The sequence below is a fragment of the Silene latifolia genome, chromosome 8 (assembly GCF_048544455.1).
Source record: "Silene latifolia isolate original U9 population chromosome 8, ASM4854445v1, whole genome shotgun sequence".
NCBI lineage: Eukaryota > Viridiplantae > Streptophyta > Magnoliopsida > Caryophyllales > Caryophyllaceae > Silene > Silene latifolia.
Genome location: NC_133533.1, coordinates 7,052,545 through 7,161,633, shown reverse-complemented (window position 1 = coordinate 7,161,633; position 109,089 = coordinate 7,052,545). Strand labels below are relative to the sequence as shown.

Genomic DNA, 109,089 nt, shown 5'->3' with positions numbered 1-109,089 from the left:
GCTTGTCACGACACCCATAAATCACAGGCGATACTATTTGACATTTTTGAAAGAGCGCCCAACTCTGTTAATTTGGAAAATGCAATATGATGCGACTGATGGGGTAGAACAATGGACATTATTTAACCATAAAAATCCGAATGCTTCTTGGAAGAAGAGGATTTTTACTAAAAAAATTCTCATAGTGGTACCTTACGGCGCTCAAGGGGCGACTATTGCAGGAGGTAGCACCCTGCTACAATATTCGAAATGGATTAATTCCGATTATTCTTGGTATTTATTGTATGATCTTGAGAAGTTCGCCATAGAGGAACATACTGAATTATAGTTTTCATATACTCGTATATCATTTTATGTTATTCCCATCTGCCTATGTGAATGTTAAGATTCGAGATTTTGATAGGTTCGCCTTCTTTTTCATGTGAGACGGTAATCTATCAATGCAATTTCTCAATCAAATTTTTATTATGGATTATTCAGACACCGTTGATTGTGTCGTTAACACAAGCGGAAGGTGTGTACATCCGATTTCCTACCTCACACTTGTAGAAGTCCATGAGATGCTGTGGTAATTTTGTTATTGTTTTTCAAGGCATTTATTTTTCCTAAAAGTTTTAAGAGCTTGTGAAATATAATGTCATATAGGAGTACATAAATACGAACTTTATGGACGGAGGTATTGTGGACAATAGGTCCCAGGTTCGATTCCTCCTCCTCTCTATTGTAATGCGACTAAGTGCGCGCTTCGTTGGAACAAAAAAAAAATACGAACTTTATTTTTAATGTTTTTTTTTATTAAAACCGTGTATTAAATTAGCTTTCACGTGATCTCTTGTCAATGAATCAAGTCAGCTTATTTCAGTTCAGTTCGGTTCAGCTCTATTCAGTTAGTTTAGTTCAATTTCATTCAGTTCAGTTCAACTCTTTTCTTCACAAATCAACTCTTATTTCAGTTCAGTTCATTTCATTTCAATTCAGCTCCATTAAATTCAATTCAGTTTAGACAGTTTCAGTCCAAAAGAACCGAGTTAGTTCTCAATTGATTTTAGGAAAGTGTTATTTTGCGGTCTATATAGGATATATTACAGAATTTTATCGGTTTCCAAATTGTGTTAGATAATTAAGGTAAGGGATATAATAATTCTAAGATATTATATGTTGTACAGAAGCATGGGCCACCCCGTGTTGGATGTTGGGCCTCTGCTGCGCCGGTGTCCACAAAATATAATAGTACTAGGGTTTCTTCATTGTAAAATAAGTCAAAAACCCTTTGTGGCTGCCTTAATTATAACGTTTTCACATACACACAATTACTTTGATCAAAATAAGTTTTGAATATTGTGTTCCTTTTCGTGTTCTGTTGCGATTTTGATCGAATATAAACCGTCTTAATAAAGTGGTCTTGTGGGTTGAATTCTAGTTACTACTTACTAGCATAGTTGATAGTTCCATGGAGTTGAATGTAGAGCACTGCAATATGGGTGCTGCATCTGATGCAGACGATATTCCTGAAGAAATTAAAATTGAAATCTTGACGAGGCTGCCATCCAAGTCATTGTCGAGATGCAAGTGTGTTTCGAAACACTGGGATGATACATTAACCATACAAGCATTCTTGGTTAGACATTCTCGTTCATATGATAAACACCCAAAACTTGCTTTTGTGGCACGCTCGAGTATTTGGGGACAAGACTATGTTATCTCATTCGAGCTTAACGATGACAACACCCCCAAAACGACGACTTTGCCTGTGGCAAAGCCAAAAACAACTGACTCTTTGATCAGAGGGAAGAAATTATCTTCGTCTGATTTTCCTATGAGTAATTATTTATACATGTCCAATATATGCAACGACCTAATTTGTCTCTTTAATCCAAATTCAACTTTTATCGGTCTTAAACATAAGAACCCGGGATTTTATCAAGCTTCCTGCAATAACTAAGAAGTATGTGAGATCTTTCAAATATTGGTATGCATTAGGGTTTGATCCTGGACACAAGGTATTCAAAGTTCTGGGTATGACTTATGGACGCATCACAAGCAAAGAGTGTACCAATGCCGTGATTTTGACTATTGGATCGAATTATTGGAACCCAATAGACTACAAATGTTTTCCTAGTTCACTGACCAAGAGCTTGGCTTGGCGGAGTACCACCAATAGCCATTGTCTTGACGGAGTGATTTATTGGGTCCATAAAAATACAATCGATGATGTTATTGTGCTGACCGTTTTTGCTTATGATCTGAATTGCGAGGCGTTCAGAGATTACGAGCTTGTCAAAACACCCATGCAGGACAGGACATTCAGATATTATTTGACATCTTTGAAAAAGCGTCCAACTCTTTTTATTTGGAAGATTAAAAATAGGGACACCGAAGAGGTAGAACAATGGACATTATTTAACCATAAAAATCCGAATGCAGCTTGGAAAATGAGGAATTTTACTAATCATAATTTTCCCATACCGGTACCTTATGGCTCTTCCTTTGATGATACACCTGTTGCAGGTGGTGGCATCCTCCTGTTACAATATTGGAAATCGATTAATTCCGAGTGTTCTGAGTATTTATCGTATGATCTCGAGAATTTTGCCGTAGAGTAATATGCTATACATGTTTTATATTTTTTCACTACAGTGTTGTAAATGCAATTTAAGATTTTATGTTGCATTTGTGCTTAAAATAGTGTTCACATATATTCGAGTAAAGTGGAGAATTTTCGCTGTGGAGTAATATATACTCCGATCATTCTTGTATTGTCGGATTGTCCCCATTTGACATTGATGGTCATTTTCGCAAGGTAAAATTTTTGATCATTTTAATTCCCTGAATGAAACATATGTCCCGGGTTTTATTAAGGTAAGGGATATAATTCTAAAAGGAAACATAGGAAATTAGGATACTGTACAAATAGCTAAATACCCTTTGTATGATTTCACATACTAAGTTTTAAAGTAGTGTTCCTTTTCGTGTTTAGTCGTAAATATTGCAACTTTTATCACAAGTAGTGTAACTTTTTGTCGTATAGTCTAAATTTATGTAACTTTTATATTTTAAGGGTCAAACTTTAGTCATAAATTTAGAAAAGAAAAAATTGATATGGTAGTAAGTTTAAAAAATTGGATTAAGTACTGTAAGTGTAATTGATAATTTACTCTTTATATTATTCATATTTGACTTTGATGGACTACAAGGTCAAACTGCATTGTTACAACAATGATTCGCCTTCTTAGATTGAATAAAAATGATTGCGTCTCTTATATTTGATGCAATTCTCGGTGCAATATTTATTTTGGTTTAGGGAAATTTGCTTTCTTATTAGTTTCATTACCTGTAGCTTTTTGATGATGAAGCTAATGCATTCAGTACACACTGTCCAAGAATTTGAGATATTATTTATAGGAATATATCAATCGAGTATGTAGGCAAGCGCGGCCGTGTATAATAATTGGGATATTTATGGATTGGAAAACATCGGTATGGAAAGCTGAAAATGCTTTAGGTAACGGCCGACTCACCTTAATACTTGTGTAGGTTCGCTTTATACAAGAATTTGTGATTGTCCATAATATTTACTTCTCTATTAATTTTCGGAGAGTATTGTTTTGCGGTATATATAGGATCATAACAGAATTATCGGTTTCTGAATTGTGTTAGAATAATTAACGAAAGAAGCAGAATTCTAAAAGAACTAGGACAGGGAAATAGGATACAAATAGCCAAATACCCTTTGTGGCTTTCTTAATTATAAATTTCGAGTTCTGTTTCTTTTAATGTTCTGTTGCGGTTTTGATTGAACAAAAACCTTGAAGCTTGCAGAAATGCAGGAGTTGAGAGGTCCCAGGTTCGACTACCAGCTGGGGCGATGATCACTTTGCCACTGCAGCCCCCGAAGGGGGTGGCTTACATGGTCCATGTGGTGGTGCGGGAATGCATGGGCCCGGGGGGACTCAACCCCCTCGTCATCAAAAAAAAAAAAAAAAAAAAAACCGTGTTAATTAGTTAAGTGATCTTGTGAGTTGAATTCTGGTTACTAGCAAAGTTGATAGTTCCATGGAGTTGATTGTAGAGCAAAAGATTGAAAGTGGAGATAAAAGACGGGAGTACGATACGAGTGATGTTTTAAATGCAGACATTCCTGAAGAAATTCATATTGAAATCCTGTCGAGGCTGCCTACCGAGTCATTGTCAAGATGCAAGTGTGTTTCGAAACACTGGAATGATACATTAACCATACAAGCATTCTTGGTTAAACACTCTCGTTCGTATGATAAACATTCAAAACTTGCTTTTGTGGCACGCTCGATCACTTGCGGGAACGAGTCGGTTTTGTCATTCGAGCTCAATGATGACAACACCCCGAAAACAACGATTATGACTGTGAACGGGAGTTGGATCAGACTGCAGGATGTACATTTGTCTTATTTTCTTACGTATGATCATTTTTGCATGTCCAATATATGCAACGACCTCATTTGTCTCTATATTCCATACTCAACGTGTGTCTGTCTTTTAAATATTACTTCATCCATTTCATTCAATTCCATACATTTACTTTATACACGTATATCAATACTCGTTTTCTTTTGTTCATATCTTTAGTTACATATTAGTAAAAATTATAAAAATTTGTTATTCACAATGTACTCGGTAAGACATTAAAACAAGATTACTCATGATTTGAAGTTGTATGAGAGCAAATGTATGGAATTGATTGAAATGGAGGAAGTAATACTCAGGATTTTATCTGTCTTCCTGCAATAACTATGAAGTCTGATATAAGTGCTTTCAGATCTTGGTACGCATTAGGGTTTGATCCAGTACTTAAGGTTTTCAAAGTTCTGAGTATTATTAACGAAAGCACAAGCAAAAATTGTACTAGAACCAAGGCCGCGATATTGACTGTTGGATCGAAATATTGGAAGCCAATAGAGGATGAAAGTTTACCTGGTTCGGTGATCAAGAAATTGCCGTGGTGGACTAGCACCAATACCCTTTGTCACGACAGAGTGGTTTATTGGGTCCATGAAAATACATTAAATAATGTTATCGTGCTAACCGTTATTGCTTTTGATTTGAATCGTGAGGTGTCCAGACAATACGAGCTTGTCAGGACACCCGTGAGAGATAGGATATTCGAATATTATTTGACATCTTTGAAAGAGTGCCCGACTCTGTTTATTTGGAAGACAAAAAGTGATGTAGAACAATGGACATTATTTAACCATAAAAATCCGAATGCTGCTTGGAAAATGAGGAATTTAACTAATCATAATTTTCCTATAATGGTACCTTACCCTTATCATGGGATAACTAGTGCAGGAGGTAGCATCCTGCTACTACAATGTCATGGATCGACTAATTCCGGATGTTCTTTGTATTTAATAGCCGCTCCATTGGACCGTTGCAATATAATCAATTGATCTTCAATTGATCTTGTTTCCTTCCTTGTGTAAATATAGCTGTTAGACAATTGTTTCCGTAAATAAGCTATATTAGTTGCTGTATAAATAGCTAAACCCATTCTTTTGTAAACACAGAATAACATTAATACAATTCTTATTACGATACTTTGGTTTTCTAATATGGTATCAGGTTCACAGGTTAATTAACCTAATTTTCGATCCACAAAAAAACGCCTCCAAGTTCAGCCGTGTTCATCATCCTCAATGACGAACACAGACAACACAATTGTCGAAACCAAATCCCATTCCTCATACTCGATAGTTCCGGTCGAAAATCCGGGCATCAAAATTACCCATGTCGAATTCAATGGTAAAAACTACGATGATTGGTCCCGTTGTTTCCGTCTTGCTCTTCTTGCAAAAGGGAAACTCGACTACATAGATGGCACGATTTCCAAACCCGATGATACCGACCCCGACTTCAAGGCGTGGCGTTCAGCGAATGCTCTCGTCTCGGCGTGGATATTCAATACGATCGATTCAGATCTCCGCACTTCCATTACTCTGCAAGACGACGCGACACTCCTTTGGACCGACATCAAACAACGCTTTACAGTGGTAAACGATGCTTATATCTTTCAATTAGAAAATGATATTAATGCTTGTAAACAGGGCCCGACGGAATCAGTGATGCATTACTACAGCCGTATCAAGAAACTTTGGGACGATCTTATTGCAAATGACGGGTTCCCTCTCTGTTCATGCTCTCCCTGCTCTTGTAATCTGATTACTCTTATGGGTCGTCATCGAGACAAGAAACGGGTACGTTCTTTTCTTATGGGCCTTGATTCTCGATTTGCTACTCTTCGTTCTCACATTCTTGCGACCGAACCCCTGCCCAATTTAAATCAAATATATAGTCGCCTCCTTCAAGAGGAAGGGATGCGTCAGACTTTGACCCCGATTGCCACTGAAACAAAATCCGATCCCATGATTTTTGCCGCTCGCGCACAATATAACTCGAACTCATCCAGTAGCCATCAGAAACCTCAACCGTATACTCCCTCTCCCTCAAAATGTCTCGCGTGTAAACGACCCGGCCACCATTGGACGAAATGCTTTCGGGTTACAGGGGAGTTTCCGGATTGGTGGGGGACTAGGCCACGGGATAGGATATTTATGGGGCCGGATCCTAATGACCCGACCCAGATGATTGTCGTTCGTGAAGAGAAAGACGAGCGTGGGAGGCAGAAACGACAACACCAGTCCTCTGCCCCGTCGTCTGCTGCTGCGAATATGAGTAAGGTCCATGCTCAACCATCGACCTCCAATAGTCTTGACGGTGTTGATTTGAATAGCCTCTCCGCTACTGACCGCGCTGAACTCGCCCTTCTATGGCAAACTCACAAAAACAGTAGCTCGGACCGTCTCAATGGTACGTTTTCTGATTCTATTTGGATTATCGACACGGGTGCTTCGCACCACATGTCGGGTTGTTTGTCTAATTTTTCTAATATTCGTACTATCGCTCCGTTATCTGTTGGTCTCCCGAATGGAGCTCGTACCACTGTGACAAAGTGTGGTGATATATTATTGTCTCCTCGCCTCATATTACGTGATGCATTATATGGACCGGACTTACAATGCCATCTTATTTCCGTTTCATGCTTACTTCTCGACAATTCATTAACTATACAATTTTCCCATAATTTGTGCTTAATTCAGGACCATTCCTCGAAGATAGTGATTGGTGCGGGTGAGCAACGCGAGGGACTATATTTTTTAAAAGATGTTCGGCAATTCGAGGCTAAAGCTTTCACGGTGGGTTCGATCGATAATAATGAGCTTTGGCACCGAAGGTTGGGGCATCCTTCTACCGACATTAATCGTTTTATTTCTTTTCTGCATAATAAAAATACTCATAACAATTCTGTTTTTCATAGTAAGTCCTGTGACATTTGTCTCCGGGCTAAGCAAACTCGTTCTCCGTTTCCCGTAAGCACAAGTAATGCTACTGCTATTTTTGACCTTATTCACTGCGATCTTTGGGGTCACTACTCCGAAAATGGCTCTTGTGGATCCCGTTATTTTTTAACCATTGTTGACGATTATTCTCGATCCACTTGGGTTTATCTTCTTCGCCATAAAAGTGAAGCCCGACAAAAGCTTTTAAATTTTTTCGCCATGGTAGAACGACAATTTAGCAAGAAAATTAAAAGTTTACGTTCCGACAATGGCACGAAATTTACTTGTTTAAATCCTTTTTTCAATGAAAATGGTATTATCTTTCAAACCTCAAATGTTGACACTCCTCAACAAAATGGACGGGTTGAAAGAAAACACCGTCACATTTTAAATGTAGCACGAGCTCTTCTTTTTCAAGCTTTTTTACCCATTTTATTTTGGGGCGAATGCGTTTTATCAGCTGTCTATCTGATAAATCGCACTCCCTCTAAATTATTAAATGGCAAAAGTCCTTATGAGTTTTTATTTAATAAGCCTCCCCCGATGGAGCACATCCGAATCTTTGGCTGCCTCGCATACGCGAAAACGATAAATCGATCCAATGACAAATTTGCTCCTAAAAGTCGAAAATGTATTTTTATTGGGTACCCATACGGTAAAAAGGGATGGCGTCTCTATGACCTTGACACGGGTTCGTATTTCGAGTCTCGCGATGTTGTTTTTATTGAGGAAACTTTCCCATACCAAACTCTCAATATACACGACACTGATGTTCATTCTCTCCTTTCCGACTCAAACAACGAACCACAACCAGACCTACATCAAATTCTTGTTCCAAACAAAACACTAATATCCCCGACCAACGAAACACGGAACACTCAATCCCAACCCGTGACAACCACCGACCCGAGCCCTACATCCTCTTCTCACACAACCTCGCCTGACACGAACATCGAACCCGAAGTCACCGAGCATACTGTACCCGAACCCGACACCCCTGCTCCACCCGAACCCACTGCGCTTGGCCGAGGACATCGACAAAAGATCCCGAACTCAAATCTCAAAGATTTTGTTCTACAAACAACTCGTCCCTCGCCACAAGCTCACCACGCAAAATCAAAATCTTCAGGTACTCGTTTTCCGATTACAAATTACGTTAGCAATAACGTTTTTTCTACTAACCACAATGTTTATTTGACGGCCGTGACCACCAATCACGAGCCCAAAACTTTCAATGAAGCAATGCAGGACCCGAAGTGGCAAGCAGCCATGAAATCCGAAGTTGACGCGCTCGAAAAGAACAAAACATGGACTCTCGAAGCCTTGCCTCCGAATAAGAAAGCAATCGGCTCAAAATGGGTATACAAAATAAAATACAATGCCGATGGTACAATTGAGAGATACAAAGCCCGTCTTGTAGTCATGGGCAATAGACAAGTTGAAGGAATTGATTACACGGAAACTTTCGCTCCTACAATAAAAGTGGTAACGGTCCGCACCATATTAGCCATTGTTGCGGCCAAGCAATGGGAGACCCATCAAATGGACGTCCACAATGCGTTTCTCCACGGTGATCTCCAAGAGGAAGTATTCATGAAACCGCCACCCGGGTTTCTTTCTAGCTCGGATGGCCGTGTATGTCGTCTCCGTAAGTCCTTGTATGGACTTAAACAGGCCCCTCGATGTTGGTACGACAAACTTGCTTCCGCTCTCACAAAGTTCGGTTTTACTCAATGTCCTTATGATCATTCCTTATTCTCAATTCCAACACCCGGAAAAGAAATTCACGTGCTAGTATACGTGGACGACCTTGTTATATGCGGCAAGGACTCCGCTACGATCAAACGGTTCAAAGATTACCTAAGCAATTGCTTTCACATGAAAGACCTTGGCTCGCTCAAATACTTCCTCGGTCTTGAAATAGCACGGAGCAAAACCGGGATATTCGTCTCACAACGCAAATATGCTCTCGATATCCTCAAAGAAACTGGGCTTCTCGGATCAAAGCCCCAGTCCGTCCCTATGGACCCGAATCATCAATTAGCATTGTCCACCGCACCGCCACTTAAGGATCCCCAGGCCTATCGACGCCTTGTTGGCCGCTTGGTCTACCTCACGATAACACGGCCAGACCTTGTATACTCCGTCCATATCTTGGCTCAATTTATGCACAATCCTACTACGGAACATTGGGAAGCCGCCTTACGGGTTGCTCGCTACATTAAAAACGCGCCAGGACAGGGACTTCTCCTTCGATCTGACAGCAACTTGTCACTTACAGCATACTGTGACGCGAATTATAACGCTTGCCCGACAACGCGCCGCTCCGTCTCATCTTACTTAGTCTTTCTTGGTGCATCTCCCATATCATGGAAGACAAAGAAACAACATACTGTCTCGCTTTCCTCAACCGAATCGGAATACCGTGCCATGGCACACACCACATGTGAACTCAAATGGCTTAAAGGACTTCTTGTCTTTCTCGGGCTCCCTCACGCTTATCCGATCAAACTGTGGTGTGACAACGAATCTGCTCTTCATATAACTCGCAACCCGGTGTTCCATGAACGTACCAAGCACATTGAAATCGATTGCCATTTTGTACGTGACGAATACCTCAAAGGGACGATCTTGCCACTCCATATCGACACCAAGAACCAGCTAGCCGATATATTCACAAAAGCCTTGGCTTCCCCACAATTCTCTCATCTGCTATCCAAGTTGGGCGTTTCGAACCTCCACGCACCAACTTGAGGGGGGGTAATAGCCGCTCCATTGGACCGTTGCAATATAATCAATTGATCTTCAATTGATCTTGTTTCCTTCCTTGTGTAAATATAGCTGTTAGACAATTGTTTCCGTAAATAAGCTATATTAGTTGCTGTATAAATAGCTAAACCCATTCTTTTGTAAACACAGAATAACATTAATACAATTCTTATTACGATACTTTGGTTTTCTAATAGTATTCGTCCTGCGATCTTGAGAATTTCGCTTTAAAGTAACATGCTATAGTTTTCATGTAGTGTATCATTTTGCGGTTTCTTGATTTTTTCGAGTTTTTCATACATGATACATGAGACAGTTAAATTATCAGTAACGCTGGCGACTTTCGAGATTTTAGTTTTATAAACTTTGTTAATTACAGTAGTGATTTATTTTCTTAGATTGTAAATTGTAATGGTCAGAATTCTTGGATCAGCCTTCTATAGATAACAGAAAACAGTCAGATTATATTGTCGGAATGTCCCCATTTGATGTTGATGGTCAACACTCAACAAGGTAAACATTCATACTCAATTGCTACCACACCCTTTGCTTCGATCACTAATACTCAGAATCTTGATTACCTTATTTACAGGATCAAACCCCAATGCATACCAAATACCAATTATCTAACTCAATCCTAGTCATCTTTCCGGTGTCATGTTAATTTTTCCCGGTGAGAAAATGGCCTGAAAATCTATAGTTGGGCTTAATTGCACATTATGTATAACTTATGGGGTTAATTTGCACCTGTCGAAAGTTGTGGGCTAATTTGCACGTAATGTCAAACGTATGGGGCTTATTTGCCACTTCCCTGATTTGATTTGTCACGTCGGGTTTTCTACAAATTTGAATGTATGATGTTTATTTGATAATAATTGTCCAATTTTAGGAAAGTGTTGTTTAGCGTTATATAGGATATAATAACAAAACTATATTTCCGATAATTCCGAATTGTGTTAGAATAATTAAGGTAAGTAGTTAGAATCCTCAAAGGACTAGGAAAGGGAATTAGGATACTGTTGTAATACGGTCTCCTTGCCAATACCTAGTACAAATACCCTTTTTGGCTGCCTTAATTTGAGTATTGTCGCTTTTCGTATCCTTTCGCGGTCATGATGGAAATAGCAACCGTCTTAGTTAAATTATCTTGCGAGTTTTACAACCGTCTTAGTCGAGTGATCTTGCGAGGTTTAACGTTTAATGTGAGCGATGTATCATCTTCAGACTTAACCATACAAGCATTCTTGCTTAAACACTCTCGTTCATATGATAAACATTCAGAACTTGCCTTTATGGCACTAGCACTGGAAAACAATACGGTTTTGAGATGGAACAAAATTATCTCATTCGACCTGACTGATAATAGTTTCATAGGCGGCGAGAGAGAGGAGGTAATAATAGGGTATCAGGATCAATATTTCAGTCATCGTCTCACGGCCGGGGATTATTGTTACAACTCTAATATATGCAATGACCTCGTTTGTCTTTTTAATAACTCTTCAAAGAGTATCGGTCTTTTAAACGTAAGAACTCAGGATTATATCCGGCTTCCAGCAATGACTATGGAGTATGCGGATCCATTAATGAGATTTTGGTATGCATTAGGGTTTGATCCTGTAAATAAGGTATTCAAGGTTCTGAGTATTAATGATCGAAGCAAAGGGTGTGGTACCAAGGCCGCGATATTTACTCTTGGATTGAAAAATTGGAAACCAATTGAGTATGAATGTTTACCTTGTTCAGTGACCGAGTACTCGATTTATTGGAGTAGCAACAATAGCTTTTGTGTTGATGGAGTGATTTATTGGGTCAATGAAACTAAAATTGATCAAAATGCTATTATGTTAACCGTTGTTGCTTTTGATCTGAATCACGAGACGTTTAGAGATTATGAGCTGTTTGCCGAGGATGTTGGGACATTCAAGTACTATTTGACATCCTTGAAAGGGTGCCCGACTCTGTTCGTTTGGAAGGAAGGAAGTAATGAGATACAACAGTTTACATTGTTTAACCATAAAAATCCGAATGTTAATTGGAATTGGAGGCGTTTTATTGCACATGGTTTTCCAAAAAACTTGAATTACGGCAGTCGTTGGAATTGTGTTGCAGGAGGTAGCATCCTGCTACGTCAGGTACGGCGTAATGAAGTTTCGCTTCGAGGTTTTGTAAATGTCCCAAAGGATGTGTCTTGGTCTCCGTATAAATGGTATGATCTTGAGAAATTTGCCTAAGAGTAACACTCTGTATCTCTTATATTGTCCTCCTTTGACTTTAATGGTCAACAACGTAAAATTTCGATAATTTATTTCTTAGTATCAAGTAAGTCCTATATCAACGTGGCAAGTCGAAAGTTATGGTTTATCGGTTTTTATATTTATGCATGTCAATCATATTAATCATATACTCCGTAACTAGAGTTTGCTTTATTAGCGCCTTTATATCAACCAAGTATAGGCAAACTATCAGACGCACGGCGATGTTAATCAAATATTGGTCGTATAGGTTGGACGTGGGCTATTTTGGGCACGGCGTCACCATAGAGTAACATACTAACATGTTATAGTTTTCATGTATATCATTTTACTATAGTGTTTCCATTTGCCTAATTAAGTGAATGTCAGGCTTCAAGATTTGGATGCGTAGCTAATGTTGTATTCTTGATTACGGTTCCCTGATTGTTATAGTTGAAAAGAAACTGTTACCATTACAGAGAATCGATCAGATCATTAAGTGACAGGTTAACTAGCTAATGTAATACCATTAGCTGCAGATGGAACAATTAAATTATCAGTAGTGCTGACGGCTTCATTCCGAGATTTTAACTTAAAAACCTTGTTAAAGTAATGATTTATAGATTATCTTCTTAGATTCAAATGCTGTAAATCTGTAATACAGAGCAAAAACCTCTAATAACTTATAAGTCGTAGAACCACAAACTCTTTGTCCCGGTCATTTGTTGTCCTTTTTCATTTTAGGATGTCTTAGTCAGTTGTTGTCCTTTCTATTTTAAGGATAAACTTGATGAACAATTTGATCATTCACACTCAATTTGTTCCACTTGTCATTTAGTAATTGGTCATTTCCTCTTTTCTTGATCTTTGTGCCAAATTGTCAAAATCAGAGGACAACAATTGACCGGGACGGAGAGAGTATAAACTAAACCATAGAAATTCGCAAGCATGAAGTCTAGTGATTATAACTTGTGTGAAATTCCCATGAGACCTAGGTTCAAGCCTTCCAAAGAGCAATCTTGTGGAGTATTTATGGCCTGAGCCCATACCTTCTAGACTTCGAGTCTGTCACCCTCGGGTGGCTTACCTACTATACGTGGTTTGCAGGCTATCACGTATATCCGAGGGTTTACCCATTGCACATCAAAGGTAGCGGCTGTGTTTCCATTGCGCAATAACTAGGGGTGATAATGAGACGAGACAGCTCGCGAGTAACTTGAGATTGGCTCGGTCAAAGCTCGGGTCATGCGAGATCGGCTCGAGAGCTTAGCAAGTGAAGCCAATCAAGCAGTGGCTCGGCTCGAAAAGCTATATAAGATATTGCTCATATTTTATAAAAATATTTTATCTTGATTATATCATTGTATCACATATATCAAATGTCTCACCGATTTGCCAAATATTTTATATTTAATCTTCGAGCCTTGTTATTGAAAATATCGGCGAAAACAAATTAAAAAAATTAACCATTATATATAGGCTCGATTTGAGCTCGAGTTTCCGTTAGAGCTCGCAAGCTTGATAGCGAGCACATTTTTAACAAGCTCGGGTAAACTCGAAATCGGCTCGAGCTCGAGTTTTGGTTCTTGAGCACAAGCCGAGTAAGGCCAAGCTCGGACTCGGCTCGACTCGTTAGCACCCCTAGCAGTAACAATCAAATCTCAAGAGATTGTACAGTAACGAAACTAGGAAAGAATTAATTGAAGAGATAAACGCAATAATATAAAAAGATATAATCCCTCAAAAAATAATATAGAAAAATGCGGAGTATATATGATAGAATTTTCACGTGACAATTTCATTAAATACTTTGTGGCTGCCTTAATCGTATACTCCGTATAATAAAAGTTCTGATTAATTGTTCCTTTCTGGTTCTTTCGCGGTTTTGATCGAATAACAACGTCTTAATTAAGTAATCTTGTGAGTCGAATTATGGATGCTTGCAAAGTTGATGCATCAAATGCAGACATTCCTGAAGAAATTCAGATTGATATCCTGTCGCGGCTGCCACCAGAGTCATTGTCGAGATTCAAGCGTGTTTCCAAACACTGGTATACTACTTTAACAATACAAGCATTCTTGATTAGACACTCTCTTTCGTATGATAAACATCCAAAACTTGGGTTTGCGCTACGCTCGAGATTTTGGGAAAAAAATCGATTATCTCGTTTGAGCTCAACGATGACAATACCCCCAAAACAACTGGCTCTCTTGTAAGAGTGAAGGATGTATATTTCATTGATTTTCTTATGAATTATTATTCTTTCATGTCCAATATATGCAACGACCTAATTTGTCTTGTTAGAAATAATAGGCAATTTTCAACGAGTTTCTTCAGTCTATTAAACATAAAAACCCGGAATTTACCCAGACTTCCGCAATAACTAACAAGTCTGTGATCACATCTCGGAATGCATTAGGGTTTGATCCTGTACATAAGGTATTCAAAGTTCTGAGTATTATTTACAAAAGAACAGGCGAAGAGTATGCTATAAGCATGGTCGCGGTATTGACAGTCGGATCAAAATATTGGAACCCGATAGAGTATAAAAGTTTACCTAGTTCATTGACCAAGAACTTTTTTTGGTTTTGGACCGAGAGCGTTTGTCTTAATGGGGTGATCTATTGGGTCCTTAAAAGTAAAATCAATAATTTTAATGTGCTAACCGTTGTTGCGTTTGATTTGAGTCGGGAGGCGTTTAGAGATATCGAGCTTGTCACGAGGCACGCGATAGGTACGATATTCAGATACTATTTGACATCTTTGAAAGAGTGCCCAACTCTATTGATTTGGAAGATTAATAAAGATGACGACACTGAAGAGGTAGAACAATGGACATTATTCGACCATAAAAATCCAAATGCAGCTTGGAAAAGGAGGAATTTTACCGATCATAATTTTCCCATTACGGTGCGTCACGGCTCTCATGATATACCTGCTGCAGGTGGTAGCACCCTGCTACAATATTCAGAAAGGATTAATTCCGAGTGTTGTTGGTATTTATCGTATGATCTTGAGAATTTCGCCATAGAGTAACATGTTATAGTTTTCATTTGCCTATGTGAATTATAGGCTTCGAGATTTTGATCCATGCATGATATTGGTATTTATCGTATGATCTTGGTATTTATCTTTAGAAGTTCGCCTTAGAATAATACTCCGTATATATTGTCCTCATTTTACTTTGATAGTCAACAAGGTAAGACTTCAATAATTTATTTCTTTGTATCGGGTAAGACCTAGGTCTTTCAATTGGTTCAAGGTCTTTTGGAGAATTGATCAGATCATTAAAAGTGCATAATTACACATCTCATAATAGGTAAACAAAATAGAAAATAAAATTAATAATAATGTTTCAATTTAAAAGATTATTTGTTATATGAGTTCGGTCATGGTCCGGTCCGCGGTCTATTCGGTTTGGTCTCGGACCGGACCGAAGACCGAAATAAATTTAGCCGTGCACCAGACCAAATAAATTAAAACCGGTTTTGACTGGACCATTGTCCGGTCAACTTTGGTATTTGGCGCGGACCACTAAGTAAACACCCTTATTTCCGTTAAGATCGATACTGTCAAGTGTCAACTATTAGCTTCCGAATTGTGTTATGGAGTTCTCTAATTAGTTCAGTCAGACGGGCTGGACGGGCAAATTAAGTGTTAGGTAATTTCGGGTTCGGGTAGAATACGTATAGTGTCGATAAAATACAAGTCAAGTTTATAAGGGTATCGAGTCAAGATAGGGTCAAAAAGAGATAGATCAACTACTTTTTTCTCCATTTTATTACAACTTTCCTTCTAAAAAATTTAAATATTTTAAATGATACTCCGTAAAAATTACCATGACTTTTTCGAGTTTGGGTTGAACAATACGGATTATTTTGGATTATTGTCAGGTCGTGTGAGTTTTTGACAGGGCTACTGTTTTGGTAAAAATTTACCGGTTAGTTGTTTCGATTAGTGAGTCAAAGTGACCGTCTATAACTACGAGCGAATTAAAGAATTACGGTGCAAAACAAAGTAAAAGACAATGAAAGAGAGATCGACACAAGGAGTTTTTGGTGACGCGGAAAATCCGGTGTGGGAACAACCGCGGGGGGAGTCGGAATCCCGCCAATATTAGCACTATAATCGGAATATTTTAGCAAGTAAGGAAATAACAATGGTATTTTCTCTAGTAATTGACGGAAATAATTCTTAGGATGAAGATGATGTAGTCTTGTTGTTGTGTGTTGCCTTGGAATGGAATGTCTCTTGACTGAATTCGCTCTTCCTTTTATAGTTGCTGTTTTTAGGGTTCAGCTCCAGCAGGCTCCTCCGAATTTGTTTCCTAGATTCCAGGGGCAGTTACCTCATTTTTAGGAGTCAAATATGCTGACCATTAACTCCTTTGACTATTGCTTTTACTCACATTAAGTGTGTTGTAAATCTCTTCTTAAATGCTCCACTAAATGCTCAACTAAATGCCTCTCTAAATGCTAGCCGTTATTTGACCAAATCCTCCATTAAACCCATATTATTCTCTCCAATCCCTATTTTTATGCTAGCCGTTATTGACTAACTCCCCAACTTTCTCCTCCTTTTAATGCTAATCTTTATTCCTCTCATATAGCTGCTTCCTCTAGGGTTTCGCTTCCTCAGGCTCCTCCGTAATGAGGCTCCTCCGGAATTAGGCTCCTCCAGAATCAGGCTCCTCCAAAGTCAGGATCCTCCGGAATCAGGCTCCTCTAGAATCAGGCTCCTCCAAAGTCAGGATCATTCGGAATGAGGCTCTTCCGAATCGGGCTCCTCTAGAATCGGGCTCCTCCGGAATGAGGCTCCTCCCGGAATGAGGCTTTTCCGAATCGGCTCCTCCAGTCGGGCTCCTCCGGAATGAGGCTATTCCGAATCAAGCTCTTCCGAATCGGGGTCCTCGATTTCTATGTCCAGTCGCCCAAAAATAGGAAGTATGTGAGTTGACCCTTAAACCATCATATGACTCAGATTCGTCCACGACATTAATCCTCCCAAGCCTCGATTGTCCACTCGTTGCTTGCCACGTGTACCGATATGAAAATGTGAATTTTGCCCATAACAATTGCCCCCAATTTTCCTCCTCAGCCTCAAGATGAGGAGGGAAATTAGTCTTTCAGGTTCTGGATGTTGTTGTCATTTTGTCAGAACAAATATCTGCCTGCTGGATACACCGGGCATAGTTCTGAACCCCTTCTCTGTACCCAGACTTGTACTCGAGATTTTTACTCAAGGCCCCTGGTGGTCTAATCTGCTCGCTCTTGTTGGACCGTTGTATACGGCTCTGGCAGACTGATTTCTGGGTCTCTTTGTTTGTGCTGGTTTGGAAGTAAGGCTATGTAGGTACCTAGGCGGAGCGCTGCTGGTAGATTCTCATTGGAGTGAGGTTGACAGGTAGGCAAAGCTGCCTCCCCCAGGATCTTCTTCCAGGCTCTCTACGGTTCTCCTACTCCAGAAGTAGCAGCAAGTAAATGCTTTATATATAGATATCGACCTATGGATTTCAGCCGATGGATGCTGATGGACGCCGGGTCCTGCTCATGAAAGCTTATGGATGTTGGCCGAGCTAGTAGATGCTGAAGGGTGCTGATGGACGTTGGGTCCAGCGGATGGAACTGGTGGATGCAGGATCCAGCTGGGACCAGCCTCCTCCTGACTTTACCATTCTGCCTCTAAATGTCAAGGGTGATTCTGGCAGTGAGAACCCCGAGCAGAATTTGCTCCTGCAGTTAGTATGCAGCTGGTACCTGAAAAATATCAGTGATGCAACATAGGTGTATGCGACGATATACTAATGCATGATCCACTCTATATGGTGGCTAGACACGTTGTGACCTTTATATGCTGTGAATGCAATGATTATAAATGTGTCGTGAGAATGATCACGTTTGAGCGTGTGTTATAATGTCGCGAGTGTTCTATCGTTTGTTTTGTATTCTGCCGTTTCGGGCGTACATTTGTTTTGTATTATGCCGTTTTCTGGCGTACTTTTGTTTTATCGTGCGTGCACCTTTTTTCGTTGTTTTGTTGCCGGCCTTCGTTGATTGGAGGCTCTAGGATTCAATTGCCTACTCTGTTCAGAGGGGCCCCGCTTGCGTGGGTGCTGAGTACTACAGGAGCCTCGTTCGTCCGATCTATGGGTACTCAGCCATAGGCCCACGATTCACTGTATAGACATACAAACTCCATCAAATTAGTTTTCGCAAGCTCCTTTCTCCAAAACACATGATTTTAGAAATGCTTTAAAAGTAGGTCTTGAGAATGTACTATAGATAAGCTTAGGGTTTAAGATTCACAATGCTTAAAACATGCTAAAAATTATTTGTAGTTCAAAAGTTTGAGCATGTTAATGGAAGTTAAAAGTCAAAAGATTTGAGTAGGAACCTAAAAAGATTTTTTTTTTAAAGTTTAATCAGAAATCAGGGCTCTTAGAAAGATAGGAACACTTAGCAAAACCTGAGACCTGACAGAGTTGTATCTGGTAGACTGTGTACCAACATATGTCGTCTTAAAAATTGAGAGGTGCTAGCGATAAAGCCTGAAACCTGGAATCTGGTGGAGTTGCATCTGGTAGACTATGTACCAAAATATGCAGTCTGCTGACGAAATTGTTGGAGAGGCTCTTGCCCCCTGCATGTCTTGCACAGATTCGCTGTGGAGGGCATGCAAAACAGCCTGACACCTGATCACCTTTCTTTGCTGAGCAATAAGTGGTTATATTCCGGGCGGGTTGTAGAATGCCCCTGGTTCCTGCAACTACTGTTTGCAAGTTTTTCTTCCAGTTATTTCATTTTATCTGTGAGAATTTGGTGTTTCAGCATTCTGGTTGCTGCATATCTCCTGGATCCTCAGGCTGTTCGGACTCATTGATGGTTCAACAACATGCACTGCCCCCAGACCATGGATCTCTACCCTGCCAAGGATCACAATGCAAGATAACGAACAACCAACCACTGAATACCTCACCTCCTTGTTGATCCTCCAGAAATTGTTCTCTCTGAATGTTATTCTGGAAGCAGAGTCGTCTGATGGATCTTCCAGGTAGCATGGTTATCTATTGGATCTGTAGAAATACTGGTCCTGGCTTGGATGTTGCCCCCAGAGTAATGAGAGCGTCTGCCCCAGGCTCTGGTCCGCAATCGGGGATCTGTCTGGTTTTGGACGGTTTCAGGTGCTTGACTTTCAGGGACTACTCAAGTTTGGACGATCAAGTCCCCTCCTGGTACCCTGGTCTATGCAGGTAGTAGAGACTTAACGACATAGTATAATGTATGCTGAGCTTCTTCCTGCTGTCGTACCACTACTGCACTGACTTCCACCTCAGTTACTAGTAGATATTGGAACAGTGGTTCTCCCGAATATGGTTTGCCACAAGAGCCTCTCTAGATGTATGGTCAGCACTATAGGTAGCCCTCCTGGGCCCTGAGTCTTCCTCCAGTCGCATAATAGCGATTGTCTTTGTTTGTACTTCCTCGAAGGTAATGCATGGGTACTTGGTTAGGTCCTTGTATAAATCTGAATCCTGGTGGAGTCCTTGGCGGAAGGCTTCGATAGCTGTGGCTATGTCACACCGGGGAATTGCTACTTTCTCCCTGTTGAACCTGTTCAGGAAATCTCGGGTAGTCTCCTCTGGTCCTTGCACTATTCGATACAGGTCGCTGGTTTGCTTTTCTGGTTTCCGGCTACTAGCGAACTGCTGGTGGAAGGTGTTGACTAAGTCGGCGAAGCAGGCTATGCTCTTGTTGGGCAGGCTGACGAACCACTGCAAGGCTGCTCCGGACAACGTGGACCCGAACCCTTTGCACATACAAGCTTCCTTCAGGGACCCTGTTGCGTTTATCACCATCATCTTCTGCTTGTAATGGTTGATGTGATCGAGAGGATCCGTGGTCCCGTCGTAGAGTGTCATGGTTGGTGGTACGCATCCTTTGGGGACACCAACGAGGGCTATATCATCCACAAAAGGGGAGTCTGCGTAGCTATTGCGTGCTGCCTTCTCTAAGGGTCGTGCTACGCCTGGAATCCTGTACATCAGGTCCCTTAACTCCTGGTACTGCTGCTCCAGTAAGCTACCTGTTCCTGCAAGAGGGTTAGAGGGAGGCGGAAAAGAGCCAACGGCTGTACCTCCGAACCAGGTTCCTCCTGGGAACTGATTGCATGTTTGACTCGCCAAAGATGTGGTGTGAATAATAGTTCCTGGTTGGCATTTTGGTGCCTGCTGAGAGGAGGTTCCTCCAAGCCAGGTTCCTCCAGAGAAATGATAGATTGCTGGATTCATCACGTTAGTGCTGGATCCTGAATTCCATCTTGTCGCCTGCTGGACGGGTGTTCCTGCAAGAGATTGCAAGTTAGTCCCTGGCAAGCTATTAGACAAAGTACTACCTGGAGTCTGCTGCAGGCTGGGTGGTCGATCCAAATACAAGAACCCTAATCCGTTGGGCTCGATGGCTTCTCTGGGTGGTACTCCTTCGAGATCCAATCTGGTGACCAGTTCTGACGAAATCTGCCGGAAAAATCCTCCACTAGTGGTTGAAACTGGGGCCTTAGAAGGTGGAGGTAGTGGAGCAGATGCTGGCCTAGCCTGTGCCACCATTGCGATCTGGTTCCTGAGATCCAGATTGTCCTTCCTCAAGCTTTCAATGGCCCGGTGCAGGGTATCCATTCCTTCTAGCACCACTTGCATTGGATCTGGTGGCGAGGCTCCTGATTTCTTGGGAATTCCTCTTAATGCTGCCTCCTGGATCTGGGTCCTAGTAAGGACTTCACTCCTGCTGGGGCCGCTCTCCCTGCTAGATTCCGTCACACTGGGTGCTGCTGATGCTTTAGGTACCTGCGGTGGCATGAAAGGTGGTGGCATGGCTTTGGGAGACACGCTGATGGGGACCATCTGGCTGGCTGCTGGTGACGCAGTGACTGGTCCCGTGGATGCTGGAAGAGGCCTTCCACCAGAAGGTTGAGGGGGTGCTCCCTGGGTGCTGGACGGATTCGAACTGGCTCCAGACATAGAGATGAATAAAATTGCGCTCGCGAAATTAGGTTATAGAGAATGATCACTATGCCCCACGGTGGGCGCCAAATTGTTTTGGTAAAAATTTACCGGTTAGTTGTTTCGATTAGTGAGTCAAAGTGACCGTCTATAACTACGAGCGAATTAAAGAATTACGGTGCAAAACAAAGTAAAAGACAATGAAAGAGAGATCGACACAAGGAGTTTTTGGTGACGCGGAAAATCCGGTGTGGGAACAACCGCGGGGGGAGTCGGAATCCCGCCAATATTAGCACTATAATCGGAATATTTTAGCAAGTAAGGAAATAACAATGGTATTTTCTCTAGTAATTGACGGAAATAATTCTTAGGATGAAGATGATGTAGTCTTGTTGTTGTGTGTTGCCTTGGAATGGAATGTCTCTTGACTGAATTCGCTCTTCCTTTTATAGTTGCTGTTTTTAGGGTTCAGCTCCAGCAGGCTCCTCCGAATTTGTTTCCTAGATTCCAGGGGCAGTTACCTCATTTTTAGGAGTCAAATATGCTGACCATTAACTCCTTTGACTATTGCTTTTACTCACATTAAGTGTGTTGTAAATCTCTTCTTAAATGCTCCACTAAATGCTCAACTAAATGCCTCTCTAAATGCTAGCCGTTATTTGACCAAATCCTCCATTAAACCCATATTATTCTCTCCAATCCCTATTTTTATGCTAGCCGTTATTGACTAACTCCCCAACTTTCTCCTCCTTTTAATGCTAATCTTTATTCCTCTCATATAGCTGCTTCCTCTAGGGTTTCGCTTCCTCAGGCTCCTCCGTAATGAGGCTCCTCCGGAATTAGGCTCCTCCAGAATCAGGCTCCTCCAAAGTCAGGATCCTCCGGAATCAGGCTCCTCTAGAATCAGGCTCCTCCAAAGTCAGGATCATTCGGAATGAGGCTCTTCCAGAATCAGGCTCCTCTAGAATCAGGCTCCTCCGGAATGAGGCTCCTCCGGAATGAGGCTTTCCCAGAATCAGGCTCCTCCAGAGTCAGGCTCCTCCGGAATGAGGCTATTCCAGAATCAAGCTCTTCCAGAATCAGGGTCCTCGATTTCTATGTCCAGTCGCCCAAAAATAGGAAGTATGTGAGTTGACCCTTAAACCATCATATGACTCAGATTCGTCCACGACATTAATCCTCCCAAGCCTCGATTGTCCACTCGTTGCTTGCCACGTGTACCGATATGAAAATGTGAATTTTGCCCATAACAGCTACCTCGGATATTTAGTTCTCTATCTTATTTAAGGAAAGAAGGGTTAAAATTATTTTGGATTATTATGTTTTGATCATAACAAATTGAGAATTGTTTCTTTCAAAATTATTATTTTTTTGGTGCGATTTCTTTCAAAATTATGAATACTTGCATAGTCTCTATCATAACAATTATTAGTTACCAAATTGTGTTTAGGAAAATTGTTAGAATTCTATTATGAATAGGAAAGGGAATTAGGAATAGTTGCTAGTTTGCATAGCTAATACAAATACCCTTTGCAGCGGCCTTAATTGTTATGTTTTCAACACAATTACTTTGATCATAACAATTATTATACTTGCATAGTCGGTAGTTCCATGGAGATGAATGTTGAGCAAAAGATTAAAGGCGAAGTTAGAAGACGGAAGTGCAATACGAGCAATGCATCATTTGAAGACATTCCAGAAGATATTCAGATTGAAATCTTGTCAAGGCTGTCATTCAAATCATTGTCAAGATGCAAGTGTGTTTCGAAACACTGGAATGATACATTAGCCATACAAACATTCTTGCTTAAACACTCTCGTTCGTATGATAAACATTCAAAACTTGGCTTCGTGGCACCCTTGAATAGTTGGAGAAGAGGCTCGGTTATCTCATTCGAGCTCAACGATGACAACACCCCCAAAACAACTGAATCTCGGATCAGAGGGCATAATGTATATTTCACTAATGATTTTCCTATGAACAATTATTATATGTCCAATATATGCAACGACCTAATTTGTCTCTTCAATCCATATTCAATGCGTGCCGGTCTTATGAACTTAAAAACCCGGGAGTTTACACATCTTCCTACAAGAACTATCAAGTCTGAGGAACTTTTCAAATCTTGGTATGCATTAGGGTTTGATCCTGTACATAAGGTATTCAAAGTTCTGAGTATTATTTACGGAAGTACAACCAAGGCCGCGATATTGACTGTTGGATCGAAATATTGGAACCCAACAGACTACAAATGTTTACCTAGTTCACTGATTAAGAAGTCGCCGCCTTTGTGGATTACCATCAATAGCATTTGTCTTGATGGGGTGATTTATTGGGTTCCTAACTATGCAATCGACAATGTTATTGTGCTAACGGTTGTTGCTTTTGATTTGAATCGCGAGGTGTTCAGAGAATATGACCATGTGACGACACCCATGAGCGATAAGCTATTCAGATTCTATCTGACATCTTTGAAAGAGCGCCCAACTCTGTTCATTTGGAAGATTAAAAGTGATGACACTCAAGAGGTAGAACAATGGACATTATTTAACCATAAAAATCCGAATGCGGCTTGGAAAATGAGGAATATTACTAGTCATAATTTTCCAATAATGGTACCTCAAAGTTTAGATGAGATATCTCAAAAAGCTGTTGCAGGTGGTAGCACCCTGCTACAATTTTCTATATGGATTAATTCCGAGTGTTCTTGGTATTTATGGTATGATCTTGAGAAGTTCGCCTTAGAATAATACTCCGTGTATTTCTGAGATATATACTCTTATATTGTTCTCATTTGACTTTGATAGTCAACAAGTAAAACTTCGATAATTTATTGGAAAATTATGACTAGCTACTTCTGTAATACCATTACCTGCAGATGCAACAATTCAATTTATCAGTATTGCTGACGGCTTCCGAGATTTTAGTTTAAAAACTTTGTTAATGTAATGATTTATGGAGTATCTTCTTAGATTGTAATGCTGTTAATCTGTAATACAATGCAATCATGATTTATGGAGTATCTTCTTAGTTTAAAAACTATGTTGCATATTCGACATTAACCCGAATCATAAATTCTTGCTGCTGCAAGAGGAAATTACTAGATTGAAAGGAGCTTTGTCTAAGTGTACACAAACTTTACCTTCAACAGAAACAAATGTTAAATTAGTTTCAAAGTAACACTATTTTGATGTTAAATTGTTTTGTAAATAATCTCAAATGAAAAAAAGTTCTGTAATTTGACCTGTTAAATGGGTTGGACGGGCGGGTTATAGGTTGGGTAATTTTGAGTTCTGGTAGAATTCGAGTTGGGTGTCAATAAAATAGGGGTCAAGTTTATACGGGTTTCGAGTTGAGATAGGGTCAAAAACGGATAGATCAACGACTTTTAGTTTTCTCCGATTTGTTTACAACTTTCTTTTACATAATTTACCATGACTTTTTTGAGTTTGAGTTGAAAAATACGGGTTATTTTGGATTATTGTCAGGTCGAGTCAGTTTTTGACAGGTCTACTTCTGATATTTAGTTTTCTATCTAATTTAAGGAAAGATTGCTCTGCGTCAAGATACTATCAATTCTAATTTAAAGAAAATTGTTAAAATTCTAATAGGATTAAGAAAGGGAATTGCTAGTACAAATACTCTTTGAAGCCGGCTTGTTTTGGACACAATTACTTTTATCATAGCAAATTTAATCTTGTTTCTTTCATAATTATGAATACTTGCATAGTCGATAGTTCCATGGAGATGAATGTTGAGCAAAAGATTCAAGGCGAAGTTACAAGACGGGAGTGCAATACGAGTGATGTATCATTTGTAGACATTCCTGAAGAAATTCAACTCGATATCTTGTCAAGGCTGCCACCCAAGTCATTGTCAAGGTGCCAGTATGTTTCGAAACACTGGAATGATACATTAACCATACATGCATTCTTGGTTAAACACTCTCGTTCGTATGATAAACATTCAAAACTTGCCTATGTGGTACGCTTTAGTAATTGGAGAAAAGGCTCGGTTATCTCATTCGACCTCAACGATGACAACACCCCTAAAACAGCTGGCTCTCTGGTCAGAGGCCGGGACGTATATTTCGCTGATTTTCCTATGACTAATTATTTTCACATGTCCAATATATGCAACGACCTAATTTGTCTCTTTGATAGAGATTCAACGTTTGCCGGTCTTATAAACATAAAAACCCGGGATTTTATCCGTCTTCCAGCAATAACTATCAAGTCCGAGGGTCCTTTCAGACTTTGGTATGCATTAGGGTTTGATCATGTACATAAGGTATTCAAAGTTTTGAGTATTATTTACGAAAGCACAATCAAAGAGGGTACTACAACCAGGGCCGCGATATTGACCGTTGGATCGAAACATTGGAACCCAATAAACTACAAGTGTTTACCTAGTTCATAAAAATACAATCGATAATGTTAGTGATTTATTGGGTTCATAAAAATACAATCATCAATAGCCTTTGTTTAGATGAAGTGATTTATTGGGTTCATAAAAATACAATCGATAATGTTAGTGTGCTAACCGTTGGTTCTTTTGATTTGAATCGTGAGGCGTTCAGAGATACCGAGCTTGTCACGACACCCATGAAAGACGGGACATTCAGATACTATTTGACATTTTTGAAAGAGTGCCCAACTCTGTTTATTTGCAAGATGAAAAATTATTACACTGGAGAGGTAGAAGTTGAACAATGGACATTATTTAACCATAAAAATCCGAATGCGGCTTGGAAGAAGAGGATTTTTACTACTACTGATTTTCCCAAAGGGGTAAATTACGGTTATTATGGGATCCCTGTTGCAGGTGGTAGCACCGTGATACAATATTCTAAATCGATTGATTCCAATCACGAGTGTTCTTGGTATTTATCGCATGATCTTGAGAATTTCGCCGTAGAGTAGCATGTAATAGTTTTCAGGAGTATTCCAAATTTAAAGAATCAGACCGATGTTTTTAATTTGACAGCATCATGATTCGTGCTGATAATGATTTATCTTATTAGATTGAACTTTTTAATATGAGACAACAATCATTCAATGCAATTTCAATTCAATTTTCATTATGTTTTATTCAGATGTTTGTGTGGCTAACACAAGGTAAAAAATGTGTACATTCGATTCCTTATCTCACACTTGCTCAAAAATTGATATTGATGTACTCATTTCATAATAAAATAAAATATAATAAGAAAACAAGAGTTAGCTTAAGTGATAAGATCTCTCTTACCCCAACTTCATGGTTGAGGGTTCGATTCTCACGCGCCACACATCATCGTGGCGCTCATCTGAACCCAAAAATAATAAAATAAAATAAATTCTCCAAAAAAGTAGGGAATTAAGTTTCAGAATCACGCATCTTATTCTACTATAAGAATGCATGGAGAATATTAAGAGGGATACCTCCGTGTTAAGGAAGACTAACTGATTTTCCGAAAAGAACAATTAATATGAAGACATGAATGACTGACCAACATTTGCTGAAAACACAGGTTCAGACAAAAATGACCTTACAGAAAAGAGTTGACATACACCGAAATGAGAGAAACCGCATTGTTGAATCCGCCATCCTACATGAAAATTTCTCGAGCCATGCGCAGTTGGATCGTGCAAGCGTTGTCGCTTCACTTTCTCTTCAAGGTTTCAGTCACGTACAATCGTTCTATATGCTGAAAACATTGATGGACAAAACATACAGTAGAGCATCTTGTCCTCCACATAATGCACTTAATTTTTGCTAGAATTGTTTCGAGATGTATGTGCTAATACTTGATTGGACCTTCCAAACTCCCAGTTGCAAACTGAATATAAAGCAATAAAGTGAAATAGTCAAGCAACGAAAACCCTACAAACAACCAAACTCGGAATTAACATTTCCACTTCAAAGAACCCAAATCCTCGACAATTCTCAAGGAATTCGAGGGTCTAACTCAACCCTTTGATGACGGGTAAGATCATTTTAAAGCCGGAAACATTTTGATAGCAATAGTCTATAGATGATAAAGACGATCTAGTTTAAAAGATTCAAAGATACCTGTTGAACAATGGGATTTGTTGATGAGCTAAACTCATGCGTCAATCCTTCCCATACAATCTCTCCCTCGTAAAGAAAGATCAATCTGAACCAATCGAAATACTCTATTATGTGAATGAAATTACATCGTTTCAACTCTGTGCAAAGTGATTGGTCAAAAAAATAATTACCTATCAACAGCTCTGCGGATGGTACTGTGCTGGTGAGTAACAACTACATAAGATGCCACGTTCCCAGGCTTCCCATCAGCGTCTTCTCCTTTTAAATGAACTGAACGAATAAGATCTTCAACTACGGTTGATGCAATTGGGTCAAGTCCAGCTGTTGGTTCATCATACAAGAGAACCTGCCATGGGTAGTCCAAAAGAAGCCAATCAGAACCTTAGTCCCAAATGCTTTGGGGTCGGCCGACATGAATCATCATCTGAAACCATCTAAGGTATCCAATAGGGCTCCACAATATAGTATATACGGGAATTTAAGTAAAAAAAGTGGAAAGAACATATTAGTTGAAAGGGTAGAATAAAAAATGGAGAAAATAAGATGATAAGTAAACCAAGTTTTATTTTTAAAATAAAAATGTAAAATAAAATAAAAGGGAAAAGTTGAAAAAGTAGAATTAATGAAAAGAAATATAATGGGAAAGGAAATGGAGGGAAAGGAAAGGAAAGGGATTACCCCAAATATGCTAAGTGTTTGGTATGAATACAATGGGAAAAGGAATCATCTTCAACCACCACCCTAAAAAGTCAAACCCGATATCCACCACCGCCACCTCCTCCCACCACCATCGAAAACCCATCAAGCACCAACACCAAACACCACATCCTCCCTAGGAAAACCCACTCCCATCCCGGAAACAGCCTCCCCCACCCCGAAAAACACCAGATGTGGTGTTTTTCGGGGCAGGGGAGGGTTTTTCTGAGGTTATTGGAGGAAATAGCCGGATCTGGTAGCCTGCCGGTAACGGTGGTGGGATCACCGTCTCGCCGGCGTGATTAAAGGCAGGTCGCTGGCGGCCGATGGTACTGAACTCGCCGGTGTGATAGTGGAGGTCGCCAGCGTGAAGTGAATAGGTGGTTCATTAGGGTGTGGTTGTTGATGGTTGGTAGGTTGGGGTCTTGGGGATGGTGGGATGAAGGGGGGAAGGGAATGGGAAAACCTTGGGATGGGGGGAATGAGTGTAGATGAATTATGAGTAATGGAGAGGGGAAAGGGAACGATTAAATCACTCAAACACTCACAAAGCGATGGAAGTGTTTGATTCCCTTTTCCTTTCTTAACACCCCCTAAATAATGTGAGAAATCACCAAATGCCCCCTAAATATAACATGTGAGAAATCAAACTCCACGCATCAAAAAGATAACACCACACATCCACAGCCATACATATGATGATTATACACACGACAATTTATCATGAACTAGTTACTGACAAATCTAAAATAATAAATCGCACCTCAGGCTCCACAGCGTTCTTTGTGGTGTCAAATATGATTGAACGAGCCAAAGCAACTTCATTCTCCTTAATACTTGTGTAGGCTCGCTTCATACAAGAATTTGTGATTGTTTATAATATTTAGTTCTCTATTAATTTTAGGAGAGTATTGTTTTGCGGTATATATATAGATAATAACAGAATTATCGGTTTATGAATTGTGTTAGAATAATTAACGAAAGAGGTAGAATTCTAAAAGAACTAGGACAGGGAAATAGGATACAAATAGCCAAATACCCTTTGTGGCTTTCTTAATTATAAGTTTCGAGTTCTGTTTCTTTTAATGTTCTGTTGCGGTTTTGATTGAACAAAAACCGTGTTAATTAGTTAAGTGATCTTGTGAGTTGAATTCTTGTTACTAGCATATACGAGTAGTTGATATAGTTCCATGGAGTTGATTGTAGAGCAAAAGATTGAAAGTGGAGATGAAAGACGGAGTACGATACGAGTGATGATTTAAATGCGAGACATTCCCGAAGAAATTCATATTGAAATCCTGTCGAGGCTGCCTCCCGAGTCATTGTCAAGATGCAAGTGTGTTTCAAACACTGAATGATACATTAACCATACAAGCATTCTTGGTTAAACACTCTCGTTCGTATGATAAACATTCAAAACTTGCTTTTGTGGCACGCTCGATCACTTGGGGGAACGAGTCGGTTTTGTCATTCGAGCTCAATGATGACAACACCCCGAAAACAACGATTATGACTGTGAACGGGAGTTGGATCAGACTGCAGGATGTACATTTGTCTTCTTTTCTTACGCGTGATCATTTTTACATGTCCAATATATGCAACGACCTCATTTGTCTCTATATTCCATCCTCAGCGTGTGTGTCTTTTAAATATTAATACTCAGGATTTTATCCGTCTTCCTACAATAACTAGGAAGTCTGATATGAGTGCTTTCAGATCTTGGAATGCATTAGGGTTTGATCCAGTACTTAAGATATTCAAAGTTCTGAGTATTATTCACGGAAGCACAAGCAAAAATTGTACTAGAACCATGGCCGCGATATTGACTGTTGGATCGAAATATTGGAAGCCAATAGAGGATGAAGGTTTACCTGGTTCGGTGATCAAGAAATTGCCGTGGTGGACTAGCACCAATACCCTTTGTCACGACGGAGTGATTTATTGGGTCCATGAAAATACATTAAATAATGTTATCGTGCTAACCGTTGTTGCTTTTGATTTGAATCGTGAGGTGTCCAGACAATACGAGCTTGTCAGGACACCCATGAGAGATAGGATATTCGAATACTATTTGACATCTTTGAAAGAGTGCCCGACTCTGTTTATTTGGAAGACGAAAAGTGATGTAGAACAATGGACATTATTTAACCATAAAAATCCGAATGCGGCTTGGAAAATGAGAAATTTAACTAATCATAATATTCCTATAATGGTACCTTACCCTTATCATGGGATAACTAGTGCAGGAGGTAGCATCCTGCTACTACAATGTCATGGATCGACTAATTCCGGATGTTCTTTGTATTCGTCCTGCGATCTTGAGAATTTCGCTTTAAAGTAACATGCTATAGTTTTCATGTAGTGTATCATTTTGCGGTGTTTCTTTTTGCCTCAATGAATGTTGGGCTTCGAGATTTTACGGTTTCTTGATTTTTTCGAGTTTTTCATACATGATACATGAGACAGTTAAATTATCAGTAACGCTGGCGACTTTCGAGATTTTAGTTTTATAAACTTTGTTAATTACAGTAGTGATTTATTTTCTTAGATTGTAAATTGTAATGGTCAGAATTCTTGGATCAGCCTTCTATAGATAACAGAAAACAGTCAGATTATATTGTCGGAATGTCCCCATTATCAAGAATATGCCATCACACAATAGAATTATTGTCAAATAATTCTCCATATCTTTTGTGATAATCTAGGTGCAACAAGTTACTCCGCAAACCCGACATTTCACTCACGGATGAAGCATGTGGCATTAGCATTTTACTTCGTTCGAGAGCAGGTACATCTCGGTAATATTCGAGTACAACACATAAATGGTGATGACCAGCTCGCCGACACTTTAACTAAGCCGCTGCCGCGCCCTCGCCACTCTCTTCTCTCTTCCAAGATTGGACTTACTCTCCGACCGTCCATCTTGCGGGAAAGTATCAAGAATATGCCATCACACAATAGAATTATTGTCAAATAATTCTCCATATCTTTTGTATATATTTAGCATATCATATCTTATATATTAGGTAGCTTAATATTGTAATCATATCTTTTATATATGTTCATATCTTAGGTTGTAACTATAAGTAGCCTTGCCCCGTAACTCCTTTCTTATGCAATCAATAATATACATTATTTACACCCATTTGATGTTGATGGTCAACAAGGTAAACATTCATACTCAATTGCTACCACACCCTTTGCTTCGATCACTAATACTCAGAATCTTGATTACCTTATTTACAGGATCAAACCCCAATGCATACCAATTATCTAACTCAATCCTAGTCATCTTTCCGGTATATTAATTTTTCCGGTGAGAAAATGGCCTGAAAATCTATAGTTGGGCTTAATTGCACATTATGTATAACTTATGGGGTTAATTTGCACCTGTCGAAAGTTGTGGGCTAATTTGCACGTAATGTCAAACGTATGGGGCTTATTTGCCACTTTCCTGATTTGATTTGTCACGTCGGGTTTTCTACAAATTTGAATGTATGATGTTTATTTGATAATAATTGTCCAATTTTAGGAAAGTGTTGTTTAGCGTTATATAGGATATAATAACAAAACTATATTTCCGATAATTCCGAATTGTGTTAGAATAATTAAGGTAAGTAGTTAGAATCCTCAAAGGACTAGGAAAGGGAATTAGGATACTGTTGTAATACGGTCTCCTTGCCAATACCTAGTACAAATACCCTTTTTGGCTGCCTTAATTTGAGTATTGTCGCTTTTCGTATCCTTTCGCGGTCATGATGGAAATAGCAACCGTCTTAGTTAAATTATCTTGCGAGTTTTACAACCGTCTTAGTCGAGTGATCTTGCGAGGTTTAACGTTTAATGTGAGTGATGTATCATCTGCAGACTTAACCATACAAGCATTCTTGCTTAAACACTCTCGTTCATATGATAAACATTCAGAACTTGCCTTTGTGGCACTGGCACTGGAAAACAATACGGTTTCGAGATGGAACAAAATTATCTCATTCGACCTGACTGATAATAGTTTCATAGGCGTCGGGAGAGAGGAGGTATTAATAGGGTATCAGGAATATTTCAGTCATCGTCTCACGGCCGGGGATTATTGTTACAACTCGAATATATGCAATGACCTCGTTTGTCTTTTTAATAACTCTTCAAAGAGTGTCGGTCTTTTAAACGTAAGAACTCGGGATTATATCCGTCTTCCAAAGAATGACTATGGATGAGTATATGGATCCATTAATGAGATTTTGGTATGCATTAGGGTTTGATCCTGTAAATAAGGTATTCAAGATTCTGAGTATTAATGATCGAAGCAAAGGGTGTGGGACCAAGGCCGGGATATTGACTCTTGGATCGAGAAATTGGAAACCAATTGAGTATGAATGTTTACCTTGTTCAGTGACGGAGGACGCGATTTATTGGAGTAGCAACAATAGCTTTTGTCTTGATGGAGTGATTTATTGGATCAATGAAACTAAAATTGATCAAAATGCTATTATGTTAACCGTTGTTGCTTTTGATCTGAATCACGAGACGTTCAGAGATTACGAGCTGTTTGCCGAGGATGTTGGGACATTCAAGTACTATTTGACATCCTTGAAAGGGTGCCCGACTCTGTTCGTTTGGAAGGAAGGAAGTGATGAGATACAACAGTTTACATTGTTTAACCATAAAAATCCGAATGTTACTTGGAATTGGAGGCGTTTTATTGCACATGGTTTTCTCAAAAACTTGAATTACGGCAGTCGTTGGAATTGTGTTGCAGGAGGTAGCATCCTGCTACGTCAGGTACGGCGTAATGAAGTTTCGCTTGGAGGTTTCGTAAATGTCCCAAAGGATGTGTCTTGGTCTCCGTATAAATTGTATGATCTTGAGAAATTCGCCTTAGAGTAACACTTTGTATCTCTTATATTGTCCTCATTTGACTTTAATGGTCAACAACGTAAAACTTCGATAATTTATTTCTTAGTATCAAGTAAGTCCTATATCAACGTGGCAGGTCGAAAGTTATGGTTTATCGGTTTTTATATTTATGCATGTCAATCATATTAATCATATACTCCGGAACTAGAGTTTGCTTTATTAGCGCCTTTATATCAACCAAGTATAGGCAAACTATCAGACGCACGGCAATGTTAATCAAATATTGGTCGTATAGGCTGGACGTGGGCTATTTTGGGCACGGCGTCACCATAGACCAACATGTTATAGTTTTCATGTATATCAATATAGTGTTTCCATTTGTCTAATTAAGTGAATGTTAGGCTTTGAAGATAATTTTTGAGAAGAGATCGGCGAATAAAGTAGTGGACGCCATTGCTAAATTTGCCATCAAAGACTAGCTCTTGTAATGGGAGCTTCATTTGGGCGCATGCCCCTTTATTTGAAATGGACTTTTGTAATTTAGACTTTATTTTGGCTAGTACGCCACTTTCTCCCGACCCGCCCCCATTATGTATTTGAACTTCTTTCTTTCCCTTTAATTTAAGTACTTCTGACAAAAAAAAATGTTGTATTCTTGATTACAGTTCCCTGATTGTTTTTTTTCCGTAAGTACGGTTCCCTGATTGTTATTGTTGAATTATCTATCCTTAACAAAAGAAATTGTTACCATCACCGAGAATTCGATCAGATCATTAAGTGACAGGTTAACTTGCTACTATATACCTACAGATGGAACAATTAAATTATCACTGCTAGCTAGGTAGCACTAAAACGGACATGGACACGAATACGGACACGACATGGACACGTGACACGTCATCCCATAAAATGTAGGACACGACACATGTTTAAATTTAATATATTTTATAGCTATAAATGTCCGCTTTTTATTTTGTGAAGGCAAAACTTGGCCTTGACTATACTTCATTTTCATTTTGCCATCCTAACACATCTTTTAATTAATCTCTTTCGATAGCTCATTTCTCGTTTAAAGAATATCATTCACCCCAAATGATGTTCGAATTATCGAATACCACAGACACGCGTCAGACACGTGCCCAAATACCATGGACACGCGTCGAACACGTGCCATAATAAATGACGAAAGTTAGACACGGTTTTATAGGTGTCCAACACGTTTAGACGTGTGTCGGGGTTCCACACAGTACGGTGTTGGATACGAGACGACTGATTAGGCGGAGTGTTCGTGCTACCTAAATTATCAGTAGAGTGCTGATGGCTTCCGAGATTTTTGTAATAGCATTACATGCATGTATGAGACATTGAAACATTTACCTTATCAGAAGATTCTGTTCTTTAGTTCTGGATTAGGATGAATGTGAAGTAGTAGTTATTTGATGCAATTTTCGATACAATATTTATTATGGATCGATCTAAAATAGACTCGAAGGGCAAGGCTATGAACATCCGCCCCCTAAAATAGACTCTAAGAGCTTAATAATTATCGGGTCATTAATTTAATCGGGTCAATACTGATCAGGTTGTCATCGGGTCGGATTCAGGTCACTGCTTATCGGGTTGTGTCGTGTCGATTTCAGGTCGCATTATCCTCAGATTCTACCGGGTCGGGTTTGCTCAGGTTCAGGTCGGGCCAGACTTGCCAGCTCTAGCTAGCAGTAACAAGCAAATCTCGAGAGATTGTACACTAATGAAACTAGGAAAGAAATAAGTGATGAGATAAACACAATAATATAATATAATTATTATATAAAAAGATACGGAGTATATAACTATATATGATAGAATTTTCAAGTGACAATTTCATTAAATACTTCGTGGCTGCCTTAATCGTATATAACAAAAGTTCTGAGTAATTGTTCCTTTCTGGTTCTTTCGCGGTTTTGATCGAATAACAGCGATCTTGTGAGTTGAAATATGGATGCTTGCAAAGTTGATAGTTCCATGGAGGTCGATGTAGAGCAAAAGATTGAAGGCGGATTAAAAAGACGGAATTCCAATACGGGTGATGCATCAAATGCAGACATTCCTGAAGAAATTCAGATTGATATCTTGTCGCGGCTGCCACCAGAGTCATTGTCGAGATTCAAGCGTGTTTCCAAACACTGGTATACTACTTTAACAATACAAGCATTCTTGATTAGACACTCTCTTTCGTATGATAAACATCCTAAACTTGGGTTTGCGTTACGCTCGAGATTTTGTAGAAAAAAATCGATTATCTCGTTTGAGCTCAACGATGACAATACCCCCAAAACAACTGGCTCTCTTGTGAGAGTGAAGGATGTATATTTCATTGATTTTCTTATCAATTATTATTCTTTCATGTCCAATATATGCAACGACCTAATTTGTCTCGTTAGAAATAGGCCATTTTCATCGAGTTTCAGTCTATTAAACATAAAAACCCGGGAATTTACCCAGCTTCCTGCAATAACTAACAAGTCTATGCTCATATCTCGGACTGCATTAGGGTTTGATCCTGTACATAAGGTATTCAAAGTTCTTTGTGTTATTCACAAAAGAGAAAACGAAGATTATGCTATAAGCATGGTCGCGGTATTGACAGTCGGATCAAAATATTGGAACCCGATAGAGTATCAAAGTTTACCTAGTTCATTGACCAACAACATTTTTTGGTTTTGGAAAGAGAGCGTTTGTGTTAATGGGGTGATCTATTGGGTCCTTGAAACTACAATCAATAATTTTAATGTGCTAACCGTTGTTGCGTTTGATTTGAGTCGGGAGGCGTTTAGAGATATCGAGCTTGTCACGAGGCACGCGAGAGGTACTATATTAAGATACTATTTGACATCTTTGAAAGAGCGTCCAACTCTATTGATTTGGAAGATTAATAAAGATGACGACACTGAAGAGGTAGAACAATGGACATTATTCGACCATAAAAATCCAAATGCAGCTTGGAAAAGGAGGAATTTTACCTATCATAATTTTCCCATTACGGTGTGTTACGGCTCTTATGATATACCTGCTGCAGGTGGTAGCACCCTGCTACAATATTCAGCATCAATTGATTCCAAGTGTTCTTATTATGTATCGTATGATCTTGAGAATTTCGCCATAGAGTAACATGTTATAGTTTTAATTTGCCTATGTGAATGATATAGGCTTCGAGATTTTGTTATGGTAAATTTATCGGTGTTTGTTAGATCGATGCACTTCACAAACATTGTGTTATGGAGTTCTCTAATTAGACCAGTCAGACGGGCGAATTACAAGTTAGGTAATTTCGGGTTCTGGTAGAATACATATAGTGTCGATAAAATACAGGTCAAGTTTATACAGGTTTCGAGTCAAGATAGGGTCAAAAACGGGTAGATCAATGACGTTTTTCTCCATTCAATTACAACTTCCTTCTAAAAAATTTTAATATTTTAAATGATAAAAACTTACCATGACTTTTTCGAATCTGGGTTGAACAATACGGGTTATTTTGGATTATTGTTAGGTCGTGTCAGATTTTGACAAGTCTACCTCTGATATTTAGTTCTCTATCTTATTATTATTATTATGTTTTGATCATAACAAACTGAGTATTGTTTCTTTCAAAATTATGAATACTTGCATAGTCTCTATCATAACAAATATTAGTTTCCGAATTGTGTTTAGGAAAATTGTTAGAATTCTATCATGATTAGGAAAGGGAATTAGGAATAGTTGCATAGTTGCATAGCTAATACAAATACCCTTTGCATAGCTAACAATTATTAGTTTCCGGATGCTTGCATAGTCGGTAGTTCCATGGAGATGAATGTTGAGCAAAAGATTAAAGGCAACGTTAGAAGACGGAATTGCAATACGAGTGATGCATCATTTGTAGACATTCCTGAAGAAATTCAGATTGATATTTTGTCACGGTTGACACCGAAATCATTGTTAAGATGCAGGTTTGTTTCGAAACACTGGAATGATACATTAACCATAAAAACATTCTTGCTTAAACACTCTCGTTCGTCTGATAAACATTCAAAACTTGGCTTCGTGGCACCCTTGAATAGTTGGAGAAAAGGCTCGGTTATCTCATTCGACCTCAACGATGACAACACCCCCAAAACAACTGAATTTCGGATCAGAGCGAATGATGTATATTTCACTGATGATTTTCCTATGAACAATTATTATATGTCCAATATATGCAACGACCTAATTTGTCTCTTCAATCCATATTCAATGCGTTCCGGTCTTATAAACTTAAAAACCCGAGATTTTACCCATCTTCCTACAATAACTATGAAGTCTGAGGAACTTTTCAAATCTTGGTATGTATTAGGATTTGATCCTGTACATAAGGTATTCAAAGTTCTGAGTATTATTTACGGAAGTACAACCAAGGCCGCGATATTGACCGTTGGATCGAAATATTGGAACCCAATAGACTACAAATATTTACCTAGTTCACTGATCAAGAAGTCGCCGCCTTTGTGGATTACCATCAATAGCATTTGTCTTGATGGGGTGATTTATTGGGTTCCTAACTATGCAATCGATAATCTTATTGTGCTAACTGTTGTTGCTTTTGATTTGAATCGTGAGGTGTTCAAAGAATATGAGCATGTGACGACACCCATGAGCGATAAGCTATTTAGATTCTATTTGACATCTTTGAAAGAGCGCCCAACTCTGTTCATTTGGAAGATTAAAAGTGATGACACTCAAGAGGTAGAACAATGGACATTATTTAACCATAAAAATCCGAATGCGGCTTGGAAAATGAGGAATATTACTAGTCATAATTTTCCAATAATGGTACCTCAAAGTTTAGATGAGATATCTCAAAAAGCTGTTGCAGGTGGTAGCACCCTGCTACAATTTTCGATATGGATTAATTCCGAGTGTTCTTGGTATTTATGGTATGATCTTGAGAAGTTCGCCTTAGAATAATACTCCGTGTATATATCCTCTTTTATTTTTCTCATTTGACTTTTATAGTCAACAAGTAAAACATCGATAATTAATTTCTATGTATCGAGTAAGTCCTAGGTCTTTCAAATTGGTTCAAGGTACAATTATTGGAAAATTATGACTAGCTACTGTAATACCATTACCTGCAGATGCAACAATTCAATTCAATTATCAGTAGTGCTGACGGCTTCCGAGATTTTAGTTTAAAAACTTTGTTAGAGTACACAAACTTTAGCTTCGTCTCCAACAGAAACAAATGTTGCTGTTGTCAGTTCAATCTAAAAGCCGATGTCCTGGACAGCGGCTACAGGGTGGGCAGGGACCGTAATTTGTGCGAAAGCCGCTATCGCCTTTGAATAAACACGCCAAAAAAAAAATTAAAAAACTGACTCTATTTTGATGTTAAATTGTTTTGTAAATAATCCCTAATGAAAAAAAGGTTCTCTAATTTGACATGTTAAATGGGTTGGAGGGGCGGGTTATAGGTTGGGTAATTTTGAGTTCTGGTAGAATTCGAGTTGGGTGTCGATAAAATAGGGGTCAAGTTTATACGGGTTTCGAGTTGAGATAGGGTCAAAAACGGATAGATCAACGACTTTTAATTTTCTCCGATTTGTTTATAACTTTCTTTTACATAATTTACCATGACTTTTTCGAGTTTGAGTTGAAAAATACGGGTTATTTTGGATTATTGTCAGGTCGAGTCAGTTTTTGACAGGTCTACTTCTGATATTTAGTTTTCTATCTAATTTAAGGAAAGATTGCTCTGCGTCAAGATACTATCAATTCTAATTTAAAGAAAATTGTTAAAATTCTAATAGGATTAAGAAAGGGAATTGCTAGTACAAATACTCTTTGAAGCCGGCTTGTTTTGGACACAATTACTTTTATCATAGCAAATTTAATCTTGTTTCTTTCATAATTATGAATACTTGCATAGTCGATAGTTCCATGGAGATGAATGTTGAGCATAAAGTTCAAGGCGAAGTTACAAGACAGGAGTGCAATACGAGTGATGTATCAAATGCAGACATTCCTGAAGAAATTCAACTCGATATCTTGTCAAGGCTGCCACCCAAGTCATTGTCAAAGTGCCAGTATGTTTCGAAACACTGGAATGATACGTTAACCATACAAGCATTCTTGGTTAAACACTCTCGTTCGTATGATAAACATTCAAAACTTGCCTACGTGGCACGCTTTAGTAATTGGAGAAAAGGCTCGGTTATCTCATTCGACCTCAACGATGACAACACCCCTAAAACAGCTGGCTCTCTGGTCAGAGGGCGGGACGTATATTTCGATGATTTTCCTATGACTAATTATTTTTACATGTCCAATATATGCAAGGACCTAATTTGTCTCTTCGATAGAGATTCAACGTTTGCCGGTCTTATAAACATAAAAACTCGGGATTTTATCCGTCTTCCAACAATAACTATCAAGTCCAAGGGTCCTTTCAGACTTTGGTATGCATTAGGGTTTGATCCTGTACATAAGGTATTCAAAGTTTTGAGTATTATTTACGAAAGCACAAGGAAAGAGGGTACTACAACCAGGGCCGCGATATTGACCGTTGGATTGAAACATTGGAACCCAATAAACTACAAGTGTTTACCTAATTCACTGATTAAAAAATCGCCTCGGCGGACTATCATCAATAGCCTTTGTTTAGATGAAGTGATTTATTGGGTCCATAAAAATACAATCGATAATGTTAGTGTGCTAACCGTTGGTTCTTTTGATTTGAATCGTGAGGCGTTCGAGAGATCCGAGCTTGTCACGACACCCATGAGAGATGGGACATTCAGATACTATTTCACATTTTTGAAAGAGTGCCCAACTCTGTTTATTTGCAAGATGGAAATTTATGACACTGGAGAGGTAGAAGTTGAACAATGGACATTATTTAACCATAAAAATCCGAATGCGGCTTGGAAGAGGAGGATTTTTACTACTTCTGATTTTCCCACAGGGGTAATTTACGGCTTTTATGGGATCCCTGTTGCAGGTGGTAGCACCCTGATACAATATTCTACATCGATTGATTCCGATCACGAGTGTTCTTGGTATTTATTGGATGATCTTGAGGATTTCGCCATAGAGTAGCATGTTATATAGTTTTCATGTATACGGAGTATTCCAAATTTAAAGAATCAGACCGATGTTTTTAATTTGACAGCATCAAGAATCATGCTGATCATGATTTATCTTATTAGATTTAACTTTTTAATATGAGACAACAATCATTCAAATGCAATTTCGATTCAATTTTCATTATATTTTATTCAGATGTTTGTGTCGTTAACACAAGGGAAAAAAATGTGTACATCCGATTCCTTATCTCACACTTGCTCTAAAATAAAATAAAATCTCATTTCATAATAAAAATAAAATAAGAGTACAAGAGTTAGCTCAAGTGCTCTCTTATCCCAACCACGAAGTTGGGGGTTCAATTCTCACCAACCACACAAGTTGCGTTCATTTGAACCAAAAAATAATAAAATAAAATTCTCCAAAAAAAAAGTAGGGAATTAAGTATTGAATAACATAAATTTAATATAACATTGACTAAGTTTCAGCACAAATTCTCATTTGTAACGGCCGATATCCGTCACGAGCTTGTGGCGGATCAAGTATCATCCACATCACCACATAGGTAGATAAGATATGTCCGTCACAAGGGAGACTATAAGAATGCATGGAGAATATTAAGAAGGATACCTCCGTGTGTAAAGGAAGACTAGCTGATTTTCCGAAAAGAACAATTAATATGAAAGACATGAATGACTGACCAGCATTTGCTGAAAACAGAGGTTCAGACAAAAATGACCTTACAGAAAAGAGTTGACATACACCCAAATGGGAGAAACCACATTGTTGAATCCGCCATCCTATACGAAAATTTCACGAGCCATGCGCAGTTGGATCGTGCAAGCATTGTCGCTTCACTTTCTGTTCAAGGTTTCAGTCACGTACAATCGTTCTATATGCCGAAAACATTGATGGACAAAACATACAGTAGAGCATCTTGTTCTCCACATAATGCACTTAATTTTTGCCTTCTGTATCCGATTAGCTAGAGTTGTTTCGAGATGTATGTGTTAATACTTGATTGGACCTTCCAAACTCCCGGTTGCAAACTGAATATAAAGCAATAAAGTGAAATAGTCAAGCAACGAAAACCCTACAAACAACCAAACTCGGAATTAACATTTCCACTTCAAAGAACCCAAATCCTCGACAATTCTCAAGGAATTCGAAGGTCTAACTCAACCCTTTGATGACGGGTAAGATCATTTTAAAGCCGGAAACATTTTGATAGCAATAGTCTATAGATGATAAAGACGATCTAGTTTAAAAGATTCAAAGATACCTGTTGAACAATGGGATTTGTTGATGCGCTAAACTCATGCGTCAATCCTTCCCATACAATCTTTCCCTCGTAAAGAAAGATCAATCTGAACCAATCGAAATACTCTATTATGTGAATGAAAATACATGTTTTCAACTCTGTGCAAAGTGATTGGTCAAAAAAATAATTACCTATCAACAGCTCTGCGGATGGTACTGTGTTGGTGAGTAACAACTACATAAGATGCCACATTCCCAGTCTTCCCAGCAGCGTCTTCACCTTTTAAATGAACTGAACGAATAAGATCTTCAACTACGGTTGATGCAATTGGGTCAAGTCCAGCTGTTGGTTCATCATACAAGAGAACCTGCCATGGGTAGTCCAAAAGAAGTCAAATCAGAACCTTAGTCCCAAATGCTTTGGGGTCGGCCAGCATGAATCATCATCTGAAACCATCTAGGGTATCCAATAGGGCTCCACATTCCACAATATAGTATATACGGGAATTTAAGTAAAAAAAAGTTGAAAAACCATACTCCCTCCTATTCAGCCTGTAGTTCGCCTTTCATTGTAATACTCCTCACATATATTAGAGAAAGGGGAACTATAGGCTCAATAGGATTGAGTAGTGGAATAAAGAATAGAGAAAATAGCATGATAAGTAAACCAAGTTTTATTTTTAAAATAAAAATGTAAAATAAAATAAAAAGGAAAAGTTGAAAAAGTAGAATTAATGAAAAGAAATATAATGGGAAAGGGAATGGAGGGAAAGGAAAGGAGAAGAAAGGAAAGGGATTACCCCAAATATGCTAGTGTTTGGTATGAATACAATGGGAAAAGGAATCATCTTCAACCACCACCCTCAAAAGTCAAACCGGATATCCACCACCACCATCAAAAACCCATCAAGCCCCAACACCAAACACGACACCCTCCCTAGGAAAACCCAGTCCCGTATGGGAAACAGCCTCCCCCACCCCGAAAAAGGGTTTTTCTGAGGTTATTGGAGGAAATAGCCGGATCTGGTAGCCTGCCGGTAAAAGTGGTGGGATCACCGTCTCGCCGGCGTGAATAAAGGCAGGTCGCTGGCAGCCGATGGTACTGAACTCGCCGGTGTGATAGTGGAGGTCGCCAGCGTGAATTAGTGGACTGGTGGTTCATTAGGGTGTGGTTGTTGATGGTTGGTAGGTTGGGGTCTTGGGGAGTTGGGGATGGTGGGATGAAGAGGGGAAGGGAATGGGAAAACCTTGGGGTGGAGGGAATGAGTGTAGAGGAATTACGAGTAATGGAGAGGGGAAAGGGAACGATTAAATCACTCAAACGCTCACAGAGGGATGGAAGTATTTGATTCCCTTTTCCTTTCCTAACACCCCCATACCAAACACCCCCTAAATAAGTCATGTGAGAAATCACCAAACGCCCCCTAAATATGTCGTGTGAGAAATCAAACTCCACACATCAAAAAGATAACACCACACATCCATAGCCATAGATAAAAAATCACACCTCAGGCTCCACAGCGTTCTTTGTGGTGTCAAATATGATTGAACGAGCCAAAGCAACTCGTTTTTTCATCCCACCAGACAGCTCAGAAGGTAACCGTTCTTCAACTCCCTGCACATAGCCATAGCATTTTCTACTGTTGTTCAGAATCTTTACAGTTGAAGAGAAAAGGCCGAGAAGCAATAACCAATAGGCTAAAAATTGACCAAAAAAAACTAAAGTTCATTGATTAAGACATGCCTTCAGGCCGACTGCAGCCAACGTTTCAGTTACCAGGTCTGATATTTGATCATCTGGCATTCTAGAGTTTTCATACCTAACCATAGAGATGAGTAAAAATGTGGGTAAGCATTAATAACAATCGGTAAGAATTTAAAATATACCAAATAAACTACAATATAAGGGCAGTCTCTCACAGAAGGAAACCAACATTTTCACGCACAGATAGGGAATCGAACAATGCAGCACTTTGAAAGACCTGACACCCAAAACATACAAACCTCAGCAAACGCATAAAATCACACCAACAACAAAATGCAAATATGTCAGTACAATTACCAAGCCAATGCGAAGCCCTGATATTGAGGCCTCGTCGTCACTAATCAATCCGTCTCTCCTTTTCCCTCGAATGTAAACCTCCCCCTGTCAAGCACAACAACAATCACTCTGGTAGTTCACGTGAATAAACTGCAAGTGCTGAAAATTGACTCTAACCCGCATAATGTCACATACAACTATACGAGTGTCATACGTTGAAATAAAACAGAGAAAGTTGACAACTTTTTAATATAGTAGCTACTCCTATCGTCAATTGGTGTTAACTGTTAAGGTTGCGACCTCCTTCGGACTTATGAACCACTAGGAGCAAGTCTTTTACCTGATCTGGAGCAAGAAGTCCAGCAATAATCTTCAAAATAGTCGACTTTCCAGTACCAGATGGCCCGATTATGCCAACGGCTTCGCCATGTCTAATCTACAAGCAATTCTAATCAACATGAACACTTGAGCAGTATGATCCGAGAATCTTCAAATTAATAAGCATATATCTTAATACCTAATTTCATATATCAATAATAAGAGTAGGATCGGAGAACATAATTATGCACCTTGAAGCTAACACCTCTTAGTATGTGTTTCTCCCCAAAAGACTTGTAGACATTTCTACACTCAATAAGCACATCAGAATCATCCTCAAATTCTTCACTATAATTCATCATCTTCATATCAAAAGAATCCTGTTACCACAATAAATGTATTACCAACACAATTAAATCGCCCGATTAAAAACCAACCAAGGGCAGAACAAGAGAGATGGGATCTTGGCCATGTAAACTATGAGTTCATTAGTTAAAAAAACAATCTTTTTTTCTAAACTACTTCATTGTATCACTTATTCGCCTCCATATAACATTTTATCAACATTCGTCTCAAATCCTATCTCCGTCACTAAAAACAATCACATCAAATAAGTGAATAAAAATCCAAATACACTATCATCAAACAATGATTGAAACCCATATTATAAAAACACCTAAATTGACATCAAATAATTTATATACATCAAATCACTAATTTATATACATCAAATCATGCTACTTACACTTAATTACATCAAATAATCCAAATACAACATCATCCAACTATGATCCAAACCCACATTACAAAAACATATACATCGACAAAATCACTAATTTCTACACATCAAATCAAGCTATTTACACTCAATTATGTCGACGAACAACCCAAACACATTATCATCAAACTATGATCCAAAACCTAACATGGTATTTACACTTAATTTCATCAAATAACAATCCAAACACAATATCATCAAACTATGATCCAAACCCACATTACAAAAACACATCAACTAAATCACTAATTTCAACAAATCAAATCATGCTATTTACACTCGATTACGTCGACGAACAATCCAAACACATTATCATCAAACTATGATCCAAAACCTAACATGGTATTTACACTTAATTACATCAAATAACAATCCAAATACAACATCAAACTATGATCCAAACCCACATTACAAAAACACATACTTCAACTAAATCACTGATTTCTACACACCAAATCATGCTATTTACACTCAATTACATGGACGAACAATCCAAACACATTATCATCAAACTATGATCCAAAACCTAACATGGTATTTACCCTCAATTACATCAAATAACAATACAAACACAATATCATCAAACTATGATCCAAACCCATATTATAAAAACAAATAAATTACCTAAATCACTAATTCTAAACATCAAATTATGCTACTCACACTTAATTTCAAGGAAGAAACCCCATCACTCAAATTCTTTGAAGGTGTGATACAAGAACACACAATTTTCTTCTGCCTATAAACCCAATAATTTGAAATGTTGGAAATAATATTAATACCAGTAGATAAACTAGATAAAGGAAAAATCCGTGTGTCCTCCGGGAGGACCGTACTCCTTACACCTAATACTTTATAATAAGGTGGTGATTGCAAAGGTGAGCTTAATGAAAAAACCATTTCTTGCTTAAAAAAATAAATTATGTTATTGTGATTGAAAAGGGGTGATTCTTGGTAATTTAATGTGGAATTAGGGTATTTGATTTTGATGGAATTGAGATAGAATTGAGGAAGGAATTATAAAATTAAAAGGAATCCATGAATGTAATTGAAGTCTCGAAGATTCAACGAGGAAACCCAGAAATTTGGGGGTGAATTCTGGTGATTAATTGGTGGGGTTAGAGTGATTAATGTGATTTGGGGAAGAACATAATCTTGGTTTGTTTTGGTGATTGTCATACTTGGCCCTTTGAGGTTGGGGCAAACCCGACCGGACTCCATGAGAATTGATTGGAGTATTCGGATATTGGACCAGGTTAGATCCCGATAATATAAGATCATCTTAGAGCATCTCCAATGATTTAAGTTAGGGACTTGCTTGCACAATTAAAATTGCAAGCTAGTAGCTCAACCATTGGAGTTGCCCATGTATATTAGCTTTGCTCAAATAATTTTGAGCTAGTAGCTTCAGAGCATCTCTAATGGTTAAGTAAAAGGACTTGCTTGCAAATAAAAAAGTTTTCAAGCTACTTGCTTAACCATTTGAACATTTTACATGTAATAGCTTAAATTGAGCTAGTAGCTCTTCATGGAGCTAGTAGCTCAAATGGGCCCACAAGAAAAAATCTACCAATTAAAACAACACTTAAATATTTTTAATTTTTATTTTATAGGTAAAATAAGTAAATGTATTAATTAAAAGAGTGTTGTGGAAAGTAGTTGACATATGGTGTATTTAAGCCACAACACTAAGCTAGTAGCTTACCATTATAGTAGTTTGTAGCTTAAAAATATTCTATCTTGAAAATCTTATGTGGTAAAAGTAAGCTAGTAGCAACTAGTTTACCATTGTGGATGCTCTCATGGAACTACTTGCTTAAATGGACCCACAAGTGAAATATGACAAATAAGAAAATAGTTATTCCATTAATAAATATTTAAGGGAAATTCTCATTTGTACCCTTCTGTTATTGACTTTTCTCACCTGTACCCTTGCGTATTTCAAAAGCCCATATATACCCTCAACTTTGTAAGTGACCCTCATTTACGACCAAAAGTTAAATTCCGTCAACTTTAATCCGTTAAAGGCTGATATTGCATATTATTAATTGCTAATCAACCTCAAGTATCTCTAAATCCTACTTATACATTATAAATTAGCATATTCATTTTGAAAAACAATAAAGCAGCTCCTAACCCACCACAACCACAACCACAACCCACAACCCACAACCCACAACCCACAACCCACTACAACCACCAGAGTCCTCCACAACCCACCCCCGCCCGACAAACCCACGGACGACCACCCCCACCATTCCACCAACATTCCCATCGGTGACGACCCTACAAAAGTAGTCTGGTTTACCTTACTCTGCCGGCATAGTCCTTCGCCCTCGACCACAATTTTGCCCTTCTCTCCAAATACCACCAATCTCCCCAACTACTACTATCTCCTAATCTATGAAAAAATGATGTATTCTACCGCCTCGGTGCGACGTTGAATGGGAGGGATACTGTGAGACGACACCAAGGAAGGGTGCGCGCGGTCGGATCGGTAACTTTATTGCGAGGTGTGACGAAGGGGTTCAATGGCAAAAGTAGGCTGAGTTGTGATGACGGTGGTTGAAGGTGATAAGATGCCGGTGGTAGTGAGTGAAGTTGGTGATTGGGGATTTGAGGGTCTTCTTTAACAAAATTAGTACTTTATTTTTATTTCATTATAATTATGTAGTATTAAGGATTAATTGAGATTGATTTGAGATTAATTAACTGTGAAATCATAACTTAACAGTTTTTAACTAACGGAATACCACCTTTGGTCACGGATGGAAGTCATTTGCAAGGTTGAGGGTATATGTGGGCTTTTGAAATACGTGAGGGTACAAGTGAGAAATGTCAATAATAGAAGGGTATAAATGAGAAAATCCCAATATTTAATTTTAATTGGAAATTTGGAAATTGAATAAATAATTAGAAAAATGTGTTAAGTGGGTCCAATCAAGCTACTATTAAATTGCCTAAACCATTGTAATATTTTGTAGCTTAAAATTGTTGTAGCTTAAAAATATAAGGTGGCAAAGGTAAGCTAGTAGCAACTAGCTTACCATTGAAGATGCTCTTAGGAGTTAGGATGCGGAGGCCGGAGGCCCTATTTTTTTGGCAGTGAATTGAATTGAAGTGAACTAAATAAAGCTGAATTAAATTTGGAGCTAAATTGAATGAACTTAATAGAGTTGAAATGAACTGAACAAAAATGAGTTTAAATTACGTCCAAAGAAAATGATCAAAATCAACACGATTTGATGTGAAATCATTTGACACCTAATTGCATACGTTGATTGATATTAACTTGATTACTTGAACATGACTATAGTATTAGACATAAGCTGGTTCAAACTCGATAGGAATAAGACTTTACCCTAGTAAGAGTTGAAGAGTTGATAGGATGGGGATAAAATAGGAATTTGAAACAACGTGGTTCATATCTACACGGTAATGACGGTATATTTTTCATATTCTAATTAGCTTGATTAAAATTTGAAATAAACTTGATTAAAGAGTCGGACCAACTTAACTTATAACACTCAAACCCAACCAAATATAACACCCACAACCTTAAATGACCCTACTAGATAGGATTTGACTGCGCATGACTCAAATTAACCTGATGTCAGTACAACCCGAATTAAAACAACTCGGCGCGAATGGAACAAAAACAATCTAAATACCAATCATACTTCAAATCGGATGAAACATAGTATATATTTGACGTAATAATAAACCTCAAAGAATTAAAAAATCATTTTATTAATGCCTATGATTATAGATATTAGTATTTGTATAAAAACGATTATATATACATAATTATATACGACTAAAACCTCGGAAAACTAGTCCAACCCAAAGAACTGAGCCACATCCAAATCTAGAGAACTTGAATTTAACCCACAACTCAAATCGATCCGACTTTATCCGATCAATTCTAAAATCGCGGCGATTCTAAAATAATACTACTCCGTATACATATACAGATACGGATATGGATATGGATACGGATACAAGCAATATCTCATCATACTCATTAGTCATTACTCCATAAGCAATTAAACTGTCACAGCTGAACAAAAATAGTACAAAAATCAAATACTAAATGGCCCTTCAAGTCAAACCCATTACTCCATTCAATCTAAAACACTCATTAAACCAATCAAAATCAAAACTTGGATCTTCAGTAATCATGCAAGTTAATAAAAATCAAAACTTTTCTACTACAAATGTGAATAGAAAGCTTCCTGTTTTGCTTTTTGATGTTATGGATACCATTGTTCGTGACCCATTCTATCAGGATATTCCTCAATTTTTTGGGTATTTTTCTTCACATTTTCATGTTTATGTTTGTATGTGATGGATAATGTTTACTTTTATGGGAAAAGTTGGGAAATTTAGCATTTTTGTCAATTGTTTGATGTTGGGTTATTCGGAAACAGCCTCTTTGTCTTGTTAACATAAAGGTAAGGCTGCGTATATCCGAACGCGCTTAAAGTACGGGAGTAATGTCGTTGTTTTTGTTTGATGATTGGTCAGTGTGATTTTTAAAGGGTATGTTTGATTTTGACTAAAGTTGAGAAATTGCCATTAATTTTAGCTTGAATGTTACTCCCGTCTTGGTCATTTATTTGTCTATTCCATTCTGGGCTCAGTCAATTGTTTGACTTTCTGTTTTAGGAATGTCTTTGATAGACAATTGTATCCTCCACACTCAATTTTGAGAAATTGCCATTAATTTTAGCTTGAATGTTACTCCCTCCGTCTTGGTTATTTATTTGTATATTCTATTTTGGGTTCTCTCCGTCAATTGTTTGCCTTTCTGTTTTAAGAATGCCATTGATGGGCAATTAGATCCTCTACACTCGATTTGGTACACTTGTCATCTAATAATTGGCGTCCTCCTCTTTCCTCGGTCTTTGTGCCAAAATCAAAGGCAAACAAATGATCGGGATGGAGGGAGTACATTTTGTTTGAAATTGCCATTAATTTTAGCTTGAATGTTACATTTCAGTAGCTCAGCTCATGGAACGAACAATCTGAAGGGATGGTCTGTTTTTGTACTCCGTCCGTCCTGATTAATAGTTATCTTTGTTTGAAATTCCCCTCACGTAATAATAAGGAATAAATAACTATTGTCCGAGATGGAGGAAGTATGTTATTGTACATTTCAGTAGCTTTTTGATGATTTTTAGGGGGTAATGAGGTGTAAACTTGTGGAAGTTATGAAATTATGAATTGGAAAGAGTGAATCCTTGCAGTATGCCAAGCAATTGCCGGGCCTGTGTATCCCTAGTGTATTGACTTTGATTTGGCACCCGATACTAATATGCTTTGTAAACAAGGTTCTTTGGTACATTATGTTGGTTCAGACCGATTACTAAGACCCTCGGCTCAATTGTTTCTGGTTTATGCTATTACCACGGATTTATCTGTTGTAGCGAGCTAGAATCTAGTGTTAGCTTGTAGGTCGTTTTTTCAAGTTGCAAGTGAGTTCAGCTGTTGTCTTATACATATTGGATTTCTTACTCAGCATGCCCATGAAAGAATTGCTGGAGTGCAAGCATCCAACTGCCTGGAATGAGTTTGAAAAAGGATTGATTGATGAGGTATACTTGTATGCATATTGAACGGTGATTAGTGCTACTGTATCTAACTTTCTTTGCTTCCTGTATCTGAACTGTTCTGTCAAATCTGGAATGTTGCTTGACCTATAGAAACTCTCTTTTAACTGGGAGTGCGGAGCCAGGATTTTATGTGAGGCGAAAATTTTCAGCAGGGGCGAAAGGGTAATATTATAAGGGGACCTCGAAAAAATTCGAAAATCTTAAACTAAAAATTTCGAAATTTTCCAACATTGCCTCCTTACATGCATTGGATTAGCGTTGTTTATGGTGGCGGACCGGTAGTGACAATGTGACATCACAAAACATATGGAACATGTTGCTGTATGGACTATGGTGCATGGTGTACATTGTGCACAAGGTCTTCTCCATCTCGGCGGGTGACTTAGAGTAGGGTATATTTGGTGCAACAAGTAACAGCCTTAGATTGGAATAAGATACTGATTGTTGACTTAAGTCAAATTCGTCTCTGAAAATGGCTGAAGTATTTCTTGTTTGGAATTTGGACGCGATGCAAGCTCTTAATTATTTGGTTAATGCGTTAAGCTAACATCTAGTATGGACTACGGAGTATGTGGTAGAATCTCCTATATACTATTTGAGTTGAGTTGAGTTGCTATTTGCTCTGTGCAGGATGAATTGGCTAGAAAGTTCTTTAAAGACGGAAGACACTTCGATTCGGAAGGTTGGCCATTTTTCTTTACTCCACCTTACAGATAGTTTTTGACTGTTAATTTATAACTTACCACTTGGAATCATGAAAGTACCCTGCTTCTGATAGTCATTAACTCGTTAGGATCATATAAATTTGTCATCTATGCGGCTATGCCCTAGTTTTGTTCTTGCTCCTTTGGCTGCTTTGTCATTTGTGCTAGATTTATGCCATGTTAACTGATAATAACTGGACTCGATTTTTCTCTGCAGGCTTAAAAATGTGCATGAAAAATGGTTATTCCTACATAGATGGTGTTGAAGGATTGCTCAGTTCTTTGAAACACAATAACTATGAAATGCATGCTTTTACGAATTACCCGATCTGGTAGTCGATGTTTACTAATTTTTTTTTATGGTGTATAGTGTATACTGTGTACTCTTGCTTCTAATGTGGTTTCAAGTAACCAAACATAATCATGTATTCTTGAATTGGTTGCTTACAGGTACCAAATGATTGAGGAGAAGTTAAAACTGTCAAATTACTTGTCGTGGACGTTCTGCTCCTGTACAATAGGTATACTACCCTTCATGTTAGACTGTCAGATACACGATACACTGCCTAATTGAAATGTTTCAGCTGTTATTCTCTCTGCTGTTGTGAAGATGATTATTTTCCCTTTCTTCAGAGCACCGATAGATAAGAAAGACGAATATTGTGCTCATCTAAAACTGCCGCCTTTTTGTTCTTGTGTGTTAATTACAGGAAAACAGAAACCAGATCCTGAATTTTATAGTGAAGTTCTAAGAATCCTCGAGGTTGAACCAGGAAGCTGTATCTTTGTAGATGATAGGTAAAGTATTTTCTGATTGGTAAAAATTTGCTTGAGATCTCGCACTTCAAACCCTTTTGTCAATCTGACAATTGAACCTCACATCTGCAAATTGCATATACGGAAAATGTCGTCACATGACATTAAGAACTCAAAAAATACAAGTTAAAGCATTATTCGTAGTTGGCACTCGTAGGTTAGTCAGACAGTCTTGGACGAGACAACCCTAAATTGTCGTATATACTTTGTAAATTTTTCTGCACTTAAATAGTGGAATATCTACGAGTACATGTGGTCATTCTATGGTATGCAAAGATCGAGCAACTAGGATTTTCCTGCATCTTATTGCTGTAATGGGTGGTTGATAACAGGATGAAAAATATCGAGGGAGCAGTGAATGCTGGAATGGTCGGACTACAATTTAAAGACGCAGATGTGTTACGTCTGGAACTCTCGTCCCTTGGTGTCAATATTTCTTCGGAGGAGCTCACTTCAACTGGATGAGCCAACTCATAAGAAAAGACATTATCTGTAATTTTTTCGGCGTAATTTCTTATATTCTTCTTTCACTGAACTTCAGTGGCTGTTAATTATTTTTGTTGCCATTTACACATTTTCTGGCACCATTCATGTAAATGTTCTCGTACATATATATACACGGTGATTCTTACTCGGCTGTTGGCATCTGCGTCATGGAACAATCCGAGTGAAATAAAAGAAAACTTCATTCTTCGAAAGAATGAACCTGCAAATAAATCTCAAAACACATGAAACATCCACTTCTTTTTGCTCTCCAAGTCTCGAACTACCCTTAAGTTCAAGATTGCTGTTATTCTTTCGAAATTCCAATCCTAACAACATCTTTTGTGAGAGCTTCTTGTATCTGTTTATTTTGAAATTGAATGGAACAAGTTCAATGGACAGACAACTCGTAAACAACTCTACTTTAAAACTATGATAGACTAAATTCAAAACCCATATTCTTTTTGATAGATGAATCAACTCAACCAAAACCTTAAGGTTATGGTTGAGGCCCAACTATTATAAATATTCTTATTACGCTCCCTCACTCAAATGCCCGTTGGGCTTGAAGAGTGGTTAGTTGTGCTGACCTTCGGTCACACTGGCTCTAATACCATATAAGACTTAGAGAATGATGTATATTGAATGTATAATGAATCAACTGCATACATGAGTATTTATACAAGTTAGCAATCCTAATTAAGGTAAAGAAAGGGAGCCTCTAAATTATTTGTTCCTATAATTACAATATGAACATATCACTTGATTATGTGATTGATTGACTTGATTTATTTTCTATATTTGCAGCCTCAGAAGATTGTGCAAGGATATTGTTAATACGCCCCCTCAAGATGGACGTCGGAGGAAGGAGTCCAATCTTGGCTCCGTAGATCATGAAAGCGATGTTTGTGGAGTGGTTTAGTAAGGGCGTCAGCGAGTTGGTCCTTGCTTGCAATGTGTTGAATGCGAATGTTACCAAGATGAAGGTGTTCACGGACGAAATGGAAGGATAATGCCATGTGCTTCATTCGTGAGTGAAAGACTGGATTCTTTGCATAGAGCGTTGCAGACATATTGTCACAATAAAGAGCCGGAGGTTTTGTGGTGGTGATCTTGAGTTCAGTGAGTAGATTGCGGAGCCATAGTGTTTCGGTGGTGACAGAAGCTACAGCTCGAAATTCAGCCTCGGTGGTGGAGAGAGCAAGACCTCGTTGTTTCTTGGAGGACCATGAGATGGGATTACGGCCGAGATAGATGACGTAGCCGGTGGTGGATATGTAGTTATCTTTGTCTCTAGCGAAGTCAGTATCACAGAAAGCATGAAGACATATGGGCGAGTTGTGATAGAGCTGGATACCGTAGGTTTGAGTGCCTTGAAGGTAGCGAAGAAGACGTTTCAAGGCCATCCAGTGTGTGGACGTAGGATGGTGAAGAAATTGAGCAAGACGATTGACAGTGAAGGCAATGTCAGGCCGAGTGGGTGAGAGATATTGAAGGCTTCCTACAATTGCTTAATTTTTTTTACCCTTATTAGAACCAATTTTTTTTTTTTTTCTCAATTTATGCTTAATAATTTTTTTTTATCTAAAATTAGATCGATTTTGTAAAAAACTTGTATAAATCATATCGTTTCCGGCTTTTTCGTGACAGCTTTGACTTAGAGTTGCTGTGGCTTGATTGTGGTTTTCAAGTTCTCAACTTTTTTTTATCTTACTCCAGCTTGATTTAAAAAAAAAAAAATTAACAATTTAGTCTTCCTTAACGCGAAGAGGTCAAATAACATCCCATTTGTATATATATACCAATTTTTTTGTTTTTTTTTTCCATACATTTCGATTTTTAAATGAGAATTTGCCTAATTTTAAAACCGGCTCAAAATAATAATTTTTTACAACCATATTTTCTTAAAAAAAAAACAATAAAATAAAATAAAATAGTTCTAATTCTCCAACATCAAAAAAAATAAAAATACAAAACAAACCTAGGGAAACGCAGCAGCTTTAAAACTCATTAGGGAGAGTTTTACCGTTCTAGTGATCCTATCCACTCGTATCCGGATTAAACCTGATGATGGTTTATAAAAAAAAAAAAAAAAAAAAATACAAAACGAGCTCACATTTCTGTCGTTTCAATCACCGCCATAAAATCGAGGAATCAACAATTGCACCACAAAATCGGTAAATCACTTTAATTGTTCTTCAATTAGTACTGATTATGTTCTAAATCTCGTGTTGTATTCTTGATTACGGTTCCCTGATTGTTATAGTTGAAAAGAAACTGTTACCATTACAGAGAATCGATCAGATCATTAAGTGACAGGTTAACTAGCTAATGTAATACCATTAGCTGCAGATGGAACAATTAAATTATCAGTAGTGCTGACGGCTTCATTCCGAGATTTTAACTTAAAAACCTTGTTAAAGTAATGATTTATAGATTATCTTCTTAGATTCAAATGCTGTAAATCTGTAATACAGAGCAAAAACCTCTAATAACTTATAAGTCGTAGAACCACAAACTCTTTGTCCCGGTCATTTGTTGTCCTTTTTCATTTTAGGATGTCTTAGTCAGTTGTTGTCCTTTCTATTTTAAGGATAAACTTGATGAACAATTTGATCATTCACACTCAATTTGTTCCACTTGTCATTTAGTAATTGGTCATTTCCTCTTTTCTTGATCTTTGTGCCAAATTGTCAAAATCAGAGGACAACAATTGACCGGGACGGAGAGAGTATAAACTAAACCATAGAAATTCGCAAGCATGAAGTCTAGTGATTATAACTTGTGTGAAATTCCCATGAGACCTAGGTTCAAGCCTTCCAAAGAGCAATCTTGTGGAGTATTTATGGCCTGAGCCCATACCTTCTAGACTTCGAGTCTGTCACCCTCGGGTGGCTTACCTACTATACGTGGTTTGCAGGCTATCACGTATATCCGAGGGTTTACCCATTGCACATCAAAGGTAGCGGCTGTGTTTCCATTGCGCAATAACTAGGGGTGATAATGAGACGAGACAGCTCGCGAGTAACTTGAGATTGGCTCGGTCAAAGCTCGGGTCATGCGAGATCGGCTCGAGAGCTTAGCAAGTGAAGCCAATCAAGCAGTGGCTCGGCTCGAAAAGCTATATAAGATATTGCTCATATTTTATAAAAATATTTTATCTTGATTATATCATTGTATCACATATATCAAATGTCTCACCGATTTGCCAAATATTTTATATTTAATCTTCGAGCCTTGTTATTGAAAATATCGGCAGAAACAAATTAAAAAAAATTAACCATTATATATAGGCTCGATTTGAGCTCGAGTTTCCGTTAGAGCTCGCAAGCTTGATAGCGAGCACATTTTTAACAAGCTCGGGTAAACTCGAAATCGGCTCGAGCTCGAGTTTTGGTTCTTGAGCACAAGCCGAGTAAGGCCAAGCTCGGACTCGGCTCGACTCGTTAGCACCCCTAGCAGTAACAATCAAATCTCAAGAGATTGTACAGTAACGAAACTAGGAAAGAATTAATTGAAGAGATAAACGCAATAATATAAAAAGATATAATCCCTCAAAAAATAATATAGAAAAATGCGGAGTATATATGATAGAATTTTCACGTGACAATTTCATTAAATACTTTGTGGCTGCCTTAATCGTATACTCCGTATAATAAAAGTTCTGATTAATTGTTCCTTTCTGGTTCTTTCGCGGTTTTGATCGAATAACAACGTCTTAATTAAGTAATCTTGTGAGTCGAATTATGGATGCTTGCAAAGTTGATGCATCAAATGCAGACATTCCTGAAGAAATTCAGATTGATATCCTGTCGCGGCTGCCACCAGAGTCATTGTCGAGATTCAAGCGTGTTTCCAAACACTGGTATACTACTTTAACAATACAAGCATTCTTGATTAGACACTCTCTTTCGTATGATAAACATCCAAAACTTGGGTTTGCGCTACGCTCGAGATTTTGGGAAAAAAAATCGATTATCTCGTTTGAGCTCAACGATGACAATACCCCCAAAACAACTGGCTCTCTTGTAAGAGTGAAGGATGTATATTTCATTGATTTTCTTATGAATTATTATTCTTTCATGTCCAATATATGCAACGACCTAATTTGTCTTGTTAGAAATAATAGGCAATTTTCAACGAGTTTCTTCAGTCTATTAAACATAAAAACCCGGGAATTTACCCAGCTTCCTGCAATAACTAACAAGTCTGTGATCACATCTCGGAATGCATTAGGGTTTGATCCTGTACATAAGGTATTCAAAGTTCTGAGTATTATTTACAAAAGAACAGGCGAAGAGTATGCTATAAGCATGGTCGCGGTATTGACAGTCGGATCAAAATATTGGAACCCGATAGAGTATAAAAGTTTACCTAGTTCATTGACCAAGAACTTTTTTTGGTTTTGGACCGAGAGCGTTTGTCTTAATGGGGTGATCTATTGGGTCCTTAAAAGTAAAATCAATAATTTTAATGTGCTAACCGTTGTTGCGTTTGATTTGAGTCGGGAGGCGTTTAGAGATATCGAGCTTGTCACGAGGCACGCGATAGGTACGATATTCAGATACTATTTGACATCTTTGAAAGAGTGCCCAACTCTATTGATTTGGAATATTAATAAAGATGACGACACTGAAGAGGTAGAACAATGGACATTATTCGACCATAAAAATCCAAATGCAGCTTGGAAAAGGAGGAATTTTACCGATCATAATTTTCCCATTACGGTGCGTCACGGCTCTCATGATATACCTGCTGCAGGTGGTAGCACCCTGCTACAATATTCAGAAAGGATTAATTCCGAGTGTTGTTGGTATTTATCGTATGATCTTGAGAATTTCGCCATAGAGTAACATGTTATAGTTTTCATTTGCCTATGTGAATTATAGGCTTCGAGATTTTGATCCATGCATGATATTGGTATTTATCGTATGATCTTGGTATTTATCTTTAGAAGTTCGCCTTAGAATAATACTCCGTATATATTGTCCTCATTTTACTTTGATAGTCAACAAGGTAAGACTTCAATAATTTATTTCTTTGTATCGGGTAAGACCTAGGTCTTTCAATTGGTTCAAGGTCTTTTGGAGAATTGATCAGATCATTAAAAGTGCATAATTACACATCTCATAATAGGTAAACAAAATAGAAAATAAAATTAATAATAATGTTTCAATTTAAAAGATTATTTGTTATATGAGTTCGGTCATGGTCCGGTCCGCGGTCTATTCGGTTTGGTCTCGGACCGGACCGAAGACCGAAATAAATTTAGCCGTGCACCAGACCAAATAAATTAAAACCGGTTTTGACTGGACCATTGTCCGGTCAACTTTGGTATTTGGCGCGGACCACTAAGTAAACACCCTTATTTCCGTTAAGATCGATACTGTCAAGTGTCAACTATTAGCTTCCGAATTGTGTTATGGAGTTCTCTAATTAGTTCAGTCAGACGGGCTGGACGGGCAAATTAAGTGTTAGGTAATTTCGGGTTCGGGTAGAATACGTATAGTGTCGATAAAATACAAGTCAAGTTTATAAGGGTATCGAGTCAAGATAGGGTCAAAAAGAGATAGATCAACTACTTTTTTCTCCATTTTATTACAACTTTCCTTCTAAAAAATTTAAATATTTTAAATGATACTCCGTAAAAATTACCATGACTTTTTCGAGTTTGGGTTGAACAATACGGATTATTTTGGATTATTGTCAGGTCGTGTGAGTTTTTGACAGGGCTACTGTTTTGGTAAAAATTTACCGGTTAGTTGTTTCGATTAGTGAGTCAAAGTGACCGTCTATAACTACGAGCGAATTAAAGAATTACGGTGCAAAACAAAGTAAAAGACAATGAAAGAGAGATCGACACAAGGAGTTTTTGGTGACGCGGAAAATCCGGTGTGGGAACAACCGCGGGGGGGAGTCGGAATCCCGCCAATATTAGCACTATAATCGGAATATTTTAGCAAGTAAGGAAATAACAATGGTATTTTCTCTAGTAATTGACGGAAATAATTCTTAGGATGAAGATGATGTAGTCTTGTTGTTGTGTGTTGCCTTGGAATGGAATGTCTCTTGATGAATTCGCTCTTCCTTTTATAGTTCTTTGTTTTTAGGGTTCACTCAGCAGCTCCTCCGAATTTGTTTCCTAGATTCCAGGGCGATTACCTCATTTTTAGGAGTCAAATATGCTGACCATTAACTCCTTTGACTATTGCTTTTACTCACATTAAGTGTGTTGTAAATCTCTTCTTAAATGCTCCACTAAATGCTCAACTAAATGCCTCTCTAAATGCTAGCCGTTATTTGACCAAATCCTCCATTAAACCCATATTATTCTCTCCAATCCCTATTTTTATGCTAGCCGTTATTGACTAACTCCCCAACTTTCTCCTCCTTTTAATGCTAATCTTTATTCCTCTCATATAGCTGCTTCCTCTAGGGTTTCGCTTCCTCAGGCTCCTCCGTAATGAGGCTCCTCCGGAATTAGGCTCCTCCAGAATCAGGCTCCTCCAAAGTCAGGATCCTCCGGAATCAGGCTCCTCTAGAATCAGGCTCCTCCAAAGTCAGGATCATTCGGAATGAGGCTCTTCCAGAATCAGGCTCCTCTAGAATCAGGCTCCTCCGGAATGAGGCTCCTCCGGAATGAGGCTTTTCCAGAATCAGGCTCCTCCAGAGTCAGGCTCCTCCGGAATGAGGCTATTCCAGAATCAAGCTCTTCCAGAATCAGGGTCCTCGATTTCTATGTCCAGTCGCCCAAAAATAGGAAGTATGTGAGTTGACCCTTAAACCATCATATGACTCAGATTCGTCCACGACATTAATCCTCCCAAGCCTCGATTGTCCACTCGTTGCTTGCCACGTGTACCGATATGAAAATGTGAATTTTTCCCATAACAATTGCCCCCAATTTTCCTCCTCAGCCTCAAGATGAGGAGGGAAATTAGTCTTTCAGGTTCTGGATGTTGTTGTCATTTTGTCAGAACAAATATCTGCCTGCTGGATACACCGGGCATAGTTCTGAACCCCTTCTCTGTACCCAGACTTGTACTCGAGATTTTTACTCAAGGCCCCTGGTGGTCTAATCTGCTCGCTCTTGTTGGACCGTTGTATACGGCTCTGGCAGACTGATTTCTGGGTCTCTTTGTTTGTGCTGGTTTGGAAGTAAGGCTATGTAGGTACCTAGGCGGAGCGCTGCTGGTAGATTCTCATTGGAGTGAGGTTGACAGGTAGGCAAAGCTGCCTCCCCCAGGATCTTCTTCCAGGCTCTCTACGGTTCTCCTACTCCAGAAGTAGCAGCAAGTAAATGCTTTATATATAGATATCGACCTATGGATTTCAGCCGATGGATGCTGATGGACGCTGGGTCCTGCTCATGAAAGCTTATGGATGTTGGCCGAGCTAGTAGATGCTGAAGGGTGCTGATGGACGTTGGGTCCAGCGGATGGAACTGGTGGATGCAGGATCCAGCTGGGACCAGCCTCCTCCTGACTTTACCATTCTGCCTCTAAATGTCAAGGGTGATTCTGGCAGTGAGAACCCCGAGCAGAATTTGCTCCTGCAGTTAGTATGCAGCTGGTACCTGAAAAATATCAGTGATGCAACATAGGTGTATGCGACGATATACTAATGCATGATCCACTCTATATGGTGGCTAGACACGTTGTGACCTTTATATGCTGTGAATGCAATGATTATAAATGTGTCGTGAGAATGATCACGTTTGAGCGTGTGTTATAATGTCGCGAGTGTTCTATCGTTTGTTTTGTATTCTGCCGTTTCGGGCGTACATTTGTTTTGTATTATGCCGTTTTACGCGTACTTTTGTTTTATCGTGCGTGCACCTTTTTTCGTTGTTTTGTTGCCAGCCTTCGTTGATTGGAGGCTCTAGGATTCAATTGCCTACTCTGTTCGAGGGGCCCCGCTTGCGTGGGTGCTTTGAGTACTACAGAGCCTCGTTCGTCCGATCTATGGGTACTCGACCATAGGCCCACGATTCACTGTATAGACATACAAACTCCATCAAATTAGTTTTCGCAAGCTCCTTTCTCCAAAACACATGATTTTAGAAATGCTTTAAAAGTAGGTCTTGAGAATGTACTATAGATAAGCTTAGGGTTTAAGATTCACAATGCTTAAAACATGCTAAAAATTATTTGTAGTTCAAAAGTTTGAGCATGTTAATGGAAGTTAAAAGTCAAAAGATTTGAGTAGGAACCTAAAAAGATTTTTTTTTTAAAGTTTAATCAGAAATCAGGGCTCTTAGAAAGATAGGAACACTTAGCAAAACCTCGAGACCCGACAGTTGTATCTGGTAGACTGTGTACCAACATATGTCGTCTTAAAAATTGAGAGGTGCTAGCGATAAAGCCTGAAACCTGGAATCTGGTGGAGTTGCATCTGGTAGACTATGTACCAAAATATGCAGTCTGCTGACGAAATTGTTGGAGAGGCTCTTGCCCCCTGCATGTCTTGCACAGATTCGCTGTGGAGGGCATGCAAAAACACCGACACCGATCACCTTTCTTTCTTTGAGCAATAAGTGGTTATATTCCGGGCGGGTTGTAGAATGCCCCTGGTTCCTGCAACTACTGTTTGCAAGTTTTTCTTCCAGTTATTTCATTTTATCTGTGAGAATTTGGTGTTTCAGCATTCTGGTTGCTGCATATCTCCTGGATCCTCAGGCTGTTCGGACTCATTGATGGTTCAACAACATGCACTGCCCCCAGACCATGGATCTCTACCCTGCCAAGGATCACAATGCAAGATAACGAACAACCAACCACTGAATACCTCACCTCCTTGTTGATCCTCCAGAAATTGTTCTCTCTGAATGTTATTCTGGAAGCAGAGTCGTCTGATGGATCTTCCAGGTAGCATGGTTATCTATTGGATCTGTAGAAATACTGGTCCTGGCTTGGATGTTGCCCCCAGAGTAATGAGAGCGTCTGCCCCAGGCTCTGGTCCGCAATCGGGGATCTGTCTGGTTTTGGACGGTTTCAGGTGCTTGACTTTCAGGGACTACTCAAGTTTGGACGATCAAGTCCCCTCCTGGTACCCTGGTCTATGCAGGTAGTAGAGACTTAACGACATAGTATAATGTATGTTGAGCTTCTTCCCCGTCATTGTCGTACCACTACTGCACTGACTTCCACCTCAGTTACTAGTAGATATTGGAACAGTGGTTCTCCCGAATATGGTTTGCCACAAGAGCCTCTCTAGATGTATGGTCAGCACTATAGGTAGCCCTCCTGGGCCCTGAGTCTTCCTCCAGTCGCATAATAGCGATTGTCTTTGTTTGTACTTCCTCGAAGGTAATGCATGGGTACTTGGTTAGGTCCTTGTATAAATCTGAATCCTGGTGGAGTCCTTGGCGGAAGGCTTCGATAGCTGTGGCTATGTCACACCGGGGAATTGCTACTTTCTCCCTGTTGAACCTGTTCAGGAAATCTCGGGTAGTCTCCTCTGGTCCTTGCACTATTCGATACAGGTCGCTGGTTTGCTTTTCTGGTTTCCGGCTACTAGCGAACTGATGGTGGAAGGTGTTGACTAAGTCGGCGAAGCAGGCTATCCTCTTGTTGGGCAGGCTGACGAACCACTGCAAGGCTGCTCCGGACAACGTGGACCCGAACCCTTTGCACATACAAGCTTCCTTCAGGGACCCTGTTGCGTTTATCACCATCATCTTCTGCTTGTAATGGTTGATGTGATCGAGAGGATCCGTGGTCCCGTCGTAGAGTGTCATGGTTGGTGGTACGCATCCTTTGGGGACACCAACGAGGGCTATATCATCCACAAAAGGGGAGTCTGCGTAGCTATTGCGTCTTTGCCTTCTCTAAGGGTCGTGCTACGCCTGAATCCTCGTACATCGGTCCCTTAACTCCTGGTATCGCCGCTCCAATAAGCTACCCGTTCTGCAAGAGGGTTAGAGGGAGGCGGAAAAGAGCCAACGGTGTACCTCCGAACCAGGTTCCTCCCGGGAACCGATTGCATGTTTGACTCGCCAAAGATGTGGTGTGAATAATAGTTCCTGGTTGGCATTTTGGTGCTGTGAGAGGAGGTTCCTCCAAGCCAGGTTCCTCCGGAGAAATGATAGATTCTTTGGATTCATCACGTTAGTCTTTGGATCCTGAATTCCATCTTGTCGCTTTCTTTGACGGGTGTTCCTGCAAGAGATTGCAAGTTAGTCCCCGGCAAGCTATTAGACAAAGTACTACCTGGAGTCTGCTGCAGGCTGGGTGGTCGATCCAAATACAAGAACCCTAATCCGTTGGGCTCGATGGCTTCTCTGGGTGGTACTCCTTCGAGATCCAATCGGTGACCGATTCGACGAAATCTGCTGGAAAAATCCTCCACTAGTGGTTGAAACTGGGGCCTTAGAAGGTGGAGGTAGTGGAGCGGATCTTTGGCCTAGCCTGTGCCACCATTGCGATCCGTTCCCGAGATCCAGATTGTCCTTCCTCAAGCTTTCAATGGCCCGGTGCGGTATCCATTCCTTCTAGCACCACTTGCATTGGATCTGTGGCGAGGCTCCCGATTTCTTGGGAATTCCTCTTAATCTTGCCTCCCGGATCCGGGTCCTAGTAAGGACTTCACTCCTGCTTGGGCCGCTCTCCTGCTAGATTCCGTCACACTGGTGCTGCGATGCTTTAGGTACCTGCGGTGGCATGAAAGGTGGTGGCATGGCTTTGGGAGACACGCTGATGGGGACCATCCGGGCCAGCCGGTGACGCAGCCGATGGGTCCCGTGGATGCTTTGGAAGAGGCCTTCCACCGGAAGGTTGAGGGTGCTCCCGGTGCTGGACCATTCGAACGGCTCCAGGACATAGAGATGAATAAAATTGCGCTCGCGAAATTAGGTTATAGAGAATGATCACTATGCCCCACGGTGGGCGCCAAATTGTTTTGGTAAAAATTTACCTGTTAGTTGTTTCGATTAGTGAGTCAAAGTGACCGTCTATAACTACGAGCGAATTAAAGAATTACGGTGCAAAACAAAGTAAAAGACAATGAAAGAGAGATCGACACAAGGAGTTTTTGGTGACGCGAAAATCCGGTGTGGGAACAACCGCGGGGGGAGTCGGAATCCCGCCAATATTAGCACTATAATCGGAATATTTTAGCAAGTAAGGAAATAACAATGGTATTTTCTCTAGTAATTGACGGAAATAATTCTTAGGATGAAGATGATGTAGTCTTGTTGTTGTGTGTTGCCTTGGAATGGAATGTCTCTTGACTGAATTCGCTCTTCCTTTTATAGTTGCTGTTTTTAGGGTTCAGCTCCAGCAGGCTCCTCCGAATTTGTTTCCTAGATTCCGGGCGATTACCTCATTTTTAGGAGTCAAATATGCTGACCATTAACTCCTTTGACTATTGCTTTTACTCACATTAAGTGTGTTGTAAATCTCTTCTTAAATGCTCCACTAAATGCTCAACTAAATGCCTCTCTAAATGCTAGCCGTTATTTGACCAAATCCTCCATTAAACCCATATTATTCTCTCCAATCCCTATTTTTATGCTAGCCGTTATTGACTAACTCCCCAACTTTCTCCTCCTTTTAATGCTAATCTTTATTCCTCTCATATAGCTGCTTCCTCTAGGGTTTCGCTTCCTCAGGCTCCTCCGTAATGAGGCTCCTCCGGAATTAGGCTCCTCCAGGAATCAGGCTCCTCCAAAGTCAGGATCCTCCGGAATCAGGCTCCTCTAGAATCAGGCTCCTCCAAAGTCAGGATCATTCGGAATGAGGCTCTTCCAGAATCAGGCTCCTCTAGAATCAGGCTCCTCCGGAATGAGGCTCCTCCGGAATGAGGCTTTTCCAGAATCAGGCTCCTCCAGAGTCAGGCTCCTCCGGAATGAGGCTATTCCAGAATCAAGCTCTTCCAGAATCAGGGTCCTCGATTTCTATGTCCAGTCGCCCAAAAATAGGAAGTATGTGAGTTGACCCTTAAACCATCATATGACTCAGATTCGTCCACGACATTAATCCTCCCAAGCCTCGATTGTCCACTCGTTGCTTGCCACGTGTACCGATATGAAAATGTGAATTTTGCCCATAACAGCTACCTCGGATATTTAGTTCTCTATCTTATTTAAGGAAAGAAGGGTTAAAATTATTTTGGATTATTATGTTTTGATCATAACAAATTGAGAATTGTTTCTTTCAAAATTATTATTTTTTTGGTGCGATTTCTTTCAAAATTATGAATACTTGCATAGTCTCTATCATAACAATTATTAGTTACCAAATTGTGTTTAGGAAAATTGTTAGAATTCTATTATGAATAGGAAAGGGAATTAGGAATAGTTGCTAGTTTGCATAGCTAATACAAATACCCTTTGCAGCGGCCTTAATTGTTATGTTTTCAACACAATTACTTTGATCATAACAATTATTATACTTGCATAGTCGGTAGTTCCATGGAGATGAATGTTGAGCAAAAGATTAAAGGCGAAGTTAGAAGACGGAAGTGCAATACGAGCAATGCATCATTTGAAGACATTCCAGAAGATATTCAGATTGAAATCTTGTCAAGGTCATCATTCAAATCATTGTCAAGATGCAAGTGTGTTTCGAAACACTGGAATGATACATTAGCCATACAAACATTCTTGCTTAAACACTCTCGTTCGTATGATAAACATTCAAAACTTGGCTTCGTGGCACCCTTGAATAGTTGGAGAAGAGGCTCGGTTATCTCATTCGAGCTCAACGATGACAACACCCCAAAACAACCGAATCTCGGATCGAGGGGGCATAATGTATATTTCACTAATGATTTTCCTATGAACAATTATTATATGTCCAATATATGCAACGACCTAATTTGTCTCTTCAATCCATATTCAATGCGTGCCGGTCTTATGAACTTAAAAACCCGGGAGTTTACACATCTTCCTACAAGAACTATCAAGTCTGAGGAACTTTTCAAATCTTGGTATGCATTAGGGTTTGATCCTGTACATAAGGTATTCAAAGTTCGAGTATTATTTACTAAGTACAACCAAGGCCGCGATATTGACTGTTGGATCGAAATATTGGAACCCAACAGACTACAAATGTTTACCTAGTTCACTGATTAAGAAGTCGCCGCCTTTGTGGATTACCATCAATAGCATTTGTCTTGATGGGGTGATTTATTGGGTTCCTAACTATGCAATCGACAATGTTATTGTGCTAACGGTTGTTGCTTTTGATTTGAATCGCGAGGTGTTCAGAGAATATGACCATGTGACGACACCCATGAGCGATAAGCTATTCAGATTCTATCTGACATCTTTGAAAGAGCGCCCAACTCTGTTCATTTGGAAGATTAAAAGTGATGACACTCAAGAGGTAGAACAATGGACATTATTTAACCATAAAAATCCGAATGCGGCTTGGAAAATGAGGAATATTACTAGTCATAATTTTCCAATAATGGTACCTCAAAGTTTAGATGAGATATCTCAAAAAGCTGTTGCAGGTGGTAGCACCCTGCTACAATTTTCTATATGGATTAATTCCGAGTGTTCTTGGTATTTATGGTATGATCTTGAGAAGTTCGCCTTAGAATAATACTCCGTGTATTTCTGAGATATATACTCTTATATTGTTCTCATTTGACTTTGATAGTCAACAAGTAAAACTTCGATAATTTATTGGAAAATTATGACTAGCTACTTCTGTAATACCATTACCTGCAGATGCAACAATTCAATTTATCAGTATTGCTGACGGCTTCCGAGATTTTAGTTTAAAAACTTTGTTAATGTAATGATTTATGGAGTATCTTCTTAGATTGTAATGCTGTTAATCTGTAATACAATGCAATCATGATTTATGGAGTATCTTCTTAGTTTAAAAACTATGTTGCATATTCGACATTAACCCGAATCATAAATTCTTGCTGCTGCAAGAGGAAATTACTAGATTGAAAGGAGCTTTGTCTAAGTGTACACAAACTTTACCTTCAACAGAAACAAATGTTAAATTAGTTTCAAAGTAACACTATTTTGATGTTAAATTGTTTTGTAAATAATCTCAAATGAAAAAAAGTTCTGTAATTTGACCTGTTAAATGGGTTGGACGGGCGGGTTATAGGTTGGGTAATTTTGAGTTCTGGTAGAATTCGAGTTGGGTGTCAATAAAATAGGGGTCAAGTTTATACGGGTTTCGAGTTGAGATAGGGTCAAAAACGGATAGATCAACGACTTTTAGTTTTCTCCGATTTGTTTACAACTTTCTTTTACATAATTTACCATGACTTTTTTGAGTTTGAGTTGAAAAATACGGGTTATTTTGGATTATTGTCAGGTCGAGTCAGTTTTTGACAGGTCTACTTCTGATATTTAGTTTTCTATCTAATTTAAGGAAAGATTGCTCTGCGTCAAGATACTATCAATTCTAATTTAAAGAAAATTGTTAAAATTCTAATAGGATTAAGAAAGGGAATTGCTAGTACAAATACTCTTTGAAGCCGGCTTGTTTTGGACACAATTACTTTTATCATAGCAAATTTAATCTTGTTTCTTTCATAATTATGAATACTTGCATAGTCGATAGTTCCATGGAGATGAATGTTGAGCAAAAGATTCAAGGCGAAGTTACAAGACGGGAGTGCAATACGAGTGATGTATCATTTGTAGACATTCCTGAAGAAATTCAACTCGATATCTTGTCAAGGCTGCCACCCAAGTCATTGTCAAGGTGCCGTATGTTTCAAACACTTTGGAATGATACATTAACCATACATGCATTCTTGGTTAAACACTCTCGTTCGTATGATAAACATTCAAAACTTGCCTATGTGGTACGCTTTAGTAATTGGAGAAAAGGCTCGGTTATCTCATTCGACCTCAACGATGACAACACCCCTAAAGCAGTGGCTCTCCGGTCGAGGCCGGACGTATATTTCGCTGATTTTCCTATGACTAATTATTTTCACATGTCCAATATATGCAACGACCTAATTTGTCTCTTTGATAGAGATTCAACGTTTGCCGGTCTTATAAACATAAAAACCCGGGATTTTATCCGTCTTCCAGCAATAACTATCAAGTCCGAGGGTCCTTTCAGACTTTGGTATGCATTAGGGTTTGATCATGTACATAAGGTATTCAAAGTTTTGAGTATTATTTACGAAAGCACAATCAAAGAGGGTACTACAACCAGGGCCGCGATATTGACCGTTGGATCGAAACATTGGAACCCAATAAACTACAAGTGTTTACCTAGTTCATAAAAATACAATCGATAATGTTAGTGATTTATTGGGTTCATAAAAATACAATCATCAATAGCCTTTGTTTAGATGAAGTGATTTATTGGGTTCATAAAAATACAATCGATAATGTTAGTGTGCTAACCGTTGGTTCTTTTGATTTGAATCGTGAGGCGTTCAGAGATACCGAGCTTGTCACGACACCCATGAAAGACGGGACATTCAGATACTATTTGACATTTTTGAAAGAGTGCCCAACTCTGTTTATTTGCAAGATGAAAAATTATTACACTGGAGAGGTAGAAGTTGAACAATGGACATTATTTAACCATAAAAATCCGAATGCGGCTTGGAAGAAGAGGATTTTTACTACTACTGATTTTCCCAAAGGGGTAAATTACGGTTATTATGGGATCCCTGTTGCAGGTGGTAGCACCGTGATACAATATTCTAAATCGATTGATTCCAATCACGAGTGTTCTTGGTATTTATCGCATGATCTTGAGAATTTCGCCGTAGAGTAGCATGTAATAGTTTTCAGGAGTATTCCAAATTTAAAGAATCAGACCGATGTTTTTAATTTGACAGCATCATGATTCGTGCTGATAATGATTTATCTTATTAGATTGAACTTTTTAATATGAGACAACAATCATTCAATGCAATTTCAATTCAATTTTCATTATGTTTTATTCAGATGTTTGTGTGGCTAACACAAGGTAAAAAATGTGTACATTCGATTCCTTATCTCACACTTGCTCAAAAATTGATATTGATGTACTCATTTCATAATAAAATAAAATATAATAAGAAAACAAGAGTTAGCTTAAGTGATAAGATCTCTCTTACCCCAACTTCATGGTTGAGGGTTCGATTCTCACGCGCCACACATCTGTGGCGCTCATCTGAACCCAAAAATAATAAAATAAAATAAATTCTCCAAAAAAGTAGGGAATTAAGTTTCAGAATCACGCATCTTATTCTACTATAAGAATGCATGGAGAATATTAAGAGGGATACCTCCGTGTTAAGGAAGACTAACTGATTTTCCGAAAAGAACAATTAATATGAAGACATGAATGACTGACCAACATTTGCTGAAAACACAGGTTCAGACAAAAATGACCTTACAGAAAAGAGTTGACATACACCGAAATGAGAGAAACCGCATTGTTGAATCCGCCATCCTACATGAAAATTTCTCGAGCCATGCGCAGTTGGATCGTGCAAGCGTTGTCGCTTCACTTTCTCTTCAAGGTTTCAGTCACGTACAATCGTTCTATATGCTGAAAACATTGATGGACAAAACATACAGTAGAGCATCTTGTCCTCCACATAATGCACTTAATTTTTGCTAGAATTGTTTCGAGATGTATGTGCTAATACTTGATTGGACCTTCCAAACTCCCAGTTGCAAACTGAATATAAAGCAATAAAGTGAAATAGTCAAGCAACGAAAACCCTACAAACAACCAAACTCGGAATTAACATTTCCACTTCAAAGAACCCAAATCCTCGACAATTCTCAAGGAATTCGAGGGTCTAACTCAACCCTTTGATGACGGGTAAGATCATTTTAAAGCCGGAAACATTTTGATAGCAATAGTCTATAGATGATAAAGACGATCTAGTTTAAAAGATTCAAAGATACCTGTTGAACAATGGGATTTGTTGATGAGCTAAACTCATGCGTCAATCCTTCCCATACAATCTCTCCCTCGTAAAGAAAGATCAATCTGAACCAATCGAAATACTCTATTATGTGAATGAAATTACATCGTTTCAACTCTGTGCAAAGTGATTGGTCAAAAAAATAATTACCTATCAACAGCTCTGCGGATGGTACTGTGCTGGTGAGTAACAACTACATAAGATGCCACGTTCCCAGGCTTCCCATCAGCGTCTTCTCCTTTTAAATGAACTGAACGAATAAGATCTTCAACTACGGTTGATGCAATTGGGTCAAGTCCAGCTGTTGGTTCATCATACAAGAGAACCTGCCATGGGTAGTCCAAAAGAAGCCAATCAGAACCTTAGTCCCAAATGCTTTGGGGTCGTAAACATGAATCATCATCTGAAACCATCTAAGGTATCCAATAGGGCTCCACAATATAGTATATACGGGAATTTAAGTAAAAAAAGTGGAAAGAACATATTAGTTGAAAGGGTAGAATAAAAAATGGAGAAAATAAGATGATAAGTAAACCAAGTTTTATTTTTAAAATAAAAATGTAAAATAAAATAAAAGGGAAAAGTTGAAAAAGTAGAATTAATGAAAAGAAATATAATGGGAAAGGAAATGGAGGGAAAGGAAAGGAAAGGGATTACCCCAAATATGCTAAGTGTTTGGTATGAATACAATGGGAAAAGGAATCATCTTCAACCACCACCCTAAAAAGTCAAACCCGATATCCACCACCGCCACCTCCTCCCACCACCATCGAAAACCCATCAAGCACCAACACCAAACACCACATCCTCCCTAGGAAAACCCACTCCCATCCCGGAAACAGCCTCCCCCACCCCGAAAAACACCAGATGTGGTGTTTTTCGGGGCAGGGGAGGGTTTTTCTGAGGTTATTGGAGGAAATAGCCGGATCTGGTAGCCTGCCGGTAACGGTGGTGGGATCACCGTCTCGCCGGCGTGATTAAAGGCAGGTCGCTGGCGGCCGATGGTACTGAACTCGCCGGTGTGATAGTGGAGGTCGCCAGCGTGAAGTGAATAGGTGGTTCATTAGGGTGTGGTTGTTGATGGTTGGTAGGTTGGGGTCTTGGGGATGGTGGGATGAAGGGGGGAAGGGAATGGGAAAACCTTGGGATGGGGGGAATGAGTGTAGATGAATTATGAGTAATGGAGAGGGGAAAGGGAACGATTAAATCACTCAAACACTCACAAAGCGATGGAAGTGTTTGATTCCCTTTTCCTTTCTTAACACCCCCTAAATAATGTGAGAAATCACCAAATGCCCCCTAAATATAACATGTGAGAAATCAAACTCCACGCATCAAAAAGATAACACCACACATCCACAGCCATACATATGATGATTATACACACGACAATTTATCATGAACTAGTTACTGACAAATCTAAAATAATAAATCGCACCTCAGGCTCCACAGCGTTCTTTGTGGTGTCAAATATGATTGAACGAGCCAAAGCAACTTCATTCTCCTTAATACTTGTGTAGGCTCGCTTCATACAAGAATTTGTGATTGTTTATAATATTTAGTTCTCTATTAATTTTAGGAGAGTATTGTTTTGCGGTATATATATAGATAATAACAGAATTATCGGTTTCTGAATTGTGTTAGAATAATTAACGAAAGAGGTAGAATTCTAAAAGAACTAGGACAGGGAAATAGGATACAAATAGCCAAATACCCTTTGTGGCTTTCTTAATTATAAGTTTCGAGTTCTGTTTCTTTTAATGTTCTGTTGCGGTTTTGATTGAACAAAAACCGTGTTAATTAGTTAAGTGATCTTGTGAGTTGAATTCTTGTTACTAGCATATACGAGTAGTTGATATAGTTCCATGGAGTTGATTGTAGAGCAAAAGATTGAAAGTGGAGATGAAAGACGGGAGTACGATACGAGTGATGATTTAAATGCAGACATTCCTGAAGAAATTCATATTGAAATCCTGTCGAGGCTGCCTCCCGAGTCATTGTCAAGATGCAAGTGTGTTTCGAAACACTGGAATGATACATTAACCATACAAGCATTCTTGGTTAAACACTCTCGTTCGTATGATAAACATTCAAAACTTGCTTTTGTGGCACGCTCGATCACTTGGGGGAACGAGTCGGTTTTGTCATTCGAGCTCAATGATGACAACACCCCGAAAACAACGATTATGACTGTGAACGGGAGTTGGATCAGACTGCAGGATGTACATTTGTCTTCTTTTCTTACGCGTGATCATTTTTACATGTCCAATATATGCAACGACCTCATTTGTCTCTATATTCCATCCTCAGCGTGTGTGTCTTTTAAATATTAATACTCAGGATTTTATCCGTCTTCCTACAATAACTAGGAAGTCTGATATGAGTGCTTTCAGATCTTGGAATGCATTAGGGTTTGATCCAGTACTTAAGATATTCAAAGTTCTGAGTATTATTCACGGAAGCACAAGCAAAAATTGTACTAGAACCATGGCCGCGATATTGACTGTTGGATCGAAATATTGGAAGCCAATAGAGGATGAAGGTTTACCTGGTTCGGTGATCAAGAAATTGCCGTGGTGGACTAGCACCAATACCCTTTGTCACGACGGAGTGATTTATTGGGTCCATGAAAATACATTAAATAATGTTATCGTGCTAACCGTTGTTGCTTTTGATTTGAATCGTGAGGTGTCCAGACAATACGAGCTTGTCAGGACACCCATGAGAGATAGGATATTCGAATACTATTTGACATCTTTGAAAGAGTGCCCGACTCTGTTTATTTGGAAGACGAAAAGTGATGTAGAACAATGGACATTATTTAACCATAAAAATCCGAATGCGGCTTGGAAAATGAGAAATTTAACTAATCATAATATTCCTATAATGGTACCTTACCCTTATCATGGGATAACTAGTGCAGGAGGTAGCATCCTGCTACTACAATGTCATGGATCGACTAATTCCGGATGTTCTTTGTATTCGTCCTGCGATCTTGAGAATTTCGCTTTAAAGTAACATGCTATAGTTTTCATGTAGTGTATCATTTTGCGGTGTTTCTTTTTGCCTCAATGAATGTTGGGCTTCGAGATTTTACGGTTTCTTGATTTTTTCGAGTTTTTCATACATGATACATGAGACAGTTAAATTATCGAACGCTGGCTGGCGACTTTCGAGATTTTAGTTTTATAAACTTTGTTAATTACAGTAGTGATTTATTTTCTTAGATTGTAAATTGTAATGGTCAGAATTCTTGGATCAGCCTTCTATAGATAACAGAAAACAGTCAGATTATATTGTCGGAATGTCCCCATTATCAAGAATATGCCATCACACAATAGAATTATTGTCAAATAATTCTCCATATCTTTTGTATATATTTAGCATATCATATCTTATATATTAGGTAGCTTAATATTGTAATCATATCTTTTATATATGTTCATATCTTAGGTTGTAACTATAAGTAGCCTTGCCCCGTAACTCCTTTCTTATGCAATCAATAATATACATTATTTACACCCATTTGATGTTGATGGTCAACAAGGTAAACATTCATACTCAATTGCTACCACACCCTTTGCTTCGATCACTAATACTCAGAATCTTGATTACCTTATTTACAGGATCAAACCCCAATGCATACCAATTATCTAACTCAATCCTAGTCATCTTTCCGGTATATTAATTTTTCCGGTGAGAAAATGGCCTGAAAATCTATAGTTGGGCTTAATTGCACATTATGTATAACTTATGGGGTTAATTTGCACCTGTCGAAAGTTGTGGGCTAATTTGCACGTAATGTCAAACGTATGGGGCTTATTTGCCACTTTCCTGATTTGATTTGTCACGTCGGGTTTTCTACAAATTTGAATGTATGATGTTTATTTGATAATAATTGTCCAATTTTAGGAAAGTGTTGTTTAGCGTTATATAGGATATAATAACAAAACTATATTTCCGATAATTCCGAATTGTGTTAGAATAATTAAGGTAAGTAGTTAGAATCCTCAAAGGACTAGGAAAGGGAATTAGGATACTGTTGTAATACGGTCTCCTTGCCAATACCTAGTACAAATACCCTTTTTGGCTGCCTTAATTTGAGTATTGTCGCTTTTCGTATCCTTTCGCGGTCATGATGGAAATAGCAACCGTCTTAGTTAAATTATCTTGCGAGTTTTACAACCGTCTTAGTCGAGTGATCTTGCGAGGTTTAACGTTTAATGTGAGTGATGTATCATCTGCAGACTTAACCATACAAGCATTCTTGCTTAAACACTCTCGTTCATATGATAAACATTCAGAACTTGCCTTTGTGGCACTGGCACTGGAAAACAATACGGTTTCGAGATGGAACAAAATTATCTCATTCGACCTGACTGATAATAGTTTCATAGGCGTCGGGAGAGAGGAGGTATTAATAGGGTATCAGGAATATTTCAGTCATCGTCTCACGGCCGGGGATTATTGTTACAACTCGAATATATGCAATGACCTCGTTTGTCTTTTTAATAACTCTTCAAAGAGTGTCGGTCTTTTAAACGTAAGAACTCAGGATTATATCCGTCTTCCAGCAATGACTATGGATGAGTATATGGATCCATTAATGAGATTTTGGTATGCATTAGGGTTTGATCCTGTAAATAAGGTATTCAAGATTCTGAGTATTAATGATCGAAGCAAAGGGTGTGGGACCAAGGCCGGGATATTGACTCTTGGATCGAGAAATTGGAAACCAATTGAGTATGAATGTTTACCTTGTTCAGTGACGGAGGACGCGATTTATTGGAGTAGCAACAATAGCTTTTGTCTTGATGGAGTGATTTATTGGATCAATGAAACTAAAATTGATCAAAATGCTATTATGTTAACCGTTGTTGCTTTTGATCTGAATCACGAGACGTTCAGAGATTACGAGCTGTTTGCCGAGGATGTTGGGACATTCAAGTACTATTTGACATCCTTGAAAGGGTGCCCGACTCTGTTCGTTTGGAAGGAAGGAAGTGATGAGATACAACAGTTTACATTGTTTAACCATAAAAATCCGAATGTTACTTGGAATTGGAGGCGTTTTATTGCACATGGTTTTCTCAAAAACTTGAATTACGGCAGTCGTTGGAATTGTGTTGCAGGAGGTAGCATCCTGCTACGTCAGGTACGGCGTAATGAAGTTTCGCTTGGAGGTTTCGTAAATGTCCCAAAGGATGTGTCTTGGTCTCCGTATAAATTGTATGATCTTGAGAAATTCGCCTTAGAGTAACACTTTGTATCTCTTATATTGTCCTCATTTGACTTTAATGGTCAACAACGTAAAACTTCGATAATTTATTTCTTAGTATCAAGTAAGTCCTATATCAACGTGGCAGGTCGAAAGTTATGGTTTATCGGTTTTTATATTTATGCATGTCAATCATATTAATCATATACTCCGGAACTAGAGTTTGCTTTATTAGCGCCTTTATATCAACCAAGTATAGGCAAACTATCAGACGCACGGCAATGTTAATCAAATATTGGTCGTATAGGCTGGACGTGGGCTATTTTGGGCACGGCGTCACCATAGACCAACATGTTATAGTTTTCATGTATATCAATATAGTGTTTCCATTTGTCTAATTAAGTGAATGTTAGGCTTTGAAGATAATTTTTGAGAAGAGATCGGCGAATAAAGTAGTGGACGCCATTGCTAAATTTGCCATCAAAGACTAGCTCTTGTAATGGGAGCTTCATTTGGGCGCATGCCCCTTTATTTGAAATGGACTTTTGTAATTTAGACTTTATTTTGGCTAGTACGCCACTTTCTCCCGACCCGCCCCCATTATGTATTTGAACTTCTTTCTTTCCCTTTAATTTAAGTACTTCCGACAAAAAAAATGTTGTATTCTTGATTACGGTTCCACGATTGTTTTTTTTTCCGTAAATACGGTTCCCCGATTGTTATTGTTGAATTATCTATCCTTAACAAAAGAAATTGTTACCATCACCGAGAATTCGATCAGATCATTAAGTGACAGGTTAACTTGCTACTATATACCTACAGATGGAACAATTAAATTATCACTGCTAGCTAGGTAGCACTAAAACGGACATGGACACGAATACGGACACGACATGGACACGTGACACGTCATCCCATAAAATGTAGGACACGACACATGTTTAAATTTAATATATTTTATAGCTATAAATGTCCGCTTTTTATTTTGTGAAGGCAAAACTTGGCCTTGACTATACTTCATTTTCATTTTGCCATCCTAACACATCTTTTAATTAATCTCTTTCGATAGCTCATTTCTCGTTTAAAGAATATCATTCACCCCAAATGATGTTCGAATTATCGAATACCACGTACACGCGTCGGACACGTGCCCAAATACCATGGACACGCGTCGAACACGTGCCATAATAAATGACGAAAGTTAGACACGGTTTTATAGGTGTCCAACACGTTTAGACGTGTGTCGGGGTTCCACACGACGGTGTTGGATACGAGACGACTGATTAGGCGGAGTGTTCGTGCTACCTAAATTATCAGTAGAGTGCTGATGGCTTCCGAGATTTTTGTAATAGCATTACATGCATGTATGAGACATTGAAACATTTACCTTATCAGAAGATTCTGTTCTTTAGTTCTGGATTAGGATGAATGTGAAGTAGTAGTTATTTGATGCAATTTTCGATACAATATTTATTATGGATCGATCTAAAATAGACTCGAAGGGCAAGGCTATGAACATCCGCCCCCTAAAATAGACTCTAAGAGCTTAATAATTATCGGGTCATTAATTTAATCGGGTCAATACGATCAGGTTGTCATCGGGTCGGATTCGTGTCACCGCTTATCGGGTTGTGTCGTGTCGATTTCAGGTCGCATTATCCTCGAGATTCTACCGGTCGGGTTTGCTCGAGGTTCAGTCGGGCGGACTTGCCACTCTAGCTAGCAGTAACAAGCAAATCTCGAGAGATTGTACACTAATGAAACTAGGAAAGAAATAAGTGATGAGATAAACACAATAATATAATATAATTATTATATAAAAAGATACGGAGTATATAACTATATATGATAGAATTTTCAAGTGACAATTTCATTAAATACTTCGTGGCTGCCTTAATCGTATATAACAAAAGTTCTGAGTAATTGTTCCTTTCTGGTTCTTTCGCGGTTTTGATCGAATAACAGCGATCTTGTGAGTTGAAATATGGATGCTTGCAAAGTTGATAGTTCCATGGAGGTCGATGTAGAGCAAAAGATTGAAGGCGGATTAAAAAGACGGAATTCCAATACGGGTGATGCATCAAATGCAGACATTCCTGAAGAAATTCAGATTGATATCTTGTCGCGGCTGCCACCAGAGTCATTGTCGAGATTCAAGCGTGTTTCCAAACACTGGTATACTACTTTAACAATACAAGCATTCTTGATTAGACACTCTCTTTCGTATGATAAACATCCTAAACTTGGGTTTGCGTTACGCTCGAGATTTTGTAGAAAAAAATCGATTATCTCGTTTGAGCTCAACGATGACAATACCCCCAAAACAACTGGCTCTCTTGTGAGAGTGAAGGATGTATATTTCATTGATTTTCTTATCAATTATTATTCTTTCATGTCCAATATATGCAACGACCTAATTTGTCTCGTTAGAAATAGGCCATTTTCATCGAGTTTCAGTCTATTAAACATAAAAACCCGGGAATTTACCCAGCTTCCTGCAATAACTAACAAGTCTATGCTCATATCTCGGACTGCATTAGGGTTTGATCCTGTACATAAGGTATTCAAAGTTCTTTGTGTTATTCACAAAAGAGAAAACGAAGATTATGCTATAAGCATGGTCGCGGTATTGACAGTCGGATCAAAATATTGGAACCCGATAGAGTATCAAAGTTTACCTAGTTCATTGACCAACAACATTTTTTGGTTTTGGAAAGAGAGCGTTTGTGTTAATGGGGTGATCTATTGGGTCCTTGAAACTACAATCAATAATTTTAATGTGCTAACCGTTGTTGCGTTTGATTTGAGTCGGGAGGCGTTTAGAGATATCGAGCTTGTCACGAGGCACGCGAGAGGTACTATATTAAGATACTATTTGACATCTTTGAAAGAGCGTCCAACTCTATTGATTTGGAAGATTAATAAAGATGACGACACTGAAGAGGTAGAACAATGGACATTATTCGACCATAAAAATCCAAATGCAGCTTGGAAAAGGAGGAATTTTACCTATCATAATTTTCCCATTACGGTGTGTTACGGCTCTTATGATATACCTGCTGCAGGTGGTAGCACCCTGCTACAATATTCAGCATCAATTGATTCCAAGTGTTCTTATTATGTATCGTATGATCTTGAGAATTTCGCCATAGAGTAACATGTTATAGTTTTAATTTGCCTATGTGAATGATATAGGCTTCGAGATTTTGTTATGGTAAATTTATCGGTGTTTGTTAGATCGATGCACTTCACAAACATTGTGTTATGGAGTTCTCTAATTAGACCAGTCAGACGGGCGAATTACAAGTTAGGTAATTTCGGGTTCTGGTAGAATACATATAGTGTCGATAAAATACAGGTCAAGTTTATACAGGTTTCGAGTCAAGATAGGGTCAAAAACGGGTAGATCAATGACGTTTTTCTCCATTCAATTACAACTTCCTTCTAAAAAATTTTAATATTTTAAATGATAAAAACTTACCATGACTTTTTCGAATCTGGGTTGAACAATACGGGTTATTTTGGATTATTGTTAGGTCGTGTCAGATTTTGACAAGTCTACCTCTGATATTTAGTTCTCTATCTTATTATTATTATTATGTTTTGATCATAACAAACTGAGTATTGTTTCTTTCAAAATTATGAATACTTGCATAGTCTCTATCATAACAAATATTAGTTTCCGAATTGTGTTTAGGAAAATTGTTAGAATTCTATCATGATTAGGAAAGGGAATTAGGAATAGTTGCATAGTTGCATAGCTAATACAAATACCCTTTGCATAGCTAACAATTATTAGTTTCCGGATGCTTGCATAGTCGGTAGTTCCATGGAGATGAATGTTGAGCAAAAGATTAAAGGCAACGTTAGAAGACGGAATTGCAATACGAGTGATGCATCATTTGTAGACATTCCTGAAGAAATTCAGATTGATATTTTGTCACGGTTGACACCGAAATCATTGTTAAGATGCAGGTTTGTTTCAAACACCGGAATGATACATTAACCATAAAAACATTCTTGCTTAAACACTCTCGTTCGTCTGATAAACATTCAAAACTTGGCTTCGTGGCACCCTTGAATAGTTGGAGAAAAGGCTCGGTTATCTCATTCGACCTCAACGATGACAACACCCCCAAAACAACTGAATTTCGGATCAGAGCGAATGATGTATATTTCACTGATGATTTTCCTATGAACAATTATTATATGTCCAATATATGCAACGACCTAATTTGTCTCTTCAATCCATATTCAATGCGTTCCGGTCTTATAAACTTAAAAACCCGAGATTTTACCCATCTTCCTACAATAACTATGAAGTCTGAGGAACTTTTCAAATCTTGGTATGTATTAGGATTTGATCCTGTACATAAGGTATTCAAAGTTCTGAGTATTATTTACGGAAGTACAACCAAGGCCGCGATATTGACCGTTGGATCGAAATATTGGAACCCAATAGACTACAAATATTTACCTAGTTCACTGATCAAGAAGTCGCCGCCTTTGTGGATTACCATCAATAGCATTTGTCTTGATGGGGTGATTTATTGGGTTCCTAACTATGCAATCGATAATCTTATTGTGCTAACTGTTGTTGCTTTTGATTTGAATCGTGAGGTGTTCAAAGAATATGAGCATGTGACGACACCCATGAGCGATAAGCTATTTAGATTCTATTTGACATCTTTGAAAGAGCGCCCAACTCTGTTCATTTGGAAGATTAAAAGTGATGACACTCAAGAGGTAGAACAATGGACATTATTTAACCATAAAAATCCGAATGCGGCTTGGAAAATGAGGAATATTACTAGTCATAATTTTCCAATAATGGTACCTCAAAGTTTAGATGAGATATCTCAAAAAGCTGTTGCAGGTGGTAGCACCCTGCTACAATTTTCGATATGGATTAATTCCGAGTGTTCTTGGTATTTATGGTATGATCTTGAGAAGTTCGCCTTAGAATAATACTCCGTGTATATATCCTCTTTTATTTTTCTCATTTGACTTTTATAGTCAACAAGTAAAACATCGATAATTAATTTCTATGTATCGAGTAAGTCCTAGGTCTTTCAAATTGGTTCAAGGTACAATTATTGGAAAATTATGACTAGCTACTGTAATACCATTACCTGCAGATGCAACAATTCAATTCAATTATCAGTAGTGCTGACGGCTTCCGAGATTTTAGTTTAAAAACTTTGTTAGAGTACACAAACTTTAGCTTCGTCTCCAACAGAAACAAATGTTGCTGTTGTCAGTTCAATCTAAAAGCCGATGTCCTGGACAGCGGCTACAGGGTGGGCAGGGACCGTAATTTGTGCGAAAGCCGCTATCGCCTTTGAATAAACACGCCAAAAAAAAAATTAAAAAACTGACTCTATTTTGATGTTAAATTGTTTTGTAAATAATCCCTAATGAAAAAAAGGTTCTCTAATTTGACATGTTAAATGGGTTGGAGGGGCGGGTTATAGGTTGGGTAATTTTGAGTTCTGGTAGAATTCGAGTTGGGTGTCGATAAAATAGGGGTCAAGTTTATACGGGTTTCGAGTTGAGATAGGGTCAAAAACGGATAGATCAACGACTTTTAATTTTCTCCGATTTGTTTATAACTTTCTTTTACATAATTTACCATGACTTTTTCGAGTTTGAGTTGAAAAATACGGGTTATTTTGGATTATTGTCGGAGTCGAGTCGATTTTGACAGTCTACTTCTGATATTTAGTTTTCTATCTAATTTAAGGAAAGATTGCTCTGCGTCAAGATACTATCAATTCTAATTTAAAGAAAATTGTTAAAATTCTAATAGGATTAAGAAAGGGAATTGCTAGTACAAATACTCTTTGAAGCCGGCTTGTTTTGGACACAATTACTTTTATCATAGCAAATTTAATCTTGTTTCTTTCATAATTATGAATACTTGCATAGTCGATAGTTCCATGGAGATGAATGTTGAGCATAAAGTTCAAGGCGAAGTTACAAGACAGGAGTGCAATACGAGTGATGTATCAAATGCGGACATTCTGAAGAAATTCAACTCGATATCTTGTCAAGGCTGCCACCCAAGTCATTGTCAAAGTGCCGTATGTTTCAAACACTGGAATGATACGTTAACCATACAAGCATTCTTGGTTAAACACTCTCGTTCGTATGATAAACATTCAAAACTTGCCTACGTGGCACGCTTTAGTAATTGGAGAAAAGGCTCGGTTATCTCATTCGACCTCAACGATGACAACACCCCTAAAACAGCTGGCTCTCTGGTCAGAGGGCGGGACGTATATTTCGATGATTTTCCTATGACTAATTATTTTTACATGTCCAATATATGCAAGGACCTAATTTGTCTCTTCGATAGAGATTCAACGTTTGCCGGTCTTATAAACATAAAAACTCGGGATTTTATCCGTCTTCCAACAATAACTATCAAGTCCAAGGGTCCTTTCAGACTTTGGTATGCATTAGGGTTTGATCCTGTACATAAGGTATTCAAAGTTTTGAGTATTATTTACGAAAGCACAAGGAAAGAGGGTACTACAACCAGGGCCGCGATATTGACCGTTGGATTGAAACATTGGAACCCAATAAACTACAAGTGTTTACCTAATTCACTGATTAAAAAATCGCCTCGGCGGACTATCATCAATAGCCTTTGTTTAGATGAAGTGATTTATTGGGTCCATAAAAATACAATCGATAATGTTAGTGTGCTAACCGTTGGTTCTTTTGATTTGAATCGTGAGGCGTTCAGAGATACTGAGCTTGTCACGACACCCATGAGAGATGGGACATTCAGATACTATTTCACATTTTTGAAAGAGTGCCCAACTCTGTTTATTTGCAAGATGGAAATTTATGACACTGGAGAGGTAGAAGTTGAACAATGGACATTATTTAACCATAAAAATCCGAATGCGGCTTGGAAGAGGAGGATTTTTACTACTTCTGATTTTCCCACAGGGGTAATTTACGGCTTTTATGGGATCCCTGTTGCAGGTGGTAGCACCCTGATACAATATTCTACATCGATTGATTCCGATCACGAGTGTTCTTGGTATTTATTGGATGATCTTGAGGATTTCGCCATAGAGTAGCATGTTATATAGTTTTCATGTATACGGAGTATTCCAAATTTAAAGAATCAGACCGATGTTTTTAATTTGACAGCATCAAGAATCATGCTGATCATGATTTATCTTATTAGATTTAACTTTTTAATATGAGACAACAATCATTCAAATGCAATTTCGATTCAATTTTCATTATATTTTATTCAGATGTTTGTGTCGTTAACACAAGGGAAAAAAATGTGTACATCCGATTCCTTATCTCACACTTGCTCTAAAATAAAATAAAATCTCATTTCATAATAAAAATAAAATAAGAAAGACAAGAGTTAGCTCAAGTGCTCTCTTATCCCAACCACGAAGTTGGGGGTTCAATTCTCACCAACCACACAAGTTGCGTTCATTTGAACCAAAAAATAATAAAATAAAATTCTCCAAAAAAAAAGTAGGGAATTAAGTATTGAATAACATAAATTTAATATAACATTGACTAAGTTTCAAAGACAAATTCTCATTTGTAGAATCTAGATATCCGTCACGAGCCAGCATGGCGGATCAAGTATCATCCACATCACCACATAGGTAGATAAGATATGTCCGTCACAAGGGAGACTATAAGAATGCATGGAGAATATTAAGAAGGATACCTCCGTGTGTAAAGGAAGACTAGCTGATTTTCCGAAAAGAACAATTAATATGAAAGACATGAATGACTGACCAGCATTTGCTGAAAACAGAGGTTCAGACAAAAATGACCTTACAGAAAAGAGTTGACATACACCCAAATGGGAGAAACCACATTGTTGAATCCGCCATCCTATACGAAAATTTCACGAGCCATGCGCAGTTGGATCGTGCAAGCATTGTCGCTTCACTTTCTGTTCAAGGTTTCAGTCACGTACAATCGTTCTATATGCCGAAAACATTGATGGACAAAACATACAGTAGAGCATCTTGTTCTCCACATAATGCACTTAATTTTTGCCTTCTGTATCCGATTAGCTAGAGTTGTTTCGAGATGTATGTGTTAATACTTGATTGGACCTTCCAAACTCCCGGTTGCAAACTGAATATAAAGCAATAAAGTGAAATAGTCAAGCAACGAAAACCCTACAAACAACCAAACTCGGAATTAACATTTCCACTTCAAAGAACCCAAATCCTCGACAATTCTCAAGGAATTCGAAGGTCTAACTCAACCCTTTGATGACGGGTAAGATCATTTTAAAGCCGGAAACATTTTGATAGCAATAGTCTATAGATGATAAAGACGATCTAGTTTAAAAGATTCAAAGATACCTGTTGAACAATGGGATTTGTTGATGCGCTAAACTCATGCGTCAATCCTTCCCATACAATCTTTCCCTCGTAAAGAAAGATCAATCTGAACCAATCGAAATACTCTATTATGTGAATGAAAATACATGTTTTCAACTCTGTGCAAAGTGATTGGTCAAAAAAATAATTACCTATCAACAGCTCTGCGGATGGTACTGTGTTGGTGAGTAACAACTACATAAGATGCCACATTCCCAGTCTTCCCAGCAGCGTCTTCACCTTTTAAATGAACTGAACGAATAAGATCTTCAACTACGGTTGATGCAATTGGGTCAAGTCCAGCTGTTGGTTCATCATACAAGAGAACCTGCCATGGGTAGTCCAAAAGAAGTCAAATCAGAACCTTAGTCCCAAATGCTTTGGGGTCGGCCAGCATGAATCATCATCTGAAACCATCTAGGGTATCCAATAGGGCTCCACATTCCACAATATAGTATATACGGGAATTTAAGTAAAAAAAAGTTGAAAAACCATACTCCCTCCTATTCAGCCTGTAGTTCGCCTTTCATTGTAATACTCCTCACATATATTAGAGAAAGGGGAACTATAGGCTCAATAGGATTGAGTAGTGGAATAAAGAATAGAGAAAATAGCATGATAAGTAAACCAAGTTTTATTTTTAAAATAAAAATGTAAAATAAAATAAAAAGGAAAAGTTGAAAAAGTAGAATTAATGAAAAGAAATATAATGGGAAAGGGAATGGAGGGAAAGGAAAGGAGAAGAAAGGAAAGGGATTACCCCAAATATGCTAGTGTTTGGTATGAATACAATGGGAAAAGGAATCATCTTCAACCACCACCCTCAAAAGTCAAACCGGATATCCACCACCACCATCAAAAACCCATCAAGCCCCAACACCAAACACGACACCCTCCCTAGGAAAACCCAGTCCCGTATGGGAAACAGCCTCCCCCACCCCGAAAAAGGGTTTTTCTGAGGTTATTGGAGGAAATAGCCGGATCTGGTAGCCTGCCGGTAAAAGTGGTGGGATCACCGTCTCGCCGGCGTGAATAAAGGCAGGTCGCTGGCAGCCGATGGTACTGAACTCGCCGGTGTGATAGTGGAGGTCGCCAGCGTGAATTAGTGGACTGGTGGTTCATTAGGGTGTGGTTGTTGATGGTTGGTAGGTTGGGGTCTTGGGGAGTTGGGGATGGTGGGATGAAGAGGGGAAGGGAATGGGAAAACCTTGGGGTGGAGGGAATGAGTGTAGAGGAATTACGAGTAATGGAGAGGGGAAAGGGAACGATTAAATCACTCAAACGCTCACAGAGGGATGGAAGTATTTGATTCCCTTTTCCTTTCCTAACACCCCCATACCAAACACCCCCTAAATAAGTCATGTGAGAAATCACCAAACGCCCCCTAAATATGTCGTGTGAGAAATCAAACTCCACACATCAAAAAGATAACACCACACATCCATAGCCATAGATAAAAAATCACACCTCAGGCTCCACAGCGTTCTTTGTGGTGTCAAATATGATTGAACGAGCCAAAGCAACTCGTTTTTTCATCCCACCAGACAGCTCAGAAGGTAACCGTTCTTCAACTCCCTGCACATAGCCATAGCATTTTCTACTGTTGTTCAGAATCTTTACAGTTGAAGAGAAAAGGCCGAGAAGCAATAACCAATAGGCTAAAAATTGACCAAAAAAAACTAAAGTTCATTGATTAAGACATGCCTTCAGGCCGACTGCAGCCAACGTTTCAGTTACCAGGTCTGATATTTGATCATCTGGCATTCTAGAGTTTTCATACCTAACCATAGAGATGAGTAAAAATGTGGGTAAGCATTAATAACAATCGGTAAGAATTTAAAATATACCAAATAAACTACAATATAAGGGCAGTCTCTCACAGAAGGAAACCAACATTTTCACGCACAGATAGGGAATCGAACAATGCAGCACTTTGAAAGACCTGACACCCAAAACATACAAACCTCAGCAAACGCATAAAATCACACCAACAACAAAATGCAAATATGTCAGTACAATTACCAAGCCAATGCGAAGCCCTGATATTGAGGCCTCGTCGTCACTAATCAATCCGTCTCTCCTTTTCCCTCGAATGTAAACCTCCCCCTGTCAAGCACAACAACAATCACTCTGGTAGTTCACGTGAATAAACTGCAAGTGCTGAAAATTGACTCTAACCCGCATAATGTCACATACAACTATACGAGTGTCATACGTTGAAATAAAACAGAGAAAGTTGACAACTTTTTAATATAGTAGCTACTCCTATCGTCAATTGGTGTTAACTGTTAAGGTTGCGACCTCCTTCGGACTTATGAACCACTAGGAGCAAGTCTTTTACCTGATCTGGAGCAAGAAGTCCAGCAATAATCTTCAAAATAGTCGACTTTCCAGTACCAGATGGCCCGATTATGCCAACGGCTTCGCCATGTCTAATCTACAAGCAATTCTAATCAACATGAACACTTGAGCAGTATGATCCGAGAATCTTCAAATTAATAAGCATATATCTTAATACCTAATTTCATATATCAATAATAAGAGTAGGATCGGAGAACATAATTATGCACCTTGAAGCTAACACCTCTTAGTATGTGTTTCTCCCCAAAAGACTTGTAGACATTTCTACACTCAATAAGCACATCAGAATCATCCTCAAATTCTTCACTATAATTCATCATCTTCATATCAAAAGAATCCTGTTACCACAATAAATGTATTACCAACACAATTAAATCGCCCGATTAAAAACCAACCAAGGGCAGAACAAGAGAGATGGGATCTTGGCCATGTAAACTATGAGTTCATTAGTTAAAAAAACAATCTTTTTTTCTAAACTACTTCATTGTATCACTTATTCGCCTCCATATAACATTTTATCAACATTCGTCTCAAATCCTATCTCCGTCACTAAAAACAATCACATCAAATAAGTGAATAAAAATCCAAATACACTATCATCAAACAATGATTGAAACCCATATTATAAAAACACCTAAATTGACATCAAATAATTTATATACATCAAATCACTAATTTATATACATCAAATCATGCTACTTACACTTAATTACATCAAATAATCCAAATACAACATCATCCAACTATGATCCAAACCCACATTACAAAAACATATACATCGACAAAATCACTAATTTCTACACATCAAATCAAGCTATTTACACTCAATTATGTCGACGAACAACCCAAACACATTATCATCAAACTATGATCCAAAACCTAACATGGTATTTACACTTAATTTCATCAAATAACAATCCAAACACAATATCATCAAACTATGATCCAAACCCACATTACAAAAACACATCAACTAAATCACTAATTTCAACAAATCAAATCATGCTATTTACACTCGATTACGTCGACGAACAATCCAAACACATTATCATCAAACTATGATCCAAAACCTAACATGGTATTTACACTTAATTACATCAAATAACAATCCAAATACAACATCAAACTATGATCCAAACCCACATTACAAAAACACATACTTCAACTAAATCACTGATTTCTACACACCAAATCATGCTATTTACACTCAATTACATGGACGAACAATCCAAACACATTATCATCAAACTATGATCCAAAACCTAACATGGTATTTACCCTCAATTACATCAAATAACAATACAAACACAATATCATCAAACTATGATCCAAACCCATATTATAAAAACAAATAAATTACCTAAATCACTAATTCTAAACATCAAATTATGCTACTCACACTTAATTTCAAGGAAGAAACCCCATCACTCAAATTCTTTGAAGGTGTGATACAAGAACACACAATTTTCTTCTGCCTATAAACCCAATAATTTGAAATGTTGGAAATAATATTAATACCAGTAGATAAACTAGATAAAGGAAAAATCCGTGTGTCCTCCGGGAGGACCGTACTCCTTACACCTAATACTTTATAATAAGGTGGTGATTGCAAAGGTGAGCTTAATGAAAAAACCATTTCTTGCTTAAAAAAATAAATTATGTTATTGTGATTGAAAAGGGGTGATTCTTGGTAATTTAATGTGGAATTAGGGTATTTGATTTTGATGGAATTGAGATAGAATTGAGGAAGGAATTATAAAATTAAAAGGAATCCATGAATGTAATTGAAGTCTCGAAGATTCAACGAGGAAACCCAGAAATTTGGGGGTGAATTCTGGTGATTAATTGGTGGGGTTAGAGTGATTAATGTGATTTGGGGAAGAACATAATCTTGGTTTGTTTTGGTGATTGTCATACTTGGCCCTTTGAGGTTGGGGCAAACCCGACCGGACTCCATGAGAATTGATTGGAGTATTCGGATATTGGACCAGGTTAGATCCCGATAATATAAGATCATCTTGAAAGATCTCCATGATTTAAGTTAGGAACAACTTTAACTCGATTAAAATTGCAAAATTAAGAAATTTCAACCATTGGAATTCTTATGATATTAGCTTTGCTCAAATAATTTTGAGCTAGTAGCTTCAGAGCATCTCTAATGGTTAAGTAAAAGGACTTGCTTGCAAATAAAAAAGTTTTCAAGCTACTTGCTTAACCATTTGAACATTTTACATGTAATAGCTTAAATTGAGCTAGTAGCTCTTCATGGAGCTAGTAGCTCAAATGGGCCCACAAGAAAAAATCTACCAATTAAAACAACACTTAAATATTTTTAATTTTTATTTTATAGGTAAAATAAGTAAATGTATTAATTAAAAGAGTGTTGTGGAAAGTAGTTGACATATGGTGTATTTAAGCCACAACACTAAGCTAGTAGCTTACCATTATAGTAGTTTGTAGCTTAAAAATATTCTATCTTGAAAATCTTATGTGGTAAAAGTAAGATAGTAGCAACTAGTTTACCATTGTGGATGCTTTCTCATGGAACTACTTGCTTAAATGGACCCACAAGTGAAATATGACAAATAAGAAAATAGTTATTCCATTAATAAATATTTAAGGGAAATTCTCATTTGTACCCTTCTGTTATTGACTTTTCTCACCTGTACCCTTGCGTATTTCAAAAGCCCATATATACCCTCAACTTTGTAAGTGACCCTCATTTACGACCAAAAGTTAAATTCCGTCAACTTTAATCCGTTAAAGGCTGATATTGCATATTATTAATTGCTAATCAACCTCAAGTATCTCTAAATCCTACTTATACATTATAAATTAGCATATTCATTTTGAAAAACAATAAAGCAGCTCCTAACCCACCACAACCACAACCACAACCCACAACCCACAACCCACAACCCACAACCCACTACAACCACCAGAGTCCTCCACAACCCACCCCCGCCCGACAAACCCACGGACGACCACCCCCACCATTCCACCAACATTCCCATCGGTGACGACCCTACAAAAGTAGTCTGGTTTACCTTACTCTGCCGGCATAGTCCTTCGCCCTCGACCACAATTTTGCCCTTCTCTCCAAATACCACCAATCTCCCCAACTACTACTATCTCCTAATCTATGAAAAAATGATGTATTCTACCGCCTCGGTGCGACGTTGAATGGGAGGGATCTTGTGAGACGACACCAAGGAAGGGTGCGCGCGGTCGGATCGGTAACTTTATTGCGAGGTGTGAAGAAGGGTTCAATGGCAAAAGTAGGCTGAGTTGTGATGACGGTGGTTGAAGGTGATAAGATGCCGGTGGTAGTGAGTGAAGTTGGTGATTGGGGATTTGAGGGTCTTCTTTAACAAAATTAGTACTTTATTTTTATTTCATTATAATTATGTAGTATTAAGGATTAATTGAGATTGATTTGAGATTAATTAACTGTGAAATCATAACTTAACAGTTTTTAACTAACGGAATACCACCTTTGGTCACGGATGGAAGTCATTTGCAAGGTTGAGGGTATATGTGGGCTTTTGAAATACGTGAGGGTACAAGTGAGAAATGTCAATAATAGAAGGGTATAAATGAGAAAATCCCAATATTTAATTTTAATTGGAAATTTGGAAATTGAATAAATAATTAGAAAAATGTGTTAAGTGGGTCCAATCAAGCTACTATTAAATTGCCTAAACCATTGTAATATTTTGTAGCTTAAAATTGTTGTAGCTTAAAAATATAAGGTGGCAAAGGTAAGCTAAGAAAGAACTAGCTTACCATTGAAGATGCTCTTAGGAGTTAGGATGCGGAGGCGGAGGCCCTATTTTTTTGACAGTGAATTGAATTGAAGTGAACTAAATAAAGCTGAATTAAATTTGGAGCTAAATTGAATGAACTTAATAGAGTTGAAATGAACTGAACAAAAATGAGTTTAAATTACGTCCAAAGAAAATGATCAAAATCAACACGATTTGATGTGAAATCATTTGACACCTAATTGCATACGTTGATTGATATTAACTTGATTACTTGAACATGACTATAGTATTAGACATAAGCTGGTTCAAACTCGATAGGAATAAGACTTTACCCTAGTAAGAGTTGAAGAGTTGATAGGATGGGGATAAAATAGGAATTTGAAACAACGTGGTTCATATCTACACGGTAATGACGGTATATTTTTCATATTCTAATTAGCTTGATTAAAATTTGAAATAAACTTGATTAAAGAGTCGGACCAACTTAACTTATAACACTCAAACCCAACCAAATATAACACCCACAACCTTAAATGACCCTACTAGATAGGATTTGACTGCGCATGACTCAAAATTAACTTTGATGTCAAGACAACCCGAATTAAAACAACTCTAAAGCGCGAATGGAACAAAAACAATCTAAATACCAATCATACTTCAAATCGGATGAAACATAGTATATATTTGACGTAATAATAAACCTCAAAGAATTAAAAAATCATTTTATTAATGCCTATGATTATAGATATTAGTATTTGTATAAAAACGATTATATATACATAATTATATACGACTAAAACCTCGGAAAACTAGTCCAACCCAAAGAACTGAGCCACATCCAAATCTAGAGAACTTGAATTTAACCCACAACTCAAATCGATCCGACTTTATCCGATCAATTCTAAAATCGCGGCGATTCTAAAATAATACTACTCCGTATACATATACAGATACGGATATGGATATGGATACGGATACAAGCAATATCTCATCATACTCATTAGTCATTACTCCATAAGCAATTAAACTGTCACAGCTGAACAAAAATAGTACAAAAATCAAATACTAAATGGCCCTTCAAGTCAAACCCATTACTCCATTCAATCTAAAACACTCATTAAACCAATCAAAATCAAAACTTGGATCTTCAGTAATCATGCAAGTTAATAAAAATCAAAACTTTTCTACTACAAATGTGAATAGAAAGCTTCCTGTTTTGCTTTTTGATGTTATGGATACCATTGTTCGTGACCCATTCTATCAGGATATTCCTCAATTTTTTGGGTATTTTTCTTCACATTTTCATGTTTATGTTTGTATGTGATGGATAATGTTTACTTTTATGGGAAAAGTTGGGAAATTTAGCATTTTTGTCAATTGTTTGATGTTGGGTTATTCGGAAACAGCCTCTTTGTCTTGTTAACATAAAGGTAAGGCTGCGTATATCCGAACGCGCTTAAAGTACGGGAGTAATGTCGTTGTTTTTGTTTGATGATTGGTCAGTGTGATTTTTAAAGGGTATGTTTGATTTTGACTAAAGTTGAGAAATTGCCATTAATTTTAGCTTGAATGTTACTCCCGTCTTGGTCATTTATTTGTCTATTCCATTCTGGGCTCAGTCAATTGTTTGACTTTCTGTTTTAGGAATGTCTTTGATAGACAATTGTATCCTCCACACTCAATTTTGAGAAATTGCCATTAATTTTAGCTTGAATGTTACTCCCTCCGTCTTGGTTATTTATTTGTATATTCTATTTTGGGTTCTCTCCGTCAATTGTTTGCCTTTCTGTTTTAAGAATGCCATTGATGGGCAATTAGATCCTCTACACTCGATTTGGTACACTTGTCATCTAATAATTGGCGTCCTCCTCTTTCCTCGGTCTTTGTGCCAAAATCAAAGGCAAACAAATGATCGGGATGGAGGGAGTACATTTTGTTTGAAATTGCCATTAATTTTAGCTTGAATGTTACATTTCAGTAGCTCAGCTCATGGAACGAACAATCTGAAGGGATGGTCTGTTTTTGTACTCCGTCCGTCCTGATTAATAGTTATCTTTGTTTGAAATTCCCCTCACGTAATAATAAGGAATAAATAACTATTGTCCGAGATGGAGGAAGTATGTTATTGTACATTTCAGTAGCTTTTTGATGATTTTTAGGGGGTAATGAGGTGTAAACTTGTGGAAGTTATGAAATTATGAATTGGAAAGAGTGAATCCTTGCAGTATGCCAAGCAATTGCCGGGCCTGTGTATCCCTAGTGTATTGACTTTGATTTGGCACCCGATACTAATATGCTTTGTAAACAAGGTTCTTTGGTACATTATGTTGGTTCAGACCGATTACTAAGACCCTCGGCTCAATTGTTTCTGGTTTATGCTATTACCACGGATTTATCTGTTGTAGCGAGCTAGAATCTAGTGTTAGCTTGTAGGTCGTTTTTTCAAGTTGCAAGTGAGTTCAGCTGTTGTCTTATACATATTGGATTTCTTACTCAGCATGCCCATGAAAGAATTGCTGGAGTGCAAGCATCCAACTGCCTGGAATGAGTTTGAAAAAGGATTGATTGATGAGGTATACTTGTATGCATATTGAACGGTGATTAGTGCTACTGTATCTAACTTTCTTTGCTTCCTGTATCTGAACTGTTCTGTCAAATCTGGAATGTTGCTTGACCTATAGAAACTCTCTTTTAACTGGGAGTGCGGAGCCAGGATTTTATGTGAGGCGAAAATTTTCAGCAGGGGCGAAAGGGTAATATTATAAGGGGACCTCGAAAAAATTCGAAAATCTTAAACTAAAAATTTCGAAATTTTCCAACATTGCCTCCTTACATGCATTGGATTAGCGTTGTTTATGGTGGCGGACCGGTAGTGACAATGTGACATCACAAAACATATGGAACATGTTGCTGTATGGACTATGGTGCATGGTGTACATTGTGCACAAGGTCTTCTCCATCTCGGCGGGTGACTTAGAGTAGGGTATATTTGGTGCAACAAGTAACAGCCTTAGATTGGAATAAGATACTGATTGTTGACTTAAGTCAAATTCGTCTCTGAAAATGGCTGAAGTATTTCTTGTTTGGAATTTGGACGCGATGCAAGCTCTTAATTATTTGGTTAATGCGTTAAGCTAACATCTAGTATGGACTACGGAGTATGTGGTAGAATCTCCTATATACTATTTGAGTTGAGTTGAGTTGCTATTTACTCTGTGCAGGATGAATTGGCTAGAAAGTTCTTTAAAGACGGAAGACACTTTGATTTGGAAGGTAGGCCATTTTTCTTTACTCCACTGTACAGATAGTTTTTGACTGTTAATTTATAACTTACCACTTGGAATCATGAAAGTACCTTGCTTCTGATCGTCATTAACTCGTTAGGATCATATAAATTTGTCATCTATGCGGCTATGCCCTAGTTTTGTTCTCGCTCCTTTGGCTGCTTTGTCATTTGTGCTAGATTTATGCCATGTTATCTGATAATAACTGGACTCGATTTTTCTTTGCAGGCTTAAAAATGTGCATGAAAAATGGTTATTCCTACATAGATGGTGTTGAAGGATTGCTCAGTTCTCTGAAACACAATAACTATGAAATGCATGCTTTTACGAATTACCCGATCTGGTAGTCGATGTTTACTATTTTTTTTTATGGTGTATAGTGTATACTGTGTACTCGTGCTTCTAATGTGGTTTCAAGTAATCAAACATACTCCTATATTCTCGAATTGGTTGCTTACAGGTACCAAATGATTGAGGAGAAGTTAAAACTATCAAATTACTTGTCGTGGACGTTCTGCTCCTGTACAATAGGTATACTACCCTTCATGTTAGACTGTCAGATACACGATACATTGGCACACTGCCTAATTGAAATGTTTCAGCTGTTATTCTCTCTGCTGTTGTGAAGTGGTTATTTTTCCTTTCTTCAGAGCACCGATAGATAAGAAAGACGAATATTGTGCTCATCTAAAACTGCCATCTTTTGGTTCTTGTGTGTTAACTACAGGAAAACAGAAACCAGATCCTGAATTTTATAGTGAAGTTCTAAGCGTCCTCGATGTTGAACCAGGAAGCTGTATCTTTATAGATGATAGGTAAAGTATTTTCTGATTGGTAAAAATTTGCTCGAGATCTCGCACTTCAATCCTTTTTGTCAATTTGACAATTGAACCTCACATCTGCAAATTGCATATATAAGGAAAATGTCGTCACATGACATCAGGAACTCCAAAAATACAAGTTTAAGCATTAGTCGTAGTTGGCACTCGTAGCTAAGTCAGACAGTCTTGGACGAGACAACCCTATTGATGTACCCCCTCTGACCCGGTCATTTGTCCGAGTACATTTGGTCATTTTATGGTATGCAAGGATCGAGCAACCAGGATTTTCCTGCATCTTATTGCTGTAATGGGTTGTTGATAACAGGATGAAAAATATCGAGGGAGCAGTGAATGCTGGAATGATCGGTCTACAATTTAAAGACGCAGATGTGTTACGTTCTGAACTCTTGTCCCTTGGTGTCAATATTTCTTCGGAGGAGCTCACTTCAACCGGATGAGCCAGCTCATAAGAAAAGACATTACCTGTAATTTTTTCGGCGTAATTTCTTATATTCTTCTTTCACTGAACATCAGTGCCTGTTAATTATTTTTGTTGCCATTTACAAATTTTCTGACGAATCATTCATGTAAATGTTCTCGTACATATATTTATACACGGTGATTTTTACTCGGCTGCTAGCACTTACGTCATGGAACAATCCGAGTGAAATAAAAGAAAACTTCATTCCTTGAAATAGTGAAAACCCGACTTGAAACCTGCAAATAAATCTCAAAACACATGAAACATCCACTTCTTTTTGCTGTCCAAGTCTCGGAACTACCCTTCAGTTCAAGATTGCTGTTATTCTTTCGAAATTCCAATCCTACCAACATCTTTTGTGAGAGCTTCTTGCATGACAGCATTATCAGTCTTCACTGTAATCATATTTTTTTTTTCTGGGGTGTAAGGAGGGTTATAACTTATAAAGGCAATGATGCTGGCGAGGTTCGAACCCAAGTCATGAGGCTTATAAACATTTAATGCAGTCAATATTAATTATCCCATCATCATGAATGTTGTATGAACAGTTGATTAGGATCCAAATTGGGTACAGGCGTGCACTCTACTTTTGCATTATAAGATTTTCTCGCCTTTTTTCCGTCTCTTAGCTACAATTCCTCATAAGGTTCACGTCAACTGATCCCAATGATTCGGTGAGACCGTGACTAACACCTATGTGAAACTTGTAACGGAATTTGCATAGAGAAGCATGCCAACAAGTTTGAGAAAAGTTTTTTTTTTTGACAACTGTAAATAAAGGTTCTACAATCTCATTGCATGACGAGCTACGTCATGCGCTACTGTATTAAGATACCTAGGAATATAATAGAAACCTAAACAGTGAAAAGAAGCATAATACTTATTATTACAATCTCGCGGAATGCCCTTAATAGAATGGCTTGCTCTTTCTAGTCCTGCAATTTGCGTGATCAATTGTAGGCAATCAGACGCCACTTCCAAGTGAAGGATAGCCCTTCCTTCCGCCCACTTTAAGACTTCCAATATACCCAATGCCTCTGCCTGCAGCGGAGATTCCGCCCGCATTTTCCTGCCTTCCTTTGTCACGACCATACCATTGCTATCATATCCCACCCATCCTATAGCTGCATTGAAGTTTTTGTCCCAGCTAGCGTCCACCTTTACCCGTGCGGTTCGGCAAAGATGGTAGTTTCCAATAATGAGTACTGGGTGGCCATTCTTAATCGCCAAGTTATCTTGTGAGAGCACTTCTTCTGGCAAGTCAGTTTGAGAAAGGTTGTAAGGTCAACTTTTGTCAATTTCTGAAAATGGCGTGTTCAATTATTCCGTTCATTTTGCAAATTGGATGGAACAAGTTTAATGGACATGACAACCCGTAAACAACTCTACTTTAAAACTTGGAAAGGAAATTCAGAACCCATATTCTTTTTGTTGTAGCATTGCATTTTACCCTTAAGAATTAGGGCCAATTTTGTCCCAATTAATGCTTAATAATTATTTTTTTGGTAAAATTAGATAGAGTTTGTAAAAAAATTGTTAAAGCCTGGACTAAAACCTGATGGGCTCGATTTTAGGACATTTTGGGACACGAAAACAAGTTGGATTTGTTATGCAAACGACACAAATTAAACACTCCAATGGACTGTTTAATATGACTAAAACGGATGAAGAATAAGGATATGACTTGAGCGAGATCACGAAGCAAGCTCAAGACTCGGAATTTTGTTCAAGATCACTAAGCATGAACTAATTCCTCCTCAAACACCAAGTAATGGGGGATTTTCCGCACTAAGCAAGAAGGATTTAGGTTGAAAAACTCAATTTTCAAACTTGTGTTTATTTTCATTCATCAAATCTGATTTTTACACAAGTTAAGAGCTCCTTATATAAAGCCTCTAATACAATCATAGCCATACATCTAACATTACATCAAGGGTTCAAAATAGTCTTACAATAAGACCCAAAAGTTACACTAAAAGTCTTACAATGTTGAAATTAAAAGGCTAAAAACAAAGGACATAAAAAGAAGTGACATTCTTCCTAACTTCTTCAAACCGCAAAACCGTACCCTTGGAGTTGTTTGTTCGATTAAATCTGATAGGATCATTCTTAGAAGAAATGATCCTATACAAAAATGTCCTAAACTCCACCAAGTTACGCTTTTGGGTGGTGGTTTCATGATTTAGGTGGTTTTGGTGGCGTTGGACCTCAAATTACGAGCTGGCCCAAAACCGCAAGATTTTTGTTTCAATTTCTCCTCCTTGAAAAAGGATTTGTACCACAAAACGAGCTTGACCCAAAACAATAAATAAAATAAAGTAGTTCTAATTCTCCAACATCACACACAAAAAAAAAAATACAAAACGAGCTCACATTTCTGTCGTTTCAATCACCGCCAAAAAATCGAGGAATCAACAATTGCACCACAAAATCGGTAAAATCACTTTAATTGTTCTTCAATTAGTACTAATTATGTTCTAAATCTCGTGTTTAATTTTGAATTTCTGTTTAATTCTATTGTTAAATAACACATACGGAGTAATTTATTCTATGTTTGATCAAGATTAGTTTAATTGTGTATGTGTTTGTTTAGAAGATTGATTAGTTAGTCGTGGCGGCCGCGGCGCCGGTTTATTTGGAATCTTTAGTTGAAAGTTTTGATTTTTCTTTTTTTGAGTTTACCTTATTGCATTACTATCAGTGGCGGAATTAAGGGGTTTTTGTAGGAGTTGTTAGGGAATTATGAAAATGTTGGAATTGTAGTTATCATTATCGATGTTTTCTAGTTTACGGGTATTGCATTACTATCAGTGACGGAACTAAGGGGGGTTTTGTAGGAGCTGTTGTTAGGGAATTATGAAAATGGTGAAATTTTAGTTATCATTATCGATGTTTTTCTAGTTTATGGGTATTGCATTACTATCAGTGACGGAATTAAGGAGGGTTTTGTAGGAGCTGTTGTTAGGGAATTATGAAAATGGTGGAATTGTAGTTATCATTATCGATGTTTTTCTAGTTTACGGGTATTGCATTACTATCAGTGACGGAACTAAGGGGGTTTTTGTAGGAGGAGTTGTCCCCGTGTAATGGTAAAGGTGGAATTTTTAGTCTCATTTCGGATATTTTTCTAGTTTGCGTTTTTGCATTACTGTCAGTGGCGGAATTAAGGGGGTTTTGCAAGGGATGTCGTTCTGAACATTGAAAATGTGGAACTTTTAGTTGAAAGTTTTGATTTGATTTGCGTTACCAGCAGTGGCGGAACTAAGGGGGGTTTTGTAGGGATTGTTGTCCCCCAATTATGGAAAAAGGTGGAATTTTTAGTCAACATTTTTGATATTTTTCTAGTTTGCGTTTTTGCATTACTATCAGTGGCGGAATTAAGGGGGTTTTGCAAGGGATGTCGTTCTGAACATTGAAAATGTGGAACTTTTAGTTGAAAGTTTTGATTTGATTTGCATTACCAGCAGTGGCGGAACTAAGGGGGTTGTTGTAGGGGTTGTTGTCCCTGAATTATGGAAAATGATGGAATTTTTAGTCAACATTTTTTATGTTTTCTTGTTTACGTTATTGCATTACTATCAAAGGCGGAATTAAGGGGGTTTTGCAGGGGATGTCGGCCGGAACATTGAAAAATGTGGAATTTTTAGTTGACATTTTCGGTAATTTTCTGGTTTATCTTATTGCATTAGTAGATGTAGCAGAACTGAGGGGGTTTTGCAGGCGAGGTCGAGGTCGCACCCTGAACACTGAAAAATTTGAAATTTTAGTTCAATTTTCGGATATTTTTCCTATTTACCTTGTTATAACTTATAGAAGTATATTACTAGTTTGCCCTTCCTAACTTCAAATCCTAATTCCGCCACTGATTAATAGTTCGCCCTTCCTAACTTCAAATCCTAATCTCGCCACTGATTAATAGTTCGCCTTCCTGAAATTTTCGCCCCCTAAGCTAAAACTCTTGGTTCCGCTTACTGGTTTTCATAATGAATTTTATTGATTGTTGGATGTTTTATTTTGAAGTTGGTATTATAATATTATTGTTAGTAAATCAAGTTCTTACTTGATTGTTGTTGTTAGTAGTAAGAAAAGATTAGATGAGCTGGTTTGTCAAAATAATTGGAAGTAGTTGTACTGATGAATAGTTAAATTTGCTGTGCGAAGGTGTTTAGGGTTTCTTTTGGGTTGTTCTTGCTTTAGATTCGATTGAGCTGTGATTTAAGGCTGGCTTGATTTTTGATCGTTGGAAATTGTTTGGAGTTTTTCTGTAGTTTGCTTTTAACTGAATTTATTGGGCGTTTTTAAATAGTACTGGTAGAACAGCAATGGAGGGTGTAGCAGCTGACGCAACGAAGTCTTCAGACCGGTCCTCATCAGCCGCGAAGGGAGGTGTAACGGTGGAAGAATGCCAAAAGATGATTAAAAAGAGCTTGCGAATTCCCATGGTGAAATTTTTGAGAGAACATTTGACGAAGTCTGGGTGTCATATTGGAGATAACTTTATCAAGGCAGTTAATTGTACGAAGGAAGTTAGTGGCGGATATGCTCGTGGAGTAGGAATCATGGTTTGTAGCAACAACATTGACCTTCAAGATGAGGTTAACCAGGTGGTTATCCATGAGCTCATTCATGCATATGATGATTGTCGTGCTGGAAACATGGAATGGACCAATTGTGCCCATCATGTTTGTAGTGAGATCCGTGCAGGACATCTCAGTGGGGATTGCCACTATAAACGAGAGTTGCTGCGTGGTTATATGAAACTCCGAGGTCATGAGCAGGATTGTGTGAAGAGAAGAGTAATGATGTCAATGGCCAATAATCCTTATTGCTCTGAAGCTGCTTCCAAGGATGCGATGGAGGCCGTGTGGGATGTTTGCTACAACGACACAAAGCCCTTTGACAGAGCTCCATGAGAGTTGTGATACATTATCTTTTTTGTACGGCCAAGGGGGCTTATTTTTGTACCAGTTGCATTTATTTATGAGCTGATTTTATACATCAGAGATGAACATCCAAACTAGTGAGGATTGATTTTTTAGGTTGACATGAATTTATCAGACCGGAACTACGAGCTGAAGGCATAGATTGTATTCCGGGTTAATGTTAGAGATAGTTTATCTCACAAACATTGCTGTTTTGTTACCTGGATGTTTCTCTTTCTACATCTTTAAACAAGTTCCTTTTGAGATCAATTCTAGCTCGTAGAGCATGTTAACTATTTGAAACCGTTTTGGGTTATGTATGCCTGTGGAATCTTGCGCTTCTTGTGAGAGTTCTTTGGGTCACCTTAAGAATTCCTGGTTTTGTTCGGAAAACTGTGCTTCTGAACAGTGAATGGCAATACTGGCTATCAGGAATTCAGGATCCTTTATTTGGAGTTTTACCTGAATTGGTTGATTTTTTGAATCTGGAACCAGTTGTTGAACATTCATCTTGGTCGTCGAGATGTGAATATGGCCGATTCTACCTTTATTGTAAACTTTTACAATGCGGTAGTTGGTCGCAATTTGGTGTAGATACCTGGAGTTATTACCATGATGGCCTATATCCCGGTATTCTGCCGATTTCTTGCATTTTACAGGTTCACAGATACTGGTGGTGTTGTATCAATCCAGATGATTACATCTTCAAAGCTGAAAGGAACGTCTGGGTAGTGCAATTGAAGAAAAGTATTCAGGTTTGTTTTGAGGTATTTAGTGACTTTCATTTTCTTCTCATTATTTCATACGAATTGATATTGACCGAAAAACTGTGCTGATACTGGTTAATCCAATTTGTGCTGCTAGCTGTATATTGGTTGAATTTGGCAGATACTTTTTCGACATTTCTTCAATAATGGAGTAGATTTAGATAGTTTCGTTTCCTGTTATCTGTTGACCCCTTACGCAGCCAAAGGCTAGAGTTTACCTGTCAAACGGGTCAGAGGGTCAGGGACGAAACAGACTCGAGTTTGATTACAGGTCTGTCCTCTGTGTGTTAGAGCTTGAAATCCCGTATCCTTTGTCCTTTGTGTATGCGGCGCCACAGCACAATGACACATATGAGACGTTAATTAGTTTATTTGGTAAAGTTATTGACGAGTGATATTTAATGATCTGCATTCAAAACCCGTTGACATTAAAGGTCCTTACGACTTTCTTCAACCAAAAGAAGCAGCTAGTCTTGTTTAAGACGGCACTATCCGTCTTAAGCTTAAGACCGGTCAAACATCACCCCACATGGGTATGTAGGATAAACCTTTTACCTTTTCCAATGTATTCTGCTTTTGTCCTATTCATCTCATATGGGTAGTGTCCGTTTAAAACAAGAATTTGTGCAAAAGAAGTTGGTGATGTATTTATCATGTCTGAAATGAAGACTTGGACTAGCTTTGTCCATGTCAAAATGGCAAGCATGATGTCTCCTTTTCTTTTCATAGTTTTATTTTAATTCTATTTTCTTTTGGTTAGTGGAAGACCAAGACTTGGCCAAATATTGGCAATTTGGCACACAAGATTTGAAGTATATGACTATTCTAAACAATTGAAGTTTCTACCTTCCTTCCATGATTGAATATGTCCAAGCATGTTGTTTATATGTCATACTAAAAATGTTACTTCCCCTTGTTCAACAGATTATTTACGTTTCATTAAAACACTTCTCGCATAAGAATAAAAACGTAAAGAATCTGTTGAGTGATAAACAAAACTTGTTATTTCCATGAATGTTTGTATTGTGTAAACATGCATCCTTTTCCATGGCAGATCCTTATCTTCAGCTCAATACTAGCCATATTGGCTCATACCAGGGCATCTATTACACCAACCAACATTATGACAGCTAAGAACACTACCAAACCCGGATGCCAGCGAAAATGTGGAGATTTGACCATTCCATATCCTTTTGGCATTGGTTCTAACTGCTACCAACAAAGTTGGTTTGGTATCGTGTGCAACACCTCCTTCAACCCTCCAAGAGCTTTCTCTATGGTTGGTCTTGGCTCGAGCCAGAACCCTGACATATTGCAGATAACTGAGACCGAACTTATGATCAGGAATTCACAGATCGCATCAACGTGTTATGATTCCCAGGGGAATGTCAATTCCCAAAGTGGGTCGAGTTTCGACATATATGCTTCACCGTTTACTTACTCAAGTACTGCAAACAAGCTTACTGTTGTTGGGTGTGATGATTATGCATGTATTTATGCTTCGTCTGGGATACAATCAGAAAAGAACAATGGCTACAATTTCAGGACTGGTTGTCTTGCTTTATGTTCTAATCTTAAAGAAGTGATCCCTGGATCTTGTTCGGGTTTGGGTTGTTGTCAATCTTCTATACCACCTGGATTGCAATCATTTATGGTTGATATGAAAAGTTTGCAGAATCGATCTATAGGCGGACTCTCTTCTGTTCAGCCTTGTGGGTATGCATTTCTTGCAGGAAATAGCAGCTTTAATTTTTCTGGACAGTCTGATTTACGTACCGGAGTAGTTGCGGAAAAAGTAGAAAATCAAATCCCTCTTGTACTTGATTGGTCAGTGGGTCGTTCAGTGGATGCAACTAGTGTTTCCTGCAATGAAGCAAAGAAATGCTTCAACTTATATCTGTCAGTCTAACTCGAAATGTATTGATTCTGATGCTGGTGGTTACAACTGCAATTGTCTGCCAGGCTATGAGGGTAATCCTTATTTGTTTCCAGGATGCACAGGTTAGAATACTTACTAATTATCCTATGACCGTTCTGTTTTAATATTACTAATTAAGCGACCAGCTAATTACTGAATTTAAACCAGAACAATGACATTATTTCATATTCCAAACCATTTTTTGCCTAGATGTCGATGAGTGTGCTGCTGGTTCGGACAATCCCTGTTCTATGGCTTGTATCAACACTCCAGGGAGTTTCAACTGCACATGCCTTGATGGATTTTACGGAGATGGACGAAAATCTGGGACGGGCTGCTTGAAGATTGTAAATACATCCTTCAAGAAAATTGCTCTAGGTAATCCTTCAGTTCTTATGTTTTCCTCTTTTTGATAAATAAGGTTGTGTATGCGTTCCAACTTTCAGTTGCCTCTGTTTGTGCTAAGTAGTAACTTGGCAGCAGATGTACTTTTTCGCCTAAAAAGTACTCCCTTTGTCCCGGTCATTTGTTATCCTATTTTATTTTTGGGTGTCTCCGTCAATTGTTGTCCTTTCTATTTTAGGAATGCATTGAATGAGCAATTTGATCCTTCACACTCAATTTGGTCCACTTGTCATTTAATAATTGGTCCCCTCCTCTTTTCTTGGTCTTTGTACCAAAACCAAAGGACAACAATTGATCGGGACAGAGGGAGTAAAATCTAAGAATGCTCCATTACATTATGTGTACGCCACGTTCAAAAGTGCACACCGTTTCCGCTAATGTTTCCTCAAATGGATGGAGTTATTTGATCATGATTGAGTTATTTTTTGGCTGCTCTTAACTTTGTTGGTTGAGACTCATTTCATCTCTTCTCGTAACCTATATTACTTAAACTTGCTTAAGTGTCAGGTGTGGGTGATTGGCGGATATTGCTATTTTGTGAAAATTCATTAATTGGCCAACTATGAGGTGACTAGTTCTCGACTTCTCGTGTCATGTCAGGAAAAATGTCGTGTCTGCACATGTTACTCCGTCATAGTCAAGTGTCAAAGCAATATAGCCGGAAATTCTGTACGGAGTAACAATGGGCAGACTGTCCTTTGCATTAATTTATTCTTTCCTTTTTTTATTTCTTTGAGAACAGGACTCGGAATATCATTGGGAACGATACTTTTGCTACTGATAGCCTGGTGGCTGAGCTGGTTCATCAAAAGAAGAAAGATTATCAGGCAGAAAGTTCAAAATTTTGAGCGAAATGGCGGGTTATTGCTACAACAGCAAATGACAGGCGACGAAACAGTTGCAGAAATAATAAAACTTTTCAGTGCTGATGAATTAGACAGAGCTACAGACCATTTCAATGAGAATAGAATACTCGGACAAGGAGGTCAAGGGATTGTTTACAAAGGAATGCTTAGTGAAGGAAGAATCGTTGCCATCAAGAAGTCGAAAGGGGTTGATCAATGCAATTCAGGAGAGTTTATCAATGAAGTTGTGATCTTGTCACGGATTAACCATCGAAATATAGTCAAGTTATTAGGGTGTTGTTTGGAGACTGAAGTACCGTTACTCGTTTATGAGTTCATCCCTAATGGAACCCTTTTTCACCATATTCATTACCCTAGTGACGAATTTCAGATCACTTGGAAAATGAGGCTCCAGATTGCATGTGATTCAGCTGGAGCACTCGCTTACTTGCATTCATCTTCTTCAATCCCCATTTTCCACAGAGACATCAAGTCCTCCAACATTCTCTTGGACGAGAAGTACAAGGCAAAGTTATCAGATTTCGGTACTTCAAGAACAGTAGAAATTGATCAAACCCATGTAACTACTCGTGTTATGGGTACATTTGGGTATTTGGATCCGGAATACTTTCAGTCAAGCCAGTTTACTGAAAAGAGTGATGTCTACAGCTTCGGAGTTGTCCTAGTCGAACTTTTTACCGGACAAAAGGCAATAAGGTCTATTATGGAAGAAGATAGAAGCTTAACATCATGGTTCTTAACCAATATGGAGAATTCAACTTTGCTTGATATAATTGATAGTCAAGTCTTACAAGAAGGTTCAAAGGAAGAGTTCTTTACCATTGCAAATCTCGCAAAGCGATGTTTGAACTCAGATGGAAAGAAGAGACCCTACATGAAAGAAGTTCTAACAGAGCTTGACGGAGTTAGATCACTTCATTTGCCCGGAATAGACGAGCAAAAATGGCCTGAATCTAAGAAGCAAGCAATGTCTGGAACAGCCACAAACATGTACTATGATGGTCTTACTAATTCGAACACATTAAATATCGAAAATAGTTCCTCATCTGCTGAAGTTTCATTATTGTTTGATCCGAGATGACATGGATGATCTTGTTATAGGAATAGCTTTTATAGACTATAGTCTTTTTTTCGTATTATTTGATTGACGCGTGTGCGAATTATTTTCCTTTCTTTCTACCTTTATTATGTACTTGCTTTAATATGAGTATGAATCCTCTCCATTTCCTTCCATTTCCTCTAATATGTTCACTATTATTGTTTATGAATTGCCTTTTAACATTCCACTTGAATGATCACTTTCCTTGTATTAGTAAGTTTCTCTGACTAAAAAATTTCTCTAATTTCCCCAAAAAAAAAACCCCAAAACAGAACTGCCTGCTCCACCGCCTCCTCTGACCACACAATGCCTTCCCCGTCTCCCCTACCCAATCGCCGGAGATGGGGTCATTCCAAGGCCGATCTCCGGCGATTGATCGCATCTCAGTCCTGGTTCACTCCCTTCCGCTATGATCTGGCCTCTTGCCCCCTTGACGACGTTCGACTGTTGCGCTGACCATCCGATGGTCTTAACGGCTGCTTTCCTGGTTTGATCTCCTGCCTTTTCCGGTCCTCTGATTCTTTGTCCTGTCATCGAAATCCCTGCATGCAACCCTTGGGTGTCTCCCCTTCCCTACGCCTAGACCTGGCAAAACCAATCCGACCTGATTGACCCGACCCGAAAAGGTTGACTCGAGACCCGAAATCGACCCGAACTGCTGCACCCGAAGCCCGAATTGATCCGACTCGACCCGAAAATAACCCGAGCTTTCATGGTCCCGTAACAGACCCGACCCGAAATGTCCGACCCGAAACCACTCAACTCGAAAATGACCCGATAAAATATAACTCTAATTGATCCCAAAAGACTTGAAATGACTTTTTCTCTCTTAATCATTTACCCAAAAATGACCCGATCCGCTTGCCCGAAACAGATCCGACCAACAAACCCGAAATCCGAAATAACCCAGCCCGACCCGAGCTAACCCGAAATAGCCCGACCCGAAATGGCCCGATCCGAACCCGACCCGTTAACCCGATTTGCCAGGTCTACGCCCCTCCCCCCACCCTTGGTAGAAATCGTCCTTTCTTTATATTGTCTTGGTGTCGATGAGTTAGCTCATATTGTTTGGATTAGTGGGGTCTGTTGTCGAGTTGATTTTTCTATAGCTGCAAAATCTGTTTATTGAACTGAGTATTACACATTTTAAGTGATAAATTGAATACTCCGGTCCCCCCCCCACCTTGTGGTCCCTTTTATGGTTCGTTTTTTTGTGGTTTTATGTGAGTTCCGATAGATTGATCTAGTTGCATGTAGAACCGATGGTCCTGGGGAGTTTTTGGTTTGGTGTCGGGTGTTGTCGTTGGTGTCGTTGTGTCAGCTCGTTCTGATTAATCGGTCTTGGTTTTGGTGGGTCCGTTGGTTCCATCATTTTCTTTGTGTTTGAGGTCATGGTTTGGGGTTTTCAGTCTTGAGATGTGTGTGGTATGGTGATGTCGGGTTTCTTGGATGTGTTGTTGGTTCGGGTCGCATGCTGTGGAATCACATCAAGCTGATGTCTAAGTATTTTTTATCGTTTTTTCTGTTTTTCTAAATAATAAACTCCTTGTGGTTTGGGGTGTCTTGCCCCCTTATCCACGGGTTAATTAGGCCGTTTGGTACTTTGCATCGGGGTTGTGTTGAGCCTAGCTCTCTGCGGTTTCCCGAGAGGGTCTTGGTAAGGGAAAAGTTCAAGTGAGTTTCTCAGTTATTTCCGACCTATTTACTCGTTTGTCTTGATCACAAGGTTCTGGTCAGCGGGGGTGGTGTTCCAAAGTGTAGGAGTTTATTCTCCCCTGGAGACAGATTTTCATGCTCTGTTTTCCGCCTTTACTTTCTACGTCCTTGGGGCGTAAGGGATTCATCTCCTTGGCCCAGATTCATCTCTGAGACGTTTTTTTGGGTCTTGTTGTAGGTATTTCTCTGAAACTGTACCGTTTAAGACGAGTAAAGACGAGATTATGGGGGCTCTTTGGTCTACTGAGGAAGTATATCACAGGCAAGGAGATGAATCTCCGAGACTTTTCAATGGGTTTTGTTGTAGGTATTTCTCCAAAGCTTCAACAATCAAGACAAACAAGATGGATGTCTTCCTTTGGCCAGCATTGCTCGTCTATCGAAGATTGTAATGGATGTTTTTGAAGTCCATGTCTGTGGCCTGACTGCCGTCGTACGCCACCAACACATTATTGACAGCCGATGCATTTACCTTGTTATTTTAGATTATGGTATTAGTAGTACTTTCGTGTTTTATGCTGTTGTTTATAGGTATGGTTTAGTGAGCCGTACCACCACATTGTAAAATACTTTCTTTACTATTGCAAAAAAAAAAAAAACAATATTAAATCATTATTCATCCTCCAACTCATCAAAAAATCAACCGTAGGATCGTTTCAAAATGAAATCTTGAACGTTAATAAGAAATAGAAGGAAATGGAGAGAGGCATAAATGAAGAGAATTCCAATTGCTTTATAATATGTAAATGATGTGCTTAATTTGTAAATTAGGATAATGTTACTCAAGACTATCCGCAAAACTGAAACAAAACAATCACCCGTGACTAGAGTAGGCAATAGGCCGTGCTGGGCCGTCCCGTCGTGCCTTACCCGAAAATTGGCCCAGTCCTGCTCAAGGCACGGCCATTTTCGTGCTCGGGCCGTGCCTGGCCCATGGGCTTTTAGTGCCTTGTCCGTGGGCCGGCCCATGTGCATTAATATTTTTTTTATTTATAAAAAAAAACGTTATATAACTGATATATTCTTAGTACTTTTTGTTTAATAAATGAAGATTAATGGTTTAAATGTATATTTTATTAAATATTAATATACTTTTTGTTTAATAAATGATGAATTAATGGTTTAAATATATATTTTATTAAATATTAATTTACTTTTTGTTTAATAAATAATGATCAACGACGCGAGCCATTCTTCGTGCCGAGCCGTGCCAAGCCCGTCGTGTCTGGTGCGTGTCGGGTTCCACCGTGACTGGGCCGTGTGTGATGATCCGCACACTTTGAACCCTTAGATTTATTCAAGCTTATGTAATTTCATTTTCCTTGTATATTTTTAGTAAATACTTTCCTAGTTTAGCATAGTTAGCATAGCTTTTCTTTCCATAAATAGGTATATCGCTATTCTACACTTTCAATGTTTCCTGCTACCAGGTTGTAAATATCAAATTTCCCTCTTTAGGGAGTACTAGTGAATGAAAATCTGCTTCCTACCTTGTGCCTTCGTATTGCTTGTTGTTGCTTTGTTGTGAACGACTCTTTGCCTTCACTTTTCTAACAAGCCGTGTTTATGGGATCGACACTAGGATCCCGACTCACACACCCGAGACCGATTACGAATAGTGCTTGACGCTCTTGTTGCAATCCTGTCGAGTGTTGCCGAGACCCGAGTATCGTGCTAGTGAGCGATCCTTCACTAGTACGAAGATCCTTGTCGCTTGCATCTTGCCTTGAGCCGGGCAAGGGTGCGCGCCACGATCCGGCAAAAAGTACCGGACCGTGACACCGTGCCTAGGCTAGGCACGGATTTTTGAAGAAAATCGCGTCGGAGCCCTTCTCAAGCCCAGTCGTGTCGTGCCCGTGCTTCCTCGATTTTCTCGCCGAGCTGGGCCGTGTCGTGTCGTGGATCGTGCCTGGCCGTGCCGCCGACCAGCCCGCGACCCTTTATGCCAACTCTACCTGTGACTCCAATTGTGCATGTTTGTTTGTCCAAGCATAAAAAAAACGCTTGATACTCTTTGTCCACAAATTCTCATTATAGATGGCGTATATCCGTCTATAGCTATAGACGGGCCAAATATCCACCCATTTTAAGCAAAACAAGCCAAATGTCACCAGTACCATTTCTCAAGCTACAACATGTAGTTTATCACATGGAAATGGTACTGGTGACATTTGGCATTAAGGTGGTGACATTTGACTCATTTTGCTTAGAGTGGGTGGATATTTTATCCGTCTACAGCTATAAACGGATATCCCCACCCGTCTATAATGAGACCCTTTGCTCTTTGTCACATATTAAAGGCTATTATTTTTTTGAGAAGATACCATCTAATCAGGGGCGGCCAATGAGTTTCCGTGGCCCTGTTCAATATCGAAAAATGTGGCCTCAATGAATAAATAAATTTCAATTTCACGCAAAACCAATCTAAAATTGTTGTCTTATAAAAAAAATACAATATAGAAAATAATTTTTTGTTCATAAACTACAAAAACAGACAGTAAAATATTCTCCAACGATATTATTTATCTTTCTTGAATATTGATGGGGCATATTCTGCACCGCTGACCAAGTCAACACACTGAGCAAGGTCAAAGATATCCACAGCAAGTCAACTACTTAGACCGCCTGGCCGATGCAGCCCATCGGCCCGCTAGCCTGGTCTCGGCATGACAACCCGCCAGCCGGGGCACATGTCCGCGTACTCACATCCAAGACCCTCTGCCGGCCTGCCGTAGGTCCATCGGCCGAGGGTATAACGGTCTTTCCACCTAATGAGCCACTTGGCCACTTGGCCACTACGCGACAAATGGTGAAAGCCTATAAATACTCCTCAACCTTCATTGAGGAAAGGATCTCACAACTTAACCTAAAATACACTATTCATCTGGTAATATCTCCCTTATCTCTCTACAATACATTCCTAGCCAATTAGTATACAACTTATACCTCTAAGTTCACTGACTTGGGCGTCGGAGTGAGTACGCTTGGCACAAAGCCAAGCCCTCAGTTCGTTCATTGTTGCAGGAAAGGCCGAGAGAGGCGATAGGAGCGAGAAGGGTTCAACCAAAGACATTATTCTACAAGCCACGGGTGGTAACGATACTTGCTCTGGAATTACACCCGGAACAATTGGCGCCGTCTGTGGGGAGAGACACTAGAAGCTAGTCACATTCATTCCCAAACAAAAAAAAAACCAACAAAAACCCACCCAAAAAGCTAAGAAAATGTCGAAACAACAAGATGCAGTCGTAACCGACGAAACTGCATTTTACCAAGATGATACTTTCAACAATTCGGGAGTCATACAGCCCTCCACCGGCGGTGTAGTCCAACCGGAGTTCGGGATGCCATCAATACCCGACACGCCGTCGCTGCCAACCAGTCACCATCATGGGACATGTGGTTGACATAGCAAAACTGAAAATGCTCCTAGACCTAATTAGTAGTACGCCTGCTCACACTGTCACGCCGACAAGAGCAGCGGAAACTGTCCGGGAGACCAGGGCCCAAAACGTGACTCCGAGAAACTTGAACGGAGCACTAGGAGAAGCTGACCCAGCCAAGTCGCCGGGGGAGCCCAAAGTGGGCGCGGTAGACCTAAGTCCTTCCCGCACTCGTGGGAGGACAGAGTCCCCGCCGCACGAACGAGGCTCACCCCGAAGGAGCCAGAGGAGTCCGACTCAGCAGAGTTGGAGAAGAAGTCCGAGCCGAAGAAGGAGCCCCTCCCGCTACGGGGGAAGGAGCCAGGTTAGGGACCCACGGAGCCGATCGCCGCGTGCCGTTCGACACGTGGTTAGGCAACCCCTCAACGCCTACGTCCTCGAAGTCCCGGTGCCGAATAAACTCAAGCTGCCACCTCTGTCATACAAGGGAGATGGTGACCCAGTCGACCACGCTGAGGCCTTCGAGTCTTACATGTCGGTATGGGAGCAGCCCGATGAGGTCTGTGCCGAATTTTCCCAACAACTTTGCATGGGATGGCTCGGAGCTGGCCGGTACGAAGGGCTTCCCGATGGCTCGGTGTACTATTACGCCGACCAAGGGCGCCTTCCTAGCCCAATACTCCCGCATAAGAGAAGGGCCGTAGAGACATCGACCTCCCGACTATCGAGACGGGAGGGGGCGAGTCTCTACGAGCTATGTGAAGAGGTTCGATG

The 109,089-nt window shown here is 38.8% G+C and overlaps 15 protein-coding genes and 1 pseudogene across 17 annotated transcripts in view; 12 read left to right on the top strand and 4 right to left on the bottom strand.

The window, feature by feature from the left end:
- LOC141594547 (putative F-box protein At3g52320) overlaps positions 1 to 328 on the top strand; it is a 1,188-nt gene extending 860 nt beyond the window's left edge. Inside the window, exon 1 of the mRNA XM_074414558.1 lies at positions 1 to 328. This exon is cut by the window's left edge and continues 860 nt beyond it. Coding sequence (XP_074270659.1) covers positions 1 to 328 — 328 coding nt within the window.
- Positions 329 to 1,450: 1,122 nt separating this feature from the next.
- On the top strand, positions 1,451 to 2,603 carry LOC141594546 (putative F-box protein At5g15670). Its single transcript, XM_074414556.1, has 2 exons — positions 1,451 to 1,820; positions 1,981 to 2,603. Exons 1-2 carry the CDS (start codon positions 1,451 to 1,453, stop codon positions 2,601 to 2,603), a joined length of 993 nt encoding a protein of 330 aa, XP_074270657.1.
- Positions 2,604 to 22,977: 20,374 nt separating this feature from the next.
- LOC141594545 (putative F-box protein At1g46984) lies at positions 22,978 to 24,117 on the top strand. The gene has a single exon (XM_074414555.1). The coding sequence runs from the start codon at positions 22,978 to 22,980 to the stop codon at positions 24,115 to 24,117; it is 1,140 nt and encodes a 379-aa protein (XP_074270656.1).
- A 2,652-nt stretch (positions 24,118 to 26,769) lies between these two features.
- LOC141594543 (protein TRIGALACTOSYLDIACYLGLYCEROL 3, chloroplastic-like) lies at positions 26,770 to 31,406 on the bottom strand. Its single transcript, XM_074414554.1, has 5 exons — positions 31,350 to 31,406; positions 28,878 to 28,964; positions 27,589 to 27,764; positions 27,419 to 27,503; positions 26,770 to 27,185 (listed from the first exon to the last, which is right to left on the bottom strand). The coding sequence occupies exons 1-5, from the start codon at positions 31,404 to 31,406 to the stop codon at positions 27,147 to 27,149; spliced, it is 444 nt and encodes a 147-aa protein (XP_074270655.1). The 3' UTR covers positions 26,770 to 27,146.
- Positions 31,407 to 34,871: 3,465 nt separating this feature from the next.
- On the top strand, positions 34,872 to 36,115 carry LOC141594542 (putative F-box protein At1g60370). Its single transcript, XM_074414553.1, has one exon. It carries the CDS (start codon positions 34,943 to 34,945, stop codon positions 36,113 to 36,115), a length of 1,173 nt encoding a protein of 390 aa, XP_074270654.1. The 5' UTR covers positions 34,872 to 34,942.
- A 672-nt stretch (positions 36,116 to 36,787) lies between these two features.
- Positions 36,788 to 37,927, top strand: LOC141594541 (putative F-box protein At1g46984). Its single transcript, XM_074414552.1, has one exon. The coding sequence runs from the start codon at positions 36,788 to 36,790 to the stop codon at positions 37,925 to 37,927; it is 1,140 nt and encodes a 379-aa protein (XP_074270653.1).
- Positions 37,928 to 38,872: 945 nt separating this feature from the next.
- Positions 38,873 to 40,057, top strand: LOC141594540 (putative F-box protein At3g52320). The gene has a single exon (XM_074414551.1). The coding sequence runs from the start codon at positions 38,873 to 38,875 to the stop codon at positions 40,055 to 40,057; it is 1,185 nt and encodes a 394-aa protein (XP_074270652.1).
- A 602-nt stretch (positions 40,058 to 40,659) lies between these two features.
- On the bottom strand, positions 40,660 to 45,648 carry LOC141596218 (protein TRIGALACTOSYLDIACYLGLYCEROL 3, chloroplastic-like). The gene is made up of 10 exons (XM_074416322.1): positions 45,103 to 45,648; positions 43,913 to 44,041; positions 43,684 to 43,779; positions 43,365 to 43,448; positions 43,223 to 43,284; positions 43,047 to 43,122; positions 42,810 to 42,917; positions 41,495 to 41,670; positions 41,325 to 41,409; positions 40,660 to 41,091 (listed from the first exon to the last, which is right to left on the bottom strand). Exons 1-10 carry the CDS (start codon positions 45,337 to 45,339, stop codon positions 41,053 to 41,055), a joined length of 1,092 nt encoding a protein of 363 aa, XP_074272423.1. The 5' UTR covers positions 45,340 to 45,648; the 3' UTR covers positions 40,660 to 41,052.
- Positions 45,649 to 48,469: 2,821 nt separating this feature from the next.
- LOC141596217 (flavin mononucleotide hydrolase 1, chloroplatic-like) lies at positions 48,470 to 52,218 on the top strand. The gene is made up of 7 exons (XM_074416321.1): positions 48,470 to 48,747; positions 49,961 to 50,036; positions 50,685 to 50,736; positions 50,976 to 51,090; positions 51,209 to 51,279; positions 51,469 to 51,556; positions 51,907 to 52,218. Exons 1-7 carry the CDS (start codon positions 48,533 to 48,535, stop codon positions 52,037 to 52,039), a joined length of 750 nt encoding a protein of 249 aa, XP_074272422.1. The 5' UTR covers positions 48,470 to 48,532; the 3' UTR covers positions 52,040 to 52,218.
- Positions 52,219 to 55,803: 3,585 nt separating this feature from the next.
- On the top strand, positions 55,804 to 56,910 carry LOC141594539 (putative F-box protein At3g52320). The gene has a single exon (XM_074414550.1). The coding sequence runs from the start codon at positions 55,804 to 55,806 to the stop codon at positions 56,908 to 56,910; it is 1,107 nt and encodes a 368-aa protein (XP_074270651.1).
- Positions 56,911 to 68,254: 11,344 nt separating this feature from the next.
- LOC141594538 (protein TRIGALACTOSYLDIACYLGLYCEROL 3, chloroplastic-like) lies at positions 68,255 to 70,454 on the bottom strand. Its single transcript, XM_074414549.1, has 4 exons — positions 70,362 to 70,454; positions 69,074 to 69,249; positions 68,904 to 68,988; positions 68,255 to 68,670 (listed from the first exon to the last, which is right to left on the bottom strand). The coding sequence occupies exons 1-4, from the start codon at positions 70,452 to 70,454 to the stop codon at positions 68,632 to 68,634; spliced, it is 393 nt and encodes a 130-aa protein (XP_074270650.1). The 3' UTR covers positions 68,255 to 68,631.
- A 5,671-nt stretch (positions 70,455 to 76,125) lies between these two features.
- Positions 76,126 to 77,298, top strand: LOC141594537 (putative F-box protein At1g60370). The gene has a single exon (XM_074414547.1). It carries the CDS (start codon positions 76,126 to 76,128, stop codon positions 77,296 to 77,298), a length of 1,173 nt encoding a protein of 390 aa, XP_074270648.1.
- Positions 77,299 to 81,882: 4,584 nt separating this feature from the next.
- LOC141596214 (protein TRIGALACTOSYLDIACYLGLYCEROL 3, chloroplastic-like) lies at positions 81,883 to 86,742 on the bottom strand. The gene is made up of 10 exons (XM_074416317.1): positions 86,286 to 86,742; positions 85,096 to 85,224; positions 84,867 to 84,962; positions 84,548 to 84,631; positions 84,406 to 84,467; positions 84,230 to 84,305; positions 83,993 to 84,100; positions 82,678 to 82,853; positions 82,508 to 82,592; positions 81,883 to 82,274 (listed from the first exon to the last, which is right to left on the bottom strand). The coding sequence occupies exons 1-10, from the start codon at positions 86,520 to 86,522 to the stop codon at positions 82,236 to 82,238; spliced, it is 1,092 nt and encodes a 363-aa protein (XP_074272418.1). The 5' UTR covers positions 86,523 to 86,742; the 3' UTR covers positions 81,883 to 82,235.
- A 2,917-nt stretch (positions 86,743 to 89,659) lies between these two features.
- On the top strand, positions 89,660 to 93,395 carry LOC141596213 (flavin mononucleotide hydrolase 1, chloroplatic-like). Its single transcript, XM_074416315.1, has 7 exons — positions 89,660 to 89,937; positions 91,151 to 91,226; positions 91,875 to 91,926; positions 92,166 to 92,280; positions 92,398 to 92,468; positions 92,665 to 92,752; positions 93,084 to 93,395. The coding sequence occupies exons 1-7, from the start codon at positions 89,723 to 89,725 to the stop codon at positions 93,214 to 93,216; spliced, it is 750 nt and encodes a 249-aa protein (XP_074272416.1). The 5' UTR covers positions 89,660 to 89,722; the 3' UTR covers positions 93,217 to 93,395.
- Positions 93,396 to 95,340: 1,945 nt separating this feature from the next.
- LOC141596216 (mitochondrial inner membrane protease ATP23) lies at positions 95,341 to 98,456 on the top strand. 3 transcript variants are annotated; one of them, XM_074416318.1, is made up of 2 exons: positions 95,341 to 95,673; positions 97,546 to 98,456. In XM_074416318.1, exon 2 carries the CDS (start codon positions 97,562 to 97,564, stop codon positions 98,150 to 98,152), a length of 591 nt encoding a protein of 196 aa, XP_074272419.1. In that variant the 5' UTR covers positions 95,341 to 95,673; positions 97,546 to 97,561; the 3' UTR covers positions 98,153 to 98,456. The 3 variants fall into 3 exon arrangements, with proteins under 3 accessions (XP_074272419.1, XP_074272421.1, XP_074272420.1); XM_074416320.1 differs by having other exon boundaries at positions 95,542 to 95,673; positions 97,555 to 98,456; XM_074416319.1 differs by having other exon boundaries at positions 95,543 to 95,673; positions 97,560 to 98,456.
- Positions 98,457 to 99,709: 1,253 nt separating this feature from the next.
- LOC141596215 (wall-associated receptor kinase-like 8) lies at positions 99,710 to 103,379 on the top strand (annotated as a pseudogene).
- Positions 103,380 to 109,089: the final 5,710 nt, after the last annotated feature.

Coding starts and splice junctions, on each gene's coding strand:
- LOC141594546 (XM_074414556.1), top strand. CDS start 1,451: ATGGAGTTGAATGTAGAGCACTGCAATATGGGTGCTGCATCTGATGCA. Junction 1,821..1,980: donor TTCGTCTGATTTTCCTATGA/GTAATTATTTAT, acceptor GGTATGCATTAG/GGTTTGATCCTGGACACAAG.
- LOC141594545 (XM_074414555.1), top strand. CDS start 22,978: ATGGAGATGAATGTTGAGCAAAAGATTAAAGGCGAAGTTAGAAGACGG.
- LOC141594543 (XM_074414554.1), bottom strand. CDS start 31,406: ATGACTAGGATTGAGTTAGATAATTGGTATGCATTGGGGTTTGATCCT. Junction 27,504..27,588: donor ATCCGCAGAGCTGTTGATAG/GTAATTATTTTT, acceptor CGATTGGTTCAG/ATTGATCTTTCTTTACGAGG. Junction 27,186..27,418: donor CAAATCCCATTGTTCAACAG/GTATCTTTGAAT, acceptor CTTTATATTCAG/TTTGCAACTGGGAGTTTGGA.
- LOC141594542 (XM_074414553.1), top strand. CDS start 34,943: ATGGATGCTTGCAAAGTTGATAGTTCCATGGAGGTCGATGTAGAGCAA.
- LOC141594541 (XM_074414552.1), top strand. CDS start 36,788: ATGGAGATGAATGTTGAGCAAAAGATTAAAGGCAACGTTAGAAGACGG.
- LOC141594540 (XM_074414551.1), top strand. CDS start 38,873: ATGAATACTTGCATAGTCGATAGTTCCATGGAGATGAATGTTGAGCAT.
- LOC141596218 (XM_074416322.1), bottom strand. CDS start 45,339: ATGGTTTTTTCATTAAGCTCACCTTTGCAATCACCACCTTATTATAAA. Junction 43,449..43,683: donor GACTTCTTGCTCCAGATCAG/GTAAAAGACTTG, acceptor TGTGCTTGACAG/GGGGAGGTTTACATTCGAGG. Junction 42,918..43,046: donor TGGCTGCAGTCGGCCTGAAG/GCATGTCTTAAT, acceptor GGCTATGTGCAG/GGAGTTGAAGAACGGTTACC.
- LOC141596217 (XM_074416321.1), top strand. CDS start 48,533: ATGGCCCTTCAAGTCAAACCCATTACTCCATTCAATCTAAAACACTCA. Junction 51,280..51,468: donor GTTCTGCTCCTGTACAATAG/GTATACTACCCT, acceptor TGTTAATTACAG/GAAAACAGAAACCAGATCCT. Junction 51,557..51,906: donor TGTATCTTTGTAGATGATAG/GTAAAGTATTTT, acceptor GGTTGATAACAG/GATGAAAAATATCGAGGGAG.
- LOC141594539 (XM_074414550.1), top strand. CDS start 55,804: ATGGATGCTTGCAAAGTTGATGCATCAAATGCAGACATTCCTGAAGAA.
- LOC141594538 (XM_074414549.1), bottom strand. CDS start 70,454: ATGAAGCGAGCCTACACAAGTATTAAGGAGAATGAAGTTGCTTTGGCT. Junction 69,250..70,361: donor AGAACGCTGTGGAGCCTGAG/GTGCGATTTATT, acceptor TACCCATGGCAG/GTTCTCTTGTATGATGAACC. Junction 68,989..69,073: donor ATCCGCAGAGCTGTTGATAG/GTAATTATTTTT, acceptor CGATTGGTTCAG/ATTGATCTTTCTTTACGAGG.
- LOC141594537 (XM_074414547.1), top strand. CDS start 76,126: ATGGATGCTTGCAAAGTTGATAGTTCCATGGAGGTCGATGTAGAGCAA.
- LOC141596214 (XM_074416317.1), bottom strand. CDS start 86,522: ATGGTTTTTTCATTAAGCTCACCTTTGCAATCACCACCTTATTATAAA. Junction 84,963..85,095: donor TAAGAGGTGTTAGCTTCAAG/GTGCATAATTAT, acceptor AATTGCTTGTAG/ATTAGACATGGCGAAGCCGT. Junction 84,632..84,866: donor GACTTCTTGCTCCAGATCAG/GTAAAAGACTTG, acceptor TGTGCTTGACAG/GGGGAGGTTTACATTCGAGG.
- LOC141596213 (XM_074416315.1), top strand. CDS start 89,723: ATGGCCCTTCAAGTCAAACCCATTACTCCATTCAATCTAAAACACTCA. Junction 91,927..92,165: donor AAGACACTTTGATTTGGAAG/GTAGGCCATTTT, acceptor TTTTCTTTGCAG/GCTTAAAAATGTGCATGAAA. Junction 92,281..92,397: donor TTTACGAATTACCCGATCTG/GTAGTCGATGTT, acceptor GGTTGCTTACAG/GTACCAAATGATTGAGGAGA.
- LOC141596216 (XM_074416318.1), top strand. CDS start 97,562: ATGGAGGGTGTAGCAGCTGACGCAACGAAGTCTTCAGACCGGTCCTCA.